General features: G+C 43.1%; 1 protein-coding gene across 2 annotated transcripts; it reads left to right on the top strand.

The window, feature by feature from the left end:
- Positions 1-28366: 28366 nt before the first annotated feature.
- LOC148039163 (uncharacterized) lies at positions 28367-124468 on the top strand. 2 transcript variants are annotated; one of them, XM_087675051.1, is made up of 10 exons: positions 28367-29063; positions 32599-32771; positions 34331-34489; positions 61370-61519; positions 84791-84934; positions 104890-105046; positions 123080-123252; positions 123406-123461; positions 123621-123723; positions 124158-124468. In XM_087675051.1, exons 1-10 carry the CDS (start codon positions 28871-28873, stop codon positions 124245-124247), a joined length of 1398 nt encoding a protein of 465 aa, XP_087531177.1. In that variant the 5' UTR covers positions 28367-28870; the 3' UTR covers positions 124248-124468. The 2 variants fall into 2 exon arrangements, with proteins under 2 accessions (XP_087531177.1, XP_087531178.1); XM_087675052.1 differs by lacking the exon at positions 28367-29063 and having other exon boundaries at positions 32648-32771; positions 34347-34489.
- Positions 124469-144179: the final 19711 nt, after the last annotated feature.

The following is a 144179-nucleotide window of genomic DNA, read 5'->3' as shown; positions in this document are numbered from 1 at the left end:
AGCCCTTAACTTTAGCAATCCCATTGTCACTATCACTTGTAATAATCAAGTCATCCACATAGATAGCTATGATGACCAACCCTGCATCTCACTTTCTCACATAAAGTGAGTGATCATCATCAGAAATAAAAAATCCAATATTGACAAGATACTCTCCAATCTTGTCAAACCATGCTCTAGGTGCTTGCTTCAGCCCATAGAGCGCCTTCTTTAACCTGCACACATATGTCGAATACTCTAAATCCTCATAGCCTGCTGGCTACTCCATATACACTTCTTCTTGCAATTCACCATACAAGAAAGCATTCTTAACATCCATTTGTTGCAAACTCCAACCTTTGGTTGCTACCAAGGCAATCATACACCTAACAGTTGCCATCCTAGCAACTGGACTGAATGTCTCATCATAATCTATGCCATATATTTGAGCATAGCCTTTTGCAACCAGCCTAGCCTTATACCTGCTAACTGAACCATCTGCATTATGCTTGACTTTGTAAACCCACTTACAGCCAATATCTTTCTTACCCTTAAGTAAGGGTACCAAATGGCTTCTAATGCAGCCATCTCCTCATCCATTGCTACATCCCAATGAGCATGACCAATAGCATCCTCAAAACAAGTGGGCTCAACATTCTCAACTAGTTTCACCATATAAGCATAATGGTGAGTTGCATAACCTTCAAAACCAAATCTTTTAACAGGGTATCTGACCCTGCTAGCTCTGCGTACCACCGGATCACTCAATGGAGCCTTTACATTACTATGAGCTCTCTGTACACCTGGTGTCCTGACTGAAGGAATGCCAAGCTAATCATCCAAAATCTCCAAACCACTAGAATCTCCATCAAATCCCAAATGACTGGTAGATGCATCATTACCATCCAGTACTTTCTTCTTTCCTTTGTCCTTCCCTACAACACTTATAGATCCACCTGAAGATGTGGGACTACTCCTTAGTCTCCCAGACCAAGGGCTCATTGTAGGTGTAGTACCAGATGATGTTTTTGGTCCACTAAGACTCCGTGATTCTTGTTTATCTTTCTGCACATAGCTGTCCTGATCATTATCATCATCCAAAACATCACCAGTAGATGTATACCAACTTCCCATCTCATCGAAGATAACATCCCTGCTCACTCTGAACTCACCTGTGATAGGGTTATAACAACGATACCCTTTCTACTCTAAAGAGTATCCAATAAAGACACATTTTTATGCAAGCTTCTTCCGTAACTCATCTGGCACATGAACATATGCAACACATCCAAATACCTTCAAGTGAGATACATCGGGCTTCTTGCCAGTAAAGCACTCTTCAGGAGTCATCCCATGAACTGAACTATGGGAGTTCTCTTCATAATGTAGACAACAGTATGGACAGTCTCAGACCAAAAATGTTTGGGCATATTCTTTTCAGCCATTAATGCCCGTGCAACTTCTGCAATATGCCTGTTTTTTCTTTCTGCAACACCATTTTGCTGTGGAGTATACCTGCAAGTAAATTGCCTCTCTATCCATCAGTCCTCAAGAAGCCACTGAACTCATTAGAGAGGTACTCTCCCCCTCCATCTGATCTCAAGCACTTGAATTTTAAGCCTGTTTCTGTTTCAACAGCTGCCTTAAAAGATTTGAAGTGCTCAAACACATCACTTTTTTTCTTCATGAAGTATACCCATAACGTCCTTAAGCAGTCATCAATAAATGTGACAAAGTATTTGCTGCCACCAAGAGATACATTCTGTGTAGGCTCCCAAACATCTGTATGCACTACATCAAGTATTTTTCTACTCACTTCTCTATCATGCAAGAAGGGTTATCTTGCCTGCTTACCAAACTAGCATGCTTCACAGACTTTATGCAATTCTGCAACTCTAAAAGAAGGCAACCCTATAACCAATCCTCTAGACTGCATTAATTTCATCCTTTGACATTTTCATGTCCAATACATTTATGCCATATTTCAATATCTGCAACTACTCCTTTTCCTTTAGCATACATAGCAGCATCCATTGTAGAAATTCCAGCATCTAAAGTGAACATTTGGCCAACTCTGCTTCCTTTTGCGACCAACTTACACTTATCATTAAAGTCTTCTACAAAACAACCTTTTGCATTGAATCGGACCTGCAACCCCTGCTCTACCATTTGGCCAACAGATACTAGATTCTTTGTAATTGATGACACATGTAATACATCTATCAGACTCTTTGTCTGGCCATCATACAAGGACAAGGGAACCTTTCTAATGTGTGAAATTGGGTGGCATGAATCATCACCTGTCTACACATTACCTGGGTTTTGTAAGTCTTGGATCTCTCCAAACCATTCAACATGACTGGTCATATGATTAGATACACCTGAATTGACATACCATGCATCATCATGTGTCCCCTTTCCTGTAACTACATTCATCATATGCTGCATGACAAATAGATGCTCATTTTTATCTTCATTCTGTTGTGTAGATGATGCATAGTTTCCTTGGTGCAATTTACCACTGTGAATATCATCCTTCTTTGCATAGCAATGGGCTACAATATGGTACGTTTTGCCGCAATAATGGCAAACAATAGCAGAATTTCTAGAACCTCTATTCTGCCGTCCACCTCTTCCTCTAGAGCTCCCCCTGCCTCTAAAGTTTCCTCTACCTCTAGAAACCTGCATTTCACCAAACTGTTGATTGAACCTATTTTGCTGGTTATCGCCAGCACGTCCTATACCACGGCCTTTCGAAGAGGATCTACCACATCCCCTTCTTGAACTCGAGTAAAATACTTGGACCTGTTTACCATTTCTTTTAGACAAATTACCCTGCATATTGATCTCTTTAGTAATCATGAGAGAGATCAGCTCATCAAAATCTAGAAATGGCTTCTGTACATATACTAAAGTAACAAATGATTTCCATGCCTTCTCATTGTTAAGGCCACTTAAAGTGGATGAAGCCAAATCATCATCATCCGGTATTGCATCGATCACTGCTAAAGCATTTGCATTGCTCCTCACCTTCAACACATACTCATTGATAGATATTTTTCCTTTCTTCAAGGCATTCAACTCTTGCTTGAGTTGAATCTTCCGTGCCTTTGTATTTACTGAAAACATACTCTCAAAAATTGTCCAAGCTGCATGTGAAGTTTTTGCATTCCTGATATGTCCCAGCATAGTATTATCAATGACTGCAAATAGCCAATACATCACCTTTTTGTCTTTCGCATTCCACTCTTTCCATGCTTTTAACTCATCTGTAGTCAGAGGGATACCCAGCTCTGGCTCCTTTTCTTCACCTAAGACAAACTCATAAAGGCCCTTTCCAATGAGGAAGTTCGTCACATGGAACATCCATGAAGGGTAGTTGTTCTTGTCGAGCTTCTCAATAATGGGATTTCCATTGTTCTCTGCCATTATCACAAACAAGGATACAACACAACAAGCTAGTCTTCTGCAATCTTTCACAACACATCACAACAATACACCAAGCAACCTTTTTCACTGATTGCTCAATAGTACATGTAATCTGCAACCTGTTTGTAGAAAAACCTTATGTTTTCTTCCTGCAAACACCTCAAAAATTACAAATTCGCAATCTGTAACTTGCACACCCACTTTCGGTCAATACAGTCGAAATCACAATGTACCTTGAAACTGTTGTCCGTAAACTTGTGACTCTAAAACAGGGCCTGAAACGGCCTTAGACGCCTAAAATAACTGTGGGAGAGTCCTAAATGAATGATTTGCAAAATATACAATGATCTGCTCGTACACCAAATCTCACAGCAATCTGAGATTTTTGCTCGACCTTGCTTCCGGTGCCTCCACAAGCACTATCCAAGAGAGAGAGTGGAAGAATAGGAGAGCTTCTTACATATTGTTGCTTGCTCGAATCTTGCTTCTTCTCCTTCACTTCAACTTTCAAAATCAGCCTCTCTTAGTGGCATGGCTCTGATACCATGTCATGAATCGTGTGATGGAGGGATGTGCTTGAGCTGTTGTGCTAAACACACACTGTATACACAAGAGGAAGCTCACCCAAGAACACAAGAAGGTAGATGGAGGCCAAAACGTTTTCTTACTGATTTCTTCTTCTTCTTCCACACACTATACAATGTACACAAAGTATAGATAAGATACAACATAAAGGAAAGTGGCCTTCTAAGTCAAACAGTGCATAACCGACTACACTAATCGATTAGCGCTATATCTTTGCCAGCTATAGGTAGGTGTAACAAACTAAATATAATAAGTGATAAGTCAGTGGCCATGTGAGTATCATAATGCCATGAACGTGCTAAGTGTAGATGTGCGGACTCATCTAGCCAGGCGGTCCATCATCAATGTTTGCACGTGTTGAGCTTGCCATCTCAACATTCATCAACCAATCCAAACTGACATCATTAACTAAACGAAGCCAATCTTGAGTAATGCAAGCTTTCATCATATAACCAGATGGGGATGTGAGTATGGTTTGTCCTCTGTAATCATTAACAAAGCATGAGACAAAGGGTGGGGTGAGTGACCAATCCTTGTCCTTTATATTAAATTCAAAAGGTGAGATGTGTGAATGGAGTGTTGCACGCACGGGATGGGCCTCTCCATGCACATAGCACAAATTGTTACTGTGCACGGCACTATAAGGCTCCATGGCCTTTCTTCTTGCACAATATGCCAACATAGGGTGCGGAATGCATTGTTGCACCATCAATTGCGCACGAGGCATACAACCTTCACACAAGTGATAGTGAGGATTCAATCAATGGGGTGTGGGAAAACTCGGTTTCCCTCCTATTATAATCATCAACATAGAGTGAGACAGAGGGGGGGGCTAAGCATAATTGATTTCCCCTTCATCAACTGAGAGGTGAGGATTGAGGGATGTTCTGACAATTGGTGTCAGGTACATCCTCGTTTCCCTAATGCACACACGGGATGGGCCTCCTCTGCCATCACTCTACACCTCATTCTGTTTGGCGTATTGCCCGCTTAGGCTCCCTAGCCTTCCTACTTACACCTATGCCAAATGGGTTGGGACTCATTAATGCACCATCAACTGTGCACATTGGCATACTCTCTCTGAACTATCCCTCTTATCGATTTCTAAATCTAGTGTGAGCTATGGGTTTCCATTATTATCCCTCAAGTGATATGAGTTTTGGGCCAAGCGACTAATCTAATATTCCAACATGAGTAGCTGCCGCAATTGAGTGTTTTATACCTCACCATTGATGGATTAACCAACGCTCCATCAATAAAGCTACCTCCCTGGGTGCTGCTACGTGATGCCTACCATGCTCAACATGTGTGATGTGGCGAGTTGTAGTACCTTCCTGCCAACAACTACAACCTTTTACATGACTGCGATGGTTCCCCTCGACCATCTGCAAATCGGCCCAATTTTTTCTAACCCAATCCCCTTTGATTACACGAATCGGTCATGTTTAAGTATGGGGGCATACATGTATGAGTTGTGACTAAGTGTTAGGCCCATGTTGATTAGTCAGTCCAATCTATTAAGGTCGTAAGTATGGGGACGTGTCCTTGCACATCCACCCTTTTCATACCTTCATGGAAACATCCCTATTGGACAATTAAAGCATACCATGTCCTAGTCCTACCTTAATGGGTCCCTTCCCTACCCACCTATCTTCTTTTCACCTTGTCTTGGGGTCGTTCTTTGTTTGTTTGTCTTTATCCTTTGTTTTATCTCTTTTCCATGTGAATGCACCCTACATTCTTCAAAATAAAAATATGACCTTATAGAAATGTTTGTCCCTTTGAACTAGTCCCTTTTCCTTTTTAGCACCCTTCGTTCCGAGCCATGGATCATGAGTTATTAATTTTTGAAGAATTTTTTGTCCATTTAATATTTTTCCATGTAGATGCACCTTTTTTGCTTCAAAATAATAATTTGAGGCAACATCCCTAACCTACACCTTCCCCTTGACAATTTTTCTTTTTACTACCCATCAATTTGATGTATGGTTTGTCCGTTATTAATTTTTCCATATTTTTTAGTATTCTCGTTTTTTACTCTTTTTCCATGTGAACCTACCCTATTCACCTTGGAATTTAATTATGATTAGATAGCTTATCTGACTTGCTCCCTTGCACCATTTTTCTTTTTTCCCCATCTTTTTTTGGCCCATCAATTTTATTTTATTAATTTTGTCATGTATTTTGTACTCCCTTTTTTTATATTTTTTCCATGTAAACGCACCTTAACACCACCAAAATTGCATTCTAACCTAACAAACATGTCCCTCCTGTTTCCCTCGATAATTTTCCTTTTTGTTGCCCATTGTTCCGATGCACTAATTTTCTCGTATTAATTTCTGACTTTGTTTCCGTCAGTATTTTTACCATTTTTTCCATGTAAATGTGCCCTACCGCCCCGAAAACACATTCTTCCTTACTTTCTATCTGTCACTTTCCTATCAAAATTTTTCACTTTTATTTTGCTTTATTTCGACTTTTTGATTTTTTCCATATTAATTCTTATTCCTATTTTCAAGTGCATTTTGTTTGTTTTTCCCATGCGAACAGGTCTTATCCGTGTGTCGGACCTGCATTTTAATGTGACAAAACAATCTACCACATCATCCCAAATATGATTCATTTTGACTACCCTTCGTTTTGGCCAGTGAATTTTTTGGTATTAATTTTCGTGTGTGTTTGTAGACCTGATTTTCACCTTTTTTCTACATAAACGCCTTTAATTGTCAGCAAACATCTTGTTTCACTTTTTCACCCTCTTCCTCTCATCCTTCAATATATTTTTTCTTTTTTCCATTCGTCCATCCAGTGTTCGGTTTAATTGTTATTAATTTTTCTGCAATTTTCATTTTTCGTTTCGCGTGATTTTATGCAAAAGCCCTCATTTTTTGCGATTTTCCACGCATCCCCGCATTCGTACTGACGTGCTTCTTCTACGCGTAGGTTTCATCTGTCGTGTTGACTCCATTATCATAATTTTTTTTACTCCCCTCCCCCCGCCCACGTCCATATACTTTTTTAAAGACAGAGATACAATGCCCTTATGAGTAGAATCGATGTAACCTTGCTAGAATGCCTTGCAACCAACGCCCTAAACGAGCTGAATTGGAATGCCTACATCTAAAAACAATACAGGCTTCGGCAAAGGTACTAGCTACAGCACCAAGGGTGGCAGGAGGATGGTCCCCAGCTACCACTACAGAGTCTGAAAGGAAAAAACCTACCTCCAAGGCCTCAACCATAGGTTTTGGAGAAATATGGACAGCCACTATCTAGGAAGCTCTAGAGGAAGAGGAGAGAGAAGTGCTAAAGGAAACCCTAGAGCCATCATTAATCCATGAGAAGCATCACTCTCCCATCCCAACAAGCCCGACCATCTCAATTTCAGGAGGAAAATAGGAGGGAGAAGAAACCCATAAAGAGAAGCAAGACAACACGTCAAAAATTACTAATGAAAAGGAGAATGACCAACCACCTCAACTACAAGAAGCCTTGAACGAGGGGACAGTTAGTGAGCACAAGGCTCAGAACTCTCGAGCCAAGGGCGAAGAAGGAAGATTTCTCTCAAAATCCCCATATATGGAAGGCCCGCTCCACCATTGAGGAAAACAAAGAAGTACAAAGGGTGGAGGGGGAGTTAAAGAGGCTAGAAGAAGAACATAGAAAGAGGCAAGAAGAGGAGGAAGAAAGGTTGAGAAGACAAGAAGAAGAGGAGATTGCCCTTGCCATTCAAAGATCAGTGGACCAACCCTCTCGATCTCAAGAATTGGCAATGATGAGCCAAGTAAGGGAGGACATGCCAAGCACGAGCGCAACAATGGAGGAAGCTGGACTAAGGCCAGTGGTGGAAGGCAAGGGAAAAGCCCCATTACAACTAATCCAACCAGTCGTGGCCACACCAACAATCATCCCAACACAAGGTATTGTAGAAGAGGTAATCATCAATGAAAGCAATCTCATGGCCTAGGTGTAGTACCTAGCTAGCAAAGTGAAAGAAATTGTGCCTGCACCCAATGAAGGAGCCCCTCTTACAGGAACCAAGACACCAACAGCGGTCGACGTAGAGTCACGACAAAGGCCAAAGGTACCTAGATTCATCATTTCCAAAAGTTAGAAAACTTTCCTAAAGTCACATATACATTCTACATAACACTTACAGAAGGTCTATAGAACAGTTACAATACAGTACCAGAGCAGCTACAGTACAGTTACAGAGCAGAGACAGAGGCTCTATAGAAGGTTTACAGAGGGTCACAGAAGGTCATCAGAACCTCATAACTCATACTCAAACCATTCCATACTATCTAAAACTATTCAATAAGCTTCCAAAAGATCTCAATCTTCAATCCATGCTTCATACAGAAGAAAATCAGAACAAAACAAAAGCTATACAGAAGGTATACAGAACCAATCAGAAGCTCAATAATTTGGATTTTGATGATAAGTTGAGGGTGATCTTTCTAATCATGACACTGCCTGATTCCTCGAAGACCTTGGTGGTTTCTCTCAATAATAACCCCAATCTCTCATATGATGGTGTGAGGGGTTCAATCTTAAATGAAGAAATTAACGTAAGTCTAGTGGAGAAGTTAGCAACTCAACTTACAATGTTAGAGGCAGGATTGAAAAGAAAAATGTAAATGTTGGACATACAAACAGAAGCAAGAGCAAAGGAAAGGAAAATAGTGATATTACTTGCTTTAAGTTTGGTCGGAAGAGCCACAAGAAGCCTGATTGTAGGTGTACTACAAGAAGGAACAAGAGAGAAAGAAGAATGCATGAGACAAAAAGAAGAAAGAGGATAAGACAAATGTATCTGAGGCAACCAAAGGCAAGGAAAAGGCCAATGTGGCCTCTAGTGTAGTCACAGAGGAGCTCTCTGATGCAGAGGCTGATGTACTATGTGTAATAGATTATGATGCCCTTGTATGTCACATGCAGTATATGCAGGTTATCAAGGGTGATGTGATTGATGCACTTTTGTCAGTTGATGATGGTGTCACTCAGACTTGGATTGTAGACTCTTGTGCCTCTTTCCATGTAACTCCTTGCTTGGAGTGTTTTGATATGTTCAATGCAGCCAGTTATGGAAAAGTATATCTTGGAAATAACCATGCTTGCAGCATTAATGGGATAGGCATTGTACACTTGTCTTTGGATAATGGGCAAGAGCTTGTGTTGAAAGATGACAGATACATGTGTGGCATCAAGAAGAGTTTACTATATGTTGGTGAGCTTGACTTGCATGGTTGCACTACACTGTTTGGTGGTGGTTTGTGGAAATTGAAAAAGGGTTCCATGCTGATTGCAAAAGGGACCAAGAAGGGCACTTTGTACTGTCTGCACTGTAAAGCTTTGAATGGCAAGTTTCTTGCAGTTTTGCTGAAATTGGCTGTCATTTGGAGTTGTGGCATAAGAGATTAGGCCATATGAGCCAGAAAGGACTTAATGTCCTTACTTCTTTGAAGAGGGTTGATGGAAAAGGCTCTAAAGTTGATTTTTGTAATGTCTGTTAGTTTGGAAAGCAAATGCAAAATTCCATTTACTCTAGTGTCTCCCGTAAGACCAATGTCTTGGACTAGTGCATTCTAATGTATGTAGTATGCCCATGAGCTCGTTGGGTGGTGCTGCATATTTTATCTCTTTTTTTTATGATTGTTCTAGGAAGATTTAGGGTTATCTATTGAAAAAGAAAAGTGAAGTGTTTGTTATTTTTGAAACTTTTCATGCATTTGTGACCACTCAGACAGGTAGAAAGTTGAAATGCTTGAAAATTGGTAATGGGGGTGAGTTCACATCTACTGAGTTTAAGTATTTTTGTGACTTGCATGGAATCAAGAGGGAACTTACAGCTCCTTACAGCCCTTCTTCAAATGGGGTTGCTGAAAGATACAATAGGACTTTATGTGAAAGAGTGTGGTGCATGCTGTCCATTCCTAATCTCCCTCATGAATTTTGGGGAGAGGCACTTAAAACCATCGTTCATATTTGCAACCACTCTCCAAATAGATCCTTAAGTAATGGCATTCTTAAGGAGGTTTGGTCTGGCAAATCAGCCTCATATGACCATTTACGAATATTTGGTTGCGATGCTTTTGTGCATGTTAGAGATGACTTGAGGAGTAAACGTGAGCCGAAATCCACCAAAGACATTTTTATGGGCTATGGTAATGAGGGTGAATTTGTCTATAGAGTGTGGTTACCACAGTCCAAGAAAATTGTTCGCAGCCATAATGTTGTGTTTAATGAGGCAAAGTTTTTGAAAATTACTTTAGCCTCTGATGAAGACATGAAAATGTCAAATTTCAGAATTTGTTGCCACCTATTACTTCAAATGATGAGCCTCATGATGCTATACCATAGGCTGAAACTTATGTTTAGCCAGTTATTTTTGAGCCAGATGATGATGGATAGCAAATAGAAGCACAATGAGGTCATGGACAACAAGATAGACTTGTTGATTATGAAAATGCAGGTGCTGGTAATGAAAATGAAGGCACTGTACAACATGAACAACATGCCGTAAATGGCTTACAGCAGTCAATAAATGCTGATAATAGCATACCTCCAAATGTAGACCCAATTCTTAAGAATGTAGATCATTGGGTACACAAATCTACATGCTTAAGAAGGCAACCACATAGATATGACCCCTCTTTGCACTATGTGATGCTTACAGATGAGGGTGAGCCTCTTACTTATAAAGAGGCCGAGTCATGCAAATTCAGTATAGTAAGTGGGAGCTAGCTATGCAGGAAGAGATTAAATCTATGTATGCTAATGACACTTGGGATCTTGTGTCATTGCCCAAAGGATGAAAGCCTCTTCCAAACAAATGGGTTTACAAAGTAAAGACAGTTGATGGGAAACCCAAGTACAAGGCAAGACTGGTTGCCAAAAGATATGCACATAAGGGATTGACTTCCAAGAGATCTTCTCACCTGTTGTGAAGATGACCACTCTAGGTGTGCTTTTTGCTCTCAGTTGTTGAGAAATAGATAAATGATATATGCTCCAAGAAGAGATGTCCCAAATCCCATATGTAGAGTGAGGAGAGTGGAACAAACCAACTTCTATAAAGCATTATACTTGACTATCACTTTTATAATGATGAATGCAATATCATGATGCTTTCCTCTTTCAATTAGTGTCATTGTCAGTTCAATACAAAAGATTGTCTTTATGAGTCCAAGCTTCCAACTTGGAACCTAATTCAGTTGTGTAACAGTTATCTACTCATTGTCCATGTCAACATGAATTTAGTATTCATCTTCCAACCTCCATAGCTCCTGCCATGCTCTAAATCCGACATTTTAACATGGTGTCAAAGCTCAACTGAGTATGGTCAGCTCCTCACTCTGCTTCTCCAGCTCCTTTTCACTTCTACCCAGCTCAAGACTTCATTTCCTAGTCTAGCTTCACCTTCACCTTCACTGGAGCTTTCATGGCTGCCATGGACAACAGTACCCTATCTTCTTGCAACACCTAGATCTCTCTCCATAGTCAGTATCTCCACATGATTTCTTCTAGAGATCTTTCCCTCTGCTTAGAGTACACCCTCTCAACACCTCAAAGCCTAACATAACTGATGACAGCTATCAGCATTAACGTTTTGTTCAAATCTGACACAGTTTTTGCTAAGCGAAAATTGGTGGATCATCTCGACCTATAGGTGACGCAATCTTTGCTGCCACCATAGGGCTTTGGTAGGCCCCAAGTGGGCTAACCTCGCCCAAGAGGGCTAAGGCATGCGTACATCCTCTTTGTAAATATTTATTGATATTAGAGACTTTAGAAGATATATTGCAGATATTTTAGACATATTTTATGGTTCTCAACAGTTGTGGTTTGTGCAACTAATTGTAACCATTGATTCAATTAACTCAAACTCTTTTGCAAAAAGAGTGATTGTAAAGGGCCTATCAAAGCAAGATTCACTTTAATATTATAAATACGGCATGGAGGAGATGCCCACTCCGTGTATGGGGGAAAATTGCACCCAAGAGTGTGTCACTCAAATTTACTTTACTCTTGTTTTAGTCTATTTTGAGTTTTATGAGTCATGCTTTCAATTTTTATATGAAAAGAGAGTAAGAGAAGGCTTCTTGTATTTGCTACATGCAAGTCTCGCATTCGATTTGTAAAACACCTGAAAATAGTAGAAACCCTTAAGCTATCTCGACCATATTAATAAACTGTGTATTCATTATAGTGGAAAAGACCCCTCTTTGGAGTGATTGAGGCCAATATGCACTTGTACAAACTACAAATGCTATGGGCATGAAGCCACTTATTGTAGAGTTTCACAAAGACTTCTAAGAGCCAACACAAACTTTGGCTACCCACACAATACAACCAAGGTCTCAATTACACATGCCAGCCAACAAGTAGCACCACCCTTGGCCTTGCTAACCTCCCACAAGCAAAGATAAATAGTATTAAGGAATGAAATTAACCCTCAAGGATTCCCAGACCATGAGGCTCAATCGTTACTCATCCTCTAAGCAATTCTCTCTTTCACTATGTCGAGGAACCATTAAAGAACAAGGAGTATAGTTGCCCCTTTACTTGTTACAATGAAGAGGATCATCCTATCCCGATGGATTATAGGCTCATGTCTATCATGGTATTAGGAATAGAAAGAGGATGAGAAACTATTCAACCATGAGTTGCTAGAATTTTAGAAAACCAAGACATGTCCTTGCTTTGTTCATTGAGACAAGAACAACATAAGAAAAATGCAACAAAACAACAGTGCCCTTAATGTGGAATTGCACATATATACTAGGATTGCATGATATGAAAAGCTATTAATAGCAAGGAAATCATACCCTTGGTACGCTTGAGTTTCTTTACTAGTGAAATAATCAAGGACAAAGGTTTCATTCCTATTCTAGTCAATGTTTTCACAAGAGCATGGAGCAAGAAAGCTGGAATCACTATCGATGGATTGACCATAGTAATCAAGTCAATGATAGACAAGAAGAACTCTAAGAAAAGACAAAAACATAATGAACTCAAACTAAAAAGCAAAAGCTTGACTACTCAAGAAGGAATGTTTCTAGTATCAAACACCAAAAGTGCAACAATAACACCCCAAACAGAGAAGGCTGCTACAAAAAAGCTGAGGAAATACCCCAATCTTAAGTATTAGTTGGCCATAATTGATAAGGTCAAGGAATGGGTGGAAGTAGCATGACAAGAGCTACCAATTGGCACTACCTTGGAGAAAATTGGTTTCCCCAATCTTTGTAATGCTTTGCATGTGCCTTAGCCTACTTAACCGTTGAACCTTAGTAATTCTACCATTGGCTCTACTTTGGCCAAAGTATGCATGAGTGAGAGACCATCACTCTTAACGATGTAGAACAACACAAATTCTAGAATCAAGAAATAGAACCTAGTGTTATCTCAACCCTCCATCCACCAACATCTCAATTCCACATGGAATTATGATAAAAGAAATTCTTGACATATCGAAGCCATTAAAAAATTGGATGGATGGTGTAGATCTTGCACCATTGATGTACAATTCATAGCTAGCAGACTCCTAGCTAGATTCATTCGAGGAGCTTTAGGGGTTAAGACCTTTTGGAAAAGGGGCAAAGCCTCATGCTATCCTTCCAATTGAAGCCCTTAGGGACTCAATGAGGCAAGGAATCATTGATACAAGAACTTGAAATAGTATAGATAACAAAAATGTGCTTTGCACCTTGGGACACCTAGCAACTGAGCTTGTCCATTTTAATTTGATTGTTTTCAATGGATTTAGGGACTGTCTACAAGGTGTGTTGAAAGATTGGCTAGTCAAAATTTCTCGAGGGCACAATCTTTGGTTACTTTGTCGTTATACAAGGGGTTGACTGTGATCTATTATTTGAATGTCCTTGGATGTGAAACACATGACTCGAGCAATGATCTAGTATTCCTAAGGGATAGGAAGGATGCAATATGAGTGGAAATAGAGACTTGAAAAAGATCTCTAGTTCGTCTGGATGCAATTTCCAATATGCTATGCAGAGATAGTAATTGCCCTCCTACCCAACAACCTCTAAGAATCTACATTCCATCCCTCCAGGACAAGCAAAATTGAATGTACATACTTGCCACTATAGAACTGCTATTCATAGTGGAACTTGAGTAGCGAGAAGCTAATGAATGCTTGAATTAGTAGGGAGCATGAGGGTCCACTACTCACACAACCAATCCTCATTTCAAATGTGTCTCAGTGCCTCTCTTTATAATGGCTCCTTAGTCAATGCCACAACCTTTCATCAAGGGCTCTCCTATCCCTATGAACAAGCTTAAATTGCACAAGCTATTGAGCCAATGGTGATCATGTATTCATGGCAAAATCAAAGTCAACCCCCTAATCTTTGAGGAGTTAAAACCCAACTCAATAATTGACTAACCTCCATTAGGTCCTATTTGATTATCACAATGATCTCTTTGTCTTTGAAATGTGAAAGCAAGGGGTGGACATCAATGACGAAAGCGGACTCTAGGAGGAAGAACTTATAGATGATGAAGACAAAACTGATACTAACTTAGTCAACTACGATACAAATGGACAAATGCTAGAGCAAATCTCGATTGACACTAAGCCACCCTTGCATATGGAAGGTTTGCTTATTGATGTGAGAATAATCAAAGTTAGAAGGCTAGAGCATTTAGAGGTATTAGAGTATGAACAAATGGAACATCAACCTACGATATTGATTCATACCTTTGAGGTACTCATGGATGATAATGAAAAATACAGCTTTTGATGCTCTACTAGTGAAAATTACTAAGTTAAAAACCAATGGAAGTAACTATTCAGACCTTAACATTCCACCACCATCCAAAGTCTCACAATGATAAAGTTAAATTTCCAATCCATCTCAAGCACAAACACCTTAAAAACATCACACCTAACAATGATTCAAAACCAAGAGCTAGAAGAAGCCATAGGATCTCCTAAAATGATTTAAAAGATACAAAAAAGGAGATCGAGTAATTGTTTTGCTTGGTGCAAAGAGGGAATAGCAAACTAGTGAACCCATTGAGGGCCCCATAAGGTGAAGGAGATAAATCTTATTGAGCCAAGGGAAACCCCTAAACCAATTTATAGAGGGAACCGGGCTATCCCTTGCTTCTGTTCCTATATATATTCAACAAAGCCTGAATGTTGCACTTAAATGCACAATCATTCATTCTTCTTTATGTGAAAACTCATTTCAGTCCTCATTTGACATTTATTCATTATGTGTAGTGTTCTTTATATTGCACACAATCCCCTCATAAAAGCACCCCTTAATTTGAGCACTTTAATACAGGAATGGATGTAGACTAAGGCTAACCTTAGGCCCTACAACCCACCAAACATACAAATATACTCTACTATTAGTTCCCTTTTTTTGGAGCTAAAAACTATTTTTCCATTATTTTTTGTAAATTTCTCTAATTTTTCTTAATTATTTTTAATTGAAAATACCTCTTTTTTTCATGACAGAACAACAAATACTAATCATAGTAATCAACATACAATATTCCATCCATTTATAAAATTTCTTCCTATCATTTCTCTCATTTATTATAAAAATGACTTGTTTTGCGTATTTTTTGGGTTTTTATTAATTAATACCTAATGATTACAAAGGCGAAATCTACATTTTCTTTATCAGAGCCCTCAAGCACATCATATTCTACCCTCATATCAATTTTTATACCACATGAACGTCTATTGCATCACTAAACAACAAAAAGAACCAAATTTCCATACAAATGAAGCTTATCGGGATTTCTCGTGTTTTGGTTTTTTATATTTGAATACACAACTAGCTAATGGGTCCACAATCGGCCTCTGAACAATGCTCATCATTGCCGTAAAACATCAATGTGGTCCCATCTCCATTTGATTCACCCCAGACAACCGATTCCCATCCCATTTCTCTCTTGATAATTGTTGCATGAAAGCTCTATAGGAGAGAGAGGGAGGAGAGAGAAAGGTGAGATCTACATCTCTTCAACTAGGCTACCATTTTTGAAGTTGAAAGTGGTGATTGGGAGTGAAATTTTCAAGGAAGAGCCCGATGCCATCAATTAGTATGAGTATTCTTCAGCTCCCATCATCATCATAGCCCCTCCTCCCTCTTCCATGCCATTTTGCTGCACATTTGGGACTCCTACACTGCCTAGCATTTGCCATGGTTGATTCCACCACTTGAATTTTTTTTGGAAATTTTGCAACCACTGCGAGGTCCATCTTCGAAAGTACTTTTGAAACCCATCTTTTACAGCCACTTAAAATGGTCAAATCTGCATCTATCACTTCCAATGGGATCGATTTTCACTTCAAAATGAAAAAATTTAGCACACTTTCAGTTTTTTTTTTGCTCAAAATGTTGCTTTCACTATGAAAGCATTGTATACATGTTACAGCAATCTGGATACAGATGCAACCTTGAATCTAATGTGACACTTCAAACGAAATTTGCAAAGATGTTGAAAACACTAAAATAGTGAACACGTTTGCTATAAGCATTTGTGAAGTCATTTCAAGTTGAACTATAGGGAATGTTGTCATGAATCTTGAAGGTAGACTTTGTTGAGAATCAGCAATCACACTCAAACAGCCTCTTTGTATGGAGTCTCAGGGTCAAGGACATGCAGGCTAACTTATCCCATATGCACAATGGTGCCTACTGCAGTTTCCTACTTTCCTATAAAGCATTGTACTTGCTTCCTTTCTTAATGCAATGATAGTACTCTTTTCATTTCAGTAAAGTGTCAATGTCATTGTCCACATACACAAGATTGTGTTTATGAGTCCAAGTCTCAATCTTGGAACCTAATTCACTTGTGTAACAAACAGTGTCCATTCCATCATGGGTCTACACTTCTCCTTCCATCCTCCATAGCTTTCGGTTATGTCATGCTCTAGATTCCGCATTTCTAACATGGTATCAGAGCGCAGCTGAGCATGGCTTAGCATGTTTCAGGTCCTCTCTCTGCTCCCTCAGTCTCTCATGATCTCTATCCAGCTCAGTTCAAGTGTTTGACTTAATCTCCAACTTCATTTTCACTCTCTACCCCTTGGCAGCCATAGCCAAACTGGACCTGCAGTACTTGGAGCCTCCATATCTTCCTCTACAGACCTTATCTCCTCACGATTTCTTCTATGAATATCTTCTCTAGGTCAGGGCGAAGTCTCCTGGTACATCACAGTCTGACATTGGTCCGTCTATGCTCCAGCATTGCTCAAAGTCGTGATTGCTGTCCAGATCTGCGCCAGTGCTGGTCGTACGTCTGATTCTCCCTCTACGCTGCGCGATGTACCCTGCGGCCTTAGGGCTTTTGAAGCTTACCCCATAGGCTTGCTTCTCATCAACCAGCACGCCGAATAATCCGTCCTACGAGCTGCGCCAGGTCGAAAACCAGTTAGGCTGAAAACCCTAACTGTGGGACTCCATAGCCATTTTTTCCATTTCACTTGATTTTCCTTATTGGCTTGAGTCAAGCTAAACCCTGCCACTTTGATTCACTGATTTGATTAGTCTCCAACAACATTTGTCCATCAAATCAAGGAGGGGAGATCTCTGAAGCATTGAAGCACTTAAAGACCATTGAAGATTTGAAGACCTCTCATAGACTTGAGTGACAGTAGCTTTTCAATCAACTGAAGGTTTTGATACTCTGATCTATTCCAAAACTCAGTCTTCAGCAAGAAATCAAAACATCAAAATCAACAAGAAGAAGGTTCAAGAAGATCCAGCATCAACATCAGGCTCATCAAGAACAGTATCTATTGATACTTATCAAGTGTTATTTGACACTATTTTTCTCGTATCCTTTGATACACTTGAGTACAACACTCTTACTGATTGTATCAAGTGTTATTTGACACTATTTTTCTTGTATCCTTTGATACACTTGAGTACAACACTCTTACTGATTTAACTCAGATCTGAAGGCATCAGCATCAAATCAAGAAGGGGAAGATCACTTGGAGTAAAAGACTTTTGCAGATTTGGTATTCAATGACACTAAGTTAGTGCTTTTTAGCACTTGTGTCTCTCAATCAATTCTTCTGTTGCTCAAATCTAATAAAGTCTAAAGTTGATTTGCTACTGTTCCCGTAAATCTAACATGGGCAAAGACTCGCCAAATGCTCGATTCAAAGGAGTCGGATTCCACACTTGGCAAACCCGCATCAAGCTCATCCTGATGAAGAAGGGTCTCTGGGCCATCACAAATGGCAAAGAGAAGAAACCGAGGGACGCGGACCTTGCAACTACTTGGCAAAAGAATGATGACAGAGCCCAGGCCATTATCAAATTGGAGCTAGACGACAGTTATATCCATCATGTGGATAACTGTGAGACCTCACAGGATACATGGAAAAGACTTGACACCCTGTTCGGTGCACAATCTAAATCATCAAAGTATGGTCTCCTGATTGAATTCTTCAGGCTTGAAATGAAGTCCAGCACATCACTTGCCACACATCTCAATTACATGGAAGGACTCCTAACCCAACTTGCAAGAATAAACATTAAAATGGATGAAGATGTTTGCATCGGTGTTCTACTTAAGAGCTTGCCTCCTGAATATAATACCGTATCAACAACTTTAATCAACATGCCAAATCCTGAACTTGTTGATATCCAGGCATCACTGTTAGAAGAAGAAAAGAAGCTAAAAACTAAAGAAGAACCAAGTACCTCTAGAGATGAGCATGCATTATATGTTGGCAACAGGTACAAAGGCAAGAAAGATCAGCTCTTTTGTGACTTCTGCAAAAGGACCGGACACACCGAGAAGTTCTGCCACGCAAGAAAGAGATCCCAAAAGGCCTATCTAGTCGCAGTCAAAGAAGAAGAAGAAAATGAAGCAAAGGAAGAAGAAGATGAAGATCACCAGGATCGGAAGGACAAGACTCATCAGTCCTTGTACTCTCATAATTCTGATAGACTGTTTTAATAGCCTTGTATTTTCCTTGCCCTAATGCTTCCTGCCATAAGCTTTGTAAACTCCTTATGTAACTTGGCATTACAGTCCCTGTACACTTTGTGAGGCCCCTGTTACAGCCTCTGGATGTCCACCATGTTTATGGTACCCACACTTAGCTTTTTCTGCGACAGCCTCTGGTGTTTTGCCATGTCTGTGGTATGCCCACACTTTGCAGGTGGTTCTCATTATAGCCTCTACACACTTTGTGCCTTTCCTAGTTGTGATTGAGGAGGGGTGTTGAGAATCAGCAATCACACTCAAACAGCCTCTTTGTATGGAGTCTCAGGGTCAAGGACATGCAGGCTAACTTATCCCATATGCACAATGGTGCCTACTGCAGTTTCCTACTTTCCTATAAAGCATTGTACTTGCTTCCTTTCTTAATGCAATGATAGTACTCTTTTCATTTCAGTAAAGTGTCAATGTAATTGTCCACATACACAAGATTGTGTTTATGAGTCCAAGTCTCAATCTTGGAACCTAATTCACTTGTGTAACAAACAGTGTCCATTCCATCATGAGTCTACACTTCTCCTTCCATCCTCCATAGCTTCCGGTTATGTCATGCTCTAGATCCCGCATTTCTAACAGACTTGGTACTCTAGATTTGAGTTATTTTAGTGAATAAGCACATGATTGTTATTGCAGGTTGTTTGAAAGCATTGTATACACACTAAAGCAGTCTTAATATTGATGTGACCTTGAGACTAATGTGACACTTCAGATGCAATTTGGAAAGGCATTTCAAACACTAAAATAGTGAACAAATTTTGCTATAAACATTTGTGAAGCCATTTTAGGTTACAATAGTCTTGACATTGATGCAACTTTGTAACTAATGCACCACTTAAAATGCAATTTGTGAAGGCGTTTGAAACACTAAAATAGTGAGCACACCTTGTTGTTAATGTAGACTTGAACACTTGTGTAGGTGCAAAACATCAAAATATAAACAATAGTTGCTATAGCTTTAAAATTCTCTAAATACTCCATGTACCTACAAAACATCAAACATAAATTTCTCTTCACCTACAAAAATGTAGCCATGATGTCTTGAATGCAATGTGACCCTAATATAATTTGCTCATACTCCAAATTCAAGAGTAAAAGTAAACCTTCTATTGGTATTACTATTGTTGGGGCATCATGAAGAGTAAGTGTTTGAAATCCTACAATGAGTGCTTTTTGAAGCTAATTTGGCATTATTGCATATGCTTTGGATGCATCAATGAACTAAATTGTATCATTCAATATTGCAAAATTCCGTGAATTGTGTTTAAAAGCCATCAAACATTCCAAATGACCCAAAGATTGCAACAACTCCAATCAGTATTCATATTCAACCGAAAGGCACAAGGTATAAAACCTATGACCACAAAGCCCAAGAATATACAATATCTCCTAGATCAAATAGGCATGGAAAGACCTCTCATGCTATTAAAGAAACCATTTACACAAAGATGCAAATCATGATTCACATGAAATACATAAAAAGGTATGGGTTGAATTGCTAGAAGAGATGAAAATAATACATATAGAAATGAATACAACTATGAAAAAGGGGCATGTAATGATCATCAAAATTTCACATGATGATGGCTGAAATGTGAAAAACCATAGATGCTTGCAAGACATGAATATTGCAATTAAAAGAAGAGATAAGCTCACATAATAAACAAGAAGCACAAGCACAAGGGGAATTACAAGCCATGTTGAAGGTAAAAATAGAGATGAAGGGATTGAAAAAGGACATGGATACATGGGTAGATCTGGTAGAAGGAGCAAAGAAAATGATGGGCAATATGGAAAAATCAATGAAGAAAATACCCGATGACTAAAATGGTCAAGGAGCACAAAGGAATGCGAGAGAATAAAGTGGAAATTGATCAATGATACACTTGAAGAAGAGGTGAAAAGGAAGATACATGCAGTCTAAGTATGAGTTGTAGGGTGGGCTAAAAAAGGCACCCCACATGATGATGCAAAGTCACTAAGCAACAAAATGGGAGGCAATACAAGTGCTCACTATGGATACATGGCATGTTGATAAACATGAATAGAGTAGAGGGAAGACTCTAGTCCTGAAATTTGTAGATATAGCTAAGAAGAAGCCTTCCTAACACTCAAGAAAGCACTCAAAGGGGAAAAAATATTATTGGATGAAGATCTTACTCCTATTTGTGTATCCCTTCAAGCCTCTAAGGCCTTGAGATGTGGTCCATGCGGTGCATAGAGGTGTGGAAGTGATATAAATATGGATTAGACTACACACAAATAGACCTAAGGATATCTACATTACAATATATTACTTCCCCTTGGCTACTCCTGATTTGACACTAGAGGGGAGGCACTTTTTGAGGAAATCATTAGATTCACGAGGATTTCAGATGTCTCATTAGTAGGAGATACAAGTTGCTCACATAAAAGAGAGTAAAATAAGCCATACAAAGGCTAAAGAATGGGACAACTCATGATCCTAAAGCTTGGTGGTAGAGCATTTTGCACATGCTTACAATATCCTAGCACAAATGTTGGCTCATCTTTTGAATAGAGTAGCTTGTGAGTGATTTCTAGCTAATTGGGTAGGCCACGTGATTACACCACTCTTTAAGAGGAGAGACCATACAATACCCAGAAATTACAGGACCATTATAATTGGCCACATGTTGTCTAAGATAAATGGATCTATTATGGAGTAAGGCTTGAGCAACTAAGTTGAGATGCATGGCATGAGATTGATAGGTCAACGAGACAGGGACACACCACACTCAACCATATCTTCACATTTAGGGCTATTATTGAAGAAGGTCAAGCATGAGAGAGAGAGAGAGTGTGTGTGTGTGTGTGAGAGATATATATATATATATATGGTGGATTTCCATAAGGCATTTGATACAAAACCATGCATGGAGTCATGAGGAGTCTAGGACATTAAGGACTACAATGGAGTATCTATGCTCTATATGAGAGACTAATAGGCAGAGTATAGGCCCTAGGGGTTATCTTAGATTCAATCAACAATACTATTAGAGTGAAACAAGTGTCCACTCTCATTCACTTTGTTTAGGTTCTATATAGATGATATCATAGATTATACTAATAGAGACGTAGGGGTTGGAGCCAATTTAGGTAGGGTGTTAGTGTCAGTATTACTTTATGAAAATGACATTGTGGTTATGTGTGGTTCAACTAAGGAACAATAGAGACATTCAGATGCACTATTAACTTTTTGTAGAGATAGAGACCTTAGGATGAACGTTGAGAAAACCAAGGTTTTGGTATTCAACACCTCAGCTGCTTAGGTGCTGAGATCTAAGTATCAATTTACTTTTTGAGGAGAGCTAGTGTAGTCTATCAAACAATATGTATACTTGGGAGCCACTTTTAAAGGGCCACAAATTTCATGGAGAGAGACATCGAAAGCTTGACTAGCACAAGAGTATGCAACATTGGGTGCACTGGAGAGATAGTGTGCACACAAATAGTTCCAGGAACCATGCACCAAATTATGGCTCTTGAATATATTGGTTACACTCGCATTCCTCTATGTGGCAGTGATTTGGGACCCAAGACTCTATCATACAAGGAGAAAACTATAGACACAAGGATGGACCATAAGAGAGAGTGTGTGTTATGATGGAAGGGATCATATGAAGTGTCCACAGGTCATGATGACATCACATATGGTATGAGCAAAGAGATCAACCCCACATGAGATCATCATAGTGGAGATGGAGGCAATAGCTACGATGGTTGAGGTGTTACTCCAAGTAGTGACTTTCAAGTAGCTCCCTTAAGATAGATACCCATGGCAATTGAGATAGCTAGCAATAGAGGATGATAGGAACCATTGATATGTTCAGACGTGTACATTAATGAGTTTGCATGTCTATAGATTGACAGATTGCCCCCTCCCCCAATGATTATAGCTAGATTTCCCTACACTCAAGCTTAGCTAGTCAAAGCTAAATCATGTGATTAGAGATAGAATGCTCACTTTTAACTTTTAACATTAGATGAATTTATTATCGATTGATATTTCTACATTCAAGTTGAACCTTGAAAACTTGCCAAACAAGGTGGTTCTACGTATGACTACACTATAAGCTATCATTGCATAGGAATACATCAACTTTATGAGCAAAAACTTCCACTTGTGTTACATGTGAGCACAATACATGAAAGCACTTAAAATTAGTATCTCTTCATGAAACATCCTTTACGCATTATGATTTCAATCAAAGTAGTTCATCTTTAAATTATAAAAAAGATCACTCAATTACATAAACATCTAGTAGATCTTTATATAGTCACATGTGCTTTATATATTTTGCTTTACTAACTCGATAGTGTTTAAAAGCAATTTCTAAAATAAACATTCCTCATATACATGTCGATGTAGTGAGTCTAAAACACATATGCCTATATTGGACTTGCCTATTTATAGGGAAATGGTTTTTTAGCTTATTTTCAAAACATTTAACAATATATTTTAGACTATTCTTTTGAAAGGGAAAACTAATTTTGGTGTGGACACAGAAAAATACCAAAACATACAAAATTTAAACTTTGAAGCAATAAGTGATAGGAATATTGGAACTGAACACTTAGATATGGTCAAATGACCTCTTCCAATCAATTCGAGTACATCTTGACATTAGATTAAAAAGCTATGGTAGATTTGAATTTACTATGTCCAAAGTTGTTTCAAGAGTGAAACTAACTTGGGTGGCTTGTTTTCAAAAGGGCTCCTTTGGAGAAACATCCCTCCCCTAACCCCATCTACCTTTGCTTAATAATTTCTCTTTGTGGGCTTCTTCAAAGCCTTCCTACTATAAAATTCGACAAAGTCGATAACTTTTGAAATATCTCGTAAATTGACAATCGTTTTTTGAATTGTATTGTCTTATTTCTTTAAGAAACCATCTTGTGATAACATGCCGAATGTACCAACATTTATTGTATTTTAAGTTTTTTATTTTTCCTTTCTCATACATGCTTGAAAAAGCTTGCTCAAAAAATAATTAGCCCATTTTTTAGTTGACATTTCTTGAATTGAAATAAGAGAATACTTACACACAGTTTGAATTGAAGTCCAACAAATTTTGTCATTTTGAGTGATCACTTTGCATGATAAATCACATTAGTAACTTGTGTTCTTAATAAAGGCTTATTTGTTGCTTTTTTGATAGTAAATCTAGCACCCTAGTCATTAGTACTCCACAACTCCTTGCAATCCATGCTACACTTATGATGCGCATCATTTGTTTGAATGTAGTCTCTATGCATGTGTGACTTTACACAAACTTAGTATGTCTATATGAGTTGTGACACATGAAAAGATATTCCTTCTCATGTAATTTATGCCTCAAATTGGACTTTTTGCATTGATATTTGGTTTGAATCAATAATACTTTCACGGTAGCAAGTTGAAAATGACTAGGAAAACCCTCATTGAGAAACTCTTTAATCAACTTTCTTTGCAGGCTTTGGACTCTTCCACATATTTGTCTACTTTTTAAGGTTTGCAAATCTATTTGGGTTTGGATAATGGGTTAGGTAATTTGGGTAGAAAACATTTTAAAAAGGATAAGAAAGATTTCCAATGGTCTCACTTGGAAACACTATGATGTAGATGGATTTACCTTCTATCCACTTTCTTAAAAGATTAGGTGAGATGACTTCTCTTCCATCCCTAATATTCTCCCTTTTTGGTCATGCAAGAAATAGCTATTGCATGTGCTTCATTTGGGTGTAGTCATTGGGCCTAAGAGATATTGATGGTTGAATGCTTGCACTACAATATTTAGAAGTTTTTTCTTGAATGTTCCACATTGAGGACTTATACTGCCTATCCTTTTGTATGGAATGCTCTTTAACAAACTTACATTTTACTTCTTACTTCCACGTTTTTGAAGGATCGTAGCTCTTGTCAAATGGCATTCTTATACTCTATATTTCCCTCTATCTACATGTAGTAGGATCATAGCCAAATCTTTTGGCTATGGTCCTACCTCATATTATGTAAACAATCTTGAAAGTCCATTTTGGCTCCACAGTTGCTTCATTATGTTGAAAGCTAGCTTGTAACATCATGGCTTGTAGGAGGAGGTTATAGAATGGGATCTTTCAAACTCTTTAATCATTATGCTTTAATACCTATACTTTTGCAAGGAGAATGTTATGGACTTAATTTGATCATTTGACTTAAATACTATTTTTCAACTTCGAAAATAATTCACGTAGAGTTATTATGAGGTAGCATATTGACATTGTCATTCAGAGCTACTTTGCTTAACTTCATTTCTAGATTTAAGAAGGGGTGTTTTTTTTTACATGTAAATGTAGTCTCACACATGAATGTTGCCCTAAGAACTTTACAAAGCCTTTGCAAGTTTGCATATATGTAAAAGTCAACCTCAAACAATGGATGGATAGAAATTTCTTCAATTCACCTCTATTGTTCCTTATATAGTTTGTCCTTCACCATATTGTTAATCATAATCATTGACAAAGGGAGAATTATGCTTTTGTTGCTCATGTGAAGTGAATGTCTCTATCATATTCTTTTTGTCATGTCATGGATATCAAATTGAAAGATTCCCTTCTATTTAGATAGAAATTTCAAGTAGCTATGATAAACCATCATTCAACTGGTCTTGACAAAATGTCACACAACTTTAATTCATGCCACAAAGATATCGTTTTCGCTCATATCAAAATTATAACATCTATACTAATTGAGGGAATCCTAAACTCTCAAATCCTCTCTAGATGCTTGAAATTTTGTGATATGCCTTCACAAAAGGATGAACCCTTTAAAATGTGGCACATGGTGTACATGTAGTTGAGTGGGGCACACCATGTGCTTTACATTCTTCTACATCATAAAGAAAGGAGAGATGCATGTGCATAATTAACTAGTGTATCCACTCTTTAATTTTAAGAGCACGATTCACTCTCACATTAAAAATAATGATGCCACATATGCAAATCAATGCGGACTATGAAGGTAGTTGCCTATTGAGATATGGGTTATATCATTATGAACCAAACTACCAAGTGTTGATTTGCAATGGGCACCATAAAACACCATTCATTTTAACCCAAGTTCGTAGCACACCTCATACATTAAGGAGCCAACTATTATAATTCCCTTCTCACATTTGAAAAATTGTAAGTAATTTCTTCCACAACTTACATGAAACATACAAAAATTAGAGACTAGATTTTGAGTCCAGAAGTTGGTGTGTTTCCTAACCATTGAAGGAGATTATTAATGGTGCATGTATACATGTACCTAGATGGTGAAGCCAAAGAGGGTCTTAAATGCAGACCCCGCTTCAATTCACATCTATTTGAGTAGCTATCTCCTTCGTAACATTAGGTGCTCCATCTTCTTTCTTTAGCAACATATCATGTCTCTAGAGTTTCTTACTGAAGCTCAAAGATGAATTCATTCAAAATTTCAAAGTGTGATATACTTAGTCAAGAAAGGTAGGCCAACTTTTCTTAATAAAAAAGACACTATATAAGTGAGATGTAAAAACTCCATTATACTTGTTGAATACACTTTATATTGATGTTTCAATAGGTAGTTTCGATTTTGACAAATGTAGTTTTGGGAGACTAGCATGTTGCCCTCGTTTATCAAGTGCACCATCTTATTTCTTTGGTAGCATATCATGTCTCCAAAGTGTCTAAATGAAGCTCAAAGTTGAATTCATTGATGATTTCAAAGCATGAAATACTTACTTAAGAAAAGTAGACTAGCCTTTTTAAATAGAAAAATACTAGGTGATTAAGTGTGGTGTATAAATGCCTTTATATTTGTTGCATATATATGGTGTTTGTGTTCTAATAGATGGTTTCATTTCAAACTAAGGCATGTTTGGGAGAGTAGCATGCCCCTAGTTTATTATTTTGCACTTATTCTTATAAAACTTTTGCAAAGCCCAGATATCATGTATATAATTATTCGTGCACACATGCCAACCTTTTATTTTCTCTTTTAGAGTTATTGGTCAAAATAACAATTATTGATAGTGACAATTAAATCACCCTTCTTGACATTGCATCTACAAAAACAACCAAAATAAGATGTCTTACCCATAAGACCATGTCCATATGGAACCATTGTTTGTCACCTTATCCTTAATTTGATAGAGACTAGTGATAGTTTCTTTGAAAAAGCACGGCCTTGGTAATTCTTGTTCTTCTAGAAGACACAACCTTGCTAGATAAGAAAGCAATAATATTGATTATGATGGGTTGAAGAATTTCTGTAGAAGATTGACGATACCATGTAATAGCATCTCCGTAACACATGCAACTATCAAATGCACGCTTTTCAAAACTCTTAACCCTTAAAAGCAAAAGAAAAGGCATTGTACAATTTTATAGCTTTGAAGATTCATTGGCAGAAATAGATCTCTAAAAGTGAAAGTGTTCATATTTGACACACTTTGTTACCCTTTTGTGAAACTGTTGTAAGCTTTAAAGATATGGTTGTGAAAAGAAAGTAAAAGTGACGGTTTCAAATAATAATGCCAAGTAGTAGATGACTAGTCAAGGTGATTGAAGTCATATCATAAGCCCATAGGTGTCCTTGATATTTAAACTTCTTGCATGAGAGATAGAGAGGCTTGCGGTTGCATATGGATTTTAAACATTTAGATTCCGGTATCGAGGACTATTCAAGGAGCAACCTAGGAATGTTGACCTTAAAAACAAATTATGCGAGATTCTATAGATTTGGCTACCTATATTTATTGGTTTTGCCAAAAGGGCAAAGTTATGGGGACCACTATGCATTTGATTAACCAAAGTTGTCAAGGTTTATGTTCATTAGTCTTAATGTGACAACTTCAAACTACATAATTACTTTGAAGTGACAACTTCTAAAGACATAGCAAGGATTTGGTATTTCCAAGTATCACCTTCCAAGCTTTTCATCATTCATAGCTCTATTTTTTCTTGTTTATGGTTACACCCTAAGGGATGTTTCAACAATTTTACTTTTCCAATGTGCTATTGAACCAAGACTCTTTTTGTTTGTTATTAAAACGCACAGACACATGCATGCACACATGTACAGAAGCACGCACGACAAAATCAATGCCAATCTTTGGCTCTTATGTTGGTTGGCTTTTCACCTCATGCAACCTCTGCTAGTGGACAAGTGTAGTGTCCATGTGTGTGAAAATGACTTTAATAAGCACACGACCAGCAAGAAACCCAAACTAGTAAACCTTAGAAATGCTTGGGCATTTTGCAACTTGGCCATTATTTTGAAGGGCAAAAACCATGAATGTCTTATTTTATAACAAAATAAGAAGATTGATGTGCAAATTGTGTCTATCATGGGAAGACTTTTGAGGGCACAATGCCGATGGAAGGCTTTAAATTTCAACCAATGGTCATGAAAAAGCTTTTTTGTCAATTGTACAAATAAAGGCAAGCTCCCAAAGCAACTGGTTTTGTCGTCCGAAATCTATATGAAATGCCGATTTTATAACAAGAACACTCGAAAAATTTACCATTGCTTCTAGGAGAATGTCGAATTTTGAATTGGTATTTTAGAATTCCATCCAATACAAGTACATTAAAATGCTATTTTCTATGAGCATTGGAAGTTTGGAACACAAGCATGATTTCAAAACTGGCTAAAATGGTAAAATGGTTATTTACAATTTAAAAAAGGGCAAAATTGGAGGCGATTAAAAATTCACGATTGTGATGGTAATAAGGAAAGGGGGTTGATTACCAGAGGACGTCTTACTTAGCATGCAAAGTATGCAAAGGTGATTTCCCTGTTGCGGGGGGGTTTGTAGATTTATGCGAGTGTCAGAGGCACTTGGGTCATCATCCAGACAGGACGACGATGGGGAAAACCACTCTCCTTCACGGGGCATGGATTGTGACCATGGATGCCGAGCTTCGAGTCTTCAGAGATGGCGCCATCGTTGTGGAGGATGACAGGATCAAGGCCATCGGGCACTCCCGCAGGATGCTGGACGCCTTTGCCGCGCAAGCCCACGAGCTGGTTGATCTCTCTGGCTTTTGGGTCATCCCAGGTACCTCCTAATTTCATGCCAACCCCTTCCCCCTCCAATCATCACCCTGGATCGACTTTGCTTTAAATATATTGCCGATAAGAGTGAGCGAAGACGACGCACACAATCAGAGTCAGCATAGGAGACACGTAGTTAACCAGAGTGAACATAGAAGACACACAGTTGATCAGAGTGAGCATTGAAGACACACACTCAATCGGAGTGAGCTTAGAAGACACATAGTCAATCGGAGTGAGCATAGAAGACACACGGTTAATTAGAGAGACACGGAGTCAGTAAACTGTTTGATTGGCTGCTTCTGTTTGTATTGCCAATAAGTCCATCGGAGTGAGCATAGAAGACTCAGAGTTAATCAGAGTGAGCATAGACGGCACACAGTTGATCAGCTCTTTGATTGGCTGCTTCCATTTGTATTGCCAATCAGGTCTTTAAAGTTGTTTCGCACTCTGTTTTTAGTTTGAGCTCTAGTCTGTATCCACACGGGGGGTTAAGGTTTGTACATTCAATCTATTGAATTTCAACAAAAAATGAAAAAAAGGCAGAGAGGAAAATCCAAGAAGACGAGAATTTCATCAAAAGACAGTGGAATGAAGCATAGTTATAGACATCTTTTTTTTGCAACTTGTCTTACACACAATATATACGTGTCCAAAAGATGATCTTGATACAATACGTGTGTCCACACAAGTTGCACGTGCAAAGGTTTTTTAATCTACAGAACATCTCAGAAGTTAAAAGAGCATGAGTTCCAGTGCTTGAGGTAGCCATGCAGTTTTTCTGCCAATGAGTTATAGTGGTTCTTGGCTGTTTTCTGCTCTATAGTTTGCTATTTTTGGCAGTTTGTGTGTGCGTGTGTATGCTCACATGTGGGTGCATGTGTGTCTGTGCATGCATGTGCATGTGTGTGTTGATTAATTGTTTTTTACAACCAATCTCAGCCGATTGTGGAAATATATTAAAGCCAATCAATGCATAAGAATGCAGGAAACATATGGGAGAGGAATTATGGTAATATTGCCAAGCTTAAAGATGCATAGCTCTTAAGAATTTTATGAGAAGCATGAATGAATGAAAAAGAAAGAACTCAGCACTACCACCCACATGCTGTTGTCATCCCGTAGTACCTTATTGGGCTAAGGGTATTGGGTTTCTTGACACCAATAAGGGATCGAGTTAAATGTCACATGCCATATGGTTTGTACCAGCAGGGAGCAAGGGCTTAAGATTTTTGCCATGCAAATTGTTTCCATTTGTTTTAGCCAATTGTTAAATCGTTAAGACCAATGATACCTTTGAGGACTTAAAGATTTTGACATGGACAAGACTGTATCACAATAGAGTCCCCCTGCAACACAGGAGTATTGCTATATTACTACTTGCAAAAGATGGGCATAGAATGGTTAACATCCGAATGGAGTTGAGACCTTACCTACATTAGACACAATAACACAAAAAAGCAACCATACAACAAATTTTTGTGGGACACAAGTGCCCAACTATTAAGATGCTGCAAGCAAACGCACAAGACACCCAAACACCACTGCACACAAACTACAGGAGTGCCGTCCTGAAGCAAGCTGCAAAGAACACATCCTAGGGCAGTATGAAACTGGTTTAACCTGGCTGGCGTCAAAATGCAGTTGTCTGGGACCTGAGGGGTTTCTAAGGCTGAGACAAAATGGCAAGGCAGGCTGGACTGAATGCAGCACTCTGGGGACTTTTGGATTGCCTTGAGCTCAGGTGACACTAGGGAGAGCTGGCTAGTCAGAATAAGAGGCCTGTCTTTAAGGCTGACATGAACTGTCAAGGCTGGCTGGACTGAAAGCACAGCACTCTGATGACTTTAGGACTCCCTGCAGCTGAGAGAAAACTAGGGAGAGCTGGCTGGTCGGAGATGCAACAATTCTAGACCTGACTAGGCACAAGGTATCAAACAAAGACTGACCTTAATGATCAGGTGAAACCTGCTTTAGTTGATGCAGGCCGAAACTGAGCATTAACACAACCAATCTAGATAACTGCTGGGGTGAAACTTGAGAGAACGGCAATGGCAAATGGTACAAGGCATTTTGAACCTAAGAAAGCTGATCACATTGAGGTACATGTGCTGCTGATGCAGACACTACGAAATGCTCAATATAAGCATAAGCTCTTGGAAGATCAGCACCACTATGAATTATGTGTTTCTTGAAAGGATATTGAAAAGCTGAAAAGCATCAAACACACCTTTAAAGAAAAAGGCTCCTGAGGGGGAAGTACTGAAAAATGCGCAAGAGACAAAATGTAAGACACCTAGTATTAGCCACAAAGTTTGGTATGTCACTGGCTGACAAACCATCCAAAGACTACATTACTAATTCAATGTATCTCTTTTTGGGTCTCAACTTTGGTGTAATGGTTACTTGCCCTTAGTGAGTATGGCTGTGAGCTCATGATTACAAAGCATAAATGTAAGCTAGCCACTAAGTTGTAAGCTGACGAGCTGCAAGTGCCAGGGTGTGTGAAAAGTTGCTGGACAATTAGAGAAGACTCTGCAGAAATTAGGGTTTCAGCAAAAGCAAGATTTAGGGTTTATAGTCAAGAGAGGAGAGAGACAATATGCAGTCAATGCAATCTGGAAAAGGTTTGAACAGAGAAAAGCTGAAAACAATGAGAGAGAACTGCCACGATTCTCTCCCCAGCAAACATACAACTCATTAAAGGATTGATTAATGTGTTCTTTGGCAACTAAGGTCAATGCCTGCCACATCACCCTTTATTTAGTGGCCCTAAGCCCTGGTCACACATTAATTGTCTTAAATCCACAACCAGTGCTCCAAGACCGTGTCCACACAAATACACACGTGTGCATAAATAGTTGTGTCTCCAGGACCCCATACATGAATTAAAATAATACAGGGACAGTGTTTCCTCATAATGTCACATAAATAACCTCACATTAATTAACATGACTATTGAAGGGACCAATGCAAGGCCCAAGCACCACGTAGAATCTACCTACTCCTCTTCCTCCACCCTACTGCACAGGGATTGTCCTTTGGAACCATTTTTATGTTGTGTCTGTAGAACCTCTAAAGTTGCTCCAAACAGTATAATTGATGGCACGACTAAGAATATGAATAGCTAATTTTTGTGCTTGTTGCTGAAGACTTGTCAAGTGTAGCTGCTACAGCGTATTGGACTATGCCATATGGAGGTTTCATTGTTCAGTTTGCCACTAGGATTGCAACTTTGTCCCTTGTTCTCAATTAACAGTTTTCTACTTGTAGTATATATGAGCTCACTGAAGACTTGCGCTTGCTATAGGAAATTGTGGATTTAAGATAGTAGTTTATTGGATTCTATTGATGTGACACTTTGAGATCCAAATTCTCAATTTAATAGTTTGTCTTAAGTTTGGCTGTGCGCACGTGTGCACACACACAGAGAGAGAGAGAGAGAGAGAGAGAGAGAGAGAGAGAGAGAGAGAGAGAGAGAGAGAGAGAGAGAGAGAGAGAGAGAGGCTTTCATTGTTTTTCTCTCTCATGGCAAGCAGGCCTAATTAACACACACGTACATACATCACAACAGTTGGCAAGGGGTATTGCAGATGATGTTGACTTGTTAACATGGCTGCACAAGCGTATCTGGCCCTTTGAATCAAACATGAATGTGGAGGACTCCTACATTTCAACTCTTTTGTGTGGAATCGAATTGATACATTCTGGAGTAATTTTTTCTTACCCAGTTCTACATTTATGTCAGATTTAAATAAATCTCAAGCATGAAGCTGAGGAAGGGATGCTAGTAGGGTTTAAGTGCATGATTGGTTTTACAAGTTTCCATTCGTTGGAATTATAGACTGCACCACCTCTTAATTTAGACCTTGACCAAGATTTATTCATCTCTCAAAATTGTGTTCATTATACATGGTTATTTTAAGGTGACATCAATCAAGTTTCAAGAAAAGAATAGGCTATAGCTGTCAAAATCATTTGATTCTTTAAACCTGTGTGCACATGATTTGTTTGTCAAGTTTCAGATTCTGTTGGTTCTGTGAACCACATCTTTTAGTCTTGGCCCTCCACTGACCTTGACATCTTGGATCTATATTTTTCTTTTAATAAAAGATTTCTCCTCATTTGCAAATAATGTTTTTAAAACTGTTATGTCCCCATTTGATAACTGCGATGGGAACTATAGTTTGAACTTTGGGACACAATTGCCTCTCTATTTAAGGTAAAATATGAGGCCCATAAGGCTTACTCTCACAAGAAAATTGGATCAAAGAGGTTGAATGCATAGGAGTACATAGACACATGATTGACTAGGTCGAGGTTTTGAGTACTGCAAACAGCCAAAGGAGAGTTGGTCATGGCATGGACTTGAGCACTGGCTCGGGCAGGTGCACAACATAGACAAAAGTGTCTCATAGCAGGTGTGAGGAATGGGAAGATACTTAATAGGGGAGGAGAAGGCGAGGAGGAGAAGCAAGCGAGTATAGAGAGAGAGAGAGAGAGAGAGAGAGAGAGAGAGAGAGAGAGAGAGAGAGAGAGAGAGAGGTGGGAAGGGAGAAAAAGGGAGGTGAGGAGGTGGAGGAGGAGAAAGGAAGGAGGATGTAGGGGGCCCAAGGGGATGAGGCGACAAGGGAGAAAAAGGGAGTTGAGGAGGTGAGGGAGGAGAAAGGAAGGAGGATGTAGGGGGCCCAAGGGGATGGGGTGAAGGAAGGGCTGCACATGAGATGTTCGAGGGAGATAGTTGGGTTAGATGGTGTGAAGAGGAGAGGGGAAGGGTGAAGGTGCTTTTTTTTGGGAGAGGGGGCTGAGACCACTTAGCTAGCAGCAAGCTCTTTTGAGGCTTGGTAACATTAGTGCATTGATGTTCAGAATGGTAGTAGAAGCATCAATCTTACCTTCTTTATTCCCTTGTTTAACCGACAAGGGACTTTTGTAGCCCTAAGGGCATTTCAAAGGCAATAGAAGAAACCTATAAGTTGATTGATTGGAACAATTGTTGTCTAGGCTATCTTGGTGTATGTTTAGTCAATGGAGAGCATGCCTTTGTTTGTATCACTCTCCTCACTTTTATCTCTTCTTGGCAGTTACTACTCCAATTTGGACAAGGACTTATCAAATGAATGCTGTTAAAAGTTTTTGCGAGTGTGTTGAAAACTTTTGTTGTGCTCAACTCCATTTGTGCATGTTTATTTCCATTTGACACCATGCCTTTGCCTGAAATTATTCTTAACTCATTTTTATTGAAGTGTGTTTCACTGAAATAGAAAGCAGGTAACTTGCTTTGCAGAAGCTGGAGGCCAGCATGTAGCAGGAATGGTACGGGCAGTAGAAGCTTTAGGAATCCGAGCTTGTCTTTCTCGTTCAACAATGGACACTGGTGAAGGCTTGCCAGCATCATGGGCTTCAGAGACTACTGATTCTTGCATAAAGGTATGGAACATAACCTTAGATGTATCATCAAATTTCTGGAATCTGGGCTTACTTTCTATTTGCAGTTCTCTCTTTGTCAAGTATTATCACACTCGAAGAAGTTTAGTATACTTTTTTCAATCCAACCTCCCTCCTTAAGGTTTTAGTGACATTACCATGTTGGCTTTTCCCAGTGAATTTTACCTTCTCTTAGTTTGCTGTGAATTGTATGACTTTTGTCATGTCCTTTTGTTGTCATACTTATCAGCCATTACATGGAGTTCTGGAGAAAGTTGTTTGAATCTTATTTATTTAGTTTCTAAAATACAATGATCTTGTACCTGCCTTTTATTTCCTGCTCTGTGAATTCTATGGGTGTCCAAACAAGGACAAATGGTTTTTTCTAGTTTTTTTTGTTAACTTACTTTGCAGTTTAATGAGGATAATATTGAGCAACTGCGAAAATGAGAAATGCAATCCTTTGACCTCCAAGATGTTTGGCCTAAGACTTCAGCCCTCTTAAAGCATTGCTGACTGCTCCTAGTGCAAAGAGTATCAGCAGCCATTCAGCACATTAGGTGGGAATGTTATTGGTTAGAGGTCACTAAGTGGTGTGGGAGTATTTTTCAAGTGGCATGTGCGAGATACAGTGAGCCAGAGATGTACAGACACTGCCTATGTGACTGTCCTAGAGCCCAGGAGCTATGGAGGAGAGTCCTCAGGATGGTCTTTCACAGCACCACAAAGACCATGGTTGCGAGTTGGGGGGCCGTAGCTTGGATCACAAACAGAGGCTCAACATGTTCATGAGGATGTTCAGGATAGCCCCTCTTTTCTCACGACTGGGTAGCATATGAGCAGGATCCCCACTCTGGATTACTCGCATGCACAGTGGACCCAGGGATGCTGTCAGTAGCCCCTTAGTTGGTCTGGTATTATAGCCTACCAGATTGGTTATCCACACAACCAATGTATTGTGATGTATGAAGCTACTCTTCACAGGGTTCTTTGTACTTTTGTACTTAGTATTTTACATCAGGGGGATTTTCTCCGAGGTTCTATTAATAGAATTTTCTCTTCTTTGACAAAATGGGTATTTTGCAAGTGGTGACGAGTTGACATTTTGATTTAACCACATGCAAGAAAACAGGGGAAAACAAACAAAGCATTTTGTTGGTGGCAACGGGACTTTGTTGTGTGCTTGCTATGGTCTTGTGTGTGAGTGTGCAGTATTTGACAGATGAGTGAATGTGAGCTTGAATATGATCTAGCGTTCCTTACGAGGAGGCAGGACTCCATGGAGTTCTTAGGTGATTAGGGTAATGCACAGCAGATTGCTAGAGCATCTTGACACATTTAATATGGGTGACTGGGCCATAATTGGCATGGTTTTTCTTCTTAGGCATTGCCAATGGCACTTCCTTCATCATCAGACTCTCTGGAGGCCATGATCTGTGAGTTTCTTGATTCCCTATCTCTCATTGAGGGGGATTCAGAGACGGCTCATCTTTCTTCTACTTGTAAGGGGGATCCCATCCCTTTATCTTTAGAGGGGGTCCCTACTCATCTTGTGGTCCTTCACACACCTTGTCGATGGACCTTTACCTTTTTGGGGTGGTTGACATCTCCATGCCATCTCACCCATTGATTCCCATTCATACCTAGGCTCTACAAGTTCTTTCTAGTTTGGGGCCTTGGATGTTTCAGCCGTGACTTGGTGGTTGGGAACCTTCATATACCTTCCAACATGGAGTAATGGAGCTTGTTGCTTCTCTTCCGAGGTTGAGTTTTGGGTTCTATCAGCTGATCATGTCTACTGTTCTTCACTACATGTTACCTTACAGGCGGAACATTGGGATTCAAAGGTTGCTTTTCTCTCTGTCTCTCCTTTTTTTTGCTCCTTTTTGGGCCTAAGAGGGGGTGTTGAGAAACCTAGTCATTCAATACATTTCTTCTACTTCATTCCTTTTCATTTGGCAATAACAGCCCCAAAAAGGGCTGGCCGCCCAGTTACTATGGCACCTCACACTCGAGAGCAATGCTGCTCACACCCTGCGAGGAGGATATTGCAGTTCGTGGTCCATGCTCCTCTGCTATTACTAGGCACCTTGTTTCTCTTCTTGCAGGTTGCATTTTGGCTGCAATCCTCATCGTCTAATTGCCCATCACCCCTAGGCTGCTTGGCAACCTCTCTCCCTTGCTGGTGTCAGCCTTCCATCACCTAATGATAGCCCTTTGGGCTGTGTTTTGCAGTTTGGAGGCATTCTCATCACATGGCGTCATCCTCCATCAGCCGGTGTCAGTCTTGGGAGTTGTGTTTTGCAGTCTTCACAGTTCTCAGCTTTGGCATCGGCCTTAGCGGGCAACAACCACATAGCTTGCGTTTTTGCAGTTCTTGGTGCTTATGGGTTGCATTTGATCATCTAGCAGGCTGCCCTACTGATTTTCACCTTTTGGAGTACACATCTGTAGCTTATGATCCTCTTCCTCATCTTCGACGGCTCATGAGGACTGCGTTTCACTCCCTTTGTAGCTGGCCATTAGATACTGTGACTTGGACAGTGCAATCATCTTCGCTTGAGTTCCATTGTATGAACTTGATTCATTGATCATGATTCAGTGATTCATCATTCATAATCTTCTTCACGCTTCTTCTTTTGAGTTTCTGAGTTTTTCTTTAGTCAATGTTTGCCGTACATACATTTTGTTTCTCCTTGCAATCCCTACCATCTCTTTGATATGGTACGAGTACATAATGTCCCATCAGTTTTCTTGACATAGGCACATCCTAGTTGCCTTGGTGGTTGACTCTTCCCTCACTCTTCTAGTTGTAGGGAATGTCAGGTCTTCCTTATTCATCCATTAGATCCATTTGCATGGTGGACTGCTATCTTAGCGATTCTCGACTAGCATGGGAGCCATCTCCTGAGGTTTAGATTTAGGCTTGCCTACATCACTTGATTAGCACTGAAGCTCTCTCCTAAGATTGAGTATGAGCATGTTTTGTATATCAGATGGTTGATTCTCCTTTGACTATTTCAGCTAAGGGGTGGGTGTCAAATCTACCTTCATCACGGTTCTTGGCACCACACGAAGACCAACATCAGGTTTTTCTTCCTCCTTTGGCATCGACATCCATGGTTGAGAGGGGGTTTCTACCCTTCATTGATATTTACATGTTTGGGCATTGTCTTCGACATCAGCCTCCTTTTCTTGTTGTACCTACCCTTTGCATTGCATGATCATCACCATCTTTGTAAAAGGGTGCTTGCACAAGTGAATAAGTTCTCCATGAGAGACATTGTCCAAGTGGCACCTTGTTGCATGCCCATTCTCATCATGTAGCATTCATCTATGCATATGATTGTGCAAAGCACCCACGAGTGGATCATGAACTATCTCCATCGACACCTTGTTGCATGCCCATTCTTACCATGTAGCATTCATCTATGCATATGATCGTGCAAAGCACCCGTGAGTGGATCATGAGCTATCTCCACTGGCACTTCTTTTAGCAATGTTCCTCTAGACCTCTTCACCCGGTTTTTCTTGTCTCATTGACATTGTGAATGGTTGGCTAGGATAGTCTTCTCTTTTGTGATGTTGGATTTGACTATCCTTTTTTTCCCCCTCACAGTTACTCAACTAAAAAAAAAAGTTCAAAGTAGCGTTGAGAAGCCAAGTCATTCTATACATTTTTCCCTCATTCCTTTCTATTTCAGTTTCCATTTATAGCCCCAAAAAGGATTTTTGGGTGCCTCCCAAGAGAATCGGGGTGCCACCCAAGAGACTTCAATGGATGCTACTCAAGACAATCTATGCCTATAAATATGGCAATGACTCCACCAATTCATCACATCCCACATTCCTTCTGACGTTCTATCACTCTTTTCCATGCTCTCAATTGTTGCTCACACCCCACCAAGAGGACATTGCAATTCGTGGTCTCCATCTTCTCGTGCACGAGGCACCCTGTCTTCCACACTTTCTTCACCGTTTCAACATCTATTTCCAGCTTCTACCTCACAATTTGTGCCACTTCTTGCCATTTTACTATTGCATTTTATTGTGGCATTTTATTGCTGCACTTCTTGCCATTTTACTATTGCATTTTATTGCGGCATTGTACTGCTGCATTTTATTGTGGCGTTTTACTAGTGTGTTAGACTGCTCCATCACTATGTGACCTTGCTCATCACCAGGCACTGTGTTTTGTAGTTTCTAGTCCATGTAGGGTTAGATTCCTTCATCTGCTACGCCGCCTTGTGATTGCTCATCCTTCGGAGTTCTCATTTATAGTTGGGGATCTTCTTCGTCAGCTTTGATGGCACTAGAGGATTGTGTTCCGCTCCCTCAATAGCTGTTCTTCATCTTCAGCATTATCTTCTATACCCTATTGTTTGGAGGATTGCATTTCGCTCCTCTATAGTGCAGATTCCCTTCAGGTGTTGCCACTTGATTAGACATGATAGTGCAGCCATCTTCAGAGCTTTGGCTCCGTTGTATTGGCTTGATTCACTTAGCATAATTCATTGATTCATCATTCATTATCTTCTTTTTTTGTGTGTTTCTTTGAGTTCCCTCTTCTCGCAGTGTTTGCTATACACTCAATGTTTCTTTTCGCAAAACCCACTGTCTCTTTGATATGGTATGAGTGCATACCGTTTTGTCACACTATTTTGACATGGTATCAGAGCATACATGTTATTTTGATATGATATCAGAGTTGAGGAGCTCAGAGAGGTAAAGATCCTCTTTATCGGAGAAGGCAAAGACAAGTTATAGGTTCTATATCACCTCCACCTTACCACCTATTTTCGTTCCATTGTTTGAAGAAGATGATGAATGATGAATCACTGAATCATGCTAAGTGAATCAATCTGATACAACGAAGTTGAAGCTTTGAAGATGGCCGCATTGTCCGCTTTGATCAAAGGGCACCACCTAAAGAGAATCTGCATAGTAGAGGGAGCGAAATACAGTCCTCTAGGCAATAGGGTATAGAAGGTAATGCCGAAGATGAAGGATAGTTATTGAGGGAGTGGAATGCAATCCTTTGGTAATGTCGGAGTCGAGGAAGAAGATCACCAACTATGGACGAGAACTTCGCAGGATGTGGAATCACAAGGCGGCTTGCTAGATGTAGGAATATGACCCTAGATGGACCAAAAATTACAAAATGCAGCCTAGATATGATAGCAAGTGCATGCTGAAGTGGAGCTGATGCCAGGAAGGGGCAACTGACGAGCACCCTTTGTTCGATGCCTTGGCTTGTCTGGGGTGACCCTTTGGGCTCCCAAGGTAGGATAACCATGGCTTCTGCAGTCTTGGTGGGCCATTGCGCAGCCGATGTGTATGGAGATATACTAGAGTTTGCAAAAGAAAACACAGAGTGTGTACGACCATGGCTGAAACACAAAGAACTCAAAACACAAATGCAAAAACACGAAACACAAAACACAAAACACAAAATACAGAACATAAAATGTAAAAAATATAAATACAAAAGAAAGAGAACTGTGAAGTCAATGAATGAATGCTGTAAGTGAATGAAAAATATACAAGATGCTCAAAGGTAGAGCTGTCCAACTGTTGGTGGCTCTCGTGGGAGCAGACTGAGGGACATGGCACTTCTTGTTTATGATCCTCCTTAAACTCTATCTCCATTCGGTATTAGAGACACCATTCGTGTGGTCGTGAGGTTGTGAGCATCTATCACTAAAGTAAAGCATCAAAGCGATTGTAGGCAGAAAGAGGAGCTTTCTTGAAGCCAATTGAAGAGCCATCATCAAGGAAGCGGAACATTAAGATACATCATCTCATTCAGCCATCATTCTCTCTGGTTTCTATTTGGTGGCTTTCATTTGTTGGAAGCAAGGGGACTGCTTAAGCGGGCAGCTTAAGGGCTGTACTTAAAGGGCCTGCTTCAGTGAAATTGAGGGTCTACTTATCAACAAGCTTGAGGTCTGCTTTCAACACAACTTGGGAGCTTGCTTATTTGTAACAAATAATAGAGAAGGAAAGAAGATTGTTTATGGTGTTTAATTGAAGATTGGGGGACTCCACATTTCATTGCAGCTGCAAAAATGTGCCCTCCATTAGTTCAACTGCTACACACACATGCTGTCATCCTTGCAATTTCAACATGGCTTCAAAACAACTGTGGATTGTTGAAAGGAGAAAACATTTTTTTCAATCTCTCTATTATCCTTAATTACTAAGGTTTAAATAGCCTCTTTGAATTCATTCCCTTTCACATTGAAACTAGTTTGATTATAAAGCCCATTCATATTGTCAGTCTCAAATGATCAATTATTTGAAATTTTCTTTCACATTGGTTTGTCAACAAACTGGTTAGTTTAAGATCATTACTCATACTATTGCTTGTCCTGAACTAGTTTTTAAAAAGGACGGTTCACACTCTTCAAGAATCCGGGCATTCTATTAAAAAGAAAAAAGGGGCTGTTGTATGTGGGTTTTCCATTCATTGATTAAATCCTTTGTAATTTTCAAAAATATTCTCTTTTTTTAATTGGAGTTAGACACTTCCAAGTGTCACTAAAGACCTCTTTGGCAATACCATGGCATCAACTTCTAGTAACTCATTTGAGATTGAAAAATTTAAAGGAGGAGAAAAATATTAAACGTGGGCTATGCAAATTAGCTGCTTCTTATATAGAAAAAATTATGGACGGTAATTTGAGATGATCCTCCATTACAATTAACTGAAGAATAGGTTGAAAAAGATGAATAAGTACTAGCCTTGATTGGTCTTTACCTAGCCCCAAGACTCATCCATCATATAAATATCAAAGGGATTGCAAAAGAAGCATGAGAAGAATCAAACAAAATTTTTGAATCAAGTGCAAAGAACCAAGAAATATATTTTAGAATTGACCTTTGCAGCTTACATCATGAATTTAAAGTCTCACTATAGAACATGTCTCCAAACTAAGAAGCATAATAAGCTGGCTTGAAGGTATCAAAGTGATTATCCCTAAGAAGGATTTCATTGCAATGCTACTTGTGAGTTTTCCAAAGGAGTATGAGTCTCTTAAGGACTTTACTCTTAAATCACCAAAACTTAAAAGGGCGTATTTTTCCACAAAGATATTGTGTTTTCTACAAAGAAGGATACAACAAAGAAACTTAAAGAATGCTACCATTGTGGGAGAAAAGGTCATCATTTCAGAGTGCAATTTAAAGCACTTGCCTAAATGCAACCATTGCAAGAAGATTGGTCATCATGAAGAGGAATGCAAGCTTAAAAGACAATCAAACGTTATGGAAGAAAACAAGGACACAAAGATGGAAGGACACCTTTTTGGAAGACAAGAAGCCATGAAAAAGAAGACAAAGAAAAAGGAGTGTGCGACCATCGACTAGTAGTATCACATAGGCACCTAGTGAGGGGGGGATAATTGACAATCAATGTAAATCACTTGACTACCTTGAAGTAGGCAGGAAGGCACCAAGGGGGGGTGTTAGAATATTTGAGTACGTGTATGTGTGTATGGTGAAATGTCCCTCTAGGATTTAACTTGCACACGACACATGACACAAGCCAAGCTCACCATCAAAGGGATTGGACATCAAACTCACCTCCTAGCCATAGAGTCAAATAGGCTCACCCCTGAGCTTAGGATCTAGCAGCACTTTGGGCCACGACCACATCCCAAGGGTTGGCATCCCATACCACTAGCCCATACCATCCCCACACCATCCCCGTGCATGGATGCATTGGCCAATCGGCCAAGAGTGGTGATCACCCAATGAATGTGCTCAATAGGGCCTTGAGTTGTATTTATGGGACTTGACTGCCCTAACCCCAAGGTGCCCTTAGTGCATTTGCACTAAGTCACCTCATGACCATTGTGACTAGTACTAGTAGCACCTATTCGGATGTCCAGGAACATAACACTTTTCCCCTCATGATGAATGATTGCTGTTCTCAGCAATATCCTCAGGAATGAAGTGAGGAAAACGACTCTTAAATGAACGTACCGACTCCCAAGTAGCCTCCACCTCCGAGCGGTTTTTCCACTTGACCAAATACTCAAGATAAATGGTTCGACGAGATCGTTTAGTCCTAAGGTCAAGAACTGATTCGGGTTCGAGTGGAATGTAATGAGCAATATCCTCAAGCCGTGGAACTTTCTCAATCAGAATAATCTACTCACCTTGTCCCAATCATTCTTTCAAACGACACGTGTGGAACACAAGTTGAACCTGAATTTTTGATGGTAAATCTAATCATAGGATGATACACTACTTATCTTCTTGGTAATTTGGAAAGGATTGCAATATCTTGAAGATAATTTATAGCACTTGCCGGTAGTCACATTGAATGGGAGTCCTTTGGGACTTTAAGGTAAACCCACATGCCTTCCTAGAGCTCTTTGGGAATATGATGTTGGTTATCATAAAACATAGCATGATCTTGGGATGTTTTAATGCTTTTCCTTTTAATCGTCAACATCTCCTGCATATTGTGTAGAAATTCGACTATGGACTCATACCAATGAAATGTCCCCTTGGGATTCAACTTGCACACGAGATATGATACAAGCCAAAATCATCATAAAAGGGATTGTACATAAGACTTACCTCCCAGCCATAGAGACTTACCTCCCAGACAAAATCATCATAAAAGGGATTGTACATCATAAAAGGGATTGTACATAAGACTTACCTCCCAGCCATAGAGCCAAACAGGCTCACCCCTGACCCTGGGAGCTAGTTGTTAGAGTCATCACTTGGATAGGTAGGGCCATGCAGGCAGGTGCCACGTGGCTTGCAGTCAGCCAGCTGCCACGTGGCAGCAGTCAGACTGCAGCAGCATTAATTGCAGCTGACCAGATTATTTCTTGCCATTATTTTCAGCCTATAAACAGGCTTTGTATTCAGCAGCCTCAGTCAGTTGTCTTTCACAGATTTCAGGCTGCAGACCACGGAGATTGCTCTCAGGGCTGATAGAGACCGAGATATTCGAGGTGGAGATATATGTAGATATTCTCTCTGCACCCGTATATAATTCTGCATCCTTTACAGCATTCTTCAATGCATATTTTCTGCATTTCATTGTCTCTTTCTCTCTCTGTTTTCTCTCTCTGTTCTCTCTTTGTCTCGGTCATTTGCTTCGGCATTGCTTCACTCTGACATAGTATCAGAGCATTGAAGGACTGACTTGGGTGGACCTATCTGAAGAGGAGATTTCAGCGCGACACAAGGCTGCATTTTCAATGTTCAAGTGCGAGTAGGTGGGCTGCGCATCAGAACAAGACTGAGGTGAGCATGGGCGTGCGAGAAAAGAGAAGATTTGCTGAAGCTACTAGTGTTTTTTTGTTGTCAAAGAAGGAAGAAGGTTGCGTTTTGGGCCTTCAAGTGCAGATTTACCTTTTCATCGCCTCCAACAGATGAAGAAGGAGCGGGATGAGCGAACCATAGCCCTTGCAGGCTGTATTTTCACAATCAGAGGGGGCTGCTCTTTGTGTTTTGTGCAGACATTGTAGGTGAAGATGTCTTCTGAGGTCGAGACAGAGTTTCAGGCAATCATGGACTGGAAGGTGGCCATGTTACTGGCTCTTCCTTCAGATCTAAATCTTGATGGTGAGAACTATGCATCTGGCAGATCATGATGCTTGCCATATTGGAGTCCTATGATTTGGCGGAGCTTGTTACTATAGAGGCTATCAATCGTCCTTTGCGTGACGATTCCTGACTCTCTTCCAGTGAGAAGGTGGAGTTGGCAAAGGCTCAGGCATATTGGGATAAACTCAATGCTTGCATTCGCTCATTTTTATCTCTCATGTACTACAGCTGTTATCTCTAATATAGAGCATTTGATGGTGGCTAGGGAGATATGGTTGGAGTTGGATCAGATGTATAATCGGATGACCGTCATGAAGTGAGTCTCTTTGGAAGTGCAAATGCAGACCATGAGTGTCAACAAGTCATCCTTCATGTAGAAGCATATCAACAAGCTAAGGCAGCTTCAGATGTAGGTTCAAAGCGCAAGAAAGGTGATCACTTTTGAAGACATGGTGATAACTCTCCTTTCTTAGTTACCGCCTCGCTTCAGTGGTTTTTATTCCACCTTGATTACTTTAGGGCGGTCTGAGACTCTTCGGTGGGAAGAGTTGGTTCCTATGGTCTTGGACCAAGAGGAACAACTGAAAGGAACCAATGCTTCGAAATCTAAGGCTTTGGTTGGTCAATCCTTTTAGAAGAAGGGGAAGGACCAAATGAAGGAGGAGGATAAATCTAAGAAGGACAAAGACAAGGAGTCTACTTGTCACATTTGTGGCAAAATAGGTCATTGGAAGAAGAATTGCCCCGACAAGGAGAAGGAGAAATCTTTAAAGGATTCTGGAGCGGTGGCTGCTTCCTCATCAGCTGCTTTCCTCCATTTGGAGGCGGTTGAGGATTTGACCCTGACGGCTTCTGATGCTGCGTCGACGGCCCCATGCACTCGGGAGTGGATTGTTGACATTGGTGCCTCTTGGCACATGACTCCTCCTTCCGTAGGTGTTACTTATTTGCAGCCTTCTCATGGTTAGATTCTCATTGGAGATGGTTTATCTATTCGTATTCAGGAACAAGGCAACATGCATCTTATTCCAGATGGGCGTGGTGGTGCCCACGCATCTGAGGTACTTTATGTGCCGGCTTTGGGGTATCATCTTCTCTTGGTGCACAAGATTTGTGCCCTTGGCCTTTTGGTCTAATTTGATGTGGATTATTTTTGGATTCTTGATCGAGGATCAAGACAGGTTTATTCTTCAGGTTATGAGGAGATTGGAGTCTACAAGTTGCAGTCTTCTTCTGCTGTGACTTCTCTTCTTCTTACCTCTCAAACTTAGTCCGAGCTTTGGCATGCTCGGTTTGGCCACCCCAATTATGATTACCTTCGGAAGGCATCTAAGGATCAGTTTGTTCGAGGTTTGCCAGGTATTGTGGTGAGTTAGCAGCCTTGTGTATCCTATATCCGTGGGAAGCAGACTCGTGATGTTGTTCCCAGCAAGGCTTCAAGGCGGTCTTTAGCACCCTTTTACCGATCTTTGTGGATCGATGAGGACGGAATCCCTTCGAGGAAGCTTGTATTTCATGCTCATTGTAGATGATTATAGTAGGATGACATGGGCCTATTTCTTGAAGTTGAAGACGGAAGATTTTTCCAACTTTAAGGATTGGTTGCTCTTTGAGGAGAACCAATTGGGGCGGAAGTTGAAGACCTTACGATCGGATAAGGGTGGAGATTTGTTTCTAATGAGTTTACTCGGTTTTGTGCAGATTGCGGTATTCACCAAGAGTTTGCCAATACAAATACCCCTCAGGAGAATGGCATCTTGGAGTAGAAGAATTGCAGTGTGATCGAGATGGCCCGTACCATGATGGAGCATTGTCGGACACCTCAGTATCTATGGGCTGAGGTTGTGGCTACTGCAGTTCACATTCTTAATCATTCCCCTACTTCCGTTGTTGTTGGTACGACTCCTTATGAGACGTATTTTGGATCAAAGCCCGATGTTTCTTATTTCAGGGTTTTTGGGTGTGATGCTTATGTTCACATTTTGAAGACACAACGTGACAAATTTGAAGTGGCTTCCAGAAGACAGGCGTTTGTGGGCTATAGCTTGCAATCTCAAGGCTACTGATTGTATGATCCTGTAAAGCGTGATGTCTACATGAGCCGTGATGTTCAGTTCTCAGAGGTTTCAGCCATAGAGGGGGGTGAGGACCACCTTGTACTTGGAGATCCCGGTGATAGCTGGGTCCCAGTGATTGTTCCTCTCGAGCTTGTGTCTCTTGAAGACTCTTCTTTGGATGAGTAGCCTACTTCCCAGCCACCAGATTTATAGATTGGTCCTCCGTTCGGTAGACCTTCTAGAAACTTCAGCAGATGGAGAGTGTCGATCGGCCTTTTCCTCGTTGGGCCCATGACACGCTTCAAGATTTAGGGATCGAGGGGGTCCCTGAGATGTGGCAACTGTAGGATGGACTGCGGAGGTCATGGAGACACCAGGCACATACTTTGGAGCTTGTTTGCTCTAATTATTGTTTGATATCCCGTGTTATGTAAGATAGAGAGCTTATCTTCGTGAAGGAGGCTTTATAGTCTGATCATTGGCGGAAAGCGATGGAAGCCGAGTTGGCGGCTATTAAGCGGAATGGCACTTGGTACCTTGTGCCTTGTCCCTCTCATAAGAAGGTGATTAGTCTCAAATGGGTCTTCAAGACCAAGTACCATAGTGATGGCTCTTTGGACAAGCACAAGGCTCGCCTTGTTGCTAAAGGTTTTGCTCAGCACCTAGGTGTTGATTTCCATGATACTTTTGCCTCTACTGCTCGTATGGAAACTATCTGTGCTCTTCTTGCCTTGGCTGGTCATAGGAGATGGCCCGTCTTTTATTTGGTTTTGAAGTCAGCTTACTTGAACGGTGATTTGAAGGAGCAGATCTATGTAGAGCAGCCTCTTGGCTTTGGTTCCTCAGATGGGAAGGTTTACAGGTTAAAGAAGGCCTTGTATGGCTTGAAGCACACTCCGCGTGCTTGGAACAAGAAGATTGACTCCTTTCTCCAGGTCAAGTTGGGATATTGGCGCTCTAGGGCCTATCTGCAGCTTTATGTGTACACTTTCGAGGGTGGTCGTGTATTGTTTGTTTTGTATGTTGATGACTTGATTGTTACAGGTGACCATGCCCCAAAGATCAAAGAGACGCAGAAAACTTTACATCAGAAGTTCAAGATGACGGATTTAGGACTTCTCCATTTCTTTTTGCACCACAAGATTTTTCAGACTTAGAGGGGGATTTTCATCTCTCAGCAGAGATATGTACAAGAGCTCTTGGTGACTTTTGAGATGGAGGATTGTTGGTCCATTTCTACTCCTATGGATCTGAATTGGAAGGCCACTTTGCACTCAGATTCTCCTTTGGCGGATGCTACCCGCTACCGTTAGCTGATTGGATCATTGATTTGACTCCTCAACACATGGGTTGATCTATGTTTTGCTGTAGGTCTCTTGGTTGGGTTCATGAATGCAACTCAGCAAGTGCATTGGCAGGATGCTCAGAGGATACTACGGTTTCTAAGGGGAACCCCCGACCTAGGGATTTCCTATTGAGCAGGTACAGGTAATTTCGATCTTGTTCTTGCAGGTTGGAGTGATTTGGATTGGGTTGGCGCAAATAATTATCGATAAATATCACAAAGTACTTCACGCCATGTAATGATTGACAGGGCATGGGAATGCATATATTGGAATGCAGAAGAGCTAGAGGCTTACCCATGCGCATAGAGCTAGACTTTTTATTATCGTTAGGTATCTGCTTGCTATAAAGACAATGATTACATGAATCAAAATGTGAGTAATCAAGAGGTGGAAGATATTGCAAGCGAGTAAGTACTTTTATTCCTTTCAAAGACGTGCCCAAGATGATGATGCCATAAAGATGCAGGTTGTAAATCGGTCATAGCCAATACATGGTCAATAAACCTAGAGACAAACAAAGGATAGAGGTCACCAACCTTGGCACCTCCAGCAAAAACAAGGCGACTATAGGTAATTTTTCATGTAGAATCACCAAAAGAGACATGATATCATGCATCATCCAAATGTCCAACAGAGAGTAAGCTTTTGGTCAAAGTTGGTACATGATGTAACATTATGAAAAACAAAAGAGCTACTTGAAGTTGTTGCAGTCTAACATCCCCAATGCCAGTGATATCCAATGCAGTGTCATTTCCGAGTCTCGTAGAACTTGTAATACTGTGATAGGTATAAAATCAATTCCGATCTAGGGTAACATGAAAAGAAGCCCCCAAATCAAGCAACCAACATTGAGAGTAAGTAGATGAAGCATCGGTCAAGTGAGTAGTATCAAGAGACAAAGCAGCTCAGATATAGTCATCATTAGTCTCAAGCTACACTACATTTCTCTCTTCAATTGTCATGCTGGACTTACTAGGGACAATGCTACGATCATTAGACTTTACATATATTGCAGTTTTTCTTTGCCTTTCTCATTGCGCATTTTATGGCATTGCGGCCTGATATGACCCTACCGCCTAAAATAGTGATATGTTAAAGAGAACTTACATTCGCGGGACTTACTACGATATTACCCATGAGATTAAGACTTACCCTTGCTAGGTTAGGAGTTTCTACCATGGTTATTATTGCCATTACCACCATTTTTGGCTCTAACAGTCAATGCATGAGAAGTGGAGGTTGCATCAATGTTCTTGTTTATCTCTTCTATCTGTAGAGCAGTCTTGACATCATTATATTTAAAGCCACCCTTGGGGGGATGAGCACTTATAGCAGTACAAAAGGTGTCCCATGAAAGCAAGAATAAAGACGATATATTATCTTCAAACTGAATGCTTTGCGATACAAGTTGGCTGAAAATGGAATGAAACTCATTTAAATGAGTAGATGTAGCCATACCCTCCTTCATGCAAAGGTCCACAAGCTTTTTCAACCAATACAATTGAGATGTAGGACTTTGCTTGTTATAAAGATTATAAATCTTTTTCAATAATGCATAAGCACCACCCTTAGTGTCAATGACATTAGATACACTTGCTTTGACATTGACAAGATAATAGTGGACTTGTATAGCTCATCACGTTTTGCCCAATCCTCTACATCATAAAGCTTAGGCTTGATGCCCTCTAACTTTAATGGTTTGACCTACCTTTTTTGCACCAAGACTTGCCATATCTGTGCCTTTCTATCATGAGGACATGTATTTTTGAAACCTCACTTAACATGTGGATTAATTTTTAATTACATGGTTAACTAAATGGTGCACATGTGAGGTGTAATTGGGGTTAGAGTAAATTTATGAGTCCCGGATCCGAGGAAATCACGGGATATCAAAGGAAAAAGTTGCTATAAGTTATGCCGCACAGGTACTTGGTGGTATCTGGTGCTAGTTGTTGGCCTAGGTCATTCATTTGGCCATAAGTGTCAGTTGGCGACACTAGAGATGTGGCGTTTAATGGTATCTAATGCCAATCTGATGGCCAAAGATGGCGCAGAGACACTTGGGAATGGAAGATGCCTAGCCAATTTAATGTTTGGAGTCACATTTGCAGCAATTTGTGATCAATTCTCAGATCAACAAGTGATTAATTTATGATCAGATTATGCTCAGTTTTCAATGGTTTATATCTAGTTCCATGGACAATAGTATATGTTATGATGCCATTGATGTTTTAGCCATGGTTTATACTTGGTTATGCTATGCTATGGTTTGGTTTTGCCAGATGAGTTGAGCTCATGAAAAATGGACATGTCACATGATAATTTGGCAATGTTTTTGAGATTCTTTATGAGTCTTCTATTATGTTGGCTCGTAATTTTCAGCATATGTTGGGCATATGGAATGGTTGAACAACAATGCGTAGTGTTGTGTTGACTATGATGCCGTATAGAAAATTCCAGTGTAGTACTTTGCTCTTGATGTGTTTGGCAGTGCAATCGAGGACGATTGCAAGGATTTCAAGGGGGAGGGTTGTCATGAGGACACGTATTTTTGAAACCTCACTTAACATGTGGATTAATTTTTAATCATATGGTTAAGTAAATGTTGCATATGTGAGGTATAATTGGGGTTAAAGTAAATTTATGAGCTTGAGACCCAAGAAATTATGGGATGTCAAAGGTAAAAGTTGCTATAAGTTATGCCGCACAGGTACTTGGTAGTATCTGGTGCCAGTTATTGGCCTAGGTCATTCATTTGGCCATAAGTGTTAGTTGGTGACACTAGAGATGTGGTGTTTAATGGTACCTAACACCAATCTGATGGTCAAAGATGATGCAAAGATACTCGGGAATGGAAGATGCCTAGCCAATTAAATTTTTGGTGAGTCAGATTATTTTTCAAGACATCGAAATAATTATTAGATTAATTTTTAGTATTTAAAGACTGAAAATTAATATTTAACTATAGATAATACTGGAAAAACCATTTGGAAAGGTTGCCACTTGTTAAAAATGTCCATGCAAGACTGAAAAACGTCTTTAGAGGCTGGAGAGAGGCATTTTAAGTGTATACAGCTTGCAAGAGAGAGAAAGGAGATGCTGTTGGTCTGATTTGCAGCCATTGGAGGACCTTCTGAGGCAGCCAGGGGCATGAGAAGACCAATGAAGAGCAGGTGACAGCATCTACAGGCTGTTGAGACAAGGTAGCAACAGTAAATGACTGATTTTCTTCAGTTCTTTGCATCTACGAGCTGTTGTGGCAGGGCAACAATTGCATGTGACTGATTTTCAGTCATTCTTCGCGACAAAACTCTGAATTTTTTCTCTCTACAGCTTTCTCTCTCATCTCCCAGTCATTTCACAGCCTTGCTCCAAAGATCTCAGCATTTGGACCCTTGGAGACTGAGAAATTGCAAATTTCTCTGTTGTAAACCCTAATTTATTGCAGAAACTAGCACCAGCCTTGGGAAGCGTGCCAGAAATTGGAAGCTCCAAGACTTGGATTCAACAAGACTGAAGGTGAATTTCAGCTAAATTCAAGTGGAGGACTAGCCAGCCATTGAATTTGGGGCATTTCCATCGTTTATGAAGTGGGTGAAGGCCAATTAAGTGCCTGAATCAAGGGGCAAAATAGATTGAAGACTTGCTGGTCACTTTGGACAGCAAGGGAGTCTGGATTACGAAGGGGATTGGGAGAATCCCATTGTAAATCAACTTCTTCTTCAATAAAGCTAAAGAAATACCGAAAGGGGTGCTAATTTTGGGGCCAATCAGGTGTGTATTGTCCAAGATCATTAGGTAAATTTGTATTTTGAGATTTGCATTAATTGTTTTCTGCTGTAATTAAGTTGTAATCACGGATTTACCACCCATCCACGGAAGGAAGGCTGGTTACACTTCCGATATTGGAAGTTGTTGCCATCAAGCTTTTCAATATTGAAAATAACATTATTGGATGATGAATTTGCCATAATGATTGCAAATGACAAGAGTACGAGCTGTTGTAAATTCAGCAAAACAGGCCCAAAACTGATCCAAAAGTGCGGGCAAAAGAGCAAGAACAAATGAGGGTGTAGGTGTTAGAGTAGGACATTCCCCGGATAGGTAGCAGGTATAACAGGTTTCCCAAAAGCAGCAATTGGTGTAGAGATGCCACATGGCAACTGCCACATGTTAGGTGATAGAAGCTTGTAGGTCAGACAACTGGTCGGCTAGTTTGCTGACTAGTTGGGTGCATTTAGTGCAGCTGACCGATATTTTCTCACTGGCCTATTTTTTGGCCTCGGTTTTTGCAATCTTCCTTAGTTGTGCTCCCAGTTTTTAGGCTACAGAGCGTGGAGACTACCCTTAGGGCTGATGGAAAGTGAGATCTTCGAGATGGAGACATACACAAATTTCTCTCTACACCTGTGTATATTTCTGCATCCTTATATAGCATTCTTCACTGTAGATTTTCTACATTTCACACACACACACACACACACACACACTCTCTCTCTCTCTCTCTCTCTCTCTCTCTCTCTCTCCTCTCTCTGTTCACTCTTTGTCTTGGCCATTCACGTGCTCATTGCTTCACTTTGACATGGCATCAGAGCATTGAAGGATTAGGGTGGACCCATCTAAAGAGGAGATTTTAGCGCGACACAAGGTTACGCTTTTAGAGTTCTAGGGTGTGTAGGAGGACTACACATTAGAACAAGACTGAGACGAGCGTGGGCGTGCGAGAAAGGAGAAGATTTACTGAAGCCGTTGTTGGTTTTTGCTGTTAGAGAAGGAAGAATGCTGCATATTGGGTCTTCAAGTGCAGATTTAACATTTTCATTGCCTCCGATAGGTGAAAAAGGAGCGGGACGAGCGGTCCAAAGCTCTACCAGGCTGTATTCTCACAATCAGAGGGGGGTTGCTTTTTGTGTTTTGTGCATGCATTGTAGGTGAAGATGTCTTTTAAGGCCGAGACAGAGTTTCAGGTGATTATAGACCGGAAGATGCCCGCTGTCTTACCAACTCTTCCATTAGATCAAAAGCTTGATTGCATGAATTACTGTATCTGACTGGTCATGATGCTTGCCATTTTGGAGTCCTATGATTTAAGCGGAGCTTGTTACAGAGGCTATTCATCGTCCTTCTTTGCAACATGAGTCTAGACTCTCTTCCAGTGATAAGGTGGAGTTGGCCAAGGCTCAGGCACTTTGGGATAAACTCACTGCTTGCATCTACTCCTTTCTATTCCTCTCATGTACTACAATTGTTATCTCTCATTTGAACATTTGACGGTTGTTCAAGAGATATTGTTGGAGCTTGATTAGATGTACAATCATATGACCGTCATGAAGCAAGTTTCTTTGGAAGTGCAGATGAGGACCGTGAGTATCCACAAGTCATCTTCCATGCGGGAGCATATTAACAAGCTAAGGTAGCTTCAGATGCAGGTACAAAACATAGGGAATGTGATTACTTTTGAAGACATGGCGATAACTCTTCTTTCACAGTTAGGTAGCTTCAGATGCAGGTTTCCCAGGCAGTGATTGGTGCAGGAGTGCCACGTGGTAGTTGCCACGTGTTAGGTGACAGTAGCTTGCAAGTCAAACAACTGGTTGGCTAGTTTGTTGAACAGTCGGTTGCATTTAATGCAACCGACCTGGTATTTTTGGCATTTTCTTGCTGGCCTATTTATTGACCTCGGTTTTTGCAGTATTCCTCAGTTGTGCTCCCTATTTTCAGGTTGAAAACCACGGAGATTGCCCTCTGGGCTAACAGAGATTTGAGATCTTCGAGGTGGAGGCATATGCAGACATTCTCTTTGCACCCGTGCATATTTTTGCATCCTTATACAACATTCTTCACTACAGATTTTTTGCGTTTCACTCTCTTTGTCTCTCTCTTCTCTCTTTGTTCATTCTTGGTCTTGGTCATTCGCTTCCTCATTGCTTTACTCTGACAATAGCTGTCTACCAACTACAATCAAAAGAGTGCCAAAATAGTTAGCTCTCCAAAAGAATATTGAAAACTATAATGACAGCAACGCTGAAATAAAGACAACAATATATGTCAATCCAACTATGGGCAAATAGCCAAGAAAGCAAGCTCCCATTGCTAGGGATATCTAGGTATAGAAATAGGAATTGGCCAGAATGGCCCCCCAACACGTTGAAACACTGTCCTCGTTGCAAATTCGTCGCAAATTGGATCCCGGTTCGACGAAACATTTTTCGTCCTGTTCCTGATAGGAAACGCACTAGGGAACATTCATTGTTGTGTAGACAGGGAACACCATGTGGCAGTCCACTTACCTTGAAGCTTGGTCAGCTCCCGCTCTTGCCTCCTGCTGATTTCGTGCTTGGTGTTTGACCCCTTCTGCATGGTCTTGCTCTCTCTGCAGATTCTGTCAACTCCCATCCTGCAAGTCTCATCAACTGCCATCAGCTCCTGTGAGTCGTCACTCTCATTTGTTGCTCTCATCCCGTCTGCTTCCGTTTGTAGCACCATCACCTCCTCTTCTCTCTTTCTTCTTCTTCAACTTTTAACTTCCCTCTTTTTCCACTTCTCTTCTCTTCTTCCTTTTCCCTTCGCTCTTCTAAGTTCTCCCTCTCTCTTCTCCCTTCTCTTGAGTCTCTTTGCAACGGCTAGCCCTTTAGGCCTTTCTTCAGCCATTTTTATTTCAGTTTTCAGCTTGAAATGGCTTCATCTTCCCGCCTCACTCGTTGTGCCAATGGTTAAGGAAGGAGGTCTGATGATTGGTCATGGTGGAAAGAAGTAAATGTTGATCGCCTATTGAGCGGTGAAGGATCTTGACCATGGGCTTGCAAGCTTTGCCCCTACAAATGAACTAATGGAGTAAACAAGGTCATTTGTTGAACCAAGCATTTCTATTTCAAAAATTTAATGATTTTAATTTTTCAAAGTTACTTAGATATATGAATATGGAGTACCAATTGCCGCTTGTTTTGTCTTATGTATAATTAGGTTTAAGCTCATCTCCTACATGAGCCAAATTCAGAGGTGCAGTTTTGTCTTAATGTGACCTTGGAGAAGCAAAGGGAGCTTTGTGATTGTGTAGCAAGTCAAGATGCTTATCTTGTGTCTAGACCATGACATGTTGTAGTTAACCTTGCAACTTTTGTCACACCACTCCCATCATATATATCTAGAGCAAGATCAGAGTATGAAAGTGCTATCTCTACACCTACTGCAGGCATTGCATTGGCTATGCCATTAGCAATGCCACATGTTGCACGTAGACAGAGGACACTTTTGATGCTAGTTGGGATTCTAATAAGGAAGAGGTGGATACATTAGTGGCACGTTTTTTCTATCATGACCGCATTTAGTTTCGTGCAACTAGATTAGAGTATTGTTAATTGATGTACAAGAAGATTGGCAATTATTGCCCTTCCAATGTACCTCCATCATCAGAGATCTTACGCACCACTTTGCTCAATAAGGAGAAACACCTTGTTGAGCAAGCAACAGTGACTAGAAAGAGCTTGTGGGCTAAAAATCGAGTTTTATTGATTGTTGATGGTTGGAGTGATACACAGGCGATCCATTCATATCATGGTTGCTTATTCTCATGGGGAGATGCATTTCATATCTTCACATGATGCATTAGGATATAGGAAAGTCATCAGATGTACTTGTAGCAAAGTGGTTTATAGGTATTGAGCTTATTGGTCCAGAGCATGTTGTGGGATTTGTTGTAGATGGAGAGCTTGTAAATTGGGCAGCGGGTGCTATCATCCAGGGATATTACCTGCATATCATAGTTTCATATTGTATAGCTCATTGCTTGAATAACCTACTAAAGGATATTGATAATCCGTTATGGATTGCACCTATCATAGAGCAAGGAGCTCAAATGGTTAGCTTTGTTTTGAATCACTAGTTTCTTCACCATCAATTCTCTTTGCGTTTGAAGAAGATGCTTTTAAAATACTTTGATACTAGGTTTACCTTTAACTTATTGATGCAAGAGAATGGAATGGTGCCTTGAGGTAGTTATTTCTTAGTGATGAGTTCATCTCATCAACATTGGCAAATACTCCTATAAGTATCTTATGCTTGAAGAAAGCAAATAACTCAGCTTTTTGGGACGATATCAAGTAGGTAGATGTATCGGCAAGATATATGAGGCTATGGATAGACTGAATGAAAAGTTGCAAGAGTTGGCACCAGATGATGAGGCATATGAGGGGATACACCATTTAGTTGTGACGAGGTGGAACTCCTATAGCTCATCCATGCACATAGTTGCATTTGTTGTGAATCTTGAGTTCAAGGGCAAGGGTCAAGAGAATGACACTAAGGTTATGGATGTATGGAGACTTATATTGTCTCATCTAGTGTCTAATCATGGTACTAGACAAAAGATTAGAGACAAGCTTTCATGCTATAGGATCTTTCGGGGTTCTTTTGTTTGTGAAGATGCATAGGAGGATTGTTGCAAGATTGGGGCAGCTTTGTGGTGGGAGCACTATGGTTTGGATGATCTGGAGTTACAATAGCTAGCTATCCATATTTTGAGTCAGTCAGGTAGCTCCTCTTGTTTGGAGCAATTGTGGATTACATATGTTCACATTGCTTCAAAGAAGAGAAACTATCTTGGTGTGAAGAGGACAAACGATCCGGTATTTGTTAGTGCTAATTTTAGGATGTTATGTAATAGTATGATAGCAAAGCCCGATCCATTCACAAAGTAGGAGATGCAACAAGAAGAGAAGACACATACTGATGTTGAGGGAGATGCAATAGTTCATGGTACACATGATGATGAGGTTGGCACTTCGAGCAGCTAGAGCAACCTCAGATCATGATGATCTTTGATTTAGTTTGCTTATCATGAGTGTCATGATGCATGTATATGATCATTGATGACAGTGTGACATTTGGGCCATTGTGCCATGCTAACATCATATTTGTACTTATAGTCTTGTAGTTGCCCTTCGGGCTATTTTGGCATACCGCATTTTGCTTCAGTCTAGAGATTAGACTTCATATTTGTAGTCTTTTTTGGCAATGGGCATGTTCTTGCAGCATAGACTTTAAATTTTAGTTTATTGTTCATTTTATGGCATATGTATTATGGGTTTTATAATTGACTAACTTGACTCTTGAGCCTTGTAAGTTGTAATTCAATTTCTAATAACTAGTTTTAGAATGACGCATGATATCTTTAAAGTTAAAATGATTTGTCCTTGTGGATTATATACCTTGGCTTTAATACTCCACATGGATTATGAGTGAAATATTAATTTCTTTTCATGAATTTTAATTTTTAAAATGCCATTTCTGTTCCTTGGGTTTTGGTGTCCCCGTCCATGTCCCTATTCTTGTTCCCTGTTTCATGTTTCTATGTATCAAGGTAGTAATTGAGATACAGAGGATGCAACTAGTGGTGATTGAGTATATATCACTGGTACCACAGGCTGTCATGAACTCAAAAGTGTTAGTAAACCAAACATCCCATAAGCATGTACATCATGCATATAGAAGATCTCAAGATCAACTGTAGAGATTTGCCAAATGCACAATTGGTCGAGTAAAGAGCAATGACATGCAGTACATAACCAATATGCATGTATACATCACTGACAAATTGCTGATAGAGGTAAGTGATGGTGTCCAAAGCATACGAAATCAAATCAGCCCACAAGTGGAGGTAACTGTGTCCAATAGCATACAAAAGAGCGTATACATGAACCAAGAGTCCCACTGACTCTTAATCAAGCTCTACCAAGTAAGTATAAGTGTCTCCCATTGGAAGCGAATCTGGAATGCAAAGTGACCAAGCAAAGTTCAAAACATATACATCAAAGCATCTGGAAAGACCAAGTGCATCACAAATACATTTGGGAGTATAAGTGTCTAATCAAGCTTCAATACACATAAGTGAATAAGCACGGAAGCAAGTAGCAAGTGCCCAAATACATTCAATGTAGTTCAAGCTAAGTCTCAAATATCACCATAGATATGTCCGAGTACATACATTAGTGGCAAGCATCCACATAAGCATATGACATACTTGAGAAGTATATAAGCTTCAACACATAGAGCTTTTCCAGTTAACTGTTTGCTGCCCAAATAGTGTACATCGGTGAATACCCTGTCCAAACTGAGCTAATGCAAGCTCAAATGTATCCCAAAAGCACCTCAAGACATCCACAAATGATCCAATATCAATACATGAGCATATGGGCATTAGTATAAGCATAAATGAGCTCCCAACACTCCAATAAAACTGTCCCAGACCTGTATACAGCAGGTCTGCTGTATATAACAGCAATAACAGAGATTGAAGAACTCCAAAATGATGCTTAAGTGCAAGCGCCAATGCTGGGAAGCAATCCAAAGTGTTTCTCGAGTGCTGGAGAGGAGCAGGGAGTGTTTGATGGTGGCTGCTGATCAGAGAAGGCGGCTGCGCAAACAGTGTGTTTGCTGCTGCCCTCAATGCTGATGCCTATGCCTTGAATAAGGCACTTGGAGAGCTCCAACATGAACCTTGGGAAGCCCCTGAGGTAGGCGTTAAGAGGCTGAAAGCAAGCTGGAAGGGTGAAGCTCAAAGCATACCTTGAAGGGCTGAGGCAGTGGCTGCCATAGAAACAATGAATGAAACTTTGTCACGCATTGAAGCAATGCTTGGTGAAGCTCCTAGAGTCCAAGCTCTGATACCAATTGAAAGGTAGAGCTTGAGTGGAAGCACACAAGCAGAAGCAAGAGCTATGGTATAGAGAGAGAGAGAGAGAGGGAGAGAGAGAGAGAGAGAGAGAGAGGCAAACATGAGCTCAGACCAAGATTTAACCGAATGGCACGTTTGGGCTTGACTTCAGCTGCAGATGCCACCCTTGCCAGTTGTAATGTCTTGATATCGTTTCGTACAGCCAGAAGGCTTTTCAGAATCCCTCGTGGATACCGTGATTTATGGGAACAACTTTTGTTAGTGCTCCAGAGCAGGCAACCCTTTCCTGCCCTTGCTTTGGATTGTCCTTGGCAGGACTAGGACCTTGCAGGTCGGTTGAATTTGGAAAAGGTCTCGGCTAACCAGGTGTATCATCTTCTGATTAAAGATCATCAATGGCTGGTTACTAAAGCTAATACTATATGGGGATTGTGGAAATCTCAGTCATGATGGAAGGCAACTGTGATGGAGGGCTGGTTGAACAAGACGCCTTTCAAATGCAAGGTCTTTCTTTGGAGGGTGATGATTGGTGGTCTTCCTCTTGCTTCAGCCTTTTCCAAGCGTCGAATCTCTAACGGCAATTGTTTCTTTTGCACCACTACTGTGGAATCGGCCCGTCATTGATTATTTCTTGCCCTCTCGCTAAGAATATCTGGTCACTCTTGTTAGTGGTTTGGCGAGCTGTGGTTGGTTTCTCGCTGAGCCCTTTTGATTGGGTTTTTGTACGGCCAAAATACCCCACACCGGCACAGTTACATATGAAGATCTTGTTTCACTTTCTTAGATACTGGGGATGCTGGTACAATTGGACCACTCGGAATGCCTTTCTTTTTGATTCGGCCTCTAATGTTCCGGGACATGTTGCGAGGCTTAAAGGTCTCTTGCATTGGCAGATAGATCTCACTCCGACTTACTCCCTCGGGAGGACTTACTTCCCTGGCATATGGCAATTTCCTCTGTGTCTTTGCCATGACTTTTGTAACTCTTTCGTTGTTTAGTACTGAGACTTTACACACAATGGCTTAGAGCCATCGTGTATCTTGTAATCATGTAAACTTGTACCTTTTTTCGTAATTAATACAATTACCTTTTACGAAAAAAAAAGAGACTCTATATGGGAACTCTAATAGTTACAATGTGTGACCGGCCTTCACTTATTCAATAGTCATTGAAAGAATAAAGAATGAAGTGACAGTGATGGGTGCCCACCATTGATGTGTACAGGTGTGCAGGTACAATGTACAGTGAGTAAATGTGGTTGGCTAGGCACAGGCACCACCTTTATCCCCAAAGGATTTCGCCCTAGCTTGTTGATGCCATTATCATCTAAACAGGTCATTTTTGTGTTTTCATCACTTTTCTTCATTAGCCTTTTCTTCTGATTGGTGCTTACAGCACTCGGAATTTATCTCCGATGGACGACACACGTTGACACCTCCCTTTGCATGCTTCCAAGAGAGCCATTGGATGTTGGATATCTCTCCCCTTGAGCATCTTGTACACTCTTTGCTTCATTTGCAGCATTCATTCATTCACTTTTGTGAGTGCACAACGGAAGAGAAATATGAACACAGAGAGGAAATAGGAAGAGAGGAGAAATCTGCACTGAATCTGAAATGAATGCTGAATACAATGGGCAGACTGATCAGTCCTTGCACTCAGCCCAAAGCATTAGTGAGGGCACCGGATCAGGGTGAAGATGATGACAGCATTGGAGACAGAGACAGAGATGAATGTTGGAGTGTGCAACCTGCAAAGAAAAGACAAGATGACTTGCCCACCAAGTGTAGCTGCTATAAATAGCGGCAGGTCAGCTAAACTGTCCGACATGCCAAATATGGCAGAGAAAATAGCAGTTGGCCTGCTAAATATGGCTGACCAGCCAAACTGGCTGGTGAAAATGCTGATGTGGCAAAATCAGGCAGTGCAGCCCCTGGCAAAGCTGGATAAATGGCTGCTCAACTGTCTTGCCCTGTCAAAGCCTTGCTTGATTTCACATTTTAAAGACTGAAAAGACAAGGAAGAATCACACTTGACAGGATTTTAGAAAAGAATGGAAAGAATTAATGAAAAGGCAAGGAAGAATCACACTTGACAGGATTATAGAAAAGAATGGAAAGAATTAATGAAGAAAAACACACTGTCAAGCTCTTGCAATGGGAACTTTGAGTCTTTTCGGTACTATGCTTTATTTTCTAGAACATTGATCCAATCAATAATATGTTCAATCTTGAGCCTTAGGGAGCATATTAGTGACTGTCTGTTCTTTGTGGTTTCATTACATTATGGAGGACTTAGAGAAATGTAAGGAACAATAATAGTGACTGCCCATTGATTACATTTTCAGTGGATTACTGATGACGAATTTGAGAATCCTAACATATTATGCTTGGTAATAGTCCGTCATTTATGGCTATCTTGGATCTTTGAGGACTTTGGGAAACTTATCCTCTTGATTTCAGCTTTTCAGATTTTGACTGGTTAGAGTCACGGTTATGGCAGTCATTTTATTATGGTTAGTGAAATTACAGATTGGTAATGTTGAGGAAGCATGCTGCTCTAAGGCTATTCTCCTAATACTGGGACCAGTCATTCTTCTCTCAGAAAGACGACTGCCAGATAGGTATTGTTCAGAAAGCATGCTGCTCTGAAATTAATTTCATGATACTAGGACCAATCTCCGGTAGTATGTGGGTGAAATTCATAGGAAGCAGCCATCCTCAAATTTCCAAGTAGTTTGGGAATTTTATGAGTTTTTTTGCTTGAGATGAGCACATGCATGCTGTACTTTATCTGGCTTTCCTGCAAGTAATGCTGTTTATCTGCTGCTGCACCAATCTAGATAGCTTGTATTGTGTTTATGTTTATGTGTTTCAAGGATTCAGCTTTGCACGTGATACTCTCAAATAGCTGATGGTTTAAGCATAATTGATGTGACATATTGTGCAATTGTTTATATCTTTATACAGCACATGCTGTGTCTTAATATACATGTAGTTCTGTTTATCTGCTGGTGCACCAATCTAAATAGCTTGTATTGTGTTTATCTAGATTGGTGCACCAGCAGATAAACAGAACTACATGTATATTAACATAAACACGATTCAGCTTTGCATGTAACACTGTCCACAAGTAGCTGCTAGTTTAAGCATGATTGATGTGACATATCATGCAATCGTTTATCTTTATGCAGCACAAGCTGTGTCTATAATAATATATATTCTTTGTAGTGCAGGCTCAAGAAGAGTTATTCAAGGAGTTTCATGGTAAAGCAAGTGGACGCATACATATTTGGTTGGGCTTGAGACAGATTCTCAATTCAACAGATGACTTAATGTTAAGAACCAAACAACTAGCTGATAGATATGGTACAGGCATTCACATGGTGAGAGTGTTATGATTGATGATTGTCTTGTTTTGTTGACACTTAAGACAACCCAAAGTGTGTATGGTGTGACAATTGTAAAAGCTGTTAGAGTGTGTAATATTCTTTCTACTGCTATTGCATAATGTAAAATCATTGATACCTTCAACAGGGAAAGAAGAGACTGCTTTCAATAAAAGGAGGACTGATATTTCATTCTGGTTGCAGAAGGAGCCTATAGAGTGTAAGAGAATACTATGCATTAAAGTTTCACAGATATAGGTGCTTGTTAGAGCAAGAGTCAGTTTTTTTGTGATCAATGCCAGCATAGGAAGTGGAGAAGTAGAGCTATTGAGGTGTAATGATAGCCTTATTAAGGGTTACTAGAATTCGCTACCTGCAAAATAGCTAGGACAAGGAGCCTATAGGTTGTAAGTCTGTACTATACATTGAAAGTCGTACAGGTATATGTGCTTGTTACAGCAAGAGCTGTCAGTTTTTTGCGATCAATGCCAGCATAGATACTGAAGTGGTAGAGCCATCAAGGGTGTAATGATAGCCTTATGAAGAAAGGGTTTACTTTTTTTGCAAGTAAAATGTGGCTGATTATATTACTCAAAAAGACTAATTACAACGGAATGCTCATGCTCGACAGACTAGCTGGAGCTGGTGCAAGGTCATAAATACATCATGTGTACAAGTCTCTCAAGGTGGTTTGGGGGGGATGGGGGCAAGAAGCCATTTGGGGGGGGGGGGTATCGCCATCTGGGACTGCCTGCGTGCATCATGAAGAACAGGTCCTGTCCTCCCCAAGTGCACATGAAGTGAAGACGGAGCTCTCGACGAACTCGAGACTCGCCCTGCACCTGATCCCATCGGCCGTGGAGGGAGTGGATGATGGAGGTCCAGAGCTCTGCCTAAGTTGCCTGTAGTGAAAGTCTCTCCCTGCCAAAGACCTTTTGACACCGCGCCTTTCAGATGTGCCATCCAGTAAGACTCCCTACAATCTCCCATATCTCAAAGTGGTCTGTTGTGGGCTCCAGTATTTGGCGGATGGGTAGAGCCTCCAAGCCGACCACTGCGCATGACTTGGCCTCAATGATGAAGATCGTGTCTTGCATCCTAGCCTCATACAAAAGGTGACGGCCCTGGCTGACTGCTTGCTAGCAGAAAGCTCCCCATGAGATACATCCAAGGTTGGGTGCTAGACGGCGGAGAATGCGGCATGCTCCTCTCCACATGAGCTGCGCCGCCTCACATGACCAAAGGTAGTGCTTTGGAGTTTCCAGAAACTGTTGTGTGCATAGTTTAGAACCTCCATCCTTCTGCATTTGGGCTAACAAACTCTCCACCGCTAGGCCTCCATGTGCCAACAGCCATAAGAAATACGATACCCTTCTCAGCCTCTAGGTGTCCCATAGGTGGCGCCAGAAAGTCCGCTGGAAAGCATCCGTGATGCTGTGCTCTGCCCAGTATATGCTACGCGAAGGGGCCCAATCCATGTCCTCCTGCATCAGTACGCGTCTGTCAGTCCTGGCTGTGTACTCCAGAACCTCGGTGGCTTCTTGGTGACCACAGTGGCCGGCCATAGCCACTCTTTAGGGTCCCACTCTAGCTCATTAAGTGGCCTGCTCTCCCATGTCCAAAGGCGCCACTCTCAAAACTCCTCCCAAAATACACGAGGATCCAGATGCCGTGTCTTCCCTTGAAGGCCAACCACCCGAATCCTCCTCCATGGAAGGACAACTATCCCCTCATCTTGCTGCTCTCTATAAAGGACCAGATGCTCGGTCTCCTGCACGGTGAAGAAAGTCCCATGTGGGGCGCTGCCCACTCTACTTGCCATCTGTAGGGGGATACCTATTGGTGAAAATGTAATGGCCCATACCTCACCAGGCTCTACTAGCTCTCGTATTGGGGGATCGAGCCACTCTTAAGGTATTGCTGCGTCAATATCCCTTCTCCTCAACTCAACTCCTCTCTGATAACCTGATGCCTGCTGCAACACCTCCTGGTCCACCATCCTGTACACTTGCTATGTCCTGATGGTACGAGCAAGGCCGGTCTCCCAACCAGCCCACTGGATGTGGGGTGCTTGCCAATCTATATTCCATCCCGATCTCTAACCTGGGGGTTCCAGATCACCGACTGGCGGTCTATCTCCTCCTGGCAACTTGGGCGGCTCTGAATTAGAGCCTTACAGAGGCCCTCCCACACATGAAGTAGGCTGCGGAGGAGGGAGGATTTGGGGGGCATGATTTGGGCCGTCGTGAAGATCCATCTCAAGGACGGCCTCCAGTCACTTCCAAGCCTTGGTCTACACTCCTAGAGACCCTCCTGCAATAGGACCTTCCAGGTTTGCCCTCCTGGTGTGAGACCGCGAACTATTAGCTTGCCCAAAAGGGCTAGACTTTGATACTCTGGGTCTATGATCCCAAGCTCTTCCTCTGACCATTGATGCTGGATGATGGTCACCCATGCCACCCTGGCCCGAGAGTCCCTAGAGCCATTTGACCCGGCCTAGCGAAAATTCTGCACTAGTCGCAAAGCTGAACTACACAGAACAAGGAAAAGCACCAACACGAGGCGATGTACCAAGCCGTTGCTAGGAGCACCTGGTTAATCACCAGGGCTCAAACCGCTAGGGAAAGGCGAGCAGTATTCCAGTAGGTTAGCTTCCACCGAATAGAATCGAGGACTGGAAGAAATTGTTGGGCAGGAGTGATGTTGAGTCCCACTTGGAACCCTAGGTAATAGACGGTTTGTTGCCCTCTGCGCACCCATCTGGATCCCAAGTGGACGGCCCACTCCGTGCTAGAGTACGGGTTTGTACGGAAACCAACTGACTTTCGCTAGTTAATTTTCGCTCCCGTTGCAGTGCAAAACACCTCGAGAGCTAGTCTCACTCTCTCTAGCATCAGCTCATTGTCCTCTATGTAGAGTGCTGTATCATCTGCATACTCTGAGTCTAACAGCTTCATCTCCTCTCTCACCGGAAGTTGGAGGCCACGTAACCCGCTCAAATGTGACCTGAGGAAGTGAGACATCGCCTCTGTAAAGAGTAGGAACAGATACGGGGCCAGAGGGCAGCCTTGTCGGAATGATCTCTCCAGCTGAAACTCCTCCCCCCACATGCCACCTATGAGAACCCTGTTGGTAGCCAATTTGTAAAGTGCAAAGACTCCATGGATCCATGCCGGGGGGAAGCCGACCTCACTATGGTGCCCTCTAAGAAGTCCTAATCAACCTTGTCATAGGCTTTCTCGAAGTCCAGGAGTAGTACCGCCAATCCCTGACGACTGTGTTGGGCCCACTTTGTCTCCTCAAATAAGGTGAAGACATTGCCTAGGATGCTCCTATCTTGGATAAAGCCTGTCTGTGTATCATGAATGATGTCTAGAAGCACATGGCGGAGTCGCCTACCAATCGTCTTGGCCAGTGCCTTATAGGCCATTGACAATAGGGTGATCGGTCTCCACTGGGATAGCTCCAACCGGTTTTCCCCTTTTTGGGAAGGAGATTGATAAGACTTGTTGATAGACTCCTTGGCATTCCTCTGGGCTGAAAATCTCCTAGAAGGTCAACAGTAGGGGGTCCTTCACCACCTCCCAGTAGGTAGTGAAGAAGGCCTTAGAAAGGCCATCCTCTCCTGGGCATTTTTGCGTGTCCTGTGCATGGAAAGCCTCCTCTAGTTCATTCTCTGTGAAGGGGTCTAGGAGGGATTGTCCCATCTCCTTTGTGCATGACGAGGGACGAGATGCAATCCCAGACATGCTGTATACATTGCTGTCCTCTGGTTGAGGCTCTCTCTTGTTGGAAAAGGTGTTTGTAGTAGTCATTGACAATCTCCATCACCTCATTTGGGCTAGAACGAATCCTCCCATACTGAACCTGAAGGCTGCATATCTGCTCTCCTGAGGTGCGAGGTTGATGCACCTTGAAAAACTCCCTGCACATTGTGCCCCCCTTCCGTGCCCAAAAGGTTGTTCAGGTGTGGAAGGAAAACTTCGAGTGCTTGTCCTCTAGGCTGCAAGGGCTGCTCGTGCGCGCACCTTCTGTGCGTGGAGAATGGGATCCCTTGGTGCCTCCTGTAATAGTCTCTACATGGCTGCTAGGTCCTATCGGAGTGCTCTCTTCTCCTCCCAGCTTTGTTGCCTGGCTTGTAGGGCTGCCTCTTGGTAGATACTGCTCGACTCGGCTAGGATCTTTGCAGCCTCCTCTACAATCCGGTCCCTCCTACCCCTCTTCCTAGTCCAGAGTTGTTCAATTTGTCTCTTTAGCTCCTCCCTCCTGTAGATCAAGTCAGGGATCTGGCAGGATCGTGTGTCTAGGGCAGAGGCTAGGGCCTCACATAAAACCTGTCCAGCCGCTCAAGCAAAACTCCGCCTAGCCGACTGTATCCCCAAGAGAAGTCCGATGACCTCTCCCTCCTGTGGAAAGCTAGGTCTCTCCAAGCATCACGTGCTCCTACTGCTAGTAGGAAGACCTCCCATGCCTCTTGCTCCTCCCCAGCCATGCCTTGGTAGTTTTTGCCTTTGCCTTGTTGGTCCTCTATGGCCTCTAAGTTGTTGAAGTCTCCTCCTACAATCCAAGAGTCTACCTCTGGGAGTCTTGCTGCGATCTCTACCCAGAACTTGCTATGTGCCCTAAGCTCAGTAGGGGCATAGCTCTTGAGGACTCCAAGACACGAGTCCCCAATATTCAATCTGATCCATAGAACCCTCCCTACCACAATTCTCCTGTGGTCCCGTACAGAGGCGGTGAGGCTTGGGCCAATAGAGGTGCATATGTCTCCACTCTTGTTGTGGGTACCAACGGCGTGCTCCCAGTAAGTGTGTGAACTGCCTGGGAGTACCTTCCCTACCCGATGGGCCTAGGCGGGAGTGAGCTTGTGTTCCTTCAAAAAGTAAGATGTTGATCCGTCCGGTGAGGGTAGTCTGTAACTTCTGCCGAACAATCAACTTCGTGGAATCACGTGCCCCACTGTAGTGGAGGCTGTTCACATTCCAGGATGCAAGATGTAAACTCGTAGGGAAACCTATGACTGACCGAACAGGCATATGCTCGGTGTGGAAGCTACTGATGAAGAAGAAGAGCTATGGGGCATGCGGATACGCTTTGCTGCAAGCGTGGATGGTGAATTCCATTCCCCCATGGTGGCCCTTGGACCATGGGGATGATAGATGCACCTGGTGATACCACCAGGGCATCTATTAGCCAAGCTGAGAGGCGTGACTTTGTACACTGGTAGAAACGGGCCGCCTGTGCCACGGGCCACTCAATCACATCCATTGGAGCTCTCCATTGCGGAGGGGCTCGGAAGATAATGCTCAGATGTAGGACCTCGGCCCCAGCCCACCAGTTAATGTCCATCATGCAACCTGGCCATTGCTGGGAAAAGAGTGCTAGTCCTCCTCCTCCCATCCATTAGGAGATGCGGTTTGCCACCTGACTTTTCATCTCCTCTATCTGTGTCATCGTGGAGTCTCCTGTATGAGAGGTCTGAAGGAAAAAAGCATAGTTTGGTCCATCTGGTGGTGCTAGTAGATGGACCTTGCTGCTCCTTAACTTGCATACCACAAAGATTTCCACCTCCAGAGGTAGTGGGAACTCTCCGCGCTCTGCAACTCTCAGGTAGGACCACGGACCATTGTGAAAGAACTCCTGTGGTAACAACGCTTGTCTCGGGAAAGTGTGATGGGTGGCATGGAAAGATGAGCTGGTGGCTGTGTGGGGGGAGGGGGGTGAGGCTGCTAGTGAGTGGAGGATGTCGGCGTATGGGGCTCCTTACCTCCTGTGGGGAGGGGGGGGATGGGAGTCACTTGTACTGGGTGGGGATCAGGGGGATTGATCGGCGGAGGAGATGGTGGGGAGGGGAAGGATCGAGGGATGGTGGGGTGGTCGGAGGCACAAGGCGGGTGTGAGGGGGGCCGGTGGCTTTGGAGGTGGGGGGTTGTGGGCTAGGGTCAGGGGGGGAATTGTGGGAAGGAGGGGGGGTGGGTGGGTGTGGGGGATGTGGGCCCTCGGGTGAGGTGGCCTGTGACGCTTCTGTGGGAGGTGGATGTGGTGGCTTGTGGTCTTTTCAGGTGGGATGAGGAGGGGAGGGTCATGTGGTGCTCTACAGGGGGGGCTATGCTTACCCTCCTGCTCCTTGCTGTCGTGGCTGTGTTTGAGGGGTTGACTGCGGCCCCCCGCTGTCTCCCTCTCTGTTGTCTCTGGACCTGTGTAAAGCCGTTAGCGTCCACCTATGGGCCTATCGGCAAAGCCGCCTTGGCTCTGAAGCGCGTGCAATCTGTTGCATGATGCCCAAAGTCATGGCAATGCAGGCACTGCCCTGGCTGCCTTGTCACAATAACCTGCTACCTGAAAGAGTGTCCGTCTGCCTCAATCTCTAGAAACTATGGTATATTCTTGATCTCTTTCACTGCCACCCGTACCTTTGGGACTTTTGCGGTTGTCACTGCGTTTGCAAAGGAGGCGGGAAGGATAGTGCCGAAGAGCAGTCCAAAGTCCTCCACTAACTTGCGATACTCTACCACCAGTCTCGGGAAGAGTGGGGTGATCGGATGTCTAAGGAACTTGTTATGGAGCACGAATGCCTCCACTGTGAAGCCATTGTACCAGGGAACCATGTAGATGACCCCCTTTGTGGAAGCATAGGGTGATTCCTACCATGAAGATCCCTTGACCCATGAGAACCACCTCCGCAATCTGCGTTGTGCCAATGTGTGGCCTGGAGTGAAGCCAATCCCGAAGTTGGGCCCTAGATGGGGAGTGCCCTACGACTTGACCAAAGATCATTGTTTCTTTCAGCTCCAGCTCTGTGGTACGGATGGCTAAGAGTTGTTTCTCAGAGAGGATGATGCGCAAGGTGTTTGACTAGGGGGCACTCGCAAAATGCATTGGTGTCTGACTAGAGGTTTTCATTGCGCGTCCTTGTTGAGAACCTACCAATCACGCTGCTGTGCTGCCAAAGGGGGGGAGTGTCCTTGCAAATGGAGGGAGCAACTTGGGGGGGGGATGGCGAGGAGGGGCGGATGCTGTTTTCTGGCGGTGGGGGAGGTGGTGGACTCCCCGGATGGCCAGCTCTCGACAAGAACATGCGGGTGGGGGCTTGCTGGACGATGGGGCCTTAGGGTGAGGAAGGTGGGGGCGCGTGGGGGGGGGGGAGTGTGAGGAGGAGGATTTGACGAGAGGGGGAGTGCAGCGCAATAGGAGGGAGGTGGGGGGGAAGGCTGGGTGGCGGGAGGAGGGGAGGAGGTGCAATGCGATGGGAGGAGGGGGGGAGAGCTGGGCGCGATGGTGGGCAGCAGCGTGACGGGTAGGGAGCTAGTGATTACTCTATGTTTAAGAAAGGGTTTACTAGAATCCACTATTTGCAAAATAGATACCGAGGTAATTGGCCTTACCAATCTTTGAAAACCTTCATGTGTATGTTTGCAACCAGCTTGTCTTTTTTCGCTTCTCACGTGCTTTAACTTTTAGGGGCTGCAATGTGGCCAAATATGAAAACTCCTAATTTAGGCAATCATATTTGGATATTTGGAAAAACCACATCTTTTGTCTTGAAATTATCCGTACGATATGTCAAATGGGTTTCCTATGGAAGAAGCTTCCTCTTTAACATTTTAGTGGAATAGCATATGCAGGAATTAGAAGAGTGGTAGCACCAAAATCATAAATACCCATTGTACTAGGAGTCTTATGCACACATAGTCCTTCTGGTGGGTGTGTAAAAAGAAGGATGTCTTAGCTTGCATGAATGATCACTGTCATAATTGCAGAGAAATTTAGAGAGCAATCTAGAAAGTAATATTGTTTATGATGAGATACCAGGTTGATTGGGGTGTTGAACAAGTAAAATTAAGGCCTGAATCAGATCGTACTTTACTTTAACTTTCTGGCCTAAATTATCTCCGTGGTCTTGCGATTCACCGACAGTCAGAGTGCCATTGTAGTGGCACAGAACCTAGTGTTGCATGCGCGCACGAAACACATTGAGATCCATTATTACTTTGTTAGAGAGAGGCTACATGCAGGTGATATCAGCCTTGTCTATTGTCCTACCACCTATAATGTGGCAGACATCTTTGCCACAGCTTTTCCTCGTGACAAATTTGAAGCATTTTGCAATGCTTTGAATTTAATCTCCTTTGGTGGATGATCCTTGTATCTTGATCACTTTTCACTCCAGGGGGGTTTGTTGGGTTTGACGCACACCTGCGCTCACAAAGGAGTGTCAGTGATCTTCAGTAGGATATTGGGACACTTTTTACTCTCCATATGAGAGGTTTTTTTTCCCAGATTTATTCCTTTTATTTAATGTGTCTATGTTGCATACTTTTACGCACTTATCGTGTTTCATACACTTCGGGTGTGAACACCCTCTTTTAACCCTAAGGTTTAAGGGTTGTACTTTGTACTTGCACTACACACTTCAAATGATTGCATTGAGTGTCATGCTCTCACACTCTATATTTTCTACTCCACTCTTAGCTGAGCTTGACCTCTTTCCGCTCTCACAATTTCAATAGGTTGAATTAGTAAATCTAGTCGAATTTGATGTGGCATGTGTTGGATTCATAAGACTAACGAGACCTAGTTCTTGTGAGAGTGCACAACGGAAAGAGGAAAGTGACCACGGAGTGGAGGAGGCAAAGAGAGAATGCATGAGAGAGAAGGAACAATGTGATTGCAATGGTGAGAGTACAAGGCTACAATAATCAGCCTCAAAATGCAACTCTGTTTTAGTGTGGGTGCTAGATGGTAGAGCAGGGGGATGAGAGAATGAAGAGGGTTGGCTGATCATGAAGGATCAATGATGGATAATGAGAGTGGGAGTGTATGCTTCTTGTATATAGGCAAAAAGTGCAAAACCCTAAATAGGGCCAAAAGTGCCCAAAAAGAAATGTACTAATGTGCTCTCTATCTAAAGTGTCTAAAACACATAAAATGATAGGCAAATACAATATCAGAGCTCCTAATGTTCTCGTTTGACTTAGATTGAAGCTCATAGACAGGAGATGACTGCATGAGACACACCTAATTGCTAACACCTCTCTCAGAACTTGGGTGTGGCAGAAGGCCAAAGGAGATGTGGATCGGAGGGTGGCATGAAGAGTACCAATGCTGATGAAGTTCGTCGATGAAGAAAGCCAACCAAGGAGCAAGATCCCCTCTTCATAGAAAAATACAATCAAGAGGAAGGCCACCAAAAGGCAATGGAATTGGAGAGGCCTTGAATTGATCACGCTGAAAAACTCAAGTTGGGGATGGGTGAGCTAAGCCTTTGACTCGATTAGGATACAATAGCAAGGAACTATCGAAGGTGCCATATGCCGCATAGAAACAACATGGACCAAGGGCCAAGTGGCATGGAATGGTGGCTTGATGATGAAGAAAAGAGGTTGCTGCATAAACGAAGGGCCCAAAGTAGACTGGAAACCTTGAAGAAACTCCTTTCGCGATCATGGGAAGCCCTCTTAGAAACACAAAGGGCTAAGAAATCCATAGTCACATCACGGATATTGTCCCTCTCTAAAAGGTATGGGAGGTATGAGGGAACCACAAGAGGAGATGGTAGGCGATGGGATGGAACTTGTGGGATAAATGGTGCATTATCGAGAATAGGTGTGGTAGTAGAAAGTTGCCTTAGAGGGCCTTGCACAAGGGAAGGGGAATGGAGCATGGATAGCCCCCTCTCTTGCCAACCTATCACAAGAGTGTCTCCACTAGAAGAATCCTTAACAAAGACTGCCTGCGTAGAGAAGACAATGCGAGTCTTCAGTCTAGGAGGACCATGAACTGAGAGAAGATGGAAACCCAAGTTCGAAACATGTAGGGCTGTTGAAACGGAGCTTGATGGACAATCAGACAATAGAGGCAAGGTACCGACATCACTAATAGGCACCAAAGAGGTATCATCAGTAGTGATGATATCCTTAGAGGGACGTAGATCCTTTAACAATCACCTCGGAAAGTCATATGGCTCCATGCAGTGCTGTCAAGAGCCAAGGCTGCTTAGAAGACTAGATAGTCGTAGAAGGCTTCTCCACCAGATAAATGTGCAGAAGCATAGACGGGGTGGTAAGAGCGGGTGACGAAGAAGAGGTAGACAAAGACTTTGATGTAAATCCAGCCTTCTCTCTCGGACAAAGGTGACTATATATCTTCTAGCACGTCTTCTTGGGATTGTTGAGATGACAAGCTCAACATGTGCAGACATTGATGATGGACATCAATGGTCATTATGACTCTTACATGGCCACTGGCTTATTACTTATTATATTTGGTTAGTTACGCTTACCTACATTTGGCATAGTTATAGCCCTAGTCGAATAGTATAATCAGTTATGCACTGTTTGACTTAGTAGGTCACTTTCCTTTATATTGTATCTTATCTATACTTTGTGTACATTGCATTGTGTGAGGAAGAAAGAAGAAAAACCAACAAGAAAACGTTTTGGCCTCCATCTCTCCTTTTGTGTTCTTGACTGAGCCTTCTCGTGTGTGTTGTGTGTGTTTAGCATAGTAGCTCAAGCAAGTCTCCCTACTATGTGATTCGTGACATGGTATCAGAGCGGTGCCATTGAGAGATGTTGGTTTTGAAAGTTGAAGTGAAGGAGAAAGAACAAGATTTCAAGCAAGCAAGTAATGTCATTGAGTATCATTGTGCTTCAATCGTCTTTCTCTCTTTGTCCTCTCTCATGCACGATTACTCCACACATGTTCCAATGGTGGTATCGGAGTAGCATCCCTCCATAGCCATTGCTCACGATCACTTGCCTTGTAGCTGTTACACGATTGAATGCCACACATCAGCTGGTTGCTGCCTGAACCATTTCTCTCATCTGGATTCCATTTGCCTTTGGCAATCAATGACTGGTCATTGGCAGTTGTAGATTAATGTGCTGTTGTTGCCACTGTAACTTGAGCATCTCTTTGGTACCTGCAGGCTGCAACAGCTGCTCCACCTTCAAGCATTGTCACCCTCAACTTCAGCCAGTTAGATTGTGCCACCATCAATCCTGCTCAGCCAGGTCTAATGCTGCTGCCACATGAAGAAGACAAGCTGCTGTATGATACTTTGTCTCAAGTTGCACTATTTCCAGTCCAGTCCCCGTTCCTGCCTTTTGAAATACCACCTCTGCCAGGCAGTAACACCTAGGATTCTTCCAGCGCTGCCTGTGGTCCCCTGCCTATGCCTAGGGTTTCACTGTTTGGCCACCCATGATGGCCTACCCCAGGCAGTTGAAGATGGCTGTGTGAGCAGCAGGCTGGTGCTAGAGGGCTGGAGGAGCTGCATGAGAGCTGGGAGGAGGCAGAGGGCAGGAAGCAGACAGCGAAAGCTAGAAGGAAGACAAGGAGGCTGTGTGGTGGTAGGAAGGAGGCGTGCAGGCTGGCAGAAACCTGGGCACAATGGCGTGTGTGGAGGTGTGCTTAAGGCTGGAGGAGCTGTGCAAAGGCAGGGAGGAGGTGAGAAGCAGGATGCAGGATGCAAATGCTGGGGGTTAGCAGCAGCCTGGATGGCTGTCTGGTGGTAGATATGGGGGACTTCAAAACTAACATTGTTAAAAAGTAGTCATGGACTCGCCCTGCACTTGATCCCATTGGCCACGGAGGGAGTGGATGATGGCGGTCCAGAGCTGTGCTAAGGTCGCCTATACTAAAAGTCTCTCTCTGCCGAAAGCCTCTTGACACCGCGCCTTCTAGATATGCCAACTAGTAAGACTCCCTATGATCTCCCATACCTCAGAGCGGTCTGCTGTGGGCTCCAGTACTTGGCGGATGGTTAGTCTCTAAACTGACCACTACGCACGATCCCGCCTCGATTATGAATATTGTCTTGCATCCTGACCTCATACAGAAGGTGACAACCTTGGCTGACCGCTTGCCAGCAGAAAGCTCCCCATGAGATATATCCAAGGTTGGGTGCTATATGGCGAAGGATCTGACATGCTTCTCTCCACACAAGCTGCGCCTCCTCACATGACCAAAGGCAGTGCTTTGGGGTTTCCAGAGGCTGCTGTGTGTAGCACTTACAATTGCCCTTCTTCTACATCTGGGCAAGCCAGCTTCCCACCGCCAAGCCCCCATGTGCCACCAGCCATAAAAAATACAATACCCTCCTTGGCCTCCAGCTATCCCATAGGCAGCGCTAGAAGGTCCGTCGGAAAGGCTCCGTGATACTGTGCTTTGCCCAGTGCCTACTACGTGATGGTGCCCGATCCATATCCTCCTGCATCAGTACGTGTCTGCCAATCTTGACAGTGTACTCCAGGAACCTCGGTGGCTTCTTGGCGACCGCAGTGGCCGGCCATAGCCACTCTCTCGGATCCCACTCCAGCTCATCAAGTAACCTGTCCTCCCAGATCCAGAGGCGCCACTCCCTGAGCTCCTGCCAAAAGGCAAAAGGGTCCAGCCGCCATGTCTTTCCCTGAAGGCCAATCACCCGGATCCTCTTCCATGAAAGGACGGCTATCCCCTCATTCTGCTATCCTTTGTCAAGGGTGAGATGCCCCCCCTCCTGTATGGTGAAGAAGGTCCTAGGTGGAGCGCCGTCCACTCTATCTGCTACCTGTAGGGGGATGCACACTGGTAAAAACCTAGCGGACAACTAGCTTGCCCAAGAGGGCCATACTTTGATATTCTGGGTCTATGATCCCAAGCCCTCTCTCTGACCGATGCCGTATGATGGTTGTCTACGCCACCTTGGCCCTGGAATCCTTGGAGCCATCTGACCCGGACCAAAGGAAGTTCCGCACTAGGCGGCGAAGGTGCACTACGCAAGATGAGAAGCACCAACATGAGGCGATGCACCAGGCCGTCGCTAGGAGGACCTGGTTAGAACCATGCAGGTGGCTGATTTGTAAAGTGTGGAGACCCCGCGAATCCAAGCTTAGGGGAAACCCAACCTTACCATGGTGCCCTCTAGGAAATCCCAGTCCACCTGTCATAAGCTTTCTCGAAATCCAAGAGTAGTATGACCAGTTTCTGCCCACTGTGTTGAGCCCATTCTGTTGCCTCAAAGAAGGTGAATACATTGTCGAGGATGCTCCTATCTTGGACAAAGTGTGTGTGTGTGTCATGGATGATATCTGGAAGTGCGGGGCGTAATCGCCTACCAATCATCTTTGGCAGTGTCTTATAGGCCACTAACAATAAGGTGATCGGTCTCCATTGGGAAAGCTCCAACCGGTCTTCCCCTTTGGGGAGAAGGTTGATAAGGCTTGCCGAAAGGCTCTTCGACATCTGTCCTGAAGTGAATATCTCCTGGAAGGCCATCAGTAGGGGGTCCTTCACCACTTCCCAGTAGATAATGAAGAAGGCCTTAGAGAGGCCATCCTCTCCCAGGCATTTTTGCCCGTCTTGTGTATGGAAAGCCTCCTCCAGTTCCTTCCTTGTGAAGGGGGCTAGGAGGGAGAGTCCCATCTCCTGTGTGACGAGGGATGGGATATGATCCTAGACCTACTGCCTACATCGCTGTCCTCTAGTTGAGGCTGTCTCCTATTGGAAAAGGTGTCTGTAGTAGTCGGTGGCAATCTCCATCACCTCGTCTGGGCTAGAACGACTCCTCCCATACTGATCTTAGAGGCTACGTATCTGCTCTCCTGAGGTGCGAGGCTGGTGCACCTGGAAAAACTCCCTACACATTGTGTCCCCCTTCCGCGCCCACAGAAAGCTATCGAGGTTCCGAAATAGAACTCTGAGCACTTGTCCTCTAGACCGGTAATGGCTGCTCGTGCGCGCACATCCTGTGCGTGGAGGGTGGGATCCCCTGGTGCCTCCTGTATTAATCTCTGCGTGGCTGCAAGGTCCTGCCTAAGTGCTCTCTCCTCCTCCTAGCTTTGTTGCCTGGCCTGTATGGCTGTCTCTTGGTAGATTCTACTCGACTCGGCAAGGACCTCAGCAACCTCCTTTGCGATCCGGTCCCTCTTGCTCCACTTCATGGTTCAAATTTGCTCTATCTGTCTTGTCACCTCCCTCCCTCCTATAGATCGAGTCAAGGATTCGACAGGATCGTGTCTCTAGGGGCAGATGCTGGGGGATCTAGTGGCAGGAGAACCGGGCAATGATCAGACAACATGGTGCCGGCCAACTACCTGATTTGGCCTCCACGAGAGCCTCCCCACTCTCCCATATAAAACTTGTCCAGCTACTCTAACAAGACTCCACCTAGCCACCTGTATCCCCAAGAGAAGTTCAGCAACCTCTCCCTCTTGTGGAAGGCAGGGTCTCTCTAGGCATTGCGTACTCCTACTGCCAGTAGAAAGACCTCTCCAGGCATTGCATGCTCCTATTGCCAGTAGAAAGACCTCCCATGCCTCCTGCTCCTCCCCGGCCATGCCTTGGTAGTTTGTGCCTCTGCCCTGTTGGTCCTCCAAAGCCTCCAGGTTGTTGAAGTCTCCTCCAATGATCTAGGAGTCTACCTCTAGGAGTCCATCCGCGATCTCCACCCAGAACTTGCTACATGCCCTGACCTCCGTAGGGGCATAGACATTGAGGACTCCAAGGCACGAGTCCCCAATATCCAATCTAATCCATAGAACCCTCCTTGCCACTATCATCCCGTGGTCTCGTACATAGGTAGTGAGACTCCGGCCAATAGAGGTGCATACACTTACTGGGAGCACCCTACTCGTTGGGCCTGGGTGGGAGTGAGCTTGTGCTCCTGTAGTAGTAAGATGTCGATTCGTTAGGCAAGAGCAGGCTACAGCTCCTAATGAACAATCAACTTCCTGGAACCACGTGCCCCACTGTAGTGGAGACTATTTACATCTAGGATGCAAGGTGTAAGCTCATGGGGAAACCTGCGACTGACCGAATAGGCATCTGTTCGGTGTGGAGGCTGCTGAAGAGGAGGAAAAACTATGGGGCATGCAGGTATGCTTTGCCGTAGGTTTGGATGGTGAACCCCAGTCCTCCATGGTGGCCCTCGGCCGGACCGTAGTAGTGATAGATGTTCCAGGTGGTACTATCAATGCATCTATCAACCATGCTAAGAGTTGTGACTCTGTACATTGGTAGAAACGGGCCGCCTATGCTAGGGGCCACTCGATCACATCCCTTGGAGCACTCCACTGTGGAGGGGCTCAAAAGATAATGCTCAAGTGTGGGACCTTGGCACCCGCCCACTAGTTAATGTCCATTATGCAACCAGGCCATTGGTGTGCAAACAATGCTAGTCCTTCTTCTCCCATCCACTGGGAGATGTGTGTTAGAGATCAGTGATCATAGCCTGCACAGTCGGACCAGCAGCTGCACAGTTGGACTGTGCAGTCGGACTGCCACGTGGCAGTCCGACTGTCTGCAGCCCAGTCGGCTGCATTTAATGCAGCCGACTTATTCCAGGCTGCGCCCTATTTCTGGCGCCCCAGTTCGTGGCAGTTTTCGACTATTTATAGTCGACATTTCCAGCAGTCTGGTCACTCTTCTCTATCGCAGATTACAGACCGGTGCCGTGCAGTTTTCTGTCTCTGTTCACAGATTTCAGACAGCAGACAGTGCAGACTGCAGCAGACTTCGAGGTGGACAGCAGGTCGCATCGTCGAGGTGGAGACACGCAGTCCAGCACACTGCGCCCGTGTATATCTTTGTATTCAGCATTCTTTATACAGCAGATCTTCATTGTCCACTGTCTCTTTCTCTCCCTTCTCTCTTTGCGTTCTCTCTCTCTCAGTCCTACGCTTCCGCACCGCTGCACTCTGACATGGTATCAGAGCAGTGTTTGAGGGCTGACTGAGCGCAGAATCAACCTGAAGGGGAGTTTCCATCGCGACACAAATTTGCGTTTTTTGCGTTTAAGGGCAGACAGGAGGGCTGCGCCTTGGAACAAGGCTGAAACGAGTGTGGGCGCACAGGAAAGGAGTACAGGTGGTGGATTTGCTGTTGTTTACTGCTGTTTGATGTGGAGGAAGTTTGAGTTTTCAACCTAAAAGTGCAGGTTTTGCTTTTTCATCGCCTCCGGCGGGTGAAGAAGCTTCGGGACGTGGAAAAGCCTTAGCAGGCTGAGTTTACCCAGTCAGAGGGGGCTGCTTTTGCGTTTGAGAAGGCATTGCAGGTGAAGATGTCTACAGAGATGGACTTGGAGTTCCAGGCGATTATGGACCGGAAGGTGCCTGTCTTACCGGCTCTTCCTACAGATCAGAAGCTCGACGGCAACAACTACCGCATTTGGCGCGTTATGATGTTGGCCATCCTTGAGTCCTATGATTTGGCGGAGTTGGTACAGGAGGATATTGACCGGCCTTCGGTAAGAGATGAGTCCAAACTCTCTTCCAATGCTCTTGCGGAGTTGGCCAGGGCCCAGTCTCATTGGGACAAACTGAATGCCAGGATTCGATCCTTTCTCTTTCTATCATGCACTACAGCCGTGATCGCTCACATCGAGCACTTGACGGTGGCTCGTGAGATATGGCTGGAGCTTGATCAAATGTACAATCGGATGACCTTGATGAAGAGGGTTTCTTTGGAGGTACAGATGCGGACCTTGTCCGTCAATAAGTCTTCTTCGCTAAGGGAACACATTAACAAGCTAAGGCAGCTACAGATGCAGGTTCAGAATGCGGGGAAGCCGATTTCCTCCGAAGACATGGCGATTACACTATTGTCCCAGTTGCCGCCACGATTCGGTACATTTTATTCTGTCCTTATTGCTTCGGGGCGAGAGTCTACTCTTCGCTGGGAAGAGTTGGTTCCTATGGTCTTGGACCAAGAGGAACAGTTAAAGGGACAGAATGCTTCCAAGTCGGAGGCGTTGATAGATCAAGCCTCTCAGAAGAAGGGGAAGGACCAAAAGAAGAAGAAGGGGGATAACAAGTCCAAGAAGGACAAGGACAAAGACTCCACATATCATATTTGTGGAAAGACTGGCCATTAGAAGAAGGATTGCCCTGACAAAGACTCGAAGGACACCAAGAAGAAGGAAACCAAGGATTCTGGAGCAGTGGCTGCACCCTCATCAGCTGCATTTCTACATCTAGTTGTCATTGAGGACGCTTCACCGAATGCTTCTGATGCTGCGATGACGGCTCCCCAAGCTCGAGAGTGGATTGTTGATAGTGGTGCCTCACGGCACATGACTCCTTCATCAGATGGTGTTGCCCAGCTGCGACCTTCACGTGGGCAGGTTCTCATTGGAGACAGCTCTTCAGTTTCTGTTGCAGGTCGGGGTAAGATGCAGCTTATTCCGGATGGACGAGGTGGCACCCATACCTCAGAGGTTTTGCATGTACCAGGATTAGGGTACCATCTCCTTTCAGTCCATAAGATTTGCTCCCTTGGTCTTTTGGTGGAGTTTGATAGTTCTACAGTGCGAGTCCTTGATCGTGAATCGAGGAAGGTTCTATCATCTGGATATGAGGAGAACGGCATTTACAAACTGAAGTCTTCCACTGCCCTCTCTACTCTTCTTCTTACCTCACAGTCACAGTCTGAGTTATGGCATGCTTGGTTTGGTCACCTGAACTATGACTATCTTCGGAGGGCGTCACGTGGACAGCTTGTTCGAGGGTTGCCGGATATAGTGGTGAGCCAGCAGCCATGTGTCTCCTGCATACGGGGGAAGCAGCATCGGGATGCCATTCCCCACACAGCTTCGCGGCGGTCTACTTCACCGATGGAGCTAGTATCTACGGATCTATGTGGCCCTATGAGGAATGAGTCCCTGCGTGGGAGCTCGTACTTCATGCTGATCGTGGATGACTACAGTAGGATGACATGGGCCTACTTTTTGGCACTAAAGTCAGAAGCTTTCTCGCACTTCAAGGATTGGCTTCTCTTTGAGGAGAACCGATCAGGCCGGAAGTTGAAGACCTTGCGATCCGACAAGGGAGGTGAATTTGTGTCTAATGAATTTGCTCGGTTTTGTGCAGATAGAGGAATTCACCAGGAGTTTGCCAATATCAATACTCCTCAAGAAAATGGTATTTTAGAACGGAAGAACCGCAGTGTGATCGAGATGGCGTGCACCATGATGGAGCACCGACAGACCCCTCAGGTTCTGTGGGCCGAGGCTGTGGCTACTGCAGTCCACATTCTTAATCGATCCCCTACTTCGGCCGTGGAAGGGATGACTCCATTTGAGGCTTATTTTGGGACGAAGCCAGATGTTTCTTACTTTCGAGTCTTTGGGTGTGATGCCTATGTTCACATTCCCAAGGCTCACCGTGATAAATTTGAAGCGGCTTCCCGCAAACAGGTATTTGTTGGCTACAGCTCCCAGTCCCACGGCTACCGACTGTATGATCCCGTCAAGCGGGATGTGTACACTAGCCGTGATGTCCGGTTTGTGGAGGTTCCGGCTTCTTCAACGGGTGAGGAGCATCCCATTCTTGGAGATCTAGGGGAGAGTTGGGCTCCTTCTACAGTTCCACTGGAGCCCGTTCCTTTTGATTATGATTCTGTTTCTGACACAGAGTCTACTGTTCCACTGGACCCTTCTGAGGAGTTACCACCGGTGGATATTCCAGAGTCTTCTGCTGATGGAGAACGACGAGGGGAGGTTCGGCATCCTCCTCGCTGGGCCTGTGACACACTCCGTGATTCAGGGATCGAGGGGGTTCTTGAGGAGTGGGGACCGCAGGATGGTCCGCGGCGGTCACGGAGGCACCAGGCGCATTCTTCGGAGCTTGTTTGCTCCAATTATTGTTTGATGTCCCGTGTTATGCAGGACCGAGAGCCCACCTCCGTAAAGGAGGCTTTACTGTCCGCCCCATGGAAGAAAGCTATGGAAGCTGAGTTGGAGGCTATTGAGAGGAATGGCACTTGGTCACTTGTGCCACGCCCCCCGAAGAAGAAGGTGATTGGAGTCAAGTGGGTCTTCAAGACCAAATATCTCAGTGATGGTACTTTGGATAAGCACAAGGCTCGCCTTGTTGCTAAGGGTTTTGCCCAGCGCCCAGGGATTGACTGTCATGACACCTTTGCCCCCACAGCTCGTATAGCAACCATTAGAGCTGTTCTTGCTTTGGCTGGCCATAGGAGATGGCCTGTTTATCAGTTGGATGTGAAGTCGGCCTTTCTGAATGGTGATTTGAAGGAGGAGATCTATGTTGAGCAGCCTCTTGGCTTTGGTTCTTCAGATGGGAAAGTCTACAGGTTGAAGAAGGCCTTGTATGGCCTCAAGCAGGCTCCGCGTGCATGGAACGAGAAGATTGATTTGTTCCTCCAGTCTCAGTTGGGATATCGGTGGTCCAAGGCCGATCCGCAGCTGTATGGTCACACTTCCGAGGATGGTTGTGTGCTGTTTGTATTATATGTTGATGATTTGATTGTCACAGGTGATGATGCACAGCAGGTCCAGGAGACAAAGTCAGCTTTACATCGGACGTTCGAGATGACGGATTTGGGGCTACTCCATTTCTTTTTAGGCCATGAGATTTAGCAGTCTCAGAGGGGGATCTTTCTCTCCCAACAGAGATATGTACAGGAGCTCTTGGTGTCTTTTGAGATGGAAGATTGTCGGGCCCTCTCTACTCCTATGGATCCGAACTGGAAGGCCACTTCCCATTCAGCTTCTCCTTTGGCGGATGCGTCCCGCTATCGACAGTTGATTGGGTCTTTGATTTGGCTTCTCAACACGAGGGTTGATCTATGTTTTGCTGTTGGGCTCTTGGCAGGATTCATGAGTGAACCTAAGACGGTGCATTGGCAGGCTGCTCAGAGGATACTTCGGTATCTGAGGGGGACGTCTGATTTAGGGATTCATTACCCCGCAGGGACAGATGGGTCAGATCTTGTACTTGCAGGTTGGAGCGACTCGGATTGGGCCGGTGACGTGGACCACAGGCGGTCTACAACAGGTTACTGCTTTACTTTGGGTGCAGGTGTTATTTCATGGAGTAGCAAGAAGCAGCCCACGGTAGCCCTTTCGTCTACTGAGGCGGAGTATCGGGCCGTGTCTTCCACCACATGCGAGGTTGTGTGGCTTCGGAGATTGTTGGATGAGCTTGGGTGCCCCCAGACTCGTCCTACATTGCTGCGATGTGACAATGAGAGTTGCATTGCCTTGGCAAGGAACCCTGTCTTTCATGCCCGGACGAAGCACATTGAGATTCAGTACCACTTCATCCGAGAAAAGCTTCTGGATGAGACCATCACTGTGGAGTATTGCAAGACGGAGGACAATCTTGCGGATTTGTTTACGAAGGCGCTTCCTCAGGCTCTACTTCGGCAACATTCCAGATCCCTCAGGCTTCTGCCCTGTCTAGGCTCTGAGAGGGGGTGTTAGAGATCAGTGATCATAGCCTGCACAGTCGGACCAGCAGCTGCACAGTCGGACTGTGCAGTCGGACTGCCACGTGGCAGTCCGACTGTCTGCAGCCCAGTCGGCTGCATTTAATGCAGCCGACTTATTCCAGGCTGCGCCCTATTTCTGGCGCCCCAGTTCGTGGCAGTTTTCGACTATTTATAGTCGACATTTCCAGCAGTCTGGTCACTCTTCTCTGTCGCAGATTACAGACCGGTGCCGCGCAGTTTTCTGTCTCTGTTCACAGATTTCAGACAGCAGACAGTGCAGACTGCAGCAGACTTCGAGGTGGACAGCAGGTCGCATCGTCGAGGTGGAGACACGCAGTCCAGCACACTGCGCCCGTGTATATCTTTGTATTCAGCATTCTTTATACAGCAGATCTTCATTGTCCACTGTCTCTTTCTCTCCCTTCTCTCTCTGCGTTCTCTCTCTCTCAGTCCTACGCTTCCGCACCGCTGCACTTTGACAATGTGGTCCGCTACCTGACTCTTCACTCTTCAACTCCTCTATTTATGTTGTCGTCCAATCCCTTGAGTGAGAGGACTGGAGGAAAAAAGCATAGTTTGGTCCATCTCGTGGTGCTAGTAGATGGACCTTGCCCCTCCTTGATTTGCGAACCACGAAGATTCCCACCTCTAGAGGTAGTGGGAACTCTCCGCGCTCTGCAACTCTCAAGTAGGACCATGGGCCATTGCGGAAGAACTCTTGTGGCAAAAACTGTACCTGTCTCTGCCCTCGGGAAGGTGTGACGGGCGGTAGGGGCAGATAAGCTGGTGGCTATGTGGGAGGGGGAAAACTGCTGGTGCGAGGAGGATGTAGGCGTGTGTGGCTCATCACCTTCTGTGGGAAGAGGGGGGGTGGGTTTGGGGGGGGATCACCTGAACCGGGTGTGGATCAGGGGGGGTGCTCGACAGGGGAGGTGGTGGGGGGGAAGAGGATCGAGTGATGGTGGGATGGTTAGAGGTACGTGGTGGGTATGGGGGGGGGGGCTAGTGGCCCTGGAAGGGGGGGGGGTTGTGGGCTAGGGTCAGTTGGGGGAGCCTGGGAGGTGGGGGTGGGGGCGTGGGTGTGGGGGTTGTGGGATCTCACGTGAGGTAGTCTATGGTGTGGGTGGTGGCTATGGGGGACTGCGGTCCTACCGGGTGGGGCGGGCTGTAGAGTGCTCTGCCGAGGGGGCGTCGCTCGCCCTCCTGCTCCTTGGTGTCGAGGTTGCGTCTGAGAAGCTAGATGTGGCTCCCTTGCCGTCTCCCTCTTTGTCGTCTCTGGATCCATGTGCAGCCGTCAATGTCCACCTGCGGGCTTGTCGGCAGAGCCGCCTTGGCTCGGAAACGCGTACAATCTGTTGCATGATGCCCAAAGTCGTGGCAGCGCAGGCACTGCCCTGGTTGCCTAGTCACAATGACTTGTTGCCTAAAGGAGTAACCTCCTGCCTCAATCTCCAGGAACTTTGGTATACTCTTTGTGTCTTTCAAGGCCACTCATACCTTTGGGACTCCTGCGGCTGTCACTGCATCTGCGAAGGAGGCAGGAAGAACTGTGCCTAAGAGCCATCCAAAGTCCTCCACTAACTGGCGGTACTCTACTGCCAGTCCGAGGAAAAGTAAGGTGACTGGGTGTTTGAGAAATTTGTTGTGGAGCGCAAATGTCTCCATTGTGAAGCCGCTATACCAGGGAACCATGTAGATGACTCCCTTTGTGGAGGCATAGGGTGAGCTCTCCACTAACTCATGAATTGCATCCGCAGAGGTGAGTCGAACCATGAAGATCCCTTGGCCCATGAGGACTACCTCCACGATCTGTGCAGTGCCAATGCGCAGCGTGGAGTGGAGCCAATCCCGTAGCTGGGCCCTCGATGAGGAGTGTCGAACGACCTAACCAAAGATCGCTATTTCTTTCAACTCCAGCTCTGTGGCATGGACGGCCAAGAGCTATTCCTAGAGAGGATGATGTGCAAGGTGTTTGACTGGGGGCACTCACAGATTGTGCCGGCGTCTGACCAGAGGTTTCCATTGCGCGTCCCTGTTGGGAACCTACCTATCAGGTTGCTATGCTACCAGGGGCGGGCGGGGGAGTTGTTGCAGGGGGGGGAAGGAGCAATTGGAGGTGGGGGGGGGTCGATGACGAGGAGGGGGGGATGGGAGAGGAAACGTGCTGTTTTCAAAACGGTGGGCTGTAGGCGATGGAGACAGTGCCATAGGTGGGGGCGAGGGGCCGACGGGCTGTATGTGGAGCATAGGTGAGCTGTAGTTGGGGGCAACGGAGGCAAGCAAGGGGGATAGGCGGGGGGGGGGGGGGGGCAAACATAGGCGGGGCCATGGATGGGCCACAGGCGACAAGTGAGGACAGCGGGGCGGGGTGAGGAGTCAGTCGAGGGGCGACGGCTAGGGGTACAGTCGGGGGGGGGGGGGGGGGGACGACCATAGGCGGGGCCACGGATGGCCATAGGCGACGGGCGAAGACAAGCAGGGCGGGCGTGAGGAGTCAGTCAAGGGCGGGAGAGTAGGCGCGCGTGACGGGCAGGGAGTTTCTATGCGCATGAAATCGTAATCTATACCTTTGCTGAATTGTTTTCTAAGTTCCCTCTTTACATACAGTGGGCATCTCTTCCGTTGATATCTACAAAGATAAAACATCCTATGTCTAGTTGCCATCTTTCTGCAAAGACTATCTAAGATATGCTTTTCTTGTAAAAGGATTGGGCTTGCAGAAAAGCTGGCTTTGGTTACGCTTTGTGTCACTTATTATTGAAATTGAAGTTCCTGAAGAAGGTAAGACATACACATACTTTTCAGCTGAGTAATATGTAGGGAGGATGCAACTTTGATTGGAAAATGTAGATTTCTTACAACTGCAACAGACAGACTCTGTTACTGTCCATGCATGATTCTGAATGCAGAAGAATATAGGCTTGTTAATTTTTTGGTGGCATTTTGTTCTTTGTTTTCTTTTAGAATCCAAGGAGAATCATGGTTGTTGTTTAATGTGAAAAGTTTGGTAATGCAAGGTGCACTTGGTTTGTGTTCTGATGCACTTTTTTGCAGCATGTGGCAGAAATTCCTCATGAGAACAGCCATGTATCAAGCACAAGATCAGTTCCGCATGGAACTGTAACATATTTGAACAAAATCGGACTCTTAGGAGAAAATCTTCTTGCAGCGCATTCCGTATGGGTTAATGCTCATGAGGTATGTTGTTGGAAACTGGTGCAAGTATGATTAGCAATATTGATCATCTATTTTGAAATGATGCTTTCTTTTTAGTTTGTTGTGCCACTTCAATCAATTTGACCTTTACTTGTAACTCTTGCAGGTGGAAAAGAAAATAATGTTATCAAGAAAACTACATATAAATAATGTTATCAAGAAAATAATGCTATCAAGAAAACTACATATAAATTGCCAATATGAAAACAGAATTATAGGTTACCATGTCATTAAATGTGGCTATTGCATTGATGAGACTGAAAGGAATCACTGTGAGCTCATAGTTGCTATGCTTGATTCTAAGGTCTTGTAGCCAATGATATGAAAATGATAGAGCAATTATTGTCACAGTAGCCAAGATGGTTAAATAAAGAAGACAAGTTCTCTCAAAATGAGCTGCAGCACAACTTTCAAACACTTGTAGGAGTAGCTTGAAGGAGGGTGGGAATTTGGTTTGCTGACTGAGGAAGGTGTATAAAGGAGGGAAGGTAGCTTGGTAAGACTACCAATCTATTGATGTGTATTGATTGCAGGCCAAACATATTAGCTCAATATAAAGAAAAAGATGTTTTTGCTGTGTGTGCACGTGCATGCGCATACATGTGCATGCAAGTACGTGCAGCCCAAATGAACCAAGCAATGAGGCTAGAAACGAGCTCCCATCTCTGACAATGTCCCTGTGTCCACTATGTCTACAAGTAGTCTACAGCGGGAATCTTGATCAAGACCGGCTCCATGAAAATCCCATAAGACAGCATCTCTAGGTAACTCTCTACATCTTGCACATGGTACTGGAGCCTTGTCATAGCCGAACTAGGTGCCAATTGCCAAACTCCTATAGGCACTAACCAATAGGAAGAGTGTGGTGGCGAGGGGTGTAAGGAAATGGTATGTTTGACAAGGAGGAATGCATTGTGTATGACCAACATTGAGAGACAGAACTCGGAAATATAGAAAGTGAATGATACAGGGATCATATACAACGATCATACAATGGAGCTTCAGAGATTCATGCCTTTAGGACTGGTAGAGGTGATCAGAGTGGAGTAAATAATGCCGATTAGAGACTGGAGATGGCTCCACTGTCCTGGCTGATCAGGCACCAGCACTTGTGAAGGAGAATGCTCTATGTATGGAGTAATGTAGTCCTTTCCAAATGATGGTGCTAACAAGATGACCGCTAGGAAGCCAATCTAGAGGAAAAAACACATATATGACTGTAGGTACAAGCCTCCAAACAGTAAATAGAGTGCTGGATTGAAAGCGACTGCTGGAGAAGATAGTTGCTAAGCAGCGCAGCCTGTCAACAGCAGCATAAAGTGTCACTAGCTGAGAGAACACCACCAGGCAGCAAAATGCAGTGCTGGAGATGATGTAGGTGACCATAGATTGTGTCCATTGTGTGATCTCCAATTTTTCCGGCCACCCCTGGGAATGAGGTGTATAAATCCATTGGATAGTCTCTTTAGCAAGTCTCATGATGCCATGATCTCCCGAAAAGCTACAATAAGGCCTGTGCTGAGAAGATCCCTGTAGCTCAAGAAGAAAGTCTTGTCCAATCCATCATTTGATGGGCACTTGAGTCTTGCCCGAGGACAATGCAAGCTCCTCATATTGTAAAATTAACCATCAGATGCCTACTTATTGTGTGTGTGACCACCCTCCTAGTACTCTGCCAAACTATCTCTTTCCCTCTCATATCCAGGGAGTTTGGTTGTGAATTCCAGTAGGGTTGTTAGTACTCTGTAGTGGCTTGCCCAACCTCTTGGGGACCATGTGCTATGGATCCAGCAGCTCTCATGAGTCTTCAGAGTCCCTGTCTAAAGTGCTTGGGTCGTATAGTGCAAAATGGAATGCCTCCTCTCCCTCCTATGCAATAATCCCCTCCCCCATTTGTGCCGAGTGCTAGGGGTCTTGGAAGCTAGCATTTGGGTTAAATCTTGTGGTATTTAATCAAGTCTCTTGGCCAAAAGGGTGCTTGTGGAGCCTGGAGTCATGCGTGTGCCAATAACTCATTGGGGTTGAGATTCCTTGGACACTAGAGTTTGTGGAATTGTTGGTTTTGTTGGTAGTAGGGGTGATTGGTGGGCAGGTGATAAAGGCCATATGTTGCAACCACTAGCTGGGTTGTTGCTTTAGCCTAAGCAGTCGAGGCTATGCACCCATGACTGATGAGGGATTTCTTGTCATATGTATCCTCATGGCCTCCTAGAGTCCACTTCATGTATTGTTGATCTTCATCTAGTACTTGGGAGGTCTACCATTTGTGAAGAGATGCTAGGGTTTGCACTAAGGAAACATAGCATGTAGTGGCCAAGACTGAAACACAAAGACTCAAACAATGACAAGCAAAACTCAAACCCTAAACGCAAACACAAAAGTCAAACATAGAGAAAAGAAATTGTGAAGTGAATGAATGCTGTAAATGATTTTAAGAGTGTACAAAATGCCCAAGGATAGAGCAATGGAATGTTGGAGAGTGACGTGCATTAGAGATGGATCCCAAGTACTGTGACCACCTATCAAAGTATGAAAGATGAGGAAAACACCAAATGTTGATCACTAACCAGTTAGAAGATAGGGGCGACAGCAAGGATAATACTTGGAGTAGAGGGCGGTAGTAGGAAGTTGCAAAAGCAGCTGTAGGATGGCCACCAATAGGGAGAGGAAGGTCGCCAATAGGTAGATGATTGTCACCAGCTGCAACTTGGGGGAGAAAAGGCCAAATGTAAATTGCAGGGTTGACACCTAATGATGGAGGTTTGCCACTTATTGCTAGGTTGATAGGTGGAGAGTCCGAATGCAAGAAGGAGGAGGCAGTTTATGGATTGGCAATGGCAAATAGGCCAAATGCAGTTGAGGAGTGAGAACTTCACTGAAGGGATGAGATTGAATGGTGGGCAGCTTGTCTATTTATAGATGTTGAAGGGCACCCCAAAAAGTTAGGGTTTTGGGAGACCATTGAGACTCTCTCAAACTGTGCACTACTTTTGCGTTTTTTATTTAAGCGTGTTTTGGGGTTATTAAAAAATTTTGATAAGGTGTAAAGCGTGTTTTAGCTCAACACCCCCTCTCAAGCCCAAAACTTAGCCTCAAAAGAACGGCTTGTAATGTTTACCCCAAGGCGTCCCATCCCAAAGTAGCCAGGGCATTAGACAAAGGGTATATGTCGGTTGCCCAATGGCCTACCAAAACTACAGAGGCGATAGTTATCTTACCAAGGGAGTCCAAGTAGTCACCCCAATGAGGTCATGCATTGATCAAAGGGTTCACGTCGGCTGCCCAGTGGCCTACCAAGCTCTACGAAGGCGGATGAAACTACATTGAACTTTTGTTTTTGTTTTTTTGGGTTGAAAGTTAATTTTATGGGTGGTGGTCAATTATTCAGTGACCCAGAAGACGGGAGTAGGGATGGTACACTCAACACATCACAAAATATTACAAGCTTACTTATCCACTCAAGGATATCGATGATGAGGGAATGGTGATTATCATGTGAAGAAGGATGGTGGTGTAATTCACGGGTGGAAACAACTTAGGATTTGTCTAGTGGCACTCTGCTGCAATGGGATGCATAGGATGCTACATGTTAAAGAATGCTCATGGAGTAGGTGCCACTTGGATAGTGTCCCTTGTGGGAAAATTGTTCACTTGCCCAAGCGCCCTTTACAAAGATGATGAAAGCATGCAATGTAGAGACGAGGGTACAACCGGGGGAGAGGGGAAGGCCGATCGAAGACAAGTGTTGAAATTTGCAAAATACCAAGAAGGATAGGAACTCCCTCTAAACTTGGATGTTGATAGTGAAGAAGGAAGAGGAGCCTGATGATGTTGGTCTTTGTGTGGTGCCGAGAATCATGTGGATAAAGATGATGAAGCATCCCTATGGCAAGAGCAAGGATAGAAGACACCGCCATGAGAGCATCAACAGAGATGTTGCATGATCTGCTGTGGGAGGGGAAGCCTCCATGATGGTAGAAGAGCAAAACTCCCAAGTAGATGGAACCATGAATGGAACGGTGCATAGCTCTTGTCTCTAGCTGAAGGACGATTGATAGCAAACTTGCATGTTATCCCTACAATGAAATACAAAACCCTGTGAAAGAGATCAAAATTTACAAGTACAGAGATGAATAGTGAGATGCTCCCCCCCAAAAACAAGAAAATAAAGGAAAACAAAGCTAAGTGCAATGCAATGAGTATGTAAGTATTCAGTGGAAGTCTAAAAAGGGAGAGACTAAGTGTGTGGCCACCATCGTGTATGCTGAGGTGGGAAAGTGTGTCAGAGTGCAGTGATGCGGAAGCGTGGGACCAAGACTGAGAGAGAGAGTGAACACAGAGAGAAGAGAGAGAGAGAAAGAGAGAGACAGTGGAAGATGAAGATTTGCTGTATAAGGTATGCTGTATACAAAGATATGCAGATATGTACACGGGCGCAGTGCGCATGATTGCGTGTCTCCACCTCGATGATGCAACCTGCTGTTCACCTCAAAGTACGCTGCAATCTGCACGATCTCCTGCTGGAATCTGCAATCACAAGTGAGAAATAATGTGCTGGCTGCCGGCTATAAATAGCCTGAGAAAATGCGATAAAATATGACAGGTCGGCTGCATTGCAGCCGACTGGTACAGATCTGACCGACCTGCACCAGACTGCCACGTGGCAGCTGACGTGGCACTGGTGACGTGGCTGCCTGCTCCGCACTGTTCAGCTGCCTGCTCCGCACTGTCCACGGGATGACAATTGCTAACACCCCCTCTCAGAGCCTGGACAGGGCATAAGGCTGAGGGATCTGGCATGTCTCCGAAGTAAAGCCTGGGGAAGCGCCTTCGTAAACAAATCTGCAAGATTGTCCTCCGTCTTGCAGTACTCCACAGCTATGGTCTCATTCAGAAGCTTCTCCCTGATGAAGTGGTACTGGATCTCTATGTGCTTCGTCTGGGCATGGAAAACAGGATTCCGTGCCAAGGCAATGCAACTCTCATTGTCGCATCATAGAAAAGTAGGACGAGTCTGGGGGTAGCCAAGCTCCTCTAACAATTGCCGAAGCCACATAACCTCACATGTGGTGGAAGACGCGGCCCGATACTCCGCCTCAGTAGAAGAAAGGGCTACCGTGGGTTGCTTCTTGCTACTCCATGAGATAACACCGGCACCCAAGGTAAAACAGTAGCCTGTAGTAGACCACTTGTGGTCCACATCGCCAGCCCAATCCGAGTCGCTCCAACCTGCAAGTACCAGATCTGAACCACCTGTGCCTGCTGGATAATGAATCCCTAAGTCAGAGGTTCCCCTCAAATACCGAAGTATTCTCTGAGCAGCTTGCCAATGCACCTTCTGAGGTTCACTCATGAACCTCGCCAAGAGACCTACAGCAAAACAAAGATCAACACGAGTGTTGAGGAGCCAAATCAATGATCCAATCAACTGACGGTAGTGGGAAGCATCCGCCAAGGGAGAATCGGAATGGGAAGTGGCCTTCTAGTTCGGATCCATAGGAGTAGAAATGGTCCGACAATCCTCCATCGCAAAAGAAACCAAGAGCTCCTGTACATATCTCTGCTGAGAGATGAAAATCTCCCTCTCAGACTGATAAATCTCATTGCCCAAGAAGAAGTGGAGTAGACCCAAGTCCGTCATCTCGAACGCCTGATGTAAAGCTGCCTTCGTCTCTTTGACCTTTGGTGCATGATCACCTGTGACAATCAAATCGTCAACATACAACACAAAAAGCACACAACCAGCCTCGGAAGTGTGTACATAAAGTTGCGGATCGGCCTTGGAGCGCCGATATCCCAATTGTGACTGAAGGAACGAGTCAATCTTCTCGTTCCATGCACGCGGAGCCTGCTTTAGGCCATACAAGGCCTTCTTTAACCTGTAGACTTGCCCATCGGGAGATCCAAAGCCAGGAGGCTGCTCTACATAGATCTCCTCCTTCAAATCACCATTGAGGAAGGCCGACTTCACATCCAACTGGTAGACAGGCCATCTCCTATGGCCAGCCAAGGCAAGAACAGCTCGAATAGTTGCCATACGAGCAGTGGGGGCAAAAGTATCATGACAGTCAATCCCTGGGCTCTGTGCAAAACCTTTAGCAACAAGGCGAGCCTTGTGCTTGTCCAAAGAACCATCACTAAGGCACTTGGTCTTGAAGACCCATTTGATGCCAATCACCTTCTTATGAGAGGGGCGAGGCACGAGGTACCAAGTGCCATTCCTCTCAATAGCCTCCAACTTGGCTTCCATAGCTTTCTTCCATGGTGCGGACTGTAAAGCCTCCTTCACGGAGGTGGGCTCTCGATCTTGCATAACACGGGTCATCAAACAATAGTTAGAGCAAACAAGCTCCGTAGAATGTGCCTGGTGCCGCCGTGACCGCCGCGGACCATCCTGCGGTCCCTACTCCTCAGGGACCCCCCCGATCCTTGAATCTCGGAGTGTGTCACGGGCCCAACGAGGAGGAGGCCGGATCTCTCCTCGTCGCTCTCCATCAGCTGAAGATGCTGGGATATCCACCGGCGGTAGCTCCTCGGGGGTGACCGGTGGAAGAGTAGACTCTGTATCTGAAACAGAATCGGAATCAAAAGGCGTTGGCCTCAAAGGAACTGTCTTGGGAGCCCAACTCTCCCCTAGATCTCCAAGAATGGGATGCTCCTCACTCGCTGCTATGGCCGGAACCTCTACGAACCACACATCTCGACTGGTGTACACATCCCGCTTTACGGGATCATACAAGCGATAACCTTGGGACTGAGAGCTGTAGCCAACGAACACCTGTCTTCGGGAAGCTGCTTCAAATTTATCACAATGAGTCTTGGGAATGTGAACATAGGCATCACATCTAAAAACCCTAAAATAAGAAATATCGGGCTTAGTCCCAAAGTAAGCCTCAAAAGGTGTCATCCCATCAACGGCTGAAGTGGGGGATCGGTTGAGGATGTGGATTGCAGTAGCCACAGCCTCGGCCCACAGAAATTGAGGTGTCTGTCGATGCTCCATCATGGTGCGCGCCTTCTCGATCACATTTTCTTGAGGAGTGTTGGTGTTAGCAAACTCCTGGTGAATGCCTCTATCTGCACAAAAACGAGCAAACTCATGAGAAACAAATTCACCACCCTTGTCGGAGCGCAAGGTCTTCAATCGCCAGCCCGATCGGTTCTCCTCAAAGAGAAGCCAATCCTTGAAGTGGGAGAAAGCCTCCGACTTCAACGCCAAGAAGTAGGTCCAAGTCATCCTGCTGTAGTCATCTATGATCAACATGAAGTAGAGCTTCCTTTCAAGGACTCGGTCCTCATAGGGCCACAAAGATCCGTAGATACACAGCATCCCTATGCTGCTTCCCACGAATGCAAGAGACGTATGGCTGCTGGCTCACCACTATGTCCGGCAACCCTCGAACAAGCTGTCCACGTGACGCCCTCCGAAGATAATCATAGTTTAGGTGATCAAACTGAGCATGCCATAGCTCGGACTGTGTCTGAGAGGTAAGAAGAAGAGTAGTGAGAGCGGCAGAAGACATCAATTTGTAGATGCCGTTCTCCTCATATCTTGATGAGAGAACCTTCCTTGATCCATGATCAAGGACTCGTACCGAATCACTGTCAAACTTCACCAAAAGTCCAAGTGAACAAATCTTATGAACCGAAAGTAGATGACATCCTAAACCTGGCACATGCAACACCTTTGAGGTATGGGTACCCCCACGTCCATCTGGAATAAGTTGCATCTCACCCCATCCTGCAATAGACACCGAAGAGCTATCTCCGATGAGAATCTGCCCACACGAAGGTCGCAACTGGGCAACACCAACTGATGAAGGAGTCATGTGCCGGGAGGCACCACTGTCTACGATCCACTCTCGAGCCTGTGGGGCTGTCATCGCAGCATCAGAAGCCTTCGGTGTAGAGTTCTCAATGGCTGCTAAATGAAGAAACATAGCTGATGAGGGTGTAGCCACCGCTCCAAAATCCTTCGAGTCCTTCTTGTTGGTGTCCTTCTTGTCTTTGTCGGGGCAATCCTTCTTTCAATGGCCGGTCTTACCACAAATATGGCAAGTTGATTCTTTTTTCTTGTCCTTCTTTGGCTTGTTATCCTCCTCCTCCTTCTTTTGGTCCGTTCCCTTCTTCTAAGAGGCTTAACCTGTCAATGCTTCCGACTTGGAAGCATGCTGTCCCTTCAGTTGTTCCTCTTGGTCCAAGACCATAGGAACCAACTCTTCCCACTGAAGAGTAGACTCACGCCCCAAAGCAATAAGGGCGGAGTAAAAAGCACCAAAACTTGGCGGCAACTGGGACAAGAGTGTGATCGCCATGTCGTAGAAGAAAATCGGCTTTCCCGCATTCTGAACCTGCATCTGAAGCTGTCTAAGCTTGTTGATGTGCTCCCGCAACGAAGAAGACTTGTTCACGGACAAGGTCCGCATCTGCACCTCCAAAGAAACCCTCTTCATAAGGGTCATCCGGTTATACATCTGGTCAAGCTCCAGCCATATCTCCCGAGCCACCATCAAGTGCTCGATGTGGGCTATCACGGCTGTAGTACAAGACAGAAAAATAAAAGAACGAATCCGGGCATTCAGTTTGTCCCAGTGAGACTGGCCTTGGCCAACTCCGCACGAGCATCGGAAGAGAGTTTGGACTTATCTCTCGCCGAGGGCCAGTCGATCTCCTCCTGTACAAGCTCCGCCAAATCGTAAGACTCAAGGATGGCCAACATCATCACGCGCCAGATGCGGTAATTGTCGCCATCGAGCTTTTGATCTGAGGGAAGAGCTGGTAAGACAGGCACCTTCCGATCCATGATCGTCTGGAACTCCAAGTCAATTTCTATAGACATCTTTACCTGCAATGCTTGCACAAACGCAAAAAGCAGCCCCCCTCTGACTGTGAAAACGCAGCCTGCTAGGGCTCTTTCTTTCGCATCCCGAACCTTGTTCAACCGCCGAAGGCGATGAAAAAGTAAAAACTGCACTTGAAAGCTGAAAACACAGCCTTCCTCCTCTTCAAACAGCAGCAGATTTACCAACTGGACTCCTTTCCCGCGCGCCCACGCTCGCTTCAGCCTTGTTCCGATGCGCAGCCCTCCCACTCGCCCTTGAACGCTAGAAACGCAGCCTTGTGTTGCGATGGAATCTCCTCTTCAGGCAGTTTCTTCACTCAGTCAGTCCTTCTTCACTGCTCTGATACCATGTCAGAGTGCAGCAATGCGGAAGCGTGGGACCAAGACTGAGAGAGAGAGTGAACACAGAGAGAAGAGAGAGAGAGAAAGAGAAAGAGACAGTGGAAGATGAAGATCTGCTGTATAAGGTATGCTGTATACAAAGATATGCAGATATGTACACGAGCGCATTGCGCGTGACTGCGTGTCTCCACCTCGATGATGCAACCTGCTGTTCACCTCTAAGTACGCTGCAATCTGCACTGGAATCTGCAATCACAAGTGAGAAATAATGTGCTGGCTGCCGGCTACAAATAGCCTGAGAAAATGCGATAAAATATGACAGGTCGGCTGCATTAAATGCAGCCGATTTGTACAGATCTGGCCGACCTGCACCAGACTGCCACGTGGCAGCTGACGTGGCTGCTTGCTCCGCACTGGCAAGCTGCTTGCTCCGTACAAGGGATGACAATCGCTAACAAAGTGGTCCTAGAAGGTGCGGTGGATATCTAGGAATGGATGCGTTAGGTGTAATAGGTGAGCTACTAGTAGACCAATCAACTAATCCTTCAGGAGTAGTAAAGGATATAAGTTGCTGAGGTTGTCTGGATACCACATGTCTAGTAGCCATTGGGATAGATGAAGTAAATGGTGCAACAGTGAAAGTCATAGCCCCATTAGATTGGCTAGTCGGAGTGGAGGCAGCCGCAATAGTTTGCTATGGTTTTCTAGGTGGAAGACCCTGGGCCTTTATATGACACTCCTTGTCCATATGGCCCAACCTTTGATAGTGTGTGCAAAACCTATTTTTCTTAGGGCTTTGCTGCCAAAGGAGTCGTGGTTGTTTGGTTTCATCAGAGGAAGGGGTGTCACCCTTGTTTTGGCTTGCCTTTGTATCTTGCGAGCTCTTGCCACTATTGGTTTTCTCTCCTCAAGAAAAGGCAACCAATATGGCTCCTCTAAATGGATGTGTGTGGAGAACTTCTTGTGGACTTGATCGTACAATCTTGCATAATGCAAGAATTAGTGCTTAAACTTGTAGAGGGTTGGAAATCTAGGTAGTGAGATAATGTGTTGGATAAAATGAAAGTATTTGTTGGGTAATTTGTTCAAGAAGAACGTGACTTGATTGTCGTTTGACTTTGGGGAGCTAGTAATGGTAAACTCTGCGGGTAATCGCCGATATTCAGCCAACTTGACTTTTAGATCATTCCCTTAATGGAAAACTCTTGAAGGTCATTCAAGATTGATATGTCAAGTCCAATCTCGTGTTGCACAGTAGTCAATGAGATGACTCCAACGTTCAAATGTGAGGGGGAAATGCTGTAACTGAGAGTGGAACTCAAGAAGCAACCCTTGCATTAACTTAACATTGGCTTTGGCATTGTGGCCTCTCCATTGATGAATATGATCAGGGTGAGCTAATTGAGGGTCTTGGTATCAATGACGAGGTCCCAAAGACCCTGAGATTCAAGCACTTGTTGCATGAAGTTCGACCAAGTGGTGAAATTTGAGCGGTAGTGCTAGGTGATAAAGAAGGTGTGTAATGGGCATAAGGTGGATAGGGGGGATAGGGTGGTAGAGTGGGGTACACTTGGCAAGCAATCCTAGAGTGCTCATGTTGAGCTAAAAATGCATTAGCTTCACTTAAACAACTCCAAAACAACCTTTTTTATTTAAAAAGAAATGCGTTCCTAGAGTGTGTCTATATCCCGTATGCACAAACCCACTTGGGAGGGTCCAAACATAGGTATGCTGCCCTCCATTCAGCCTCAATCTCATTTTTGCAAGTTTCACGTATTTCAACTTGCTGTCCACACCCTAGATGTGGAGGAAATTGTGGTCCAAGCTGGCCATTGCCGTGAATAGTTTGGCTCCTGTTTCCAGCCCACCACACACTGTTCGGAGCCGATTTCAGCATGTTGACTGCTGCTGCTGGTTTTTACTGCGTTTTTAGTCCCTTTCTCTCTCCTGTACTACTGTCTGCATTAGATCCAGCCTTGCCTTGGCTGCATTTGTTGGTGTTCGATATTTAGAGGCTGCCTTGTTGCGATTCGAGATTAGTTCGGAGTACAACACACTCTCTAGCTCATTACCTGTGCCTTGATCCTTGAGATACAGGAGTTCAAGGTACAATATTCATTCACTACATAGCGTGTTTGCTGCATGAGCATTGTATATTCAACAGTCATATCATTTCATTCATTCTCTGTGGTCATTGTCTCTAAGTTACCCTAGCCCTAATTTTGTTCTTCTATGAATTTGTGCTTTGTTGTATGTTGTTATTTGTGTTTCTATGTTAGGGTATTTCTACACATGGTATCAGAGCCAAGTTCTCTAAGAGAAACTTAAGCCTTGATCTAAAAGCTCTACACAAAAAGCAGGAACAACATAAGGGCAAATAACTTCGAACACTACTTCCACACCACTTATCACATCTGAGCTAAATCCTTCGAGGAATGAGTCGGAGTGGGCCTCATAGCTTGCTTCACAAGCTTCCGCCGACATGGCCAAACAGACATTGGACTACCATGGAGTTCCACGACCTTATGAGATTACTGTAACTGAGTACGATCTCATTTTGATGCATAGAGCCCAACAACAAATAGAAGGTAAGTCTGAATTTCACCCTTTAGATTTAATGCACCGATCTATTGATAATGCAAGAAGGGCGGAATCTCCACTTAGAACCTACCATCCGCAAGTGGAAACTAGCATAGAGTACACTCCGCTGTCTTCATACTTATTCTCTTTGGTGCCAGGTATGTCTAGCATTTTAGATATTGTTAATGATGATTCTCCTTCTCCTATTGGCATGGATGATTTTCATGATGAAGGATGTATGCAAAACAATTTTTGGTTTATGAGTAATGAGGAAGATAGATATTTCTTTATGAACTCAAGACTAGGTAAGCAGTTGAAACAAGAAACTGTGGGTACTCCTTCCTCTTCTTTTCCTTCAAACAATTTTGTTTTCAAAGGTTAAAATGAAGTAGGTGCATCTTCATCATCATTATTTCAATTTAATGCATTTAATGGACAAAAGGAACCCACATTATTTCCCATACCTACATCTATCACAAATCTATTTAATCTCCCTTCCATCCCACCCTCCTATTCTGTTGCCACATCCTTTCAGCCTCCATTAAGTGCACCGCATGTTTCCTCTTATGTAGGATCACATGTGTTTTCATTCACTACACTAGGGGGTTTTCCAAACTAAGGCACAGTTGTTAGAACCTCATCTCTTCCTCAACTAGGTGCTGTTTCACCTTTTCGTCACACACTTTTGCGATCATTGTAGCCCAGGTGTTTCCCCTAGTCTCTCTCAAGTGTGGATCAGTTGGTGCCACAAATTGCCTCCATGGCATTACTTAGTGGATCCTTTGGTCATTATGTGTGTCTCAGGTGACATTTAGACAGGGCTTACGTGTGCCAGTGTCTCCACCTATAAGGGCATCTTATGGAAACATTCATGTTCTAGTGCTTCCGCATCAATCGACACTCATTGGACACTCACAACCTATTTCTACCTATCCACTTCTTCTCCCTCCTCCTTATCAGATACCACCATCACCATCATGACCACTACCACGACCACCACCTTATATTCCACATCCATCTTACTCCACATTCGCGACACCTCATGGTTCTACCTTATCTTCCGCTAAGCATGCATTGAATGACAAGACTTATTTTAATGGGTTAAACTTTATAACTTGGTCAAACTTGATGAGACGTGTCCTTGACTCACAGAACCTATGGGATCTTTTGCAAGGGTTGAAACCCCAACCCGATCCCGTATTTGTTCCATACGAGGTTGTCCGCTCATGGAAGGCTAGGAATGTCTTTGCTATTGTCAAGCTGATGCAGGGCTTATTGCTTGAGTTTTATTCTCAACTTTAGTATTTTGACTTAGCATTAGAGTGATGGGTATACTTGATTGACCACTATGTAGCTCGGGATAGGAGTTGTTGAATAAATCTTGACCATGAGCTTCAGAACTTCAAAATCTCTGACCGGGATGACTTGAAAGTCAAGTTGGTTGAGTATCGGCGTCTCCTTACCGAATTCTCCAGTACAGAGATCCTAAGTCCTTTGACGATTAGGTCACATTGTTTCTTAACAAGCTGCTGCGTAAATACTTCAATTTTGTGCAACAAGTAGTTTCTCTGTGCAATTTATCCACATTCTATGAATTTGAATGTCAGTTAGTCTCAACTCAAACCTGGTTGACAGAATGTACCCAAGAAGAATAGGTATTGTCAACATAGTCAAAAGGCTGGCCATTTTGACAAAGAGTGTCGATCAAAGGCAAGAGGCACAACACCAAAACCCAAGTCACAGACCCTTGCCCCTCAATCGAGCAATCCCCATCATGGGAGGCAGGGTTATGGCAGGGGGCAGTGAAAAGGTCCGACCCACAGTGCCATCGGTTAGCCATCTCAATCAACAATGTTCTCAACTCTAGAGGGCTTGTTTGACTCTAGGATCCCACATTGTCTCTGTAGAGACATCTGATACGAGTCTCGTCCACATCTGTGAGTTGCCTCTTGACGAGGTTACTGCAGAGGCCCACTTGTCACAACCAAGCACATTAGCATCTGTTTGGATTGTGGACAGTGGAGCTACACATCACATCACTCCTATAGACGGCACCTTCTGTATCTGAGCCCTTGTAGCGGGCTCTCGTAGGAAACAACTCCTTGGTCAAGATCCAGGCTTAAGGTTGCGTCAGTTTTGCCATTGACAAGGGTCCAAGATTTGGCTTTGCTGGACAATGTTTACTATGTCCCTTAACTTGGGGTGAACTTGTTATCTGTTCACTAGCTTTGCCGGTTGGGGCGAGCAATTTTCTTTACAACGACCATAGTCGAGGTCCTTGACTCTTAGGTTGGTTTACTGATTGCTTTGGTGAGGCACAATCTAATGTCCTATACCACATGACCCATTTTCTTATCGAGCTGATAGCTGAGGACTCCGTGTTCCATAGCTTCTAGGCATTAGCCACATCTCGGGAGTCTACGAACAATGAGTCTTTGGCATTTCTGCCTAGGGCATCTTGGCTATGACTCTCTTTATGAGTTGTCTTGTCCCCTGAGATGGTTGAGGGCCTTCCTTGCTTGAAGCTAGCTCAAGATGTCTATAGAGCGTGTCAGCTCGGGAAGCAGCACCGTACCCCGTTTCCGTAGTAGTCTACACATAGAGTTGAGGTACTCTTAAATTAATTCACGTTGATCTTTGTGGGCCCACATCCATTCGTCGCCTTGAACGGTGCATTGTGTTTCTTTTTGATAGTAGATGGTTAGTTGGGATATATGTGGGTGTTCTTTCTCAAGCATAAGTCTGATGCTTTCATATATTTCTTTGCTTGGGTGCTGCTAGTTCATAACCAGAAGGGTCGTTGTGTTGGTTACATGAGGAGTAATAGTGGTGGTGAGTTTTATCTCCCACGAGTTTTTTGAGTTTCTACAGTAGCATGGCATCTCTTGCGAGCTCACCTCTATCAACTTCCCCTATCAAAATGGAGTCGTAGAGTGTCGGAACCAGATAGTCATGGAAATGACACGCTCTATATTGTTCGCAATAGAGCTCCCTAAGTGCCTTTGGGTTTAGGCTGCTAACATTGCGATGTACATTCTCAACCGGTGCTCAACTGCAGCTCTTCTTTAGAAGATCCGTACGAGGCATTCTTTGGCTCTCAGCTTGTCATATTTCACTTCAGAGTCTTCAGGTGTCACACACACACACACACACACACATACGCCTAATGATAAAATAGGGAAACTTCTTTGGTTAATTCATACTAGGCCAGACTTAGCTTACTGAGTCAGCATACTCAGTCAGTATTTTACAGCACCTAGGATGTTACGTTGGATTGCATGTCTTCGTATATTGCATTATTTACGGTGTACTTATTCTTATGGCCTCACTTATGGCTCTAATTTATGTTTGCAAGGGTACACTGATTCTGATTGGGTTGGAGATCCCAACACCCGTTGTTTCCATGGCAGCTACCTCTTCACCTTGGGCACGACTCCCATTTCTTGGTTCAGCCATAAGCAAGAGATGGTGGTGGCTGTCACGACCAAGGCTGAGTATAAGGTTCTCTTCTATGGCATCAGCGAGGCCATCTACTTGAGGAGCTTACTGGCTGTACTTCACTTCCCTTGTGACTCTCCCACCGTTGTCTACTGCGATAATCAGAGTGCCATTGTCCTTGCGGAAAATCCGATCATCACATCACAGACATGGAATATGGATGTCCACTTTCACTTTTCCAGAGAGCAAGTTGAACAAGGGTACTATCCGCCTAGAATTTGTGCCTTCATTAGACAATTTTGTAGACATTTTAATCAAAGTGGTCAATTGGTCGATTCTTCAGCACCTTTTACCCAAGATCGTCTTGGGTACACTCTCTCCTACTTCTTCAGATTGATGGGGGGAGAGTGCTTATTTCTAGCTTTCCCTTCCAGTTTGAGAGGAAGTGGCTACTTCTCTTGATAGTGACAGTGATGATGTTTACAGTTTTTAGACATTCATTCATTCATTTATTCTTGTATATTGTACTTATGGACATTTGTAACTTCATCTGCATTGTCAGGATGACATGATTGTAAAAGGGCACTTGGGCAAGTGAACAATTTTCCTACAAGGGCATTGTCCAAGTGGCACTGGTGCATTGCATTTTGCGTGAGCATGACATCTTGCATCTCCCTTTGCATGTACCCATGCATTGGCATTCTGTTCATGTAAACATACATTTGTGCGCATTTATCCCTTTCCGATCTTTTGGAGTGGTCGACTCTGGATCCACCATTTTTGTGGCATTGCATATGGCAGTCTCCAAGGCAGTTCTGCCTAGCTTGCTTGCTTGTTTTGCTTGTCTTGCTTGCTTCACATCTTTGCTATATTTGTATCATCCACACCTTAGTCATTTTCCTTTTTCGCCAACACCTAGTAATGGTAGGGATAATATGCTTATTTTGTGAAGGTCTTGGGTTTGACCATCCCTTATCACTCTCCTGTTTGGGACACAGATATTCAATAGGATGAAAATTGATTTGAAATCTCACTTAATGTTAAATCTATCAAAACTACAAAGTCCTTAAAAAAAAAAGAGAAAAAAGTCCATAGTTGATTCCATCCGCCTTTGTAGGACTTGGTAGGCCGTTGGCTAGTAGCCGTGCATCCTTTGTCCTATGCCCTGGCCTCTCTCGGGTGATCGCTTGGGCTCTCTCGGTAAGATAACTATTGTCTCTGTAGTCTTAGTAGGCCATTGGGCAGTCGACGTGCAACCTTTGTTTGATGCCTTGGTTGTTTTGGGGTGGGATGCCTTGGGGTAATAGATTAAGAAAAAAAAAAGGCTTGGCTGGTCTACTTTTCGTGGCATTGTTATTGGGCCTGAGAGAAGGTGTTGAGCTAAAAATGCATTAGCTTCTCTTAAATAGTCCCAAAACATGTTTAATTAAGAAAGAAACCTTGTTTATTTAAAAAAAAAAGGGTTCCTAGAGAGTGTCTGTATCCTATAAGTACAAGCCCACTTAGGAGGGCCCAAACTTTCTATAAATAGATATGCTGCCCTCCATTCAGCCTCAATCTCGTTTTTGCAGATTTCAAGTATTTCAGCTTGCTACCCATACCTCGGACGCAGAGGACATCGCAGTCGAATCTAGCCATTGCTGTCTACAACAGTCTGAGGCACTTGTTTTCAATCTACCATACACTGTTCGGAGCTGATTTCGGCACGCTGATTGCTACTGCTAGTTTCTTGCGTTTTTAGTCTTTCAGTCTCTTGCAGCCTGCATTTTCTGTTTTCTCTCTCCTCACTTGCGTTTTTGGTCTTTCTCTCTCTTGCATTGTCATTTGCGTGAGATCCAGTCTTCCTTGGTTGCGTTTGTTGGTGTTTGACATCCGGAGGCTGCCTTGCTACGATTCAGGATCTGTTCGGAGTATGACACACTCTCGAATGCATTACTCTTGCTCTGATCCTTGAGATACATGAGTTTGAGGTGCAATATTCATTCACTACATAGTGTGTTTTCTGTATGAGCATTGTATATTCAATAGTCATATCATTTCATTCATTCTTTATATTCATTGTCTCTGAGTTACCCTAACCCTAACTATGTTTTTCTATCAATTTGTGCTTTGTTGTACGGTGTTATTTGTGTTTCTGTGTTAGGATATTTCTTTACAGCTCACCATGGATACAAGAAGTGTGCAAAGCAGATCCAAATGTGGTTATGGGCGGACTAGGTATAGGCATTGTAACCGCTTGAGGAGCCCAAGGTGGAGGGATAGGAACATGTGGAGCAAAGGATGGAAATCCTTGTGTAGGAGTGACTCAAGGGATATGTGATGAAATTCCGTAAGTAGAGGATGGATATCCTTGCATTTGAAAGGTCGTGTGCGGGGATAGTGAGAAGGATACCCGTCATAGTTGTCCTAGATTGTAAGTATGTGAAAAAGGGGGGAGTGTGTTGAAGGTACAGTGTTAAAAGGGTAACATTTCCCCTAATGAAGCACTAAGAGATGGAGTGAATGGAGGATAGGTAGATTGTGGGATGGGGAATGAGAAAGTGCTAGAAGCTGTGAGAGCAGAGGATCGAGGTACAGCTGGGATTCAGTAGACAGTGTGAGAGTGAGAAAACAGAGTTGAAGCACGACACCCAAGAGAATAGACTGAATGAGTGTAACCTGAAAGTACAAAGTACAACCCTTAAACCTTAGGGTTGTAGGGGGTGTTCACACCCGACATACACTAAGTGCCCAAATGTGTGTAACATAAGCACATAAGTACATACGACAATAAGACCATAAGTCTGGGGGAAAAAACCTCTCCTACCGAGAGTAAAAAGTGCCCCAGTGTCCTACTGATCACCAACACTCCCATATGAGCGTAGGCGTAAGTAAGGCGTGAGTCAAATACCCAACAGAAGCGAAGATGGAAGATCCAACCCCCAGTGTACTTTGAGAAGAAATAGACTGTAATACAAGATTTTGGAATGAAGATGTGAGTAGATTAGAATGTGGAGAAGACAATGGGGGGATAGGAGGGAGTGGAGAAGTGTGGTTTACTTGCTTAAATGAAATAGATGGTGAAGATATACTTGATAAAGGGTATTTGCTTCAAGAGCCTCCTCTATTAAAGTTAACATATTGAAAATCATTCGGATCCCATATAACAAAAGAAGAAACATGAGAGAGTTTTGGCTCATAGGACTCAAAAGGGTTATACGAACCTAACATAAGGCTTGGTTGAGATAAAGGAGATAGATTGTTAGACGCGTCGAATGTCTTGGTCCTCCAAGATTAGGGAGATGGCTAGTCTCACCAATTGGTTTAGACGGAGTAGTAGCACTCGTTGGAGGGGTGTAAACGTGAGTGTACGTGATGCGCAAGTGCTCCTTAAACTCTTCGTATGTAAGATGACCAAAACAAGAAGGAGATGGTAAAGGTGAAGGTGTGTCTACCTCTTTCTCGAGACTATAATGCAATCTCAAAGCCTCCATTGATGGAGAAGCCCGATAGGGCGTCATAGGATCCGTGGAAAGTGCCTGAGACATTATGAGTCAGAATTGAGTTGCCCGTGAGTCTCCCACAGAAACTAGCCCCCACAATCATTGCAGAATAGTCTTTAGAAGAGCACTGGCTTTAATACCATATGAAGATATGCTAGGGTTTACATTGAGGAAACACAGCATGTATGACTAAGACTAACACAATGAGAAGCAAAACTCAAATCCTAAACACAAAATGCAAAATGCAAACACAAAATTGAAAACTCAAACACATGGATCCCAAGTGTTGCGACCACCATTCGGAGTGCCGAAGATGAGAAAAACACCAAATGCTAATCACAAGGCAGTTAGAAGACAGAGGTGATAGCAAGAATGATGCCTGGAGTAGAGGGTGGCAGTAGGAAGCTGCAAACGCAGTTGTAGGATGGCCACCAAGAGGGAGAGGAAGGTTGCCAATAGGTAGATGATGGTCACCAGCCGCAAGCTGGGGGAGAAAAGGCCGAAGGTAGATTGTAGGGCTGACACTTAATGACGATGGAGGGCTGCCACTTGTCGCCTAGCTGATGGAGAGTCCGAATGCAAGGAACTGCACACCACTTTTGTGTTTTTCATTAATTAAGCGTGTTTTGGGGCTGTTTAAAGTTGCTAATCAACTGTAAAGCATGTTTTAGCTCAATAGTATTTGCATTTAGATTTCTTTTTACTTAATGTGTATTTCCTAGGCACTTGTAGCATTTTGCAAACGGTTGTAGCGTATGGTTTCATAGGTTATTTTGGTCTTTGGCAAATGTTGGTAAATCATTTCATCCCATCCCATTCCCCCAAAAAAAAAACAATAAGAAGAAGGAAAAAAACCCCAAAACACCTCCACCACCATCCACCCAAAGAAAAAAAAAAGGAAAGAAGGAAAACAATGTCACACGCCAACACATCCATGTTTATGAGGATGATAAGGCAACATCTATGGACGTAGAGTTGCAATGTCAACACTCCTAGACATTTATGGCTGGAAAACACATTTGTCACTCAGTAGTTGCACATATATTGATCCATGTACTTGTTAAGTTGGGAGAATTTTCCTAAGAGTAATGTTGATTTTAGTGCAGTGCTTGCATGCCATGGGCATACATATAGGTAGCATAGGGATATGTTTCTAGCTCTTAATTACAATGTGTATTTTAGTAGTTGGAAAATCTATTTTACTATGATGAGACCAGCATGACTCTCTCACTTTGTTTTGTTGGTTTGGTTAGGTTGAGCTCATGGCTAAGGCTTCAGTCAAAGTCTCTCATTGTCCAGCATCAAACTTAAGAATGCTTGGTTTTGCGCCTATTCAAGAGATGCTTGTAGAAGGCGTTTGTGTTTCACTTGGAACTGATGGTGCACCATCAAATAACAGGATGAGTCTAGGTAGGTACTGTCACGATTTATGATTTTGATCTTCATAAGCTTTTCAATCACTTACTATGCATTCATGTTTTACTAGCTACACGTGTTTTCATAAAGCTTATGGATGTAGGGGTGAGGGTGTGATATGTTGGTCATCTTGACCTCACACATTGTAAATTTACAACACAAAAACAAACAAAAAGTTTGTGTGAGTATGACCTTATGGTTACAAGGCTAGAGTTGACAGGAGAGGCTGTATTTGCACACATGGTATTTGGATTCATGGTCTTTGATGCAGAATATGGGTAGAATTAATGATCAAATTCCACACGGAAAAGAAGAAGGAAAAAACCACCACCACCAAAACTTACCCACCCAAACACCTGGGAAAAAATACACACCCGCATCCACATACACACATGCATGGATGCACACACACACACACACACACACACACACACACAGAGTATATTAACGTCTCTAAAAGGCCAATGTGGCCTATGAGACCAAAGCAGTACATACAATGATGGTGTGTTTCTCATCTGGAACGAGAAAAAAGATGAAAAACATGCCTATAAGACTGAAAAGGAAATGAAATAGTGTCCTATAAAAGGGAAACATGTCAGTTATCTGAAAGTGAGAGTAGAGAAAGGAAAACTCTCCATCAATGATATGTCTGTTCTCTAGGGAGGTGTATCTCTGCATGGCTGAGGCGTCTCGGCATCTGTCTCCTATGGCGCTCAATGATGGCTTTAATTTGTCTGTGGTGTGGATGTCTAGGCTTTCGTCCGGGTAGAGAGAGAGAGAGAGAGAGTGTGTGTGCTCGCATCTTGTAAATTTCTACAGACAGTGTGAGAGAGATTGAGTATGCTGACTTGATGGTCTGATGTAATAGAATGTAAGAGATACAGGGAGAATGTTGACCTGATGGTCTAATGTAAATATTTACTACTTAAATTCAATTATCTTCACGAAAAAAAAGGGGGGAGAGAGAGAGAGAGAGAGAGAGAGAGAGAGAGAGAGAGAGAGAGATGTGTGAGCCTGGGAACCTGTCGTGCTGCATGCCTGCCGACCTGCTCCAGCATCTGCCACTTGCCTTGTTCCTGGACGCACCCACTCCGCAGTCCCACTTTGTTTTGGATGTCTGCAGTCCAGTGTGCAGCCTGCCCTGTGTTGTCTTTTTCTTGCCCTGTCTGACCTGTGTGTGCCATGGAAAAGTAAATTGACAGGCAGGGCTGCCCCACCTGCAGATTTGAGTGACCTGCATGAATTTCAGCATCGTCTGAGGGACATGACCTGCAGCATATTCTGTGACCTGTGTGATCTGCAGTTTACCTGTGTGACTAGCCTCAGATCTGCATGACCAGCATCAGATTTGTATTCCGTATCTTGCAGCACTGTGAGAGGGGGTCAACAAAAATGGATGGCCTTGACACTGCATTCATCGATCAAACGGTGGAAGCCTTTTGACCAGACATTAAGGCTGATGAAGAAGAGGAAATGATTCCTTGCATAGAAGAGATGGTGCACTGTTCTGATAACCAGCCAGCCGGCAAGTGTTCCAAGCATACTTTGGAAGAAGCTAAGGGGCTGCTTGCAGGCTCCTGCTCCAGCACATACTCCTGTCCACTCTTATCTGCAAGCGGCCATTGTTTCTGGTGAATCCCAAGAGTTGGATTGTGAGCACTTGCTTGAATTTGGGAACACATTATTAGGAGATTAGGTTCACCAAAATCTTTCACACTCTTCTAACAAGGTTTGAGGAGGAATAATGTGGATACCAATGTAGTGCTGCGTTCATTTTTTTGTTTCTATGAGAAGGGTGTCATCATGTTTTTCACGGGTAGAATTTTGATGCTTGCTAGAATCCGTCAATGGTTGGCTTCCTTGATGCAAGCAGATTGCTTTGATGAAATCTTTGTAGGCCCTGGGGGCTTTTATGAAATGCTGTTGCATTCTCCTCAGATGCAGGATGCCTTACTGGCAAAGTTGCCTTTGTTCTTTGACCATCTCTTGGTTCATGTTGTGCCTTGGAGGCCTCTAGCAGATTTCCAATGTCTGCTTCAGTGTGAATGCCCTATTGGGTGGAAGTTGAAGGTTGCCCAGCGGCCTTTGATGAAGGATGCTGCCACCAACACTCTTTTGGTGCCACCTACATTATGTGCTGTCAATCAGTACAAGTTATGTATGTTGTGGGACATTACCTGCAAGAGGCCTAATTGTTGCATATAAACTGCCTTAGCATGCATCCATTACTTTTTCAGCTCCAATGGGGCATTTTCTTGTGGGTAGTTGGGCCACTTTATGTCTGAGTGTCTTGATAAAGTGGATAGAAATGCTGCCCTATGATAGATGTAGACATGCCAGTCAAGGAGTTGAAGGATGGTGAAACCCCTTTGCAGATGCCTATGGATAAGAGTAAACAGTCCATGCAGTCATGTGATCAGCTAGAACTTGCTTGCACAGAGGTTCATTTGAAAAAGGGAAAAATGGTTGAGTCTCGTTTGCCCAGAACTCAGCAATTCAGTCTCGAGGATTCTTTATGCGGGAAGGGTAGAGCTCCATCTGATAACGTTCCTTCGGAGGTTTCTCCACTAAGTCTACTTTGAAGCACTCTCTGATGGATACCTTGGAAAGCTGGGCTTGGAATGATTTTGTGACATAGTTAAGGGAAACAGAAAAATGGAAACAAAAATGACAAATTTTGAGGAGGGGGAAACGGAAATGCCACATCATCAGGGGAAGGAGAGAGAGAGAGAGAGAGAGAGAGGTTAGAGCCTAGGTGCTTAGAAGTTACAATATAGGTTTCATACTCAAAATCAAAGCTTTTTAATTTCCAAGTTTACAATACAAATTACAAGTTTCATACTCAAAATCAAACCTTTCTAATTTCCAAGTTTTGAAAGAGTTCTACAAAAGGCATAAGCTGAAAGGAGCTTTGTGATGCGTGCAAAGATTTTGAAACATAATTTATATGCTAATTTCAAAGAAGGAAGATTTCTAAATAAGTGCATAATGCAAAAAGAAAGTGATTCATAACTAATTATCATCTCATAGTTCTTCTTGCTCCCCATCTCCCTCTTCCTCATCCATTTCACAGTCTTTAGTTGCTGGAGGCAGATCCTCTTCATCCTCCTCCTCATCATTGGCATCTCACACAAACCCAGAATCTTGCTCACTTTTATGAAAGCCTATATACATGTCTCGAGAATACTCTAACTTCATTTTTGTCAACAAAGGTAGGTTTGCATTGACAAAAATGAGGTCATCTGCTCTTTGAAGCGTGAAGCAATTCCTTTTCTTCATGTGGATGTGACTGAAGGTGTTCCAAAGCCTCTCTAGTGCTGATGATGAGAAAACTTGGCTAAGAATCTTGATAGCCAAGTTTTGAAGCTCAAGTGAGTCTACTCCATAGTCCTTCCACCAAGTCACAACACCAACACGGAATCTACAATATCAATACAAGATTGAGAAAAAAATTCCCTTATTGATTCAAATCATAATATTAAAAAATGGCTACACAAAGATTTTACAAATGTAGATGAGATTACCTATCATATTGAGCATCAGGCCACCTAGAAATTCCCTCCCTATAACGAAAGTTTGCAAGTTGATCTTTCACCAACCTGCGTTCCTTTGGAGTAGGAATCAACTTTTGAAGAGTTGAATTCCAACCTCGCACCACCTTTGCATTTGCTTGAAGAACTTTTCCTTTGTGTTGGAACTCAGGATCCAATGCATAAGCTGCACAATGTAATGGAGAGTAATACCGATTCTTGCCACTTAAACACAAGTTCTTCAATCTCTTGCAATCTAGCATTATCTATCTCAATGGATTGGATGTTTTCTATCATCCGATCCATTGCCTCGTAAATCTTCCCAATATAGGAACATCACTATCCACATGATGTAACAACCTCACAATGGGCAAGCAAAGAAGAAGTGAATGTTTTTGGCTAATAATCCTCTTGGATGATGGTGGTATAGCACAATTGTGCCGGAGTTGTGTGAGAAGTAGGCCAACCCTCCCATTCTAGACTAGCCACCATTTGCTTCAATGCCGGTCATATGTTGTGCAAACAATGAAGCATTAACAAGTTATATGCAACCTCACTTGGTACAAATTTAATGGCTCTATGCTATGATAGATCCTTTGATTACCATCTCGTGTTCATTGTCTTGTTCATGTTCATACTCATCTTTGTTTTGCTTTTGCATTATGTACATTCTCAAAGAGGGGAAGAGGTCTACAATGCTTGGAAGGGAGTCATCCCAATGCTTTGCTGATAGGAAGTATTATAAGCAAACTCGACTAAAGGAAGGCACCATAGTTCTAACCCTTGAAACTTAGTGATTTGTAGGCTTTGGGCATGCTTTGGGATTGATGAATTAAATCTAGCATAACATAATAGCCTTGGTAGACAATCTCTCTAGTTAGTCACATTGTCTAACCAACAGCAGATTGCAAATGAACATCCCTGATGCCAATAATATCACGAACATGATCATATCCCAATCACACATACTATCATAGGACAATAGGTATAGAACCAAGCACGATGTAGGGTCACATGAGAGGAAGCCCTTGAATCAATTTGCTTAATTTTTTAAAGATTTTAAGGTCATGGAATGAACAACTCATGGAAATAGGTACACTATTTTTTTTTTGTAAGTAAAATGTGGCTAATTATATTACTCAAACGGCTGATTACAACAGAATGCTCATGCTCAACAAACTAGCTGGAGCTGATGCAAATCAAAAATACATAATGTATACAAGCCTCTCAAGGTGGTCTAGGGGGGATGGGGGCAAGAAGCCATGGAGGGGGAGTGTAACGCCATCTGGGGTTGCCTGCCTGCATCATGAAGGACAGGTCCTGGCTGCCCTAGGTGTGCAAAAAGTGAAAATGGAGCTCCTGACGAGCTTGAGACTCGCCTTGCACCTGGTCCCACCGGCCGTAGAGGGAGTGGATGATGGAAGTCCAAAGCTCTGCCAAAGTCACCTGTACTGAAAGGCACTTCCTGCCAAAAACCTCCTGACAAGGTGCCTTCGAGATGTGCCATTTTGTAAGACTCCCTACGATCTCCGAGACCTTTGAGCGGTCTGCTGTGGGCTCCAGTACTTGGTGGCTTGGTAAAGCCTCCAAGCCGACTACTGCACAAGACCCAGCCTCAATGATGAAAATCGTGTCTTGCATCTTGGCCTCGTACAAAATCGGATGGCCTTGGCTAACTGCCTGTCGGCAGAAAACTCCCCACAAGATACATCCAAGATTGGGTGCCACATGGCGGAGAATGCGGCAGGCTCCTCTCCACACGAGCTGTGCTGCCTCCAAGACAAAATGCAGTGCTTTGGAGTTTCCTAAAGCTGTTGTGGGCAGCGTTTACACCCTCCATCCTATTGCATCTGGGCTAGCCAACTCCCAACTGCTAAACCTCCATGTGCCAAAAGCCATAGGAAATACGACACCCTCCTCGGCCTCTAGCTGTCCTGTAGGCGATGCTAGAAAGTCCGATGGAAGGCATCTGTGATGCTGTGCTTCCCAGTATCTGCTATGCAAAGGCGCCCAGTCCATGTCTTTCTGCATCGGTACATGTCTACCAATCCTGGTTGTGTACTCCAAGAACCTCAGTGACTTCTTGGCAATTATAGTGACTGGCCATAGCCACTCTCTAGGGTCCCACTCTAGCTCATCAAGTGGCCTGCTCTCCCATTTCCAAAGGCACCACTGCTGGAACTCCTCCAAGAACACATAAGGGTCCAGATGCCAGGTCTTCCCTTGGAGACCAACCACCCGAATCCTCCTCCAAGGAGGGACAACGATCTCCTCATCTTGCTGCCCTCTGTAAAGGACCAAACGCCCCCCCATCCTGCACGGTGAAGAAAATCCCGTAGGGGGCGCCGCCAACTCTACCTATCACTTGTAGGGGGATACTTGCCGGTGAGAATCTAGTGGCCCACACCTCGCTAAGCTCCACCGGTTCTCAGATCGGGGGGTCAAGCCACTCTTGAGGGATCGCTGATTAATCTCCCTTCTCCTCAACTTAGCTCCTCGCTCACAACCTGTTGCCTGCTGCAACACCTCCTAATCCACCATCCTATACACCTCCCGCCACTTCCTGATAGTGCGAGCAAGGCCAACCTCCCATCCAACCCACTGGATATGGGGGCACTCACCAATCTGTATCTTGTCCCGATCTTTGGCTTGGGGGTTCCAGACCACCGGTTGCTGGTCTATCTCCTCTTGGCATTTTGAGGGCCTCTGAATTAGGGCCTTGCGGAGGCCCTGCCACACATGAAGTAGGCTGCGGAGGAAGGAGGATCTGGGTGGCGTGATCTGGGCAGCCGTGAAGCTCCATCTCAAGGATGGCCTCCAATCACCATTGAGCCTCGGTCTGCACTCCTAGAGACCCTCCTACAGAAGGACCTTCCAAGTCTGCCCTCTGGTGTGAGTCTATGGACTACTAGCTTGCCCAAAAGGGCTAGGCTCTAAAACTCTGGGTCTATGGTCCTAAGCCCTCCCTCAGCTGATGCCGGATGATGGTCACCTATGCCACCTTGGCCCGAGAGTCCTTGGAACTGTCTGAGCTGGCCCATAGGAAGTTCCATACTAGGCTACGAAGCTAAACCACACAAGACGAGGAGAAGCACCAGCATGAGGCAATGTACCAAGTTGTTGCAAGGAGGATCTGGTTGACCTTCAGGGCTCGCCTGCTAAGGAGAGGTGGACAGTGCTCCAGTAGGTTAGCTTCCGCCTGATAGAGTCGGGAACTAGAAGAAACTGTTGGGCAAGAGTGATGCCGAGTCCCACCTAAAACCCTAGGTATTGGACGGTCTGTCCCTTGCATACCCATTTGAACCCCAAGTGGACACCCCACTCCGTACTAGCGTCCAGGTCTGTAAGAAAACCAACCGACTTTCGCCCAGTTGATTTTTGCTCCCGCTGGAGTGCAGAACACCTCTAGAGCTAGTCTGACTCTCTCTAGCATCAGCACATTGTCCTCCATATAAAGAGCAATATCATCTGCATACTGTGAATCAAGCAGCTTCGTCTCCTCTCTTATCGGAAGTCGAAGGCCATGTAGCCCGCTCACATGTGAACGGAGGAAGTAGGACATCGCCTCTGCAAAGAGTAAGAATAGATACGGGGCAAGAGGACAGCCCTGCCGGACAGATCTATCCAGCTGAAACTCCTCCCCCCTCTTGCTACCTATGAGAACCCTACGAGTGGCTAATCTGTAGAGTACAGTGACCTCCCAAATCCATGCTTGGGGGAAACCCAACCTTGCCATGGTGCCCTCTAAGAAGTCCCAGTCAACCCTGTCATAGGCCTTCTCGAAGTCCAAGAGTAGTACAACCAACCCTTGGCCATTGTGCTGGGCCCACTCGGTCGCCTCGAAGAAGGTGAAGACATTGTCTAGGATACTCCTATTCTAGACAAAACCTGTTTGTGTGCCATGAATAATGTCTGGAAGCACGGGGCGGAGTCGCCTACTGATCATCTTGGCCAGTGCCTTAAAGGCCACTGACAACAAGGTAATCGGTCTTCACTGGGATAGCTCCACCGGTCTTTCCCTTTGGGGAGGAGGCTGACAAGACTTGCCAATAGACTACCAGGCATCCATCCTGAAGTGAAAATCTCCTGAAAGGCAAGCAGGAGGGGGTCCTTCACCACCTCCCAGTAGGTGGTGAAGAAGGCCTTCAAAAGACCCTCCTCTCCCGGGCATTTCTGCCCATCCTGCGTATGGAAAGCCTCTGCTAATTCCTTTTCTGTGAAGGGGTCTAGGAGGGAGCGACCCATCATGCTGTCTACAATGCTGTCCCCTAGCCGGGCTTGCCTCCTGCTGAAAAAGAAGTTTGTAGTAATCAGTGGCAATCTCCATCATCTCATCTAGGCTAGAGTGAATCCTCCCATATTGATCACGTAGGCTATAAATCTGATCTCTTGAGCTGCAAGGTTGGTGCACTTGAAAAAACTCCCTACACATCGTGTCCCCCTTCTGCGCCCAAAAGGTTGTTGAGGTACAGAAGGAGAACTTTGAGCGCCTGTCCTCAAGACTGGCGAGGGCTGCCTGTGCGCGCACCTCCTGCGTGTGGAGAGTGGGATCCCCTGGTGCCTCCCGAAGAAGTCTTTGAGTGGTAGCTAGGTCTCATCGGAGTGCTCTCTCCTCCTCCCAGCTCTATTGCCTAGCCTTCAAGGCTGTCTCCTGGCAGATCTTGCTCGACTCGGCTAAGATCTCTGCAACCTCCTCTACAATCTGGTCCCTCTTGTCTCACTCCCTAGTCTAGAGCTGCTCAATCTGCCTCACCTCCTCCCTCCTATAGATTGAGTCAGGGATCGACAGGATCGCGTGTCGAGGGGTGAAGCTGGAGCATTGAGTGTGAGAAGAACCGGACAGTGGTCAAACAAGGTGGTGCTAGCCAACTACCCTACCTGGCCTCCTCGAGAGCACCCCCACTCTACCACATAAAATGAGTCCAGCTGCTTCAGAAGAGCTCCCCTCAGCTGCCTATACCCCCATGAGAAGTCCAACGACCTCTCCCTCTTATGAAAAGCTGAGCCCCGCTAGGCATCATGTGCTTCTACTGTGAGGAGAAAGACCTCCCATGCCTCGTGCTCCTCCCCTACCATACCCTTGTACTCTCTGCCTCTGCCTTGCTAGTCCTCTAGGGTTTCCAGGTTGTTGAAGTCTTCTCCAACAATCCAGGAGTCCACCTTTGGACATCCTGTTGCAATCTCCATCTAGAATCTGCTGCGTGCCGTAACCTCCGTGGGAGCATAGACATTGAGGACTCCAAGGCATGAGTCCCCCATGTCCAGTTTGATCCATAGGACCCTCCCTTTCACTATCGTCCCGTGGTCATGCACACAAGCGGTAAGCCTCGGGCCAATAGAGGTGCATACGCCTCCACTCCTGCCATGGGCCTCGATAGAGTATTCCCATTAGGTGTGTGAGCTGCTTGGAAGTACCTTCCCTATCTGCTGGGCCTGGGCGGGGGTGAGCTTGTGCTCCTGCAGAAGTAAGATGCCGATCCGTCTAGCACGGGCAGGTTGCAACTCTTGCCGAACAATCAACTTTCTAGAACCATGTATCCCACTATAGTGGAGGTTGTTCACATTCCATGATGCTAGATGTAAACTTATGGGGAAGCATGTGACTGATTGAACATGCATCTATTCGGTGTGGAAGCTGCTGATGAAGAAGAAGAGCTATGGGGCATGCGAATGCGCTTTGCTGCAAGCCTAGAAGGTGAACTCCATTCCCCCATGGTAGCTCTCGGGTGGACCATGGGATTGATAGATACTCCAGGTGGTACCACCACGGCATCTATTAGCCAGGCTGAAAGGTGTGACTCTGTACACTTATAGAAGCAGGCAGCTTGTGCGAAGGGCCACTTGATCACGTCCATTATTGCTCTTCACTATGGAGAGGCTCGAAAAATAATGCTCAAATGTGGGACCTCGGCTCCAGCCCACCAGTTAATGTTCATCATGCACCCTGGGCATTGCTGGGAAAAGAGTGCTAGTCCTCCTCCCATTGTTGAGATAACAAGCTCAACACATGCGGACATTAATGATGGACCGCCTGGTTAGATGAGTCCACACATCTATACTTAGCAGGTCGGTGGTCATTATGACTCTCACATGGCCACTGACTCATTACTTATTATATTCAGGTTGTTACACCTATTTACAGCTAGCATAATTATAGCGCCAGTCGACTAGTGTAGTCGGTTATGCATTGTTTGACTTAGTAGGCCACATTCCTTTATGTTGTATCTTATCTATACTTTGTGTACATTGTGAAGTGTGTGGAAGAAGAAGAAACCAGCAAGAAAACGTTTTGGCCTCCATCTCTCTTCTTGTCTCTTGAGTGAGTTTCTCCTTGTGTATTCTGTGTGTGTTTGGCGCAGCATCTTGAGCAAGTCCCCCCACCACGCTATTCTTGACATGGTATCAGAGCCGCGCCACTGAGAGAGGCTGATTTCGAAGGCTGAAGTGAAGGAAAAGAAGCAAGGTTCGAGCAAGCAAGCCACGAGTAAGAAGTTCTCCCATTCTTCCACTCTTTCTCTTGGACAGTGCCTGTGGAGGCACCAGAAGCAGGGTAGAGCAAAAAATCTCAGATTGCTGTGAGATTTGGTGTGCAAGGAAAGCACTGTATATTCTGTAGAATAGCCCTTTAGGGTTTCCTGCAGTTATTTTGGGCATTTGAGACCGTTTCAGGCCCCGTTTTAGAGCCTCAAGGTTGCGGACAACAGTTTCAGGGTACACTTTGATCTTGGCTATTTTAATTGAAAGTGGGTGCGCAGATTATAGATTGCAAATCTGTAATTTTTGAGATATTTGCAGGAAGCAAACAAAAGGTTTATCTGCAAACTGGTTGCGCAGACTGCATGTATTGTTGAGCAAATAGCGAAAAAGGCTGTTTGGTGTATTGCTGTGCACTACAGGTCGAGGGTTGCAGAAGATTTGCTTGTTGTTTGGTATTAGTTTTGTGATAATGGCAGAGAACAGTGGAAATCCCATCATTGAGAAGCTCAACAAGAACAACTACCCTTCATGGAAGTTCCGTGTCACGAACTTCCTTATTGGAAAAGGCCTCTACGAGTTTGTGTCAGGTAAAGAAAAGGAGCCGGAGGTAAGTGATCCTCCAACTGTAGAAGAGACAAAGGCACGGAAGGAATGGAATGCAAAAGACAAAAAGATCATGTATTGGCTGTCTACAGTAATTGACAATAATATGCTGGGACATATAAGAAATGTAGAGAATTCATATGCAGCTTGGACCATACTTGAAAGTATGTTTTCTGTAAATACAAAGACACGAAAGATTCAACTCAAGCAAGAGTTGAATACATTGAAGAAAGTGAAGGTGTCTATCAATGAGTATGCACTGAAGGTAAGGAGCATTGCAGATGTCTTGGCAGCGATTGATGCAATGCCCGATGATGATGATTTGGTGTCGTCTACCTTGGATGGACTCAACAATGAAAAGGCTTGGAAGTCTTTTGTAACTTCCGTATATATCAGAAAGCCATTTCCAGATTTCGATGAGTTGGTCTTTCTTATGATCATTGAAGAGATCAACATGCAGAGTGAGACATCTGAAAGAAGTGGTGAACAGGTCCAAGCTTTCTACTCCAATTCAGGAAGGGGACATGGCAAGTTCTCTTCAAGAGGCCGTGGTACAGGACATGGTAGTGACAACCAGCAAAACAGATTGAATCAACAATTTGGTGATATGCAGGTTTTAGGAGGCCGTGGTAACTTTAGAGGTAGGGGGAGCTTTAGAGGAAGAGGTGGATGGCAGAACAGAGGTTCTAACAACTCTGGTATTGTGTGTCACTACTGTGGCAAAACAGGCCATATTGCAATTCAATGTTATGCTAAGAAAGATGATATTCGCAGTGGTAAGTTGCAGCAAGGAAACTATGCATCGTCTTCACGACAGAATGAAGACAAAAATGAACATCTGTTTGTTATGCAGCATATGCTGAATGCTGTTACAGAAAAGGGACTACATGATGATGTTTGGTATATTGATTCAGGTACATCCAATAATATGACCAGCCATGCAGAATGGTTTGAAGAGATGTAGGATTTGCAAAATGCAAGTTATGTGCAGACGGGTGATGATTCATGCCACCCAATTTCACATATTGAAAAAGTTCCCTTGTCCTTGCATGATGGTAAGACAAAGAGTCTTTCAGGTGTATTACATGTGCCATCTATTACAAAGAACTTGGTGTCAGTCGGTTAGATGGTAGAGCAAGGGCTGCAAGTCAGATTTAATGCAAAGGGTTGCTTTATAGAAGACTTCAATGACAAGTGCAGGTTAGTTGCAAAGGGAAGTAGAGTTGGACGTATGTTTACTTTGGATGCTGGAATTCCTACTATGAATGCTGCTATGTATGCTAAAGGAAAAGGTGGTGTTGCAGATATTGAAATTTGGCACAAACGCATTGGACATGCAAATGTACAAAGGCTGAAATTAATGCAGTCCAAAGGGTTGGTTATAAATTTGCCTACATTTAGAGTTGCAGAATTTCATAAGGTATGGGAAGCATGCCAGTTTGGTAAGCAAGCAAGACAACCCTTTTCACATGACAGAGATGTAAGCAGAAATGTCCTTGATGTTGTGCATACAGACTTTGGGGGCCTACACAAAATGTATCTCTTGAAGGCAGTTCATACTTTGTCACATTCATTGATGATTGTTCTAGAAAGCTGTGGGTATATTTTATGAAGGAAAAAAGTGAAGCGTTTGAGCACTTTAGAACCTTCAAGGCTGCAGTTGAAAGAGAAACAAGCTTGAAAGTAAAGTGCTTGAGGTCAGATGGAGAGGGAGAGTACCTTTCGAATGAGTTCACTGATTTTTTGAGGTCTCATGGGATAAAGAGACAGTTCACATGCAAGTATACCCCACAGCAAAATGGGGTTGTAGAAAGGAAAAACAGGCATATTGCAGAAGTTGCACGCGCCTTCATGGCTGAAAAGAATATGCCTAAGCATTTTTGGTCTGAGGCTGTTCATACTGCTTATATTATGAACAGAACTCCCACAGCTACAGTTCATGGGATGACTCCTAAAGAATGTTTTACTGGCAAGAAGCCTAATGTATTGCACTTGAAGGTATTTGGCTGTGTTGCATATGTTCATGTGCCAGATGAGCTACGGAAGAAGCTTGATCCAAAGGCAGAAAAATGTGTCTTTATTGGATACTCTTTAGAGTAGAAAGGGTATTGATGTTATAACCCTGTCACACGTAAGTTCAGAGTGAGTAGGGATGTTATCTTTGATGAAATGAGCAGTTGATATGCATCTAGTGGTGATGCATTGGATGATGATGATGATCATGACACTCATGTGCAGGCTGAAAAGCAAGAATCACGGACTCTTAGTGGACCAGAGACATCATCTGGTAGTCCTTGGTCTGGGAGACTAAGGAGTAGCTCTACATCTTCAGGTGCATCAAGTAGCACTACAGGTAAAGACAAAGGAAAGAATAAAGTGTCAGATGGCATTGATGCAGTTCTTGATGGAGACTCCAGTGGCTCAGAGAGCTTGGATGATGAGCTTGGCATTCCTTCAGTGAGGACTCCAGGGATGCAGAGAGCACGCGTCAATGCAAAGAATCCATTGAGTGATCCAGTGGTACGCAGGTCTAGCAGGGTAAGATATCTTGTTAACAGGTTTGGTTTTGAAGGTTATGCAGCTCACCATTATGCTTATATGGTGAAAGTGATTGAGGATGTTGAGCCCACATGTTTTGAGGAGGCTGCTGGTCATGCTCATTGGGATGTAGCAATGGATGAGGAGATGGTTGCATTAGAGGCCAATAAGACTTGGGATCTACTATCATTGCTGAAGGGCAAGAAAGCTATTGGATGTAAGTGGGTTTATAAGATTAAGCACAATGCATATGGTTCTATTAGTAGGTACAAAGCTAGGCTAGTTGCAAAAGGCTATGCCCAGACATATGGCATAGATTATGATGAAACCTTTAGTCCAGTTGCTAGGATGGCAACTGTCAGATGTGATTGCTTTGGCAGCAACCAAAGGTTGGAGGTTGCAGCAAATGGATGTGAAGAATGCCTTCTTGCATGGTGATTTGCAGGAAGAAGTGTATATGGATCAGCCAGCAGGTTATGAAGATTTAGAGCATCCCACGTATGTGTGCAGGTTGAAGAAGGTGCTCTATGGGCTCAAGTAAGCACCTAGAGCATGGTTTGACAAGATTAGAGAGTATCTTGTCAATATTGGCTTTTATGTTTCTAATGCTGATCACTCACTTTATGCGAGAAATGGAGATGTAGGTTTGGTCATCATAGTCATCTATGTGGATGACGTGATTATTACAGGTAATAGTGATAGTGGGATTGTTGAAGTCGAGGACTTTTTGAAGAAGTTTGAGATGAAGGATTTAGGTGAGCTAAGGTACTTCCTTGGCATTGAGGTGATCAGATGTGATGATGGTATATGGCTGTCCCAAAGACAGTATGGCTTGGATATGTTGTCCAAGTATGGTATGACAGCATGCAAACCACTTTCAGTCCCGTTGGAGTAGAATGTAAAGTTGAGTGGTGATGTTGGAAATGAGATAGAAGACTCTACTATGTTCAGGAGGATAGTGAGGAGTTTGATCTACATGACCATTACAAGGCCAGACTTGAGCTACGCTGTTGGTCTTGTGAGTCAATTTATGCAAATACCTAGAAAGCCACATTTGGATGTAGTTAGACGCATATTGAGATATGTGAAGTCCACATTACATTATGGACTTTTCTATGAGGCAAGTACAAATGTACAGGTGTTTGGATACACAGATGTAGATTGGACTGGTAGTATGTCTGATAGAAGATCTACCAGCGGATACATGTTCTCTCTTGGTAGTGCAGTAGTTGCTTGGAGCAACAAAAAGCAATCTACAGTTGCTTTGTCGAGTACAGAGGCTGAGTATAGTGGTGCTGCTGTTGCAACATGTGAGGTAGTATGGCTGCAAAAGTTATTGGCTGATTTAGATGTGCAGGTGGAAGGTCCAGTTGTCATTTATTGTGACAACATGAGCACTATACAGTTGGCTAGGAACCCTGTGTTCCATGCCAGGACAAAATATATTGAGGTACACTACCACTTTGTGAGAGAGAAGGTACTAGCAAGTGAGATTGACTTGGTGTATGTTAGCACATAAGATCAGATAGCTGACATCTTCACAAAGGCATGGAGTACAGAGAGGCTTCAAAAGTTTCGAAGCTTACTTGGAGTTGTAGAGATGCAGTTGAGCTTGAGGGGGAGTGTTGAGATGACAAGCTCAACACATGCGGACATTAATGATGGACCGCCTGGTTAGATGAGTCCACACGTCTACACTTAGCATGTCGGTGGTCATTATGACTCTCACATGGCCACTGACTCATTACTTATTATATTCAGGTTGTTACACCTATTTACAGCTGGCATAGTTATAGCGCCAGTCAACTAGTATAGTCGGTTATGCATTGTTTGACTTAGTAAGCCACTTTCCTTTATGTTGTATCTTATCTATACTTTGTGTACATTGTAAAGTGTGTGGAAGAAGAAGAAGAAGCCAGCAAGAAAACGTTTTGGCCTCCATCTCTCTTCTTGTCTCTTGAGTGAGCTTCTCCTTGTGTATTCTGTGTGTGTTCGGCGCAGCATCTTGAACAAGTCCCCCCACCACGCGATTCTTGACACCCATCCACTGGGAGATGTGGTATGCAACCTGCCCTTTTACTTCCTCCTCTATCTGTGTCATCGTCCAGTCTCTTGAATGAGAGGTCTGAAGGAAGAAGGCATAGTTTGGTCCATCCGGTGGTGCTAGAAAATGGACCTTGCTACTCCTTGACTGGCGGACCACAAAGATCCCCACCTCTAGAGGTAGCGGAAACTCTCCGTATTCTGCAACTCTCAAGTAGAACCACGGACCACTACGGAAGAACTCTTGTGGAAGCAGTTGTGCCTGCCTAGGAAAGGTGTGGCGGGTGACTGGGTTAGATGAGCTAGTGATTGTGTGTGTGTGTGTGTGTGGGGGGGGGGGGGGGGGGAGGGGGGACTAGGCTGCTGGTGAGGAGAAGATATAGGCGTATGAGGCTCGTCATCCCCTGTGGGAAGGGGGGGGATGGGTGGGGGTGGGGTCACATGTACTGGGTGAGGATTAGGGAGATTGATCAGAGGGGGGGAAGGTGGGGAGGAGGCAGATTGCTGGATGGTGGGATGATCGGAACTACGAGGTGGGTGTGGGGGGGACGGGTGGCCTTGGAAGGGGGGGGGGGTTTGTGGGATGGGGTCGGGGGGAATCCCTGAGGAGGGGGTCGGTGTGTGGGCTATGGGTTTTCTGGTGGGGGAGCCGTGACGCCTTCGTGGGTGGTGGAGGGGAGGCCTGTGATCCTGCTGGGTGGGATGAGCTGGGGGATGCTGCGGGGTACTCTACCTGGGGGCCGCCGCACGTCCTCCTGCTCTCTGCTACTGTGATTGAGTCTGAGGGACTGATTGAGGCCCCCCTTGCCATCTCCCTCTCTATCATCGTTGGACCCTTGTAAAACCATCAGCATCCATTTGCGGACCTATCGGCGGAGTCACCTTGCCTCCGAAGCGTGTACAATCTGCTGCATGATGCCCAAAATCATGGCATTGCAAGCATTGCTTTGGTTGCCCAGTTACAATAACCTGGTACATGAAGGAGTGCGTGCCTGTCTCTATCTCCAAAAACTTTGGTATGTTCTTTGTATCTTTCATAGCCACCCGTACCTTTGGGACTCCTGCGGCTGTCGCTGCATCTGCAAAGGAGGTGGGCATCACTGTGTTGAAGAGCCATCCAAAGTCCTCCACTAATTGGCGATACTCTACCACCAGTTCGGGGAATAGTAGGTTGACCAGCTATCTGAGAAACCTATTGTGGAGAGTGAAATCCTCCACTGTAAAGCCACTGTACTAAGGAACCATATAAATGACCCCCTTCGTGGAGGCATAAGGTGAGCTATCCACTAGCTCACGGGTTGTGTCCGCAGAGGTGAGTCGAACCATGAAGATCCCTTGACCCATGAAAACTGCCTCCGCGATCTGCGATGTGCCAATGCGTAGTGTGGAGTGAAGCCAATCCTGAAGCTGTTGGGGATTGTCCTACAACCTGACCAAAGATTGTTGTTTCTTTCAGTTCCAGCTTTGTGGCATGGATGGCTAAAAGCTGTTTTTCAGAGAGGACGATGCGCAAGGTGTTTGACTGGGGGGCACTCGCACAATGTACCGGCATCTAACCAAAGGTTTCCATTGCACGTCTCTGTTGAGGACCTACCAATCAAGCTGTTGTACTACGGGGGGGGACGGGGGGGGGGGGGGGGGGGGGGGGGGGGGTGGCGAGGAGGGGGAGATGCTGTTTTCTGGCAGTGGAGGCGGCGCTGGACGCCACGGATGGCGGTGTCAGATTGGAGCTGCGTGGGTGGGGGGCTTGCAGGCCGGTGGCCGCAGGGTGGAGCCGGCAGTTGACAGCGCGGGGGTTGGGGGTATGACAGGGCGGGGGTTACCAGGCATGGGATAGGGCGAAGGAGACTGCTGGCGGGGGGGTACCAGGCATGGGACAACGCAGGTGGGGGGCAGTGCGATGGAGAGGGTGTTGGCAGGAGGAGCGGGGTGTAACGGGAGGTGCGATGGCAGCTCAGCGGCGTGATGGGCAGGAACTTGAGTTAGCGAGAGCAAGCCATCTACATGGGAAATAGGTACACTATGCTAGCTAGTGATCGGTAGTGCTGGTAGGCTGCATAGCAAGAGAGTTGTTTTGTGTGAATGCAAAGAGATTGCTTGCTGTAGTTTCTTGATTTTTGCTGTGTATTCTTTGAAATTTTCTAAAAATTTTGATTACGTGACGTAAGCATGGATTTTGAGCAAGATTTGTACCAAATTATCGCATGATGCATGTGCCAGCTTTGACTAAAAGCCTTATCTTTGCAGGACAGTTAAGATGATGCTAGGTATCATTGCCTTTTTGGTTCTCTATTACAATAGGTCCTAGGAATGTCTTTAGGCCCTTAGAATGTCTTCAAGGACTTGATGAACCCTTTCTATCTATCCATCAGTTTGAGGATGATAGGTGTGCTGAAATAGAGTTGAGTGGCAATAGCTTGGAAGCGATAGGTCCAAAAGTTGTTGGAGGTGAAAAGAGTATCCCTATCACTAATGGTCCTTTTTGGCAGTCCATGTAGTCAAAAGATTTTGTTGATGACGGAATAATCTAGCTAGATCAGAGGCCTTGAAGGTAGTCTTCACAAGGATGTTGTGAGCTACCTTAGTTAACAGGTTGGGCAGGCTAGAGCAGCAACTATGGTCCAGTTCTGTTCTTGTCTCACTGCCAGGAAGATCTATACCATCTAAATAGATACCATAAGTTTATTCTTCTCCTCCACTGAATATTGAGATGCTCATTTACTGTAAGTTGACCTGCTTATGCTCTAGATTAGTTGAGATACTGGTTTAATCTCTTGGTGAATTAGATGTTTCTATTAACTCTTACTATTGGTAACATTCATTGTTTCCTGAGCAGTTGATGAGATGTATTTAACATCTCTGATTCATAAAGGGAAGGTGGTTTTCACTAAAGGAACAACAGATCCCAGTGCTATACCTGCTGATTGTGTGCTGAAAATGGCAACAATTTCTGGTGCAAAAGCTGTACTTCAGGAGAAAGACATTGGATCCTTAGAAGTTGGTAAGAAGGTATGCCTTTCTTATTTGCCCATCCCATGTGAAGTGTAGATTCAATGGTTGTAGACTGTTGAAGAAAAAATGTTGACACACAAGATTATAAACATGAAAAAATGCATTTCTGCCAATGGCCTTATTTTTACTTCCTCCCTATGTTATTTGCAGGCAGACTTGGTGGTTATAAATCCAAATCTCTGGACAATGACACCCATTCATGATCCGTGAGTGCTGCTAATGCCACTTGATATAAATGAACCTTCCAACTGTTTAGAAAGTTGAATGGGGTGGATCCTGTCCTTATGACAAATTTATTGCTGGAGTAAGACTAGTGGCATTCATTGATAGATTCTATTTTTGACATGTTAGCTTCTATATTCCAGGATTGCAAGTTTGGTGTACTGCATGAGGACAGAAAATATTGATTCAGTTATGTGTGATGGCCGTTGGATCATGCGTGCACATCAAATACTCACTGTGAATGAGGTTAGTTTTCTAAACATCTTACTTTAATATCTTGTGCAATGATAAATTTCTTTAACCACTGTGGTATAGCAGTTTACATTCCCTTTCATGTATGCACATTGATCCTATCAATTTTGTTGTGCGAAGTAAAATGTTTGCTTCAGGATAATCCATAAACTGGCTCTTTGTGTTGGCCTACACAGTTTTCTGAGCCATTTCCATTGTTCTTCAGCAATTGCTTTCTTTGAAACAGTCCCTCTGCATGTTTGCCATTTACCAGTTCCTTTCATTGTTTGTAGAGGTCAAAATTTCAAATGGTGTTTTTCTGGTTTTAATTGTGATACTTAAATGTTTGCATAGTTTTGAATTTGTTGCATTTGAGCAAAGAATTAAATGGAGCTTTGAAGCCTGCTAAAGTGTGAATCAGATTCTAATAGAGAGTCATTCGGGTGCAGAAAGAAGTGATAGAAACTGCAAAGGAGGCTGCTTGTAGAATATTGAAGCGAGCAAAGATTGAGCTGCCGTGTCGGATGAGTGTAATCTAGTACAAATTGTCAAAGGCATATTTCTGGGGTTGTCTTCTAAAAATATGGAAGATTCCTAAATTCAAGATGTTTCTTCCATGAATAATGTGGAGAGCAACTCCATGGTTTGTCTCAATCCAGTGTCCCCAATCAACTCCATGGTTCTTCCACCATTATCTTGTGGGGCTCCTCATCGTTCTTTTCATTAAATCCATGAGTTAATTGATGCATTTGATAATTCATCGCATTGTTCCAGCTCTCTACTGTTGAAGTTCAGAGCAAGTGTCTCAATCAATTGTCCACAATCAAGTAGAAGTCTATGGTTGTACACCATTAACTTGTGGGGTTCCTCAAATTGTTCTTCTCATTAAGACCGTGAGTTGATTGATAGGATTCATCGCATTGTCCTAGCTCTCTACTGCTGAAATTAAAAGCAATGAAGCAGCTCATCTTAGAGAATCTTTATTGTACCATGAAGATGAAGTGAAAATCTCATGTGCTCCCAAGTCGTCCACGGACGGATTGCAACATTGCATCCATAAATAAATAAATAAATATATATATATATATATATTCAATCATAAGTGTTGACATGAGCTTTTGTTCTCCTCTCTTTATCATAAGTGAAACGACGGCATGTTGAAAGCTTGGTCACTCTTTTTAGATGAGGCATTTGCTCAAGGCATTTCTAACACAACTCTCCTCCCCTAATGGAGTCTCAATCTGGAAGCTAAACTAGGAAAAGAAATGTTGTTGTTTAATCTAAAGTGGGGACTTGTCCTACTATCAAGTACCCTCAAGGCCTGATCATCTAAGTAAGTACGAGATCCATTTGTGTGAAGAGTGCACAATAGCTAAGAGTTGGTCATCATGCAGCTCTAGATCTTTGAGTTTCCATTTCTCCTAGGAAACTTGGTCCCATTGCTAAGTTCTTGCCACCCTAATGGCATTGCATGTGATAAGGTTGTTGAAGGCCTCATCCATCTTTGTATATCAAGTCCACACATGATTGATCATTATCGCCTCGGTCAACAGTGTAGTGAGTTGAGCATAGTGCTTTGTGCATCGCTCGCAGAACAGTGTGGCCTTGAAGAATGCTGATTTCCATGATGGTTCTATGATGTAGAAATATGGCTTGTTTTCTTTGACTAGGATTGGCATACACAACATAGTTACACATGATAAATTGCAAAAATATGAATATTCAATCCAATAGAAATGTGTAGACAACCAAGTTACTAGGTTTCCTTAAGACAATACTAGAGCAAGTCTAAACCAACCACCTTTGCATTAATGATGTTGATTGGTAGTAAAAAAGATTGCATAATCTTACTACCTTCCAAAAGAAATCAATGTTAAATTAGAAACTTGTTGGAATCAAGGCACTTGTTATTAACACCATGTCATAACTTTTTGAAACTTTCTACTTATCATTCAAATGCCCATTGTTAGGCTTTCTTTTGTTATGATGTCCATTTGACTTAATGTTTACATCACATGAGGTTGTGACCTTAAGTAATGTTGAGCTTTTGATCTTATTAGCAAAGAAAGGTGATAGTGTTTTCATATTTGTTCAATGATTGTATTTTCTTTTGTTAAAGAAAGTGCACCTCTAACACAGGCAAATGTTGTGTGTCATGAAGCCTATTTTTGGCAAAATAAAGCCTAAGCATCAAGAAGGCAAGCATCTTATAGAATAAAGGAGCTTCTTTATATTTATGTCAATTATTTATTTATTAATCAAAGACAAAGCACAACAAATCAAATCTAAAGATGAGGGTGAATTGATTCAACTATGTTATCTACATTGTATCATAGGATTTTTAGTTGAAACCTAGTGCCTTATATGTTCAACACAAGAATAAGTAATAAAATGCACATGCGATGAAGTGTAAGACTCTTAAACAGAAGAAATCACACAGAAACCTATGTACAAAAAGAACTTTGCATGGGTGCATTGCTTAAAAAGCAAAATGTTGCCTAGCCTTGTGTTTATGTATCCTCAATTCCTCATTTTTGAATGGCCCAAAAAGGAAAAACTTGGGAAACTTAAAAAGGCAATTGCCTTGGGATAGGTTCAAACATTGCTCAAGTATCTAGACGTGCATTCATCCTCACACATTGCAATCACAGAAGAATGAAATTGATGATCATGCAACCCAATTTGTAGTGTAAACTTCTCAATTGAAAAGAAAAAATCCTACTTACAATTATATTTGCCTACATGTAACCCAATTTGTAGCATAAACTTCTCAATTTGAAAACAAAAAATCCTACTTATAACTATATTTGCCCATAATTTTCAAGTCAAAATCTTGAGTATCTTTGTTATAAATCTTGCGACTAGAATAGAATTTCATAAAGTTCTTGATCATCTAATGGGATGAACCTTGGAAGTTTTGGTGTATGCAACACATAGTTATAACCAATGAGATAATGTTTAGGAAAATCATTTTGTAGAATGATTTCTTAACACAACCTTGGTTTTTTTATAATTGACGAAGTAGAAGGAGAATGTATGAGAGGCTATAGAAATTGATAGCAACACAATTAGAATCTCATAAACTAGTTCATAATGGAAACCTCACAATTGGAAGTTTCATGAGCAACCTTCTAATCCCTAATAATTTCCAATTACTTTTGTAAGGTAGATACTTATTGTATATCACTTGGATATTTATTAAAAAAAACAAAATAAATATGCATCCATGGGTATTGCACTACACCTAGGGGCCAAGGTAGTACGTCGAGTAGCCTCAGTTGGTTGACTTTGTCTCTAAACCCCTATCCCTTCTCCCACATTTGGTTAGGGCTCATCAAGGTTAGGATATATCTAGGGAGTTATACTTGCCTATGGTCAAACCTATCTCCTTGAGTCACTTGCACTTTCTCTCTCTACTTCTCATTCATTTTAGTGCCATAATTTCAACAATGAAGGCAAGATGGAAAGGCACTTGAAAAAGAGAAATTTCTCCTATTCTTGCAAGCAGTTTGACCAATGGAGACCCTATCCTTTAAAATCGCTCAGCTTGGGTACAATGCTTTGTCCAAATGGTGTCTCCCATACTCTTCCCTAAGTAACTTTTTCCTCAACATTAACACTTCTTCCTATCATTGACTACTGAGATACCTTAGTTCATCTACTACACAACTATGAAGAACCAATAGAGTCATCTTCTAAGTAATATCTAAGTATGCACATACACTCACATAGTAATTGCACAACAACGTATGTATGGTTTGGGTCCTCAAGTATGGGACAACAATCTAGGATTGCTTGGAGTGCAATCCATATCCCAAAACAATAACAAATGCCTTGTGCGTGAAAAATAAGACTAGTATGTCCTTGAGGGAGAGAATGCATGAGATGTTTTCCATTGCAAGTATAGAAGATTGCGGTGATATTTGTACCATCACCTATTCTTCAATGTCAACTCATCCTACTTCCACAACCTTTAATCCAATACTTGTCCTTCAATGGTAATAAAAAATTGGGAATCACTAATCAAAATGCCAAAAGGATGTCATAATCTTCAGTAGCCGTATTACTCACCATCACTCCATCCACCAATTACCAAGCACTAAGAAGCATATGTCATCAACAACTACAAAACTCCTCCAAGGACAATACTATGACGTCCCTAGCATCCATGTCTTTGGGGAAAGGAAAGTTGGAGCCTTCCACCTACAATAGTGAGTGCAATGGGACTGGTACTCATCTAGGAGGCATGTAATGCTAACCATGAATGGTTAATGGTGAAGGATACAAGTCTATTGAAGGCATAGTGTGCCAAAAACATTCCAAAAGGACTAATACTTTTGGATTGCATTAATTTATTTTAGGCACCACCATTTACAATGTGCAAGTAAATTTAGTTGTATGTTTAATTTGTAATTTGGGAATCAGACTCACTCATATGCAAATGGTAAAATATCCTATAGTTAGATAAGAAGAACTAAAGGTAGATGAGGTTGTGAACACTAAGCATCTATTCACTTTTGATAGGATTGGTCCAATTAACCTAAGACATATGCATAAATTAAATGAGTACCTGTCAAAGGCCAAACGGATGGGTAGGGTGTCCAACTTATGGAGGGAATCCTAAACTTAAAACTCTTATGTATAAAAACTAAAAAGTGAATAGAGAAGTTCATTCTTGTATATGCTAGCTTTGAGAGCTTCCCTCTCTTGCTTCCATCTTACCCACTTGAGCATCTGGTGAGAGTGAGTATGTGTTTATGCATTATAGTGTGAGGGAGAGCTAGAGACCATTTGGAGGAGCTCTTCTTCAACTCTTGTACTATATTATTATTATTAATGTTGTTTTATTTTTTCTTCCACACAAGTGGAGGGGGGAGGGAGAGGGGGAAGAGGTTGGGGTTCATTCACTATATGACCACTATTTTCATGCACTTTTCTTTAAATGTCTTCTTCTTGTCCTTTTGCTTCTTACCTTTAGATTTGGTGTTTTTCGATGTAACACCTTTGCACTTGCTTCTATTATAACTTCCTAGATGGATCTCTTGCTTTATGCTATGAATCAAACTCCTCAAAAGTCAGAAATTGAAGTATAACCTATATATTCAATACCATGACCAATCCATTGTACTTTGGGGTGTAGAACTTGGATACATTTCCTAGCAATTTTCTCACTAGTCTTTATTACTTGGACCATCATCATTTCCATCTACATCTCATATTAACTTTTTAGTATGCCCTAATTGTTACTAGCTTTGGATGTGTGCTAAGTTAGAGTAAGGGTAAGGATGTGATAAAATGCATTGGTAAGAATGCTGTAGAGTGATTTTGTGTTTGTGTTCAAGTAGACAAATGAATTGGATTTTGTGGGATCGCATACAAGTCTAGGGTGGCACTCATCTTGAACTTCCATGAAGTGTATGGGTCCCATCAAGTTGATCTTTAATGAAGAAAGGTCTAAGAATTTGTTGGATTGATTCTTGAACGGTGCATTGACATTCTTACCTCCTCCACCACCACCACCTACTACTACTACTACTACTACTAGTAGACATCACTCTTAGGATTTTCCTCTCAAGAATTGGTTTTGCTTGTGTAGACCTTGTTATTTAGAGCACATGATGAATTTATGGCATGAAAGAAATATGCATAATAGAAGATAACCAGCAAACCTAAAGGAGAAGGAATACAAGGGAAAATTATTTGTTATACAAGAGGGAAGGTACAATTGGCGGTTAATGAGTCTACCCATGCATGTGCTTCAATGAGCTTTGATGTAGTGATCTAGATAGGTTTAGATGGAGGAAAATAAGCATCGAAACGTGTAGATATAGGTGCTCGAAAACAATGTGAAGCCATAAAATTTCCCAATAGTGATAGTACTCTCAGCTTGGCTTTATATTTTTGCACCATTTAGCTTAAGTTGTGTAGTCATTTTGCATCACTACTATTGTCTCCTTTTAGATGGTCTCCACTAGCTAGTCTTTCTCCATTTGTAGTTTGGCTCAAGCTACTATCCCCAATAGCTTCTAACTTAACCAATCTCTCTTCTTAGTATTTGTATCCTAAACATAATGTTTGTTGTGCCACAAAGTACTTGGAAAGGAAAAAGATAATTAAGAAGTAACAATACATAAGAATGGACAAACAACACATTTTATTTAACCAAGGCTTTAAACATTGCAAAGAGAAAGAGAAAGTCATCTCCTTTATTAATACTTGGACCACCCATCTTATCTTTAGCATCAAAATTATCTTGCTTCCCTAAGATGAGAAAAATGGCACCTAAGAGAAGCGCTTTGACTTCTTGATGTGTGATCGAGATGGCTTCAACAATCCCAACCACTACATAAGTTCTCAAGTGCTTGAGAACCATCTTAAAGTTTAAAAATGATTTAGGTGCCTCTAAATTTTGAAAAGACGCTCTAGCATTGGAATGTTATATTGAGGAACTGAAAGAGTATTGGGTTTGCACATGAATTAACCTAGAAAAGAACTCATCATCAAATAGTTTTGAATGATTAGCTATGCTTATTGCACAATTATTGGGATTATGATTGAGTAGAATGATTGCTTGGGAAGGACTAACTTTGTCCTTAGCTTGGCTATTGTTGATACTTGTACCAATGAAGATTAAGAGTAACTATTGCCCATGTACTCAAGCTGCTTGAATATTCTTATGCACGTATTTGAAGCATGTATCTTCCTTTTTGCCTCTTCCTTAAGTGAGAGGCTAGTTGTCTTGGTATATCTCATTAGCTAAGGAGAGGTGTGGAGTGTTGCAAGGGCCACTAATGTCATTGGGGTCTTTGATGTCTACAAAATTAAGCATAATGCAAATGGTTCTATTAGTAGTTCTAAGGATAGGCTAGTTGCAAAAGGCTATGATCAAACATATGGCATAGATTATGAGGAGATATTTAGTCGAGTTGCTAGGATGACAACTGTTAGATGTATGATTGCTTTGGCAATAGATTAAGTTTGGAGTTTGTAGCAGATGAATGTAAAGAATGCCTTCTTGCATGGCGCATTGCAGAAAGAGGTGTATTGGAGCAATCGGTTTAGGGTAATGAGAATTTAGAGCATCCCACATATTTTTGTATGTTAAAGAAGGCGCTCTATGGGCTAAAGCAAACACCTAGAGTATGCATGGTCTGCTAAGATTGGAGAGTATCTTGTCAGCATTTTCTTTTATACTTTTGATGTTGATCACTCACTTTGTGTGAAAAAGAGAGATGCAAGTTTAGTCATCATATTCATTTATGTGAATGACTTGATTATTACAAGTAATAGTGAAAATGAGATTGTTGAAGTTAAGCATCTTTTGAAGAAGTTTGAGATAAAGAATTTGGGTGAGCTAAGGTACTTTCTTAATATTGAGGCAATTGGATGTAATGATCATATACGGCTATCCCAAAGTCAGTATGGCTTGGATATGTTATCCAAGTATGGTATGATAGCATGTAAGCCTCTTTCAGTAACATTGGAAAAAAATGTGAAGTTGAGTGTTGATGTTCGAAATGAGATAAAAGACTCTACTATGTTCAAGAGGATAGTAGGAAGTTTGATTTACATGACTATTACAAGGCCAGACTTGAGCTATTAGGAAGTTTGATTTACTTGACTATCACAAGGCCAAGCTTGAGCTATGCTATTGGCCTTGTCAGTCAATTTATGCAGATGCCTAGAAAGCCTCATTTGGATGTAGTTAGACACATATTGGGGTATGTGAAGTCCACTTTGTATTATGGACTTCTTTACGAGGCAGGTAAGGATATATGGGTATTTGGATACACAGATGCAGATTGGGATGGTAGCATGTCTGAGAGAAGATCTATCAATGGATTTATGCTTTTCCTTGGTAGTGTAACAATTATATAAAGCAGCAAAAAACAACCTATAGTTGCTTTATCAAGTATAGAGGTTGAGTACAGAGGTGTTGCTATGAAAGTGTGTGAGGTGGTATGGTTGTAGACGTTATTGGTTGATTTGGATGTGCAGAGAGATGGTCTAGTTGCCATTCACTGTGATAATATGAGTAGTATACAATTAGCTAGGAACCCAGTGTTCCATGCTAGGACAAAATACATTGAGGTGCATTACCACTTGTGAGAGAGAAGGTACTTATAGGACATCTTGACTTAGTATATGTTAGTACATAGGATCGGATAGCTAATGTCTTCACAAAAGCATTGGGCTCAGAGAAGCTTTGAAATTACTTGGAGTTACAAAGATACAATTGAGCTTGAGGGCAAGTCTTGAGATGTCAAGCTCAACACATATAGATATTGATGATGAATCACTTGGTCAGATGGGTCCGTGTGTCTGCACTTAGCATGCCAGTGGTCATTATGATCCTCATATGGCCATTGACTTATCACTTATTATATTTGACTTGTTGCACCTACCTATAGTTGGCATAGTTATAGCACTAGTCGATTAGTATAGTTAGTTATGTATTGGTTGACTTAGTAGGCCAATTTTCTTTATGTTGTATCTTATGTATATGCCCCTTCAAATGATGTATTAGACTTTTCAAATTGCACGAGTCCAACCTTTAATATAACATGCACCTATTTAAGGCTACTCCTCACATTTTTGAATTAGAGAAGAGCAAAAGAAGAGGAAGGTATGCAAGCTCTCTTCTTTAACACAAATACAGAAATTGAAAGATATGCCATGGCTAAATTACTCCTTCAAACAACAATGCTATCCCCCAGAGCCTACTATCTTGACTTGCTGGAGGATATGAACACAAGCAAACGTCCTAATTGTAATTAGTCCTTCCTTCCAACTATCACGAATCACATGGTGGGGGGACTTATTTGAGCTGTTGCGCCAAACACATACCATACACACAGCAAGTAGCTCGCTCAAGAACACAAGAAGAGAGATGGAGGCCAGAAATTTTCTTACTAGTTTCTTCTTCTTTTGTCATACAAAATACAATGTGAGTGCCTTGGGATTGGAACCTATCTAGGAGGGATAATTTCAGCCTCTTCTTGGAAAAGTTGAGCTAAAGAATGCTAACAATTTAAAAACTGTGAAAAATAAAAACTTTTGAAGGAGTAATTTAGCCATGGCACAAATGTAATTTTTACAACACTTGTAAATTTTGAAGAACTTTATGTTGTAAATTATTTTTTAGAGCTTGGCTCACTCAAGTGCAAATTATATAATGTTTTGGGATGAGGCGTTAGCAGCACAAAGCTTCGGCTCACTAAAATAAAAAAGGTTGATTAAAATTGAAAACCACGCGTAAAATAAGAGAAGTTTGATTTTAGGCCAAAAGAAATGATAGAATGCCTAAAAAACAAGTCATTTTATAAATTTCAAAAAATGAATGGATAAGATCATTCTTGTGGTGTACAATCTTGGGAAGTTGTCTCTTACTTCTTATTTCTATCTTCTTATTTGTGTGAAGAGTGAGGGAGGAAGAGGGCATAGTAAAATGACCTTGCTTGTCACATAGAGAAGAACAATGAGGCTCTTTGGTTCATGAGGTATAATTACCTTCACTCATTCCTGAGCATATGACCACATGCTTTGGATATGACTCACCCAAGGCATACTATATTGAGAACAACTTCATTACGGTGTTGGTTTAGGCCTCTAGCTTGGACATGTGTACTTTGCCTTAAATTGGCAATGAGGTTGTGCAATCATGTAGTTAGATTCCCAACGGTAGGATTAAGAGTGCTACAATCATCTGCATTGTCATGAAGAAAGTCAAGTAGCGTACAACTAGCCCATGTGTAGATTGCATGCACTGAAGAGAGAGAGTGAGTGAGTAAGAGGTAGAGAAGGGTGGGCATGCAGCCCCCCAAATGGAGGGTGGCACCGTCTCCCTCCCCCATAAGCCACCTCCCCCTCCACCATATAAGGCGGTCCTCCCCTCCCTCGTTGGTATTGCAGCAATCCCCCCTTGTTGAAAGTAGCCCTCGTCGTGGCATGCGTCATCACGCCCTCGTCATCAGAAAATCTCCCCCCCCCCCCCTCATGATCAGCGTTGAGAGAGAGAGAGAGAGAGAGAGAGAGAGAGAGAGAGAGAGAGAGAGAGAGAGAGAGAGAGAGAGAGAGAGAGAGAGAGAGAGAGAGAGAGAGAGAGAGAGAGAGAGGAGGAGGAGGAGGAGGAGAAGAGGAAGGGAGAGAAAGAAGGAGAAGAAGAGGGAGAGAGAGGAGAAGAAGAAGAAGAGGGAGAGAGAGAAGGAGAAGAAGAAGCCTAGGGCTTAAGCAAGGGATCTTAAGGTCTAGGACAATGCGGTTGTGCTCAAAGGGACTCATGAGTGATAGGGTACCAATGGATGATAAGTGAGGGACTAGGTCCCAAATTGGCCTAGATGATCATGTGGCTAGAGTGTGGAGAGTATTATCAGGGTGGCCAAGTGCCAAGGCATTATGCTAAGAGCATAGTGAGTATGGCCGAGTGAAAAATTGGATTGATAGGTGATTGGAGGCCTAAGTGGGCTAGGTGCTCAAGTTGTTGAGTTTGAGACCCACGGGGCTGAGTATTTGCATGGGGTGGCCTAGTGTTCAAAACGGTAGAGGATAGTGATTGGTCCAAGGGCCTAGGTGGCTTAGTGTCGAATTGGCTAGTTTGTTGATCCCAAGGCTCCTAGGGTCCGAGTCCAAATAGGGTGGATGGGTTCAAGGCAACCAAATGATTAAGGATTGAGTAGACTAGAGGTCTACGACTCAGCACACTTGGTTTGAGGCATGCCAATTTCCTGAGTGACTAGTTCAAGGCCCAAGTGGATTGAGTGAGGCCACAAGGCCAACATACTTCCAAGTCTGAGTAGCTCAAGTCCAAGTGTTTTGGCTTTTTGTGTCAATGGTTGTTGTTTGTATCTAAAGGTTGGTATGGGTGGTTGAGCATGCATTTTGACCGCCCAAGGCAAGGTAGTTGGTTTGAGGGAAAGCAATTGGTCCAAGGGCTTAGGTGGTCAAGTAGATAAGTAGCTAAGCATGTGTTTTGACCATCCAAGACAATGCAATTGGTTCAAGGGAAAGTGGTTGGTCCAAGGGCCTAGGTGGTCACATAGATAAGTACAAGGCCCACAGGGTGGAGTGCCAAATGGACTGGGATGTATTTATAGTGCAAAGATGCTCAACAAGAAGAACTAGAAAAAGATGCTCCATATGCACTTGAAAGATTCAAATTTTAGGCTCATTTTAGATATTCCATTCTTGAGAGTCCATATTTGCGCAATGCATGGTCTACATAATAGTATCTTTGAGAAACTACTATTCTTGTATATTTGTTTTGACTGAACTTTTAGACCTAAGTTAGCATAGTTTAAGGTAGTTGCAACACTTGAGAAGTATTCATTGGACATTGGTTTACATGGTGGAAATGTAAATTGTGAAAAGGACAAGAGAAGGTCCAAGGATAATTGAGACTTGTATGAGAAGCTTTCCATTGGAGGTATGAAAGTATGAAGATTTTCCCCTACACTTGCCTCAGATAAGAGAAGGTCCAAGGATAATTGAGACTTGTATGAGAAGCTTTCCATTGGAGGTATGAAAGTATGAAGATTTTCTCCTACACTTGCCTCAGATAATAACCCTCATCATTGAATAATACGATCCACTCAAATGATTTAATACAATAGGTGAAAGTGCATTCATAATGTAGTTGTAGATTGTTGACCATTGGTTTAGTCAGGCCGAACACACATGACATGTAATTTGGTTCTTTTGGTGTAAATGTACTTTATTTATCATGCGAAATTTAGTGTTTGTTAGAATTAGTGTAGCAGCAATTATTTATGTAGAATGTCATTTTGTATCAATAGGATGAACGAAGAAGAAGTGATTTATTCCATGCTACATCTTTGGTCTTTTCTACATACTCTATAACTATGCCAGTTGTAGGTAGGTGCAACAAACTAAATATAATAAGTGATAAGTCAATGGCCATGTGAGGATCATAATGACCACTGATATACTAAGTGTAGACATGTGGAACAATCTAGCCAGGTGGTCCATCATCAATGTTTGCACATGTTGATCTTGCCATCTCAACAGTCCCCCTCAAGCTTAATTATATCTCTGCAACTCCAAAGTAAGCTTCAAAACTTTCGAAGCTTCTCTACACCCAATGCCTTTGTGAAAATATCAGCTATTTGATCCTATGTACTAACATATACCAAGTCAAACTCTCTTGCAAGTACCTTCTCTCTCACAAAGTGGTAGTGCACCTCAATGTGTTTTGTCTTGGCATGGAACATTGGGTTCCTAGCTAGTTGTATGTTGCTCATGTTGTTACAAGTGAATGACAATTGGACCATCTCCTTGCACATCCAAATCACCCAATAACTTTTGTAGCCATACCACCTCACATGCTGCCATAGCAACACCTCTATACTCGACAAAGCAACTGTAGGTTGCTTTTTTTTGCTCCATGTAACTGCTGTAGTACTAAGGGAAAACATGAATTTGCCAATAGAGCTTCTATCTGACATGCTACTAGCCCAATTTGCATCTATGTATCCAAATATATGCACATCCTTACTTGCCTCATAAAAAATTCCATAATGTAAAGTGGACTTCATATACCTCAATATGTATCTAACTGCATCCAAATGGGGCTTTCTAGGCATTTACATAAATTGATTGATATGGCCAACAACATAGCTCAAGTATGGCCTTGTGATAGTCATGTAAATTAGACTCCCTACTATCCTCCTAAACATTGTAGGGTCTTGTATCTCATCCCCATGGTACTGAAAGAGACTTACATACGATCATACCATACTTGGATAACATGTCCAAGCCATATTACCTTTGAGATATCCATATACCATCATCACATCTGATCACCTCAATACCAAAAAAGTACCTCAACTCACCCAAATCCTTCATCTTAAAATTCTTCTTCAAAAAGTTATTAACTTCAACAATCCGACTATCACTGTCACCTGTAATAATCAAGTCACCCACATACATGACTATGATGACCAAGCATGCATCTCCCTTTCTCACATAAAGTGAGTGGTCAACATGAGAAACATGAAAGCCAATGTTAACAAGATACTCTCTGATCTTGGCAAACCATGCTCTAGGTACTTGCTTCATCCCATAAAGCACCTTCTTTAACCTAAGATATATGTGGGATTCTCTAAATCCTCATAACCTGCTAGCTACTCCATATACATCTCTTCTTGCAATTCACCATGCAAAAATGCATTCTTGACATCCATTTGTTGTGAATTCCAACCTTTGGCTGCTGCCACAAAGCAATCACATATCTAATAGTTTACATCCTAGCAACTAGGCCGAATATCTCTCATAATCTATGCCATATGCTTGGGAATAGCCTTTTGCAACTAGCCTAGTCTTGTACCTGCAAACTGAACCATTTTTATTATGCTTGATTTTGTAAACCCACTTATAGCCAATAGATTTGTTTGTTGAGATGGCAAGCTCAATATGTGCGGACGTTGATGATGGACCACCTAGCTAGATGGGTCTGCACATCCTCACATGGCCACTAACTTATCACTTATTATATTTAGTTTATTGCACCTACCTACAACTAGCATAGTTATAGCACTAGTCGATTAGTATAGTCAATTATGCACTATTTGAATTAGTAGGCCACTTTCCTTTATGTTGTATCTTCTCTATACTTTGTGTACATTGTACTGTGTGTGGAAGAAGAAGAAGAAAATGTTTTGGCCTCCATCTCTCTTCTTGTGTTCTTGAGTGAGATTTCTCTTGTGTATATAGTGTGTGTTTTGTGGAGAATTAGAGTTGCAGCAAGAAAAAAGTGTGCACAAGAGGGAGATAGAAGCTCAAAGTACAAGAACAAATTCTTGTTTACTAAGTTGCTCAAGGTACAACTTGGGCACACTCTATCTCAAGTTTGATAGTGACCCATAGGCTGTTTATATGACCTTTGCCTAACTAGGCTTAGGGTTTTCCTTGCCCTTTAGGCTATTCACACCTATCTGCCCTCATACACCCTTGCTTATAGTGGGTTCCTATGCATATCTTCTAACACCCCCCCTCAATGCCAAGGTGGCATTGGATTACAAGGCATGTAAGATGTCCCCCCCTTAAACAAATGAGATGCCTTTATAAATCAGGCTACAAGAGTGTTTTCAGGTAGATAGTTTAAAGTCTCAAAAAATTCGAACTTCAGATGGATTGGAGGCATAATTGGCCACCAGTTCTTTTGGTACATCAGGAATGTTGGGGCATTTACTAGTGATATGCCATGTCTTCTTGCATTTGTTACATTTCATTTTTTCGAGATACTTCTTCCAACAGTTGTTTACAATATGTCCTTTTTTCTTACAGAAAGAACATCTAGTGAGAACTGTATGTACCAATACTTGATCACGGGAAGTTGAAGATGGTTGATTGGTGTTGCCTTCTTTGTGGTTCCTCTTTTCTTCATCCAAATAGGATTGGATGGTACTTGCCAATGTAGGATCTGGAATGTTGGTAAGAGTGGTTACAAGGGTAGAAAACACATTTTTTTACAGCTTTTAGGAGAATAGCAATAGCATCTTCTTCATGTGTTGGAGCTTATACTGAGGCAAGCTGTGCCATAAGTCCCTTCATGTGAGAAATGAATTTTCCCAAGTCTTCTCTTGATCTATATTCCAAGCTAAAGATTTTAATTTTAAGGAAGATTTTAGTATTTTTACCAGCGGCTCCATAGAGCTTTTCAAGCTCATCCCATTTTTCTTTAGCAGTATTTAGTTGATCAACATGATGAATTAAGGACTCATCTAAGTGTAACATGATGATTTCTTGGGCACATTGGTCATCCTCTACATCAACCAGATTTGCAAAGTTTACATCTCTAGTGCCTTGAATGAGAGGCCAATACCCTCTCTCCATCATCTTGTACTTGATAAGTACCTGCCATGGGTGGAAATCTTTGCCATCAAATTTTCAAATTTGAGGACAGACATCAACAAATGTGGTGGCCATTGGGAAGGTCTTACCACTTGCTAGAATAAGGGCAGTGTCTAGTCCCTTACAAGCTTGCCACTAAATGCAGAAGCAAATCTAACACTTGATATCAAAGTTGTAATGCGGAGAAAGGTTGAAAATCATATATATGTAATTTTTCAAATTATGACTTTGGTGGTATTTTTTAATGTGCAATCTTCTTTTGAGGTTTAATGGTCTTTTTAGGCTTCAATGATCTGAGCCTAGATTGGACTTCGGGCTCCTTCTTGTGGTATGGCTTAGTGGATGAACCTTGTGTTGTACAAGGACGGTCTATGATTTCAATGCTTGTTGATGATTCCGAGGAGAGTACAATGACACTCATCCCTCTAATTTCATTAACCAGTGTACTTGAAAAAAGTCACTCAAGATATGCAATACAATTCTAGTGTATGATGGTCTATGTGTTTATAATTGTACACATAGCCTTACAACTTGAAGCAAAGCACTCAGTTGTTTTAATTTCTTGATAAAAACATTCAGATTGTGTAATTATTAGCAGCAATGATTATTAAACAATGTGCCTTAGTGCTTACAAGCACTCATCTGTAGCTCATGTTGCTAGAGATGATAAATGTCAGTCTTGATAAGCTTGATGATAACTTTCCAAGTGTATTAACCTTTGAGATTAGGTTCCCAGATTAGTAACTAACTCAGAAAGAGTTAACTCAGTGATTAAAATAATGGTTAATGACCAAATATTGAGAAATCTGAAAGTTGAAGAAGCTTGAAGCTTCCTGGCTATGGCTGCCAAGAAACTGACAATTAGGGTTTGGCTTCTAACAGCCAATAGAGATCAAATTTTCCCAAGTCCTCTTAGGGGGAGATGCCCCACTAGGGGGGCTATGAAAGCCCTATGGTGGCCACCGTTATTGCACCTCCTACAACCCTCTCTAATGTATTAACTTCCCACCTATCCAGAACTGTGTCGTTTTGACAAAAAATGCAATGCCGTGCTCCTGGGTGCCCGATATCGAGATTTGCACGCAGCTGCGCCCTGAGGTGGAGAGAAGGTTTGTCGAAGATGGCAAGAGCTGAAATACCCTCCTATGCATGCAGCAAGTCCATCAAGGTCAGGGGGTTCAAAACAAGCTATGGAGGGAAAGAAGATGGATGAAAAATGAAGTTCTTTTTGTGCACTTAGTGGAGCTGAGGTTTGAGGAAGCTGAAGGGATTAGAGGAGGCTCTAATACCATGTGGAGAATCAGAGTTGCAGCAAGAAAAAGTGTGCACAAGAGGGAGATAGAAGCCAAAGTATAAGAAAAAATTCTTGTTTACTAGGTTGCTCAAGGTACAACTTGGGTACACTCTATCTCAAGTTTGATAGTGACCCATAGATTGTTTATATAGACTCTGTCTAGCTAGGGTTAGGGTTTTCCCTGCCCTTTAGGCTATTCACACCTATCTACCCTCATACACCCTTGCTTACAGTGGGTTCCTATGCCTATCTTTTAACATGTTTGGCACACAACAACTCGAGCAAGTCCCCCCACCATGCTATTCTTAATAGGAAACCACTCCTTCATGTAGATTCACTTGATGTATCCCTTGATGGGCTACAACTGCCATAGCCACCAATAGTGCCTAGATGCAAAAAGGATTTGCATGAAAGTGCATCGGTGTGACATGATTGAATTGATTTCTTCCATGCTTAGCCTACATGTGTCCCATATAAGCATATGGAGACAAGATCACCAAGTGTTTTTGGTCATGCTATATAACTAAACCAAATATAGATACATCCTGAGACTACAACAATACATGAAACTTTGGTACATCATAAACAATAGAACGTAAGAAAGAAATATAGCAAAAACATCACTATAGTACCAGATGATATTTTTGGTCCACTAAGACTCTTTGATTCTTGCTTTTTCTAGATGCATACTACTCATCTCATAAAAAATAACATCTCTACTCACTCTAAACTCACCTATGTGACAAGGTCATAGCAACTATACTATTTTTTTCTAAAGAGTATCCAATAAAAATACATTTTTAGTCTTTCGATCAAGCTTCTTTCGTAGCTCATGTGGCACATAAACATATGTGATACAATAAACACTTTGTGAAATTCTCTAACTCTAAAAGCAAGAAACCTTGTAAATAATCCTTTGGATTGCATTAATTTCATACTTTGCATATTTTCATGTCCAATATATTTATGCCATATTTCAATGTCTGCTTGTTGGAGGTAAAGGTGTCTCCGCCTAGCCGCCTGTGTATTACTATACTGACAGTACCTGCCCTGCACACTGCAGGTGGCGGGTGCCCATCACCATCACTTTATTCTTTATTCTTTTAGTGATAGTTTGAATAAAGGAAGGCCCAGTCACACATTGTGACTGTTGGAGTTCCTATTTCTCGTCTCTTTCTTTCTTACTCTTGCTCTCTTACCATAGCTCTTCTAAGCAAGCTTCAATCCTTCTCACCTTTCACTGATGCTCGCTCCTTTCCCTTTAGCATATATAGCAACATTCATAGCATTAATTTCAATCTTTAAAGTAAACATGTGGCGGGCCAACTCTACTTCCTTTTGCGTCCAACCCCTGTACTTATCATTAAATTCTTCTACAAAACAAAATTTTGCATTAAATTAAACTTGCAACCCTTGCTCTACTATTTGGCCAATAGACACTACATTCCTTGTGATTGATTATATATATAATAAATTTGATAGACTATTTGTCTAGCCATCATGCAAGGACAAGGGAACCTTTTTAATATGTGAAAATTCAGTGGCATGAATCATCACGTATTTGCATATACCTTAGATTTTGTAAATCTTGCATCTCTCTAAACCATTTAGCATGACTAGTCATATGATTAGATGCACATTAATCGATATACCATACATCATTATGTGTCCCCTTTCTTGTAACAACATTCATCATATGTTGTATAACAAATAGACACTCATTTTTATCTTCATTCTATTGTCAAGACGCTACATAGTTTCCTTGCTATAATTTATCAATGCGCATATTATCCTTCCTAGCATAACAATGGACTGCAATATGACCTGTTTTGCCATAACAATGGCAGACAATAGTAGAATTTCCAAAACCTTTGTTCTGCCATCCACCTCTTTCTTTAGAGTTCGGCCTATCTTTGAAGTTTCCATGGCCTCCTGAAACTTACATTTTACCAAATTGTTGATTTAATCTATTTTGTTGGTTATCACCAGCACATCCCATACCATGGCCTCTAAAGAGGATCTACCATGTTGCCTTCTTGAACCTGAATAAAATGCTTGGATCTATTCACCAATTCTTTCAAATGAGTTACCCTGCATATTGATATCTTCGGTAATCATGAGAGAGACCAACTCATCAAAATTCAGAAATGACTTCCATACATATATAGAAGTGACAAATGATTTTCAAGCCTTCTCATTATTAGAGCCGCTCAAAGTAGATGAAACCAAAACATCATCACTAGGCCTTGTATCAATCATTACTAAAGCATATGCAATGCTCCTCACCTTCAAAATATACTCATTGACATACATTTTCCCTTTCTTCAAAGTATTCGACTCTTGCTTGAGTTGAATCTTCTGTGCCTTTGTATTTACTGAAAATATGTTCTCAATAATTGTTCAAGTTGCTGCATGTGAAGTTTTTGCATTCCTGATATGCCCTAGCATATAGTATTGTCAATGGATGTAGATAGCCAAAACATCACCTTTTTGTCATTTGCATTTCATTCTTTTCACACATTTAATTCATTTGCAGTCATAGGGTTACTTAGCTCTCTGACTTCTTTTATTTACCTAAAATGAACTGATAAAGACATTTTCCAATAAGGAAGTTTATTTCAAGGAACTTTCATGATGGGTAGTTATTCTCGTCCAGCTTCTCAATGATGGAATTTCCATTGTTCTTTGCCGTTATCACAAAAATGATACAAAATAGAACGCAAGTCGTCTACAATCTTTTACAACAACAAGTGTACAACAATACACTAAGCAACCTTTTTCATTGATTGCTTAGTAGTACATATAATATGCAACTTGTTTGTAGATAAAACTTATGTTTGCTTTCTAGCAAATACCTCAAAATTTACATATTTGAATTCTATAACCTATGCATCCACTTTCGGCTGTCACAACCAAATCTACAATATGCCTTGAAATTGTTGCATAATAACCTTGCATGTCCAAAACGGGGTCCGAAACAACCTCAAATGTCTAAAAGAATATGTAATGATTTGCTTCATACCAAATCTCATAGCAATATTAGATTTTCACTCTGTTCTACTTCTCGTGCCTCCACAAGCACTATCCAAGAGAAAGGATGGAAGAATGTGAGAGCTTCTTACTTGTTACTTACTTGCTTGAATCATTGCTTCTTCTCCTTCACTTCATCCTTAAAAACCAACCTCACTTAGTGATGTCGCTCTGATATCATGTCAAGAATAGCGTGGTGGGGGGACTTGCTTGAGTTGCTACACCAAACATATACCATATACACAAGAGGAAGCTCATTCAAGAACACAAGAAGAGAGATGGAGGCCAAAATGTGTATTGTCATTTTCTTCTTCTTCTTCTACACATAATACAATGCACACAAAGTATAGATAAGATATAAAGAAAAGTGGCCTACTAAGTCAAACAATGCATAATTGGCTATACTAATTGATTGGCGCCATAACTATGCCAGTTGTAGGTAGATGCAATAAACTAAATATAATAAGTGATAAGTCAGTGGCCATGTGAGGATCATAATGACCATGGATGTGCTAAGTAGACATGTAGACCCATCTAGCTAGGCAGTCCATCATCAATGTCTGGACGTGTTGAGCTTGCCATCTCAACATTTCCCATAACACTCAACATCATTCTTGCATGCTCCAAAGAAAGATGAGTCTATACTCATGCTAGCCATAGATGGGAAGACTTGTAGCATGTTTGCACATACCTAAGGGTAAGCAAAAACCATTGCAGACAATTTGAAGCACAAGTGCAACCTACTGGTTTGCCAGGAGAGGCTTCAGGTTCAGGTACTTATATGGATTCTTTTATGAATACACCTCCTAACTTATTACCCTTGTAGCAACTTGTTTTAGAAAGTCATATTCTCAATCAAATTGTTAACACTAGAAGACAATTGCAGTTTAATCCATTACCACCCAAACCATCTAAGAAACCAGTGCCTACCAATATGGCTCAACCTAATCCTGTAGTTAAGCAAACTAAGTTGGAGCTCCAAAAGGAAAACCAAGGAAATAGGATTTATACTGCAAGAAAATCTATATTGTATCATCAAAAACCATCTCTTTCATATTTTATATGACCTCAATAAAGAAAACAACACCAGGAATAAGAAATCTTCACGCAGCTTCATAGAAACAATTCTCCCACGGCTTTAACTTCAACAAAATTGATCATATCTTCATATTCTTCATAGAATTCATCAACCAAAAAAGAGAACACAAAAGAAACACCACTTTGAATGGAAATAAAATCACATAGCATTCATCTTCATGTCAAGATTATGGGAGAGAAG

Source organism: Lygodium microphyllum, chromosome 3 (assembly GCF_053477565.2).
Source record: "Lygodium microphyllum isolate KBCC chromosome 3, Lygodium_microphyllum_v1.1.10, whole genome shotgun sequence".
In the NCBI taxonomy this organism is placed as follows: Eukaryota; Viridiplantae; Streptophyta; class Polypodiopsida; order Schizaeales; family Lygodiaceae; genus Lygodium; species Lygodium microphyllum.
This window is presented reverse-complemented; position numbering and strand designations above follow the sequence as displayed.

Coding starts and splice junctions, on each gene's coding strand:
- LOC148039163 (XM_087675051.1), top strand. CDS start 28,871: ATGGGGAAAACCACTCTCCTTCACGGGGCATGGATTGTGACCATGGAT. Junction 32,772..34,330: donor TCGAATTGATACATTCTGGA/GTAATTTTTTCT, acceptor AATAGAAAGCAG/GTAACTTGCTTTGCAGAAGC. Junction 34,490..61,369: donor CTACTGATTCTTGCATAAAG/GTATGGAACATA, acceptor TTTGTAGTGCAG/GCTCAAGAAGAGTTATTCAA.